This window comes from Xenopus laevis, chromosome 8L (genome assembly GCF_017654675.1).
Source record: "Xenopus laevis strain J_2021 chromosome 8L, Xenopus_laevis_v10.1, whole genome shotgun sequence".
Lineage (NCBI taxonomy): Eukaryota > Metazoa > Chordata > Amphibia > Anura > Pipidae > Xenopus > Xenopus laevis.
This window is the reverse complement of record NC_054385.1, coordinates 94254078-94375973: the sequence shown is the minus strand read 5'-3', so window position 1 is coordinate 94375973 and position 121896 is coordinate 94254078. Positions and strand designations below refer to the sequence as shown.

Below are 121896 nucleotides of genomic sequence, written 5' to 3'. Positions count from 1 at the left end.
GACACCATGACACTTTAAGCCGGCTGTAGATGTACTGATAATACAATATTAGGTACATTTGTAGTGACCAGACCCCAAACCAAATTTAATTATTATAGCTAATAGCTATAGTATAATAACTATAATAAGTATAATTACTATAGCCCATTTAACTAATCTGCTGATGCACCTCAAACAGAACAATTAAAAGCCCCAGTACATGTAGCCCAATTAGTTGGTTATAGGATTGTCTATTTCAGTCTGCCTTGTGATTTAACCCCAGCCCTGACCAGACTAAACTGCAGGAACATTCTTATTCAGAAAGAAGATAAAACCAGTGAGTACAGAGCAGGATTTACCAAACTCAGTGCTTATTGGTTGCTATTGGCAACTGCTATTGATTGTTATCAGTCTGCTACTATTTAGCAACCAATAAGATGTCTTCTTTCATTATCTGTAGATAACTGCTCTGGTGCAGATGTTTGTATCCCAATAACAGGGCCTGTGCCAGGAAAGCAAAGAATAACTGGGGAAATGCTTTGTACTATTCAATAAAAAATCATTCAGGCACTTTTTGATTTTCCTGGCCTCTATCCCTTCATTCTATTCCTTGGGGGGGCACCCCAAATTAGGGATTCTTTGAATCCAGGATTTGGTTCGGCCAAGATTCCAAAACCCAAAAAATCACAAGGCTTTTCATCACACAAACAAGGAAGTTGAAATTCTTTATAACCGTAGGAGCAGTTCTCTTTCCCCCTAATTTATATATGCAAATGAGGGTTCAGATTTGGTTCAGTTTTGGCCGAAGCTTTAACAAAGGATTTCGGGATTCTGCTGAATCCTAAAATAGTGGATTTGATGCATCCCTACTGCAAATATTTATGTAAGTAGCTAAATAAATAGTTTGGATAGTTTACACCGCAACACTTACTAGACGATATATCTGAAAGGTCTGCAGAATTTTCCCTTTTAGCCACTACCCCCCCCCACACCTTAATGTTTTTGTGATGCACAACAGACATGTAAAAAGTGAATTAAGCTGCCATGCAGTTAAATCCCATGGGACATATTTATCATAGGTTCTCTTATAACATATTTCCATATGGATCTGGGAAGAAATAAGGTAAGATTGGGGCAGATTGGGACGGGCCAGGAGCTCATCTTAATTAAGGGTATTACAAATTAACCTGCAATGTAATAAAAGCCCAGTCCTGGCAGGTATTTACTTTGTCAAACCCTAGACAGGGCCCATACATTGATAGATAAGCTCTAGTAATTGGTCTGTAGGGGCAGTCTGCAGATTGGAGTTTACAAGGAATTGAAATTAATTATAGAATAGCATGAAATTCACAAAAGGTTTTTTCATGAGCATATTCAAATAATCCAAACTGACTGTACTGAGGAGAAGGGACTGCCCCAAAGCCCAACCTGAAGCAAAGCAACCAGGGCAGTGCCAGGTAAAGCTTGGATATGAAGAATATATGATACAATTTCTTTCCTCCTTTATGTACCCAAAAATACATTCTGAATGAAAAGACACATTTGCCAGTAGTAACCAAATTTATAATGCATACTGTATGTTAACTGGGGAGCGGAATGTATACACCGGCCAGCAACATCAATATCTGACAGAAAGTTGGCCAGATGTTGATCGGGAAGGGGTAGAAATCCCTTCACATCTGTTTGTTGATGCGGTCCCACGATCAGATTAGACCCATATCACCCACCTTAATGTGGGCATATCGGGGAAGAGATCTGCTGGTTTGCCAAAATCGCCAAACGAGTGGATCTCTATGTGTATGGCCACCTTAAGGAGGGTCCATGCAGACCCATTTGAAGATGGTCCACACCCACTCACACACCAGATATTGGTCAGATTGGCCATAAGCTGCCGACTAGAGGTAGAGTCCTGCATGGAACCAATTTTTGAAATCCAGACAGCACCTGAAAATCCTACCAACAACCAGCAGGGTACCAGCTTTTTTTTTGGTGGTAGCCTGCGGGTACCCTTCCATTTGGCCAGTTTATTGCCTAACGTTAAGCATCAAAGCAATGTGAGTTTATTTTACTGTAGTGCATTCAACTCAGAAAATCTATATTTAGTAATAAGACCACACCCTCCCACCCCAACTGCCATGAAAAGATTTTCTTGGCCTAGGAATACGGCAGAGCTCATTTGAAGGATTGCTATAGAACCCAATACCCATAAGGTACCAGCGTGGCCCATCTATCAGTATTTAGTGTATAAAATTAAAAGGAGAAAAAAGGGCATTTAGCGCTAGTGAGGCAACAAGCGGAGAGCCCTTCTTACTTGTATAGGGAAATGCTACTACTGAGAAATGGCAGTGGGACCCCTATTAGGGGTGGCGCATCCTTATAGCGGATATTTGGCAGCAGGGTTGCCAGGTTGGTGGTTTTGGGCTACCAAAATTGGGCTACTAATTTAAAGCTCAGGCAGGTTTTGAAAGTACAAACTAGCCAAGATACACTTGCCCTAATGTGCCAAGCATGTGTCTGCCAATGCATATTAGGCAATGTAGCTTTTGTTTAACAATTTGCCAACTGCCAAGTTTAATGTAAGGCTACAATACCCAGCATGCAATGGGACTGACTTAGGCTCTGTACCCCCCCCCCCCATCACTCTTAGGGTAAGGTCACACCTAGAGATTCAGGGAGATTTAGTCGCCCGGTGACTAATCGCCTCTTCTTTGGGGCGACTAATCTCCCTGAACTGTTTCCCCGTGTCTTCCGCCTGCTAGAATGAAAAAACGCTTGCGGCATGACACTCGCGTCGCTTCATTTTGACGAAGTTGCCTCACACGGAAACTTTGGGCAACTTTGGAAAACAAAGCGCAGTGAGTGTCATGCCGCAGGTGTTTTTTTCATTAGAGCAGGCGGAAGACACAGGGAAGCAGTTCGGGGAGATTAGTCGCCCCAAAGAAGAGTCCTTACCCTTAAGCATTCTTGCGTTTTCTGGTGGCTTTCCTCACATAAATTCATTCATTTTTTTAGAATTCTTTTCATTGCACATATTGTGCTATTTTTGGCCTACTTTTGTAGTGCCTCTTGGCTAGTTTTGGGCTGGTTTTGTAGCTGACTTTGGCTGGTTTTGAAAATTAGACCTGGCAACCCTGTTTGGCAGTGAGGATTCTTTTAGACAATAGAGCAAAGTCTTTTGGCCAAACAACGTGCCATTACAGTGAGTGAGGGGCTAACTTGGTGACATCTGGCTTGCTTGGAGAATGTCTAGTTGGCCGCATCAAAGGCTTGTGTCGACTGTCTCTGGCTTAATCCCTGTACTATTGTCAGTCACAGTGTCCGGCTGTCCGTCCCTGCAGAAGAGCACAGTTGGGTTCTTACAGGCCCACATGGCCACGTCTCCACCATTGGCCGGGCTACACGAGGACACTCTGCTGCACTGCGCATGTCTGTTACTGTAACGGTCACGGATTGGATCGTTTCGGCCTCGGACTTCTCTGCTTTGACCCTGGGTGCACAGATAGGCGGCAATGTTCCTAGTCCTGTAGCCCTCCTCGCGGTTGCGGCCTAATAGCATGGAGATATTGGGGTTGCGAATGGCGTAAATGAGTGGATTGATGGCCCCATTAGCCCAAGCCATCCAGATAGCCACAGTGTCCATTAAGGGGGTGAAGGGGTAGTCCCCGGCCGCAGCCACCAGTCCCATGATACAGTAGGGGCCCCAGCAGCAGATAATGAACACAATCATGATGAGCACAGTGGTGGCCGTCCTCATCTCGCTGTAGAAGCGAAGCAGGTGCGCATAGGTGGTGACGGGTCGGACGCGGATCTCGGATAACCTGACGGCCTTGCAGATATTATAGTGGCAGAAACACATGAGGGCAAAGGGCAAGAGGTAGCAGAGCACAATGAGGGAGATGGAGTAGGCCGCCCCCACCCTGGAGCTCACAGAGTGGAACACATAGAGGCAGTGATAGTGGCCCTTCCTCTGCAGCAGCCACTGCTCCCGGGCCAGCACAAACCAGGGCACAGAGAAGGCCAGGGCGAGGAGCCAAGCAGCCAGGAGCAGCTGCAGTGCCCGGACCCGGCCGATCTTGCCTTGCGGCTGTCGCACAATGGCGTAATAGCGGTCCATGGAGATGAGGGTCATGGTGAGGCTGGACACAATTCCAAAGCAGCAATTGAGGAAACCACTAGCCAAGCACAGGCGGTCCCCGAAGGGCCAGGCCCCGCCCCTGAGGAGCAGCAGGAAAGAGAAGGGCAGACAGAGGAGGGCGGCCAGCAGGTCGGACACGGACAGGGACAGGATGAAGGCGTTGGTGACGGTGCGCAGCTGGCGGTGTTTAGCGATCACCAGGATAACGGCGCAGTTGCCCAGGCAGGAGAGAAGGAAGATGGCGAGGAGCAGGAGGGCCTGGCAAGCCACCGATACCCCGTGTAACAAGGGGCTCCCCTCGGTCTCCTCTGCCGGCCCGGGCTCCTGGGTGCTGCGGTTGGCTCCGGGTGACGGCGAGGAAGTGCCTGTGAGCTCGTTGCCATCTCTTGCGCCTCCTGGAGACGTCACCGCTCCCCCTCCGGCCCCGGGGCTGCCCAGAGCCGTCATGTTGGTGAGCAGCGCGAGTTGTAACAGGCGAGGCTCCATGTGTCGCGGGGAGGCCGGGGGGAGGCATCCCTTACACTAGAGGGTCCGTGTGGCTCAGGCCGTTGTGCCCAGGGATGCGGTGCGGGAGTCAAAGATACGGGGCGTGGAACGTGACGTGCTGCCGGTTGCCATGGAAACAGAGACCGGTCTCTTCTTTTACGCACAGAATGGGCTGAGGGAGGGGGCCGTGGGGCTAATGCTGGCAGAGCTTAAGATCGGTCGCTCGCGCACTGTTCAATCGCTCGGTGTGTGGAGCAGTCGGCCGATAAAAGTTGGGTGCCTTTTCTCCTGGAGTGAAGGGCAAAAACTAAATCGTTCGACCGATCGTACGCGTGTGTGGGGTCGTCGCTCCCGATGTGGCCAATCGACTGTATTTAGGCGGCGCCGGAGTACAAACGTGAAAGGCGCAAACTGCGTGTTAATAGCGCCTAGAGTAACATTAGCGTTGTGAGCGCTACTTATGTCTTTCCCCCCTTCTCTTGTACATCAATGGTACATTCCGACCGACTCACGGGCGAGTCAGTGAGTCTGTGTATGTCTGTCACACACTGGAACTGGTCATTATTATTATACATCATAGGGATCATTCAGAGGCACACGAGGGAGTGCTGGGAGTGGCCTGTGTGTGACAGAGAGTAGCTACAACCATGGACTGACCATTGTCCCCTCTGCTCTGGCACTTGCACCCAGGCCTGGACAAATGGTCTCACCATTCAGTTACTGTTAGTATGATGTAAACAGTCATATTCTGAGACAATTTGCAATTGGTTTTTATTATTTGTGGTTATTTAGCTTTTTATTCAGCAGCTCTCCAGTTTGAAATATCAGCAGTTGGTTGCTAAGGTCCAAATTACCCTAGCAACCATGCAGAAAAACAATATTAATACCAACAGCAGTGTTACATGAGCTCAGGCATTTTATCTGATTCTGCAGGTTATTAGTGGGGGCACAGAGCTTTGTATATGTGTGCAATGCCTACTGATCAGAGGCACCCACCTAGGGCACAGCTGGGAAAGAACAATTACTGAAAATCTTTTAGTTTATTGATATTTTATTATCCTGATCCAATGCCATAACATATCAGTGCCCCCCTCCTTCATTGCTTTGCAAACAACTCCTACAGTGTCTTGCACTCACCTGTACATCCCATCAATAGGTTGATTGGACCAGAGGAAAGAGAATTCAGGGAGCAGAGGAGAGAGACACAGCTGGGCACACACACCATCGTAGCATCATTTTAATGTTCTTTGCCCCAACTCTTCCAGCTAATGGTGTGATGGGAACAGGATTGGCAAGGGGCCAGCTCGGATACTATTTCTTCTTATAATAAAATTCAGTTTGTTTTATTTCTGTACATTGTTACCTGTAATGCACTATGTGTACCATTCATGTGATGTAAATACCACTGAGAGCAGCAGAACTGCCCCACAATCAGACTGTATCCAACCATACAGACAGTTGCTATCTCCTAAAGAGACAGAGAGCAGCCATTACTCTTCAGAGAATGTGGCCCTACACATGTGTGATATGTGCCGCCACAACTAATTGGGTAGTAGTGAGTTCATTTTGGAAGTGGAAAGTAATACACAACTTTGTAGGAAAAATGTGGGTTAAAGGGGTGGTTCATCTTTAAAGTAACTTATTAGATTATAGAACGACCAATTCTAAGCAACTTTTCAATTGGTTTTCATTATTTATTTTTTATAGTTATTTGCCTTTTTCTTCTGACTCTTCTACAGATTTCAAATGGATGTCGCCGACTCCTTCTAAAAATCAAATGCTCTGTAAGGCTACAAATGTATTGTTACTTTTTATTACTGATCCTTCTATTCTGGTCCTCTCCTATTCCAGTCTCTTATTCAAATCAATGCATGGTTGCTAGGGTAATTTGGACCCTAGTTACCAGATTGTTTAAGATGCAAATTGAAGAGCTGCCGAATAAAAAGCTTAATAACTAAAAAACGTTCAATAATAAAAAATTAAAGCCAATTACAAATTATCACAGAATATCACTCTCTACATCATACTAAAAGTTATATCAAATTAATTCTCTCATCTTTAAATGAAACATAGTTGCAGATGTTAATATTTTATTTCATCAACTTTAAAACATAGGAATAAAGAAAATAGTAGTTTATTAAAAGGCCTGTTACAAATGTTACATTCATACAATTATACAAAATGAAAAAAGAAGTTGTGTTATACAATATAAAAAAAGTCTTTAATGGGATGTAAGGTGGGATATGACTATGAAACATACTCCATGGCTCCTAAAGAATTGTTGACACATTGGAAGTGTTGGACTGGGGCAGATACAATGTGAGATTTGAGTTCCCCACTGAAACATTCACTTGCTCTCTTTTCATTCCTATGGGATTTATAGAACGTATTGATCAATCGGTGACAGTTAAAGCTCACCACTTGATAAGTACTTCTAAAAATCCGATAGGAATGAATAGAGAGCAAGTGAATGTTTCAGCGGTGAACTCTAATCTCACATTGTGATATATCTGCACCATGAAAGAATCAGACATTGACACTCAACCTTTTGTCTGACAAATGTCAGGTAATACTCTATCCATTCACTTCCATCTGTCCAGTCATTGCTTCTCTATGGCACCCAATAGTGTGTATCATCATCATTTATTTATATACCACCGACAAGATACGCAGTGCTTTACCTTAGCTATAACAAACAGGGAATAAATGGTGGATAACAAACAAGGATTACAGAGTACAATAGGATTAGAGGGCCCTACAAATTAGAGTTTACAAACTAAAGGTTAGGGTACAATTGAGACATTAGGATTTTAGAAACAATTCTGTGATTTATGATACAGCAATGATTGATTAATTAAAGTACATTGAATAAGCCTCTTTAAACAGGTGGGTCTTTAATGATCATTTGAAAGTTTGGAAAGAAGGAGAAAGTCTGACAGCTTGAGGCAGAGAGTTCCAGAGAAAAGCAGAAGCCAGAGAGAAGTCTTGTAGACGAGAATGGGCAGAAGTGATGAGAGGAGAAGTGAGACGAAGATCAGAAGCAGAGCGTAGGTTTCGTGAAGGAGTGTATTTGGAGATCAGAGATGAAATATAGGGAGGGGCTTCATTATTAAGGGCCTTGAATGTGAGTGTTAGTAATTTGAATTTGATTCTAGAGGAGATTGGGAGCCAGTGAAGGGACATACATATGGGAGCAGCTGATGTTGAGCGGCGAGATAGATGAACGAGTCTAGCGGCCGCGTTTAGAACAGATTGGAGTTGTGAAAGGTGACTTGTTGGAATACCTGTGAGGAGTAAGTTGCAGTAATCAAGGCGGGAGATGATGAGAGACTGAATCGGTGTTTTAGTTGATTCTGAACTGAGATAGGGTCGTATTCGAGCAATGTTGCGCAGTTGAATACGAGAAGATTTTGCAAGTGTTTGAATGTGTGGTGAAAAAGACAGAGGCGAGTTTAAGATAACTCCTAGGCAGCGTGCCTGTGTGGTGGAATGAAAGGTGGTGTTGTTTACGGTGAGTGATGTCTGAGGGACAGGGGAAAATCTAATCAGTTCTGTTTTTGAAAGGTTCAGTGTCAGGTGGTGCTGTGACATCCAGGAGGAGACATCAGAGATACAGTCTGTAACTTGGGAAAGGACAGCATTAGAAAGATCAGTCTGTGACTTGGGAAAGGGCAGAATTAGAAAGATCAGTAGACAAGTAGAGTTGGGTGTCATCAGCATAAAGGTGGTACTGAAGTCCAAATGACTGAATACATTTTCCTAGTGAAGTTGTATAGAATGAGAACAGCAGAGGGCATAAAACAGAGCCTTGAGGAACTCCAACAGAGAGAGGGAACGTAGTGGAAGTAGAGTTAGAGAAAGCAACTTTAAAGGAACGGTCAGACAAATAAGATGTAAACCATGAAAGAGCATTGTCACGATTACCAGCCGAGTATAGAATGTCTAGGAGGAGTGTGTGGTCAACTGTGTCAAAGGCTGCAGAGAGATCTAGAAGGATAAGAATGGAATAATGACCTTTAGACTTTGCCAGTAGAAGATCATTGGTTACTTTGGTGAGTGCAGTTTCAGTTGAGTGTGATGGGCAGAAGCCAGACTGCAGGGGGTCAAGAAGGGAGTTGTGAGTGAGATGCTGGATCAGGTGTTTGTATACAAGCCTTTCTAGTAATTTGGATGCAAATGGAAGAAGGGAAACTGGACGATAGTTGGGTGGGAGAGCTGGGATCAAGGGAAGGTTTTTTGAGGATAGGAGTGATTAGTGCTTGTTTGTATAAGGATGGAAAAGTACCAGCAGAGAGTGAAAGATTCAATAGGTGAGTAAGTTCAGGAGAGAGTGTATCAGAGATTGGATAAAGGAGGCGAGAGGGTATGAGGTCAAGGGAACAGGTTGTGGGTTTTGAGCTGGCTAGAAGTTTGCTAACTTCATCAAGTGATGCAGGGATGGAGGAGTGCAGAGTGGATGTGAGTGGACTGCATGTGGGTCTGAGATTGTGGTCAGACGGTAGGCTCAGCCTAATGAGATCGATTTTTAGTTACATTAATGGGTGGAGGGTGCAGAGGGGGGCAATGGAGTGAGTTAAATGTGGCAAACAGTCGCTGTGGTTTAGGGGACAGAGTGGAGATTAAAGAAGAGAAGTATTGTTCTTTAGCTAATGATAGAGCTCGATTGTAGCAGGAGAGCATGAATTTGAAGTGGATGAAGTCAGGATCAGTTTGTGACTTTCTCCACTGTCGCTCAGCTGATCTATTCTACTACATCTTCTGAGGTACCAAGTTACACTAGTGTGCCAGGGTTGGGGTTTAGCTGGTCGATTGTGTAGGTAGGTAGAAGGTGCAAGGGAGTCAAGAGCTGTTGAAAGAGCATCGTTGTAGAGAGAAGCTGCCATATTGGGACAGGAAAGATTGTTAATATGAGAGATGGATTATGCTGATACTGTTGATAATTGCGTTAAGGTTTCTGTATGTGTGGGTATTAGTGACTGATTACATCAGTTAGGGATCTAACTAGGAGGCACACTGCAACTGCTTCTTAGTATGTAAATGAAATAAAGGCAATGTTATGTATATACCCAGCAAGTGGTAATTTGGAAATGGAAGTGCCAGTTGCTCAGCAGGGTCCATTTGTCATGCATGGGGGGGGGGGGGGGTGATTAGAATGAATGAATAAAATAGCAGAGTGCTCCCTGGCACAAGTCTGGGTGTTTCTCAATTCTTTTGCTTTCCAGTGACCATGTTACTTTGGTCATCAGATACAAGAGCAAGTGTATAGATAGGTTTGGATCCTTGTAGCAATAATAATAACAAAGTACAGTATCAATAGTATGAAACATTTGACTACATGTTGGCACAATGAGGATAATTCACACTAACTAATAACTGTGAGATGAGGCTTTAGAGATATCAAAGGCTTCTGTACTTTAACTGTAGCTTAGGTAGTGTACATTGCAATATAACTTTTGTATGTTTTAGAATGGAGGAACTAAGCAACTTTTCAATTGGTCTTCATTATTCTTTTGGTTTTTTTTTTACATTTTTTAATTATTTGTCTTCTTTTGAATCTTTCCAGCTTTGAAATGGGTTCACTGACCCCCAGCTCTGTAAGGCTATACATTTATTGTTATTGTCACTTTTTATTAATCATCTTTCTATTCGGGCCCTCTCCTATTCATATTCCAGTCTTTTATTCAAATCAATTCAGGGTTACTGGGTTCATTTCTCCTTATAGGAGATAGCCAGGGAGGAGAAATCGAGCGTCGAACGATGGATCGTCGCCCTGTCGCCTTTTCAGAAGAGGAGTGCAGGCGGAGATTTGGTAAGTTATTTCTAAATAAAGACTTTGCGATTTTAAAGTTTAATATGTGTTGGTCTTTTTTTTTCCGTAGTATACAAACGAGTTTTTTAAAATAACATTTTGATGTTACTGGTCCTTTAATATGCAAATCTAGGCCTGTTAGACCCATAAGCTAATAGTGTATCTGGTACTATTGATAGCAGCATAGACATGAAGTGGCTAAGCAACTAGATTGTAAATAAAATACTCCCTCTTATAAAATACAAGGATATTGTAAGTTACCGAGGAGTTTCATGACCATATAAAAACACGAGGCCGAAGGTCATGGAACTCCAATGAGCAGCAAGAGAACTGGACGACATGATTATGAGAAATAAGTTTCTTATGAATTACACTGCTAGTGCTACTAAATCAGTTTTATGGCTGCTACATGATCTAAATGATATAAGGAGTTTGTAATGATAGAATAGTCATTATCATACAAACAAGCTCTCTCTGATTTCTAATTACTTAAGAAGAAATCCATCTTTTAGGGAGTCTTCATTCTCAATGACAAAGCTTGAGGCACCGGTATAATAGGCTTGTCCAGAGACTTCAACCACCACTGCTTTGAAATTGCCGCATGCAGTTTCCTAAATGGAAACAAAAAGATTGGAAATAATCAGCTGCAAATGGGATGAATTGGGAAAAATGAACACCTATTGCTCTCTCAGAAGAGGAATGGGGAATACTTCATGTAACGCCATTTTACATTTCACATTTTGTTGCCGTAAAAGTGAGAAGAGGTGACGACTCTCCCAATTGGAAAAAATAGCTGTGTGATTGGCTGGCTCCCTGTTAAGCTATGGGACCTGTTCTCATTGTTACAAACACCACCAGAGAACGAGCCTCTTGTACATTACCTTAACTGCTTTTCCAGTGAACAGAGAGTCTGTTGCACCACTCTTAAACGTTCTTATTTGTCCCAACTGTATTAACCCTTTGTGGTACTGCAGAGCAACACGTGCCGTCACACCAGAACCAGTAGGGCTGCGGTCAACCTGGTCGGGAGAAGAGTTACACAATAAAAGGATTAACTGCAGTTTAATTCTCTTTGCATTCAGTGTGTTACTAAAGTCACTGACAGCAGGAACATTCTTTGTTGGAGACTTATAATAATAACATTCTGTATATACTGTATGCAGTGCTACATATGGAAAAGAGAACTAAACCCTAAAAATGAATGTGGCTAAAAATGCCATATTTTATACACTGAACTTATTGCACCAGCCTAAAGTTTCAGCTTGTCAATAGCAGCAATGATCCAGGACTTCAAACTTGTCACAGGGGGTCTCCATCTTGGAAAGTGTCTGTGACACTCACATGCTCAGTGGGCTCTGAGCAGCTGTTGAGAAGCTAAGCTTAGGGGTTGTCGGAAATTATCAAGCAGAAAATGAGGTTTGTCTGTAATATAAGCTGATGCTACAGGGCTGATTATTAAATTCTGATGCTAGTTGCACTGGTTTCTGAGCTGCCATGTAGTAATTATCTGTATTAATTACTAATCAGCCTTATATTTGTGCCATTTATATTCTATGTGTACTGTATATTGTGAGTGGGTCCCTAAGCTCAGTAAGTGACAGCAGCACAGAGCATGTGCAGTGAATCAGTAGAAAAGAAGATGGGGAGCTACTGGGGCATCTTTGGAGACACAGATCTTTACTGCTAAAGGGCTGTGGTTGTCTTGGGCTGGTACAGAAGCACAAAGCATAATCTAAAACATTTCTGGCCTACTTCTTTAGTTAAGCTTTAGTTCTCCTTTAGCCTAGTGGCGGACAGGGAGATTAGTCACCCACAGTAGTGGAGATTTGTTGCTGGGCGACTAATCTCCCCATGTGCCACCACCCTTAGCGCAGAGACACATGGAGAATCGGGGAATCGGCGCTTTTTCAAAAAACAAAACACTTCTTTGTTTGCAAGATACAGAGCAGTGTTACCTGGGACTCTGCAAAGACACATATGTTGGCAGTCGGATCATCGCTGTAAGAATCTTTTCCATCGGTTAATATGGTGCCATAGAGAAAAGCAAGGTCATCACTGTCTGGGTGGTTCAGTTTAACCTGCAACAGATTTGAAGAAGACATAAATGATCAACAACTGAAGCCGATAAGGTATTGCTGTTAGCAGTGTGTTACTGATTAATGTTTATAGCACACACACATGCAGTGTTATGTTAATAAGAGTACACGATTAGTATGTTATTAACCATGAGCCAGGCCATAGCATGAATTATAAGTAACTCAGCAGCAAGGGGGATAGTTAATATTTTGGCCCGAGCTGGCAGGTTACCTGGGCTTTTACAGATTCCGTCACTGCCGCTGAGACTTCTACAAGATCCCTCGTCCTTGAGGAACATACATCCAACCCGAATGTCTCTGCACTAACAAATGCATAAAATGCTCCACCATAAGCAATGTCCACTACTACCTTCCCGTATCCAGGGACATCAACAGTAACATCTAAGAGCACAAAACACCAGGAGAATACATTCACATACTGTAACTTATTTTAGCCTAGAGCAGTGATCCCCAACCAGTATTTCGTGAGTAACATGTTGCTCTCCAACCCCTTGGATGTTGCTCCCAATGGCCTCAAAGCAGGTGCTAGTTTTGGTTTTGGTTTCATAAAAACCAGATGCACTGCCAGAGTCTCAATGTAGGTAGGTGCCAATCACAGACCTTATTTTGCACCCCAGGAACATTTTTTTCATGCTTGTGTTGCTCCCCAACTCTTTTACTTCTGAATGTTGCTCACATGTTCTAAAGGTTGGGTATCCCTGCCCTAGAGCCTCAGCTTCTGGTCTGATCATCATTATATTTATAACACACAAGAGCCATAAATATCCATATATGCTTAGTGATGTCATTTGTGTCATGACGTGGATTTTCATGACTCATACAAGTACTCTGCCTGTGGCTCTGTACCTTTCTGTGGTCATAGAATTCCTCAGTGACATCTAATATCCTTATAATACACAAAAGCCATGAATATCTTGTAAATTATATCCTTATAAACGGTGAGTTCTGATGTCATAAGTTATAAACGGTGAGTTCTGATGTCATTTCTGTCACAAATTTGTGTATTATAATAAAGTACCCCCAGTTGCAAAATATGAGGATATTAGAAGATACCTCGGAGTTCCATGATCGGTAACTTATAATATCCTTATATTTTACAATAGGGGGTACTTTATTCACTATATATTTCACACTGAGGTGGCTTCTATATCCATATACTATCCATAACACCAAAGGTCTTTTTTTTTTAAACCCCTGAACAACAATGTTTTTTTTAAAGGAGACATATAGGGTAAATGAAAAAAACCCTAATTTGGTAGGCAATTGTCAAGAATATACGGTGTTGCTTTACCATGGTGCTAAAAATTAATATTATCTATAAAAAAAGCCCCTTTATTGGAGCTCCCTATAGATGTTCTCGGGTCCCTGTCTGTGTTTCAAATGAGGGGAGGCCGTGTCCCTGCCAGAAGCACAGTAGGAGGGGGACAGCCAATCACAGCCCTGCAGTCACACAAGCAAAGACAGGCTTCAGTTTCCTATCAGGTCCTGCTAGCTGCTGATTGGTTCTTGTCCTACAGTGCAGTGAGCCGAGAGCCGCCGGCTCCCCTGTACAGCCTGGGAATTCAGGGAGCAGGAAGTGGAAGAGAAGGGAGGGATTATTAGGGTTTTTGCAGAAATATTCAATAAATCAGCCTGAAACACTCCTTTTTAACCACAATTCTAAATGAGTATAATGCACTGGTACATTCTTATTTTTTACTCAAAATGTCTCCTTTAAAAAACTTTCATAAGGAACCTGACCACCAAGATTTTTTTGGGGGGGGGGGGGTGGAGCGGCCACCAGTGTTTCAGTGTCTTTTTTTTTTAAACTTATAGGGGGCCAAAAAATTTGTTGTACAGGGCCCTGTGATTTCTGATGGCGACCCAGCATACAAATTCTGCTATTTATGAAACATTTTCCATGTGGAAACAAAAGGCTCAATAATAAGCCCCTGTGCAGCCCATACGTGTGTCGTGAGGAGTTCAAACTAAGGGCTAAAACAGGAAGAACTTTGTAAAGCCGACCATAGACGCAAAGATGTGATCGTACGAAACATTGTTCTTCCCCATCTCCTGATCAAATAAAGTAATAAAAGAACAGATCAGCCGATGTTCTGCCCCTGACAGCAATCGTACGATAGTTATGTCCGACAAAAGCTGGTGACAGTCTCCCACTGAAAATCGTACGATCGGCAATACATGCAGAGATATTACCCACAGCCGACAGAAATCTTTTAACCTGGCCGATTAACCAAACGACCGATCTCCGTGGGGCGAAAAATATTGGGACTCTCTACACACGGCCCCAAAATCGCACGAATCGTTGATTCGTACGATCAGATCTTTGCGTCTATGGCCAGCTTTAGTCTTTTGTTTGAATCAGACACATTTTAGAAGCTGAAATAAAAAAACAAAATCAAGGCCTCTGTGAGTCAGGGAAAGGGGGCATCTCACCTGTGGCAAAAGCAAAGGCGGGGACACTATGGAAGCGGACCGAGCCAGTGCGCCCCCCTGAGGAGTTGACAAAAGCGCGCACCAGTCCGCACGGGCACTGAATATTCACCGCTGTCTCCGGCCCCTGCGGATCCTTCACTAACCCATAATCCAGTGCAAAGCGGCCGAGGGCAATGACTGCATGTCCGCACATGGTGCTGTAGCCTCCATTGTGCATGAAAAGCACCCCGAGATGCGCCTCCTCCTCGTCGCCTGGCACTAACAGGGCACCGTACATGTCTCGGTGGCCACGGGGCTCAAACATAAGCACCCGCCGAAGCCAATCCATGTTATCCCGCACCCAGCGCCGCTTCTCTAGAATAGTACGGCCCTCGGGAGCTGGGGCCCCGCTTAGCACGATCCGCAAAGGTTCCCCGCCAGTGTGCATATCCACTACAGACAGCACCGGCCCATCATGAGGGGGCAACTGGGGCAATCTAGGGGCAGCCATCACTGACTGTGCTGTGGGACAGAGCTGGAGCGCAACTGCCGTCACCACTTTTGTGCATTCTGGGGGTTGTAGTCCAATAATGATCTGTAAGCCGCAGTGTGGGACGATTCTGCAGATACAACTGCAGCCATATTTACTTTGGCAATCTTCAACTGTTCGGAAGCAGTTCGGGAGTTCTAATTACAAAAGGAATTGCTAACGAGCAACTTTTATTAAACGCTTAAGTAAGTGGTACCGTATGGGGTTGTACATATATGATTGGTATTACGTTATTATTAGTTCTGAAACAGAAGTACCATTTGCCCACATCAAATATGGCACCTGGGGGGCTCAGCTGATTAAGCGCAGCGCATGACGTTCAACTAGGCACGCCCCCGAGACGGAGGTTTGGCTATGGCTACTGCTGGTTGGTAGGAAGGGGACCCCGGGGAACCTCGGCTGAGCTGGGGATGGGTGAGTACTAGTCCGGTGTTATGTGGAGAGTTATCACTAATGTATCTTGTATTCTTGTGGTGTGAACGTGACTGTGCTATGAAAGATATAAAGCTCAATGTGTATATTGCTGGTTTCCATGGATATTTGTCTTCTATGATCATATTGGATCCTTACATGCAGGGGAATGTCTGGTGTGATAAAGTGCTGGCTGCTTCTACTTATGATTTCATTTCATGCAGCACAATGCCCAGTGTATCAGTGCAATTGTATAGCATTTATAGTAGATGCTTGTACAGAAGCTGTATTATATGCCAGGAAACTAGAACTCACAGCATACCCTGAGTAACAGTCGAAATCTAGAAGGCGACACAACTACTTAATTATATAAACACGTATAAAACACATATGTATATATATATATATATATACACACAAATCTTTGTTAAGCGCCAGCATGCACTCTGCTCAGGTAGCCTTCGGGGTGCACGGTCAATTTCTCAAACATACAGTTTAGTTTAGGAATTAATCGTCCCAGGACCAGCACTTCCCTTTGTAAAAATTCTCCAAATTTTATTTAGATACACATCTCAGTGTCCAACTTTTCGGCCCTTGTTAGGACCTTTATCAAGCAGACAGACTTTATTTCGATATATGATTTACAAACACGGCGTCTGAGGTCTGACGCGTTTCGTGGCTACGCACTTCCTCAGTGAGTTTTTTTTTGAGAGTCTCTGAGGAAGTTCATAGCCACCAAACGCACCAGACCTCAAAAGCCATGTTTGTAAATCATATCAAAATAACGATTGTCTGCTTTTACCGGTGATCTGAAGTAGTACGATTCTTCAAAGTGGTCCCAGAGTGCGCTGCTCAGACAATTGATGTACACAGCTAGTTGTATATCAACAAGAGCTGGAAGGCTGCTGGACAGATATTCCTGCCCTATAGTGTTGAGCGAAAAGTTTTGCAGCAAAAACATGACACCCATAGACTCCAATGGGAGGGAAAAAAATGATGTGCGTAACCACTTTGCAAATTTTCAATAAACAGGTAGGATTCATCCACCATTACTGGCCTACAGATTTGTGGCGAGGTCACAAAGGCCTGGGCCAAGGGCAGCAAAATATTTGTGGTGGCATGCCGTCCAGCTGCTTTTTGTGGAGCACAGCTCCCCCGCGTTCGCAGGGATGGGGGAGTATGCGGGCGGGCACTAGGACCACACACCCTCGGGGTGACCGCCCACTAAATCCAGCGCTGCCTATAACCGGTGTTATATTGCTTTGATTAAGGGTTAAAACTTAATGTTGTTTAGTGACTATTCTGTAACGTCAATGTCTTTTCTATATATTAAAAAAAGCCCAAATCCCTAAATCCACATATGAATAGTATATATTTCATTTTAGGCAAATTGCATGCAGATTTATTTTCAGACTGAATTTAACAGTACTCTAATGACAGAGGGGAAAAACATAACTGTAAATAAAACCAAAATAAAAATCATAACAAACCTAGTCTTGTCATCAGCGTGGCTGTTTGGTGTGCTGGACCATAACACTTGTGTTATACTTTAAATTCGGGGTTCCCAAAGGGCAGGACAGTAATGAAAATGATAAAAAATTCAGTTTAAATGGACTACCTTCTTTATAGAGTACATGTGCATAAAGGGTCAAAATTAATTTGCTAGAATCAGTCATTAGGTCAGTGTTGCTCCAAGCCTGTAGATTTGCTTCCATGTTTCCCTATCACAGGAGGTGCTCAGAAAACTCATTATGCGCTTGTCCCAGGTTTTCCCTGCTGGCCTTTTCAGTGCTAACCTTTATAAACAGCAGCCCCTGAGTTTTACAGGTGGGAAAGGATACCATTCATTAACCAGTCAAAAATCTTTTGTTATTGTCTGTCAGTCACCCATTGGTCAGCTCACTTAAAGGAACAGTAACAAAAAAGTGAAAGCATGAATCCTGTGCCTTTTCTCCTTTGTTCTATCTTGAATGGCTGCCCCCCATGGCTACATAGCAGCTTGTTTATATAAATTATAGTCTGTCTGCATCAAACACTCCAGTTTTACCAGTGCGGAGCAACAGTACAGTATATTTTAATTACTTTAATAAACTTTCAGTTTTTGATGTTACTGTTCTTTTAATCATGATTATGGCTGTTTCAGCTGGACTGTTACACTTTATGCTTTTCATTGTTTGTAACTGTCTTTACAAGTAACAACTAACTGAAAAGTGTCACAAGTATCACATCTGAAATGTGCCTCACGAGGATCTAATTGACTTAAAAAGAAAATGCAAGTGCACTGGTGTCAATTTTGAGACAGAAGAACAAGCACAAATTAAGTTCTATTCATTTCCAATTGTAGAGAAAGTGAACAGTAGAGTCTTGTCCCAGGCGATTTTAATCCATCTGAAATGGGCTGTCTGAAGAGTGCTGTACACAACATTAGCCTAAGGGGCCTATTCATCATGTTGTGCAAAACAGCGGAGAAAAACATCACCAGTGATATTGCCCTTAGCAACCAATCTGCAATAAGATCTCAACAGTCACCTGCAAGTTAGAAAACAAAAGCAAAGGTCTTATTGGTTGCTATGGGCAACATCACTGGTGAGATTTTTCTCCACGGTTTTACATAGCATGATAAGTGGGTCCATAAGGGGCCTATTTATCATGTTTTGTAAAAAGTAGCAACGTTAAGCATTGCTAGTAGTGATGTGAGGGCCAGCGAGATACCCGCAGGTTTAGGCTGACCTCGGCACACCATTGGCAGCTTCCAGTTTTATAGGCGCGTGCCCGCCACTCCCCTTTTGTGACATCATCGGCAGGGTGGGTTGGCGCAGGTCTATATAAATAGAGGTGGGTGCAGATGAGTTCGGGTTGGTTGTGGGCAGGTTCGGGGTCAAGTTTTTCTCAACCCGCACATCACTAATTACCAGTGATGCCCAGCTACTAGATTTCAACAGTTAGAAAACAGAAGCAAAGATCTGATGGTTGCTATGAGCTACATCAACAGTAATGTTTCACTCCGCTTTTTACACAGCATGATAAATAGTCCCCTAAATGTCTTGCACTAGATCTTAACATTGCTGCTTGGGTATATTACTAGTCCAAAAACCCATAGGAATCGGACATTTTCGTTCTAGACGACACATGATCCCTGTAATACCCAATAGCATTTTAGAGCTTTCAGCCTCTGTTCAGCAGTCTAGATGAATGTTAAAGAGCAGCAAAGAGCCAGCAGCCGGGCCCCATTATTTATATAGAATTGCCCAACCTATAGACACGGGTTTGCTGTTTAGCCGTTAACTCCACTGGTAGTCTAGGTGCTGCCACTACAGTCAAGAGGTAGATTTGCTGCTCTGTGGGGCCTGGGCTTGAATCCTGCCTTTTAGAATGCTCTGCTGCGTTTTACAATCAATTGTGGTGTTCTGGAAAATGAAGGTCTCTATAAAAGAAAAAACATTGTACAACAGTTGTAAAAATTCAGCAACATTGTTTTTTTCTATTTTTTGTTTATCTTTTTGTTTCCTAAGTTAGGTTGTATTTCATTATAATTGCATCTGGCCTTATTAGTAAAACAATATTTAAGTTATGGAAATTATTGAACTATTGCCATTTTATATTCCAGCTGTGGACATGCATAAAACATGCTATGGGGAATACTGTGGAAAACCTGTGCTGGCACTGAATGGTACAACAGAAATATATGGAGATTGTGGGGTGAGTTTTACAAAATATATATAAAGCTGTGTGTGTTCCCTTCTGCCAGCTCCATAATTTAGGAACCACACATGTTATAGTCCTGTTAGAGAATGCCATTTCAATTCTGAATATCATCAGCCGTAACACATTCATCATGTTAAAATGTTAATGGGCAGGGAATATTTTAAGCAAAAGTAATGTCAAATTGAAAAGCTATCAAAGCTGGGTATAAACATTTTTATTTGAAACATTATGTAGTATTTGGGACTCTGCTGTTAAAAATGCAGGGAGTTTTAGTTGTAGGATGGCACATTGGAAATCTAGGCTTGGTATGAAGTGCAGATTTGTATCCACAAGTAATGTAATGAGCAAAGCTGGTCCTGTCTAACCGATAAACTGTAGATACTATAGGGTATATTTATCAAAGAGTGAAGTTAGAGATCACCAGAGTCCTCTAGAGTGAAATTCTGCCACTCTCCATTCATTTCTAGGGGATGTTTAAAAGAGAAATTATCAATGGTTCAAAAAGTTCTTTGTTAAATACGCCTTTCAAAATCCCATAGAAATGAATGGAGAGTGGTGGAAATTTTACTCTAGCAGACTGGTGATCTTTAACTTCACTCTTTGATAAATATACCCCCAACTGTTAGCTTTGGGAAGGCTTGGAGATTTAAAACCATAAAATGCATGGGTTGCCTCTCTAACATTTTTTTCCCTACTTTCATAAACGGATAAAGATTCTGAAACAATGTTCCTACCTACATGGTATAAAGCTCATCCTCAGACTTGCTCTTTTGTTTTTTACAGATCTGTCCAAGAGGCCAAACGATTGATCACAGTAAAATCTGCAGACAGTGCTTAGAATCTCCCGAGCTGTATGACTGGTTATTCCTAGGCTTTATGGCTATGCTGCCTTTGATATTACATTGGTTTTTCATTGAGTGGTATTCTGGGAAAAAAAGGTAACTGAAACAGCAATCTTTCTATTCAGGCCCTCTCCTATTCATATTCCAGTCTCTTAGTCAAGTTAATGTATGGTTGCTTCGGTAATTTGCCTAAAGAATAATGCATCACTTTAATTGTGAGCAACAGAACTGACGCAATCCCCTCTCCGACAATTTTTAGCTCAATTATTTCCAATTGGTGAAAATGCACAAAAGCAATTTTACACTTTTATGCATCAGATTGTGTTGAGCACAAATCTGCTTTCCCAATTCTGGGGGATAAAAAACATGATGATTTGCACCTGAAATTTCACTTGGCACCCTGAACTTATAGTATTAGTATTAACGGCTTTGGTAAGCAGAATGTAAAAACTGCCTTTGCCAAGTACTATCTGTACTGAAGTGACCTGTTAAGCTGGCCATAGATGCAAAGATCTGATCGTTCCAATCCTCGAACAATTAGACTTCCCCATCTCCCGACCTGCCACGAACCATTCAGATCAAATAAAGTAGTAAAAGAACAGATCAGCCGATGTTCTGTCCCTGACAGCAATCGTACGATAGTTATGTCCGACAAAGCTGGTGACAGTCTCCCACTGAAGATAGTCAGATCGGTAATACACGCAGAGATATTATCGTCAGCCTACAGAAATAATCTAACCTGTCCGATCGACCAAACGACCGATTCCATGGGAAGAAAAATGTCAGGACTCTCCACGCAAAGTCCGAAAATCGGATCTTTGCGTCTATGGCCAGCTTTAGTCTATTGCGGAAAATGAAACCTAGTGCAAAAATGCAATTGCCAATAGCAACCAGTCGGCAGCTCGTTTGAATCCTGTGCGAGTTGAAAAATCAATGCAAAAGGCAGACTGGTTGCTATGGGCATATATATTGGTAAAGTTTGCACCATTGTTCGCAAATCAGCCCCATGTTTCTAAACTCTATAAGGATGGCCATGGAGTTAATAGAAATTCTTAATGAAGAATTGAGTTTATGTTTAGTTTCAACATGCTTCTGCTCGGATACTTTTATGCTGCAGGTAAGAAAACATAAAATGTGTTTTATTTTTCTTCCAGTTCTAGTGCACTTTTTCAACACATAACCGCTTTATTTGAATGCACAGTCGCTTCTCTGGCAACTTTACTTGTGAGTGAACCTATAGGATACCTGCAACTTAATTCCTGCCGAGTACAGAAGCTGTCAGACTGGTATACAATGCTTTATAACCCAAGCCCTGATTATGTGAAAACATTGCACTGTACCCATGAAGCGGTCTATCCTCTGTAAGTACTGCATGCATCACATAACTTGCAAGTGAAACAATCTGCTTACATATATATTTATGCTTTCTGTCATTAGGAAAGGGGTTTCATTTTAGCCACAGTAAAATAATTTTCTAGAGATGATAAACCAGAGCCAATTAACTTTTTACTACTTCTTAATTTGCTTTGTAGTTACTTAAAGTGATACTGTTTGTGAAAACCAATAGCAGTTTGCCATTATTACTACCAAAGTAGGGCCATTACATATTCTTTTCTGCAGAAAATGCACCTCAAGCCTCCCTCAGCCTGGCAGTACCAGCATCAGTAATGATAGGGAGCTGCAGGGGCAATGATACTTTCTTGTGCTCATTTGTAGTTAATGTAGCAACCAGACAGCAGTGAGCAAGTCAGAATACATTAAGGGGCCAATTCATTAACTTCGAGTGAAGGGTTCGAAGTAAAAAAACGTCGAATTTCGAAGTATTTTTTGGGCTACTTTGACCATCGAATGGGCTACTTCGACCTTCAAATCGAAGGATTCGAACTTAAAATAGTTCGACCATTCGATAGTCGAAGTACTGTCTCTTTAAGAAAAAACTTCGACCCCCTAGTTCGCCACCTAAAAGCTACCGAACCCAATGTTAGCCTATGGGGACCTTCCCCATAGGCTTGGCTAAGTCTTTTTGGTCGAAGGATAATCCTTCGATCGTTGGATTAAAATCCTTCGAATCGTTCGATTTGAAGGATTTAATCATTCGATCGAAGGATTATTCCTTCGATCGTTCAATCGCAGTTTTTGCGCATAATCCTTCGACTTCGATATTCGAAGTCGAAGGATTTTCATTCCCAGTCGAATATAGAGGGTTAATTAACCCTCGATATTCGACCCTTGATGCATCTGCCCCTAATAATAGAGGAAAAAAGTTGGCAATACAAAATAAAAATAATGATGAAATGTAAGCCTCACAGTCAGTCATTTTTGTTGCTGGGGATGTTGTGATGTATGCTACTTATGATTAGCAGTACATGGGTTACACTGCTATCTTGCAGCGAGCATAATTGAAATTAGAATGGTGACTATGAATCTTCATTTCAACATTCAAATCTATCATTCAACCACGACCACTGCATTCAGCAGTCCGATATAAACACAATGCTCTTACTGCATATGTTTCTATTTTTCAACAGGTACACCATTGTGTTTATTTACTATGCCTTCTCCCTGGTGTTAATGATGATTCTCCGGCCTCTATTGATAAAGAAGATTGCTTGCGGATTGGGAAAGTCAGATCGATTTAAAAGCATATATGCAGCCCTTTACTTTTTTCCAATCCTAACGGTTATCCAGGCAGTGGGAGGCGGTCTGCTTTGTAAGTCACACTACAAAATGTTAAAATAAAAATTCCAGTATAAACATCGGAAACACAGTCTGATTAGCACTTGTAAACTAAATGTAACAATACATATGCCCTTATAAAGTAGGAAAGTTATTATCACTGGGGAGGCGACAAAATTTTACCCCACCGTGATTATAATCACTTACTTCATACCCTGGGTCAGTGAAACTATTAGCAGAAAAATGCCATGACTTGGGTTATTTCTATAGAAGTTCATTTACCTTGATCTTCTTACACCTCTATCTTTTCGCTGTTCCTGGGCAGATGCAGGGGCGTGAAAAAGCTGGTGTTTTGTATCGAAATTCAGCTTTCACTCTTCTGCGAATGCGCCTGCCTTAAACAAAGAAAGATGGAGAAGCTGAAGAACATGGTAACAAAGAGCTTCTACAGAAATACCCTGGACTGGTGCAGGTTTTAGCAAATAAGATTATAATTAATGGGGTGTGTCTAACATTTTGGCATCCCCCCAGTGATTATACCTTTTAGTTCTTGATTTGGTTTATTTAGAAGGCATAATTTATCATTTCATTTATTAACCAGATTTGGTTCATAAAGATGCACAAGAGATGGCAAGTGACAAACAGTTGCGTTATTATTAACCACTTCTGGGTAATGCTTCCTTCATCTTGTGCAGTCTGCCTCCATGACAGGTATAAATAGCAAACAAAAGTAATTGGAGACCCCAGGGTTTCTTTTTTCTACATGATCATAGAATATGATGTACCTGCGAGCATTCCACATTTCTTATAGGGGGCATATACTAGTCTTCTAAACACCGTTGCAATTTACATTATGGGAATTATTTATTAAACTCCGAATGCAAAACTCATGATGACTCGTGATTTTTTTTTTTAATATAAAATCAGACTTAAAAAAATCACAAATTTTTCAGAATTTATTAAACCCGGAGGATGAAAAAGTCAGAATATGAAAATCTTGCATCTCAGACCTGTTGAGGTTACATATAAGTAAATGGGAGAAGTCCCAATCATTTTTTTATGTGCTCTGGGTTTTGGGCAATATCCCAAAGTTTTCAGGTAAAAATTTCGAAAATCGGATGAAAAAGTCAGAAATTTGTGAAAATCAGATTTTTCCCTGCAAAGATAATTTTTGGGAAAATGTAATAAATAATCTTAAAAAATCTGAGCGGATTTAATCAGAGTTTGTAGCAGAAAATATTGAGATAATAATATATGTTTTAATTCACAATGAGACACTGCTAATATAATTAATGTGTAACAGAAGCTCCCCCTGTTTTATCTGGCCTGAAGTCAAAATAACAAAATCCTAATTTACTGCTACAGGAAGGATCTCCTGATGCTTCTCTGCTCAGGTCTATCCGAGTGTAAATTAAATTTGGCTATAACAAATTCATATTATTAGCAGTCTAAAAAAAATATGCAAATTGCAAAAGTGCTCAAAACACCACAGTGCATTAAGTTATACAGGTGGGTATATGAAAAAATGGCAATTTGCATCTACAGATCATGCTCATTTAAGAAGACAGTCCTCTCATTACCTACTGTTAATGCTTAGCCTCCCTTTTGCTTTCTAGATTATGCTTTTCCTTACATCATTCTTGTGTTATCTTTAATAACACTGGCTGTCTATATGTCTGCTTCAGAAATAGAGGTAGGACTATCATTTACAATGTTTGGATGTGTGTTTGAGGTTTGTGATGTATTATTTGCTTTCTCTATTTTATTAGGAACCAAAGGTTTATAAAGGGCGAGTAGAGTTTATAAATAATTTGAACTTCCCACAATATCTAATCCTATAAAACAGTACATGTGACCTCAGCCTGGCATTTATTTATTACAGGGTATATTAATGCACTTACCTGTGATAATGTGTCAACTTTTCCCTCCTGTGAGTGAAGACCACTTAGTGTATCACTGAATTTCTCTGTTATTGTAGCTGTATCAATGAAAAGCTCACAGTGCATCATAATGCCTTATGTCACAGTGATTATATACACACACACAGTGATTATATACACACACAATGATTATATACACACACACACACAAGTAGTGGTCTGTACTAAAACTTGCTGGCAACAAACTTATGGCAGGAATAAGGATTCATTTTTTAGAGAGTTGATTATTTTAAAACCTATGGATGTAAAAGTTAAAACTACTTGTTCATACCTATGTTATAGATGCTAATGTTTCTGTCTCTTTTCTTCAAGTCCTTTAAGGATCTCCTGGTGAGGAAAAAACGGCTTGTCGTCCTTTTCAGCCACTGGGTTATTCATGTGTATGGAATTATCTCTATCTCAAGAGTGGATACATTTGAAAAGGACCTGCCTCTTCTTGCTTTAGTCCCTGGGCCTACCCTCTTCTACCTGCTGACTGCCAAATTCACTGACCCATCGCGGATACGATTGGAAGAAGGCAGTGGGCATTAAATGGAACTTTGGCATTGGGAATTAACATATCCCAGGAAAATTCTTCCTAACCAGCCGCCAGTGATGTGGTAAATGTGGTTCTGGCTATATTTTGCACTTGTGCTTTTACCATTGTGGATGAAATAATAACAAGAGACTCTTCTTTATCTTTGTTATTCTGCATTATTATGTGGACGGTGACATTCTGGAGCATTCTGCCTGTTGGCTCTAAAAATGCCAAGCTAGTGTTTGTTGGAAACATTAGAATTAATCATTTTAGCAGATAGCTTTATTTACTGCATCCTTCTGTCTGTGAGCAATGGTCTGTGCAATGGACTTTATCTGTACATAATAACTGTTTTGGTTGTGGATGATGTATAAGCAACACATCCAAAAGCTATAACATTAATATATTTATTTTTTAATTGTTTCTTGAATACAAAGAAACGAGAGAAAGGAACCTGTTTTTTTTTAATGTTCATAACTATGTTTTGTTTGTGTCATCAGAGAATAAAATCAGTGAAAAGATCCAGGGTCCTGTTCCAAGTCAGTGAGCAATGATAGATGAAGAATGACCTGAAATATAAAAGTAGAGGACTTCATTTCTGCTTATTGAAACCCGTGGAGTACAGTGCCTAAAACTGAAAATTATGAGTAAATAAATGTATGAAGGAGAAAGGGCATTTGATTGAACAAATTAGAGCTTTTATTAATAAGCAAAATGAATCGAGTAACAGCTTTGAAGGAAAAGTATTGTTACAATCTCAATTTTAAAGGGATTGTTTACTTTTAAATTAACTTTTAGTATAATTTAGAGAATGCTATCCTGAGACAATTTGCAATTGGTGCACAATGGGAATGCCAATATGAGGAATGCAAACTGAAAGAGCATTCCATCATTACTGAATTTCCCAGTCTTCTCTTATCTGAGTTATTGCCTTGAGTTTGATGTATTTTAGACCTGTTTACTTTGACTCCTGCAAAAGTCTTAGCATCCTTCTAGAAAATACAGTTTTCATTAATTCCCACTAAAGCATACAGGCTTTTAGACTAGTGGATTTTTTTTTATAAAAGGTATACTGTATCAGGTGATTTGTCTGTGTTCTGAGATGTTGTGCTCGGGCAAATGAATTGGTCTGTGTAAAGGGCCCACTGACAGTCCCGGATACCTGGCCGAATATTGAGCAGATATCAATTGTGCAGCTTTGAAAATCCTGTTTTGGGTGATAATTATGGATGTGAGCCACTGACACCAATAATGGTAAGTCATTTGAGAATATCTCGCTGAAACCTTTTCCTGATAGACAAACTAAACCACGCTACAGTTCAGATCACATTCCCTCAAAAAAAATATTCATACTTCAATTGTGAAAGAAATGCAATACTTTGGCACACAGGGAAAGTAACCACTGACTACATGTACCACAGGCTTAAAACTATTAAATTTGTTAGCATAATTGTGCAGGAACATTGCTATGCTTATTGCTGTTTAGGCAAAGCTATAAAGTGTAAGCTAAGCCAGTCATACTTTTACTGACACTTTAGGAAACATAGCAAATGGAAAATTCACCTTAAGAGCACCTGTCACCACCAAATTATTTCCTCAACCAGAGTGTCAGCTAATAGAGCCTGCGCTCCAGTTGGTGGCACAAGTAATTTGTCAGTACTAAAAAGGTAAGTTCCGCACTAGATGTACAAGATTGCTTAGTAACTGCACTCGCAGAACATGTGCTAGGATTGCAGTGCGCTTGTAAGACTTTGCGTTTCCTTAGGGAAAAAAAAAGAGCACTAGATGGTGTATTACCCTTTATTGAAGTTAACGGTATTTGGAAAAAACGTACATTCTAATTGGAACAGAATTGGCGTGTAGAATAATAACTCCCTTAGGTTGTGGAACGGACCCCGTACAGGATCGCAGTAGTCATTGACATGTCAGAGCTGTTACGGATGTTCTTTCAAGCCAGTCTTAGAGAGCGGTGGTTTATAGCGCGAACCTTCCTTCTCCATGACCTTTCGTATCAGCCTTACGGAGCGTTGTTCTTCGCGTCCTATGAACTCAGTGAAGCTTCTATGTATTGTTTCGTGTGAGTAGTCAAAGCTATGTACGGTTTCTTCCATTACTAATGGAAAGAATCCCTCTTATTATTTAACTGTACATAGCTTTGACTACTCACATGAAACAATATAAACAAGTTTCGCTGAGTTCATAGGAAGCCAAGTGTGACCCTTTAGAGACCAGATACGCCATGTGGAAGTAATCCGAAACGGATAACACCGGACTTGTGACCAGCTAAATATGAACATTGCTCTGTAAGGCCAATACGAAAGGACACTGAGAAGGAAGGTTCGCGCTATAAACCACCGCTCTCTAAGACTGGCTTTAAAGAACATCCGTAACAGCTCTGACATGTCAATGACTACTGCAATCCTGTACGGGGTCCGTTCCACAACCTAGTTATTCTACAAGCCAATTCTGCTCAGATTAGAATGCGAGTACGTTTTTTCCAAATATAGTTAACTTCAATAAAGGGTAATACACCATCTAGTGCTATTTTTCCCTAGGGAAACACAAAGTCTTACAAGCGCACTGCAGTCCTAGCACATTGACAAGTAATTTGTGCCACAGCTTCCTCTGGTAATGCGCATGTGTGTGACATCACATTCATTCGCATAATGAGTGCGCCGGGAGATGCATGGAACACAACATGGCCGCTGGTACAAGGAGCTCCCTAGTACCTAGGCAGAGGCCATTAAAAAAAAAAAAAGAACTATCCTTTCCATTCTCTAGTACCAGAATTTGGGGATGACAGATTTCATTTAATATTTTTATTAGGCAAATTCTTTAGAGAAAATGGAAAAAATTAAGATAGCTTCATTGCCGTCTAAAACCTTTGCATTTTTCAAGGATTTTTTAATAAGAATTTCTCCTACTCCGCATTTAAACGCATATGCCTTTTTTCCCCAAGGATTTTTTAAAATGATTTTTCCTGTGGCTATTTTCATTGCATGCATTACCTAGTCTTAGAATGCAATAGTATCAGAATATGAATGAAGAGATATCTGTAAATTGTCAGGTTAAACATGTATAAATGAATAAAAGTGTCCCACATACTACAAAGTAAGTGATAAGTTAACAAATATTTTACATACTTTCTTTGCTATCCAGAAGGGCAGCCAGTCCATTAAATTTTTCCTGCAGCTTGCCTTTAAGAAAATCCATTTTCTCTGCTCGACAATTAATTTTTTTAATGAGCTGTACAAGAGCATCTAATATTGATTCATCTCGATCTGAAAAATCCTAAGAACAAAAATGTAAAAAAAAAAAAGTTGAAGACAAATCTCAGTTCTGGGCTCTTGTAGAGTATCTGTAGCTGGGCCGATCCATTGGTTACCATGTGGCACTGCAATGTGAATGGCTCCCTTTAAGCAGACTTACTTTGCATACATAGTTATCCTTCTCCCATCCTTCGTGGAGTTGCTCTGAAGATAAAACAAATAGAAGTAAAAACATAACTCTCTCTCTCTCTCATGGAGTTTATTTTCTGCTACAAACTCCAATCAAATCAGCTCGGGATTTTTACGCTTATTTATCATTCGATTTTCCCGAAAATTTGCTTTGCGGGGAAAAAAAAATAATCAGATTTTCATGATTTTTCCATGCGATTTTCATGATTTTTTGGAATTTTCACCCATAAAGGTCAGGGTATTGCACGAAACCCAGCGCGCGGCAAAAAATCATTGGGACTTCTCCCATTGACTAGATGGCCACAGACGCACAAATAAGAGAAAAAAAAAAAATGATAACCACTTACCAATCAGAACTGCCAAATTGCCCTGTATCTGTAGTATAGTTGACATGTGTGCATTTGCTTCCATTACTGATTTATCAATATCTTCTTTGAGTTGCGCACAACACTGGAAATAAAATTGTATAAATAATAAATAGCTACGTTTAAAACAGAGAGAAATATAAAAACCAACCCTCTCCTGACACCAGAATTCACTTGCACCTAAAATTAATTGACCAGTAACATTAAAAGTGAATGAACCTACGAAAAACCATTTCATTGTGAAAATGTATTTTTACCAGTGCAGGACAATAGTACAATATATTTTAATTATTTTAAAACACTTGACTATTTTGGTGTTAATGTTCCTTTAATCTCTAGCCCGGGGGGAGGGTGTGGATTGGTGCAGTGGTCTGAATCTCATTGCAAATGGTTTAGAATGCATCAAACTACTTACTAATTTCAGGCGGCAATTCTCTATAGTGACAAGCTCCAGTTTTCTGTTCACTTCATAGATATCCTTTTCAATTAGCAGCATTTTCTCAAGATTACTTTGCAGTTCTTCAAATAAACCATTGCGTAGGTTTTTCAATGCAGTTTCCTTTGTTGCCTGCCACAATAAGTTAACAGTGATCATATTTGGCTAATGCTTTTTCAATTTTCATTGAGTCGAGAAAACAGATACAAAGAATAGTGTCAATATTTAGTTTATGATAAATATCTCTTTTTGCAAACATTTCATACAAATTACATTCAGGATAAAGTAACGTGGGATTCCTTTTATAAAAGTGTGCTAAAACAGTTGTTTGTAATTTTCTCCTACATCAATTTACAAGTACACAATACTTCAGGCATACCCAATAAAAGGGTTGAAGAGTTAGTTCTATATTAGTTCTAGGAGTTAGTTCCTGCAACATAGTTCTGCCAGTAAATGGTTTGTAGAGTTCCAGGTTACTCGTTTTAGCCAGTAAATAGTTTGGAAAGTAAGTTTCTGTAGAGCTGGGCGTACTCTGTACCTGGTTTAGTGAACTAGTCCCTGTAACACTAGACAGTCATCAAACTGTTCTGTAACTGGAGCTAGCTACGTCAGATAGGACTACTCTAGGTGATCTAGACAATGGCTCAGAAAAAATGATAGACACTTGTCCAAAAGAATGTGGGGTTTGCCATGAGGAATTGCAGGACCCCACACTACTAAGCTTGCAGGACCCTCTGCCCCGGGGAGGGAGCAACTATTTACCTTTTGGTCACCTGGGCCCCTTGGAAAAAGGCCCTAACAAATACAATGAGGCCCAATGTGTCCTTGACCATGCCCTCACCCTCCCAAGCCACGCCCCATAATGCCACCACAGCCCCGCCCAAACTCTGGCCACTTGGCAATATGAATTTGTTTTAGTGTGCCCTGTCCTTTCAGGAGCTCTTCCTCTGTAGAGTGGTGAAATTCAGTGTCTAATAAAGGAAGAAGAGGGGTAAATCACCTTCAGTTCTAACTTCATTTCTACATCCTTGAGAATTCTTTTCATTGACAACTCTAGTGACCTCTGCTGGTTTTTCAGTTCTGGAAATTAAGAAAATGACAAGTTTACACAAACATTCGTCCCAGGGGAGTTTTTGTAAAACATACATTATGGAAAGGCCCAGTGTTTAAAGCCCTGATACAAAAAATAAACCAGAGTGACTTCTCCATCTACAAAATGCTCAAGCAACTCCGAATTCCAGAATGGACCTTATTTATGAAGAAAAAAGCCCTAAAAAAATAGGGTCAGGCAAAACTCCAAAAACTTCGGAGCTTTCCCCAGAAACTACGAATTGTTTGAGTTTTCTGCAAAAACTAGGATTTTTCAAAATTTTCTGAGCCAAGAAAAATAGTTGCTTCAAATCCAAAAAATACATATACATTAAGGCCAGGATAGTCAAATATAGCATAATTTTGAAGATTTATCTTTTCTTTTAATCCTTACCCACAGCTTCATTTTTCAGTTGCTCATAATTATTCTGCTCTATGCTGTATTTCTCTTCTGCTTCCTTCAGGAGGTCAGCTTTACTTGCCAATTTTTCAGACTCTCCTTCAAGATTTCCACTTAAAACAGTCAACTTTCCCTTTAAATATATTTTGAACCAAAGAGACCACATTAGATGTATTTCTATAAAGAATATCGATTATTATAAAGGTGCTATATGTGAACTATTTACGTCAACATGGAAACTGTGCCAGAAAAACATGACAAAGTCCTGAGCATTTTAATTTGTGATAACTGGTGTTCTAAAACTGGAGGCAGTGTCGGACTGGCCCACCGGGATGGTGGGCCCCTGGTGTCCCAGTCTGACAAGGACTGTGTGTGAGTGCTCATGGGGTCATTCATGAACTTGCATTTGTGCAAAGTAATTCTGAAAGTAGGTAAATTGCGACTCATGCTCCCACCAAATCTGAGCTGCAACTTGTAACAGTTTCATACGTGATTTTAATGAAAGTCCATTGATGCAAGTTCTGTGCCCCTGTAAGCACTTGCATCCAATTGTATATGTAAGGGGTCAGAATAACGAATATCATTACAAAACACAAGGAGGCCTAAATGTTTGGGAACCCAACAGATTCCAATATGGGCTGGGTGGCAAAAAGAACAGCAAAATATTTTCTGTAGAAAAACACCTCTGTATTTAATTAAAACGCATACATCAATCTTTCTCTAGACATGTTTATAAAGGCAATATTATTTACACTGTACAATACACCTTTAGAAATATATCATCATTTAGTTATATAGCGCCGACAAGATACGCAGTGCTTTACCTTAGTTATAACAAACAGGGAATAAATGGTGGATAACAAACAAGGATTACAGAGTACAATAGGATTAGAGGGCCCTACAAATTAGAGTTTACAAAGTAAAGGTTAGGGTACAATTGAGATATTAGGATTTTAGAAACAATTTTGTGATTTACGATCCAGCAATGATTGATTAATTAAGGTACATCGAATAAGCTTCTTTAAACAGGTGGGTCTTTGATGATCACTTGAAAGTTTGGAAAGAAGGAGAAAGTCTGACAGCTTGAGTTCCAGAGAAAAGCAGAAGCCAGAGAGAAGTCTTTCAGACGAGAATGGGCAGAAGTGATGAGAGGAGAAGCGAGACGAAGATCAGAAGCAGAGCGAAGGTTGCGTGAGGGATAGGGATGGGCGAATTTGTCCTGTTTCATTAAAAATTTGCCACCGCCGAAATGTCGCCGACACCCATTAAAGTCTATGCATGTCAAAAAAAAAAAAAAAAAACTTTGTCGAGCGGCAAAATTTTTTTTGACACGCGTCTTTTTATTTTGACGCACAGCACCATACAAGTCTATGGGCATCATTTTTTTGGTGAAACAAGGCAAAAAAATTCGCCCATCCCTAGTGAGGGAGAGTATTTGGAGATCAGAGATGAAATATAGGGAGGGGCTTCACGGATATTAAAATAAGGCCAGAATATGTTTGTTTAGAGATGGCCATGCACACACAAACACACAGGTATGGGATCTGTAATACAGAATTCACAGGGACCTGGGGTTTTTTCCAAAATTGGGATCTTCATACCTTAAGTCTACTAGAAAATCATGTAAATATAAAATAAACCCAACAACCTGGATTTGCTTCCAATAAGGATTAATAATATCTTAGTTTGGATCAAGTCCAAGATACTGTTTTTTTATTACAGAGAAAAAGGAAAACATTTTTAAAAATTTGGATTATTACATTATAATGGAGACAATTCCGTAATTCTGAGCTTTCTGGATAACGGATCCCTTACCAGTACCCGAATAAGGTAAAATAAGAATGTTAATGTAGAACAGTCAACAATTTTTTTATCTTTATTTTTGTTTGCCAACTAAATAATTATCTATATCACTAAGGGAAATCCTAGATATTAGACCTTTTGCCAGCAAAAAAAATACATAATAATAACAATAATAAAAATAATAAATAATAATATATATATATAAAAGAGAGAGAGAAATGAAACAAAGTGCTAAACTGATGTTACCTGTAGTGTGTCTATCTCTGCTGTTAACTCTCTTTCCATGTCTGAATAGGCCTCTTTCACTTTAACAATCTCTTCAGTCAGGGTGTGGATCTGGTTATCCCACTGCTCTATGATTTTTAGAAGATGGCTGTCCTAGTGGATGAAAAACCCTATAGTGAATACATGTTCTATTATTCCTACAGTTGTGTCACCTTTGAAAATCTGCCTATTCCCTTTAACTCCTAAAGACCAGAGGCAGTTCAATGTGAAAGCTTTATTATCTGTGCTCACAGTGTACTGCATTACAAACATGCAGACCTATGGAACTATATTTTAACAAGTAACTAAAGCCCAGTATTCTGGAGGATATGGAACAGAAGGATCATAAACTCCACGGTCAATCCTTAATTTGCAAATGACAAAATGATGTGAATAAAGATTTTCAGTTATCCTGTATAGTAGTTACAAGACAAGCGACAGGATTTAATTTGGCAAAATATGCTTAGCTGCAAACGATTATGTTAACATGACTCTTTAAGTTAGATTCCTACCCAGTTCTGGGGTCATGCACAGTCTTTCATTTGGGGGAGGGAATCTTTTTACAGACGAAAAATAAGACTAAGCATCTGGAACAAAGATCAAAACAGTTCATACAATTTCTGGATTAAATGTAAAATACATCTCCATGTTGACATAAACTGTTAAGTTCCTCTTGCCGTGGTGTGAGGAGCTCAGATTCTCTGGAAAGCAAAGGGAGTTTAAGTCCCAGACTTCCACTACATGGAACAAATCGTGAGCTTATTGGAAGGGGTGAGAATAGTCCCTAAGAGCCAGGGAAATAGTGCAACACATAAGGTGAACCTGATGAAGGCTGGGCTGAAACATGTTGTGTATGATTTTCCTGTAATGATCATGAAGAATGATGATTTGAATACAGAACGTGCTCTCTGGGTACTACTTTATTGTTACTTGGAATTTTGGCATCCTGACACGGGGCTGCAAACCTGTTGAGAAGTGCTATAATACAGATTTTGAACCATAAGGTCAATCTTTTTATAAAATTTACACCTAATGGCCAAGGGCAAAAGATCATGGATTCCTCTCAAATCTAGAATTCTATTTATTATTATGAGTTCAGATAATGTTTATTCTGTTTATCACCCCAGCTAAATGAGCACATGTCAAACAGGAGGCCACTTTATACCTTTAGCTTGAACTTTTTTTCTCATCCATTTGTGCTTATATATCAGACAGGTGTTGAGAATGGACCTATAAAGTCTCTTCACAGTTTTGTAGTAGCAACTACTATTACTTTAAGGGTATAGGCACATAATACTATTTGTGGGGAGATTATTTGCCAGACGACAAATTGCCTATTCTTCAGGCGACTAATCTCCCCGCAAAGCCTTTCGCCGGCTAGAATCTAAATCGCCAGCGGAATGACACTGAGCGCTTCGTTTTCCGAAGTCGCCCGAAGTTTCCGCGTGAGGCAACTTCGGCCAACGAAGCGCTAAAAAGTGCCACCCCACCTGTGATTTAGATTCTAGCCTGTGGGAAGTTCAAAAAGCACAGGGGAGATTAGTCGCCCGAAGAAGAGGCGATTTGTCGCCGGGGGACTGAATCTCCCCGTGTTTCTCTGCCCTAAATGTAGCCCAAACACATCAAAGCACTAAAAAACCACACTAAAGTAAAAAAAACAGATGCCTAAAAATGTAGCAGATAAAATTGTATTAGTAAGAGAGCTGTGAATGAGTTCCAAAGCACAGCTCATTCATTTCACAACTGCTGTTTATAGAGCTACAGTTGACATACATTTCCAAGAATCGACCTTAGTTACAAAGCTTAGTTCAGGAATACACATGCTATAATGACATGCCACATTGCTTCTGTCATGTCTTTAGAATAAAGAAAAAAAAAGTACCTTTCAAGGTAACTGGAATTTAGAAAATGCACTTATCTCAAGCCTGTCAGTAGCACTGTAATGTGAAAATATAGTTTATGCAAAAGATTTTAGAAAGGTTAGCATTAATCACCAGTCCAGAAAAATCTACAAATCAGAGCTTTTCTTTGATCTGATAAACACAAGAACGTTTCTGTTATGAATTGTGCATATGTATGTCCTCCAATAAGCCATTGTAAGCCTTCACCAACATGTCGCAGAACCATGTGGACCACTTGATTAGCATCAGCCATCTTTATATAGGACATACACTAGGTATATATTTATTAAAGTTAGAAATGGAGTAAAGGGAAAATAATCTCCACAAAACACTGAAAAATACTACAAAAAAGAATTAACATGCGTAGGCTTTCGGAGACTTTAAATTTCATACTTTGATATAAAAAAAAATACAAGAATTGAACAGTGTTTAACAACATTATGTTCAACAACCACTTGTATCCTAAATGGGAACTATCAGGAAAATGAAAATTCAATATAAGCTTCATCATACTGAAATAAGAAATTATCTAAATATAATCGTGTTACTCTTCACTCTTAGCATTCTGTCTTCTTGCAGGAGTTGGGTGTCTGATTTTGAATGACAGTTGAATCCAATATATCTTATAGGGGGGCTCCTTTTGTCTAGTGTGTATTAGAGCTCACTCTATAAAATTCATCAGAATTTGTGCCAAAGTCAGTTATTTTATTAGATTTTGTTTGTGCTGAAGTCAGTTATTAATACATCTGCTAGGAACAGGAGCCCCCCTAAAAGATATATTGGATCTAACTGTCAATGAAAATCTGACACCAAACTCCTGCATGAAGACAGAATGAAGAGAAACAGATGCAGAGGGAGGGACAGAGAAGATATACTTGATTACTTCAGAAACGGCCCCAAAATTTTAATGGGTTATACTTAGAATGTTTCTTGTTTTAGTATGACGAAGCTTATATTAAATTTTCATTTTCGCAACATACTTGGGCAGGTCACATCCTGTCAGTGGATCCACAGTGGTGATAACCAGACAGGAGCATGTACCATATCAGCACTCTGAGAACAGTATTATGGAGCCTCCAACACTGGTCCCCAACATTTTTTTACTTGTGAGCCATATTTAAATGTAAAAGTAGTTAGGGAGCAAAACAAGCATGAAAAAAGTCCCTGGGGCACCAAATAAGAGCAGTGATTGGCTATCTGGTAGCCTCAATGTGGACTGGCAGCCTGCATGAGGCTCTGTTTGGCAGTGGACCTGGTTTTTATGAAATGAAAATTTGCCTCCAAGCCAGGAAATCAAGGCCACAGTGGAGGCCACTGAGAGCAACATGTTGCTCATGAGCCACTGGTTGGGGATCACTGCTCTGTCAGGATGTGATATGGACAAACATGGTAGCTTGCAATATGCTGTGCAACAGGTATGTGGGAAGGGAGTACCTTTTTAGGAGTGATACAATGGTGTAGACAAGAATAGCATCATGCCATAACTCGTATCTTAAGATGGAGAACCTAATAAGTATTACCTCTTCAGTTAGGGCAGCAAGATTTTTTTGGCCATTTGTAATTCGTTCTCTCAGCTGATTTATAAAGGTTTCTTCAGCGACCTTCCAGAGTTCTAGGTCTTTTGATACTTCTTCTCTCTTAACTTGAAGCGTCTTCCTGTTGATGGAAAATAAATAAATAAATCCGTTCGTGGCTACTATTTTCAGATGTATAATTTGCAAAACTTGTTGATCAAGCACTTAAGGCCCATGCAAAGGATACTGCAAGCTGTCATTGGTGTGTAACATTTATATTTTGTGGTAAAAATTTCCTCATGGGTATTTACTACTTTGTGCTTCCTTCTCGGTGTGTAGCATATATTTCATATATAATGCTTTGTGGTTGGTGTGGACAATAATCAATAGCAGGTGGAAAAAGCCTGAGGCTGCCCTGTAGTTTGCACCTTTAAAGTAGAAGGAAAGTCCCAATCACTGGGGGTTCCAAATGCTATGTACCACTCAGTGAATGAATTCACTTACCCGATACCCCAGGCCAGTGTTCCTGTAAGCAAAAAACTGAACCAGCCTGGGGTTCTCAGTGATCACCAAGGATCTATCCTCTTCTTCCACTTCGACTTTCTTCTTTACCCCTGGGCCAACACATGCAGTAAAATGAAAAAGTTGTCTTTCTTGTTAAATTTCGTCTTTTCACTACTATGCATGTGCACCAAGGCAAACAAAGAAACAGGAAGAGGATCTCTCTGGAGCACCAGCCTAGGGGGTTTAGGTAAGAACAGCATCACTGGGGAGAAGGAAAGTCCTTTTATACTTGGGGGTGCCAAAAGTTAGGCACGGGTGGCAAGGGGGAGGCATCTAGTGATGTGCGAGCTGGCCCATTACCCGCAGGATGGGCGGGTTTCGGGCCAACCTCGCACCCCCTCTTGCACTGCCGGCTTCCTCTTCCTTTTTTAATAGACGTGAGCCTGATCGTGTCGCCCCTTTTGTGACGTCATCGGTGGCACGGTTCTATAAGTGGAAGCCGGAAGTCAGGCGTGGGTGGAGGGAGGACGGGTTATGGTCGGGTGTGGGTTTTACCAGATCCGCACATCACTAGAGGCATGAGTTTGTCAGTCTAATGCACAAGCTAGTGAGCACCAATGGGCACAAACACTGTACATACTGGCTGCCTAAGACTCTTACATTTGTATGTGGGGTATTAGTACACAAGTCCTTATACCTTATCTGTGTTTCTTTTGTAAGTGTCTCCTTAGACTCCTCAACTTGAGCTGCAAGTTGCTCTGTACGAATTCTGAAAGAAAATAAGGAGATAAGAGCTAAAATTATTGACTGTTTTTCATGATAAAATGTTGTTCAGATGTCCTATTCACAGCAACTCACCTGCCATTTTCCAGTTGCCTTTGAGTTTCCAGTCCCATAATTCTAATCTCCTTTTTGAGTTTTCCATACAGTTCCATCTTTTCACTGAGGACAGCTCTTATTTGTTCAAGTCTGTCAGATAAAACAATGCACTGTATGTAAGTCTCTAATTAATTTCTTTCATTTCTTACCTAATTTTAAAATTAACAGGCACCTGCACCAACCAGGGAGAGCAGGGCAAAGGGCTCTGGGCTCATCCTTAGAGGAAGCTCAGGACAAAGAAAGTGCCAGAGGGTAGAGGCTATGTCCAGGAAGCATGCTGTGATTGTGCGATTAAGGCTTTTGGGAAACCTGGGGTATGAACCAACATAGGGCACACTGAGAAAAGAGAACCAGGGAGAGCATGGCAAAGGGCTCCTCCTTGGTGGATGCTCTTAAAAAATTACATGCGAGGTCAACTGGGCCGCATTTGGTGGAGGGGGCTTAATAAACATGTGACCTCTGGTCCCTCTTATTTTCCACAAGTTTTATTGTTCAGTCTGCTTAATTAGTAAAATTCATTGGTTAGATGGAAATATTTGTGTTACAGTACAGATTGCGGCATAGAACATTTAGGGCTCAGGTTACATAGCAGATAAGCTCCATAGAACATAATGGTGTTATCTGTTATTCACTATTTAACCTGTGCCATATAGCCCTTTTATAATTTCCCCCATTGCTACACAGCAGCTTGTTTATATGAACTATACTAGTGTTTCTGAAGCAGATCCATTTTACCAGTGCAGGGCAACAGTAAATTATATTTTCATTAAAAACACAAATATTTCAGTGTTACTGTGAAGCAGTAGGAATGTAAAGTTACATCTTTCACTGTATAGCAGCACACATTATTATAGTTATAGGAATATGTCACTTCATACTGTTTTGCGGAGTCCTGTTTTTTTGCAAATTCTTTGTCCTCGCTTTCTCTAGCAGCCTGGTTTTCTTCTATCAGTTGTTTATGGGATTCTGTCAGTGTCTGATGCAGTTTTTCCACCTTATCCATCTCTTCAACCAGCTATAAGTAAATCAAATGCTGCAGCTTGCAGTTAATTGTTGGAACATGACCATATAAGAATACTTCGTACACAATATATCAATACTTTCTTGGAACGTGAGGGGCCTTAATTCCAAATTTAAAAGGAGCTGGTTGTTTAATTATCTCAAGAGATATCCTCCCTCTATCCTTCTCCTCCAGGAGACGCATCTCTCCGGGCAAAAAGTTCTCGCACTTAAGAAACCATGGGTGGGTTGGCATTTTCATTCTACTTTTTCAACTCATTCGAGGGGGGTCTCCGTATTAATTCGCAAGGGTCTGCCATTTGAACTTCTAAAGCTCCACTTAGACCACTACGGCACATTCCTGGTATTACATGGCCTTATCGCCAACAAACCCATTCTATTGGTCAATCTATATATGCCTCCGCCATTTGCAGTGTCAATCCTGGATATAATGATGACTAAACTGTCTGAATTCCCACCTAGCCCCCTCTGTATTATGGGGGATTTTAACTGTTGCTTAAATCCGTCCTTGGATAAACTTAGCCCTGACCCCCATACGCTTACAAAGCTCACCTCGTGGACAGAAGCCTTACAACTGACTGACCCCTGGAGATGGAAATACCCACTCCAAAGAACCTTCTCCTGCCACTCTCCAACACACAAAACTTTCTCTAGGATAGACCTGGCCCTGGTTTCTCACGACCTCCTGCCTATGATTGACCAAATCCGATACCTACCCCAATCCCTATCCGACCACTCCCCACTTCAAGTTACTTTTCGCTGGAATCCTGAGGCCTCTGACAAGCTATGGCGCTTAAGCCCTCTTTGGCTTAAAAACACTACAGTGGCTGAAGCGAATGCCCAGGCCTATGGCGACTATTGGGTCCATAACGTTGGGTCCACCTCCCCTCTGACTCTGTGGGATGCTTCTAAAGCAGTCATGAGAGGAGCGCTTATGGGGGCAATCTCACAAGCGAGGAATGATACTTTAGACCAGGTTAAAGCTGCGGAGAATGAACTCCACAATGCTTCAGGACCACATACTCTGAACCCTACCCCTGCCAACTATGCTGGTCTCCTAAGCGCCCAAGACTCTCTTTCCAGAGCCTCCATATCACTAACTAGGAAAGCCTTACTTTACCAGAACCAGCGTATCTTTGATCAGAGCGACAAAAATAGTAAGCTTTTGGCTAAACAACAGACAACATCCTCCGCTGTTCCCCGCCTTATCTTGGATGATGGCTCAATAGTCGCAGAACCCAAGCTCATAGCACAAGAATTTGCCACCTTCTACCAAAACCTCTATTCTACCACAACTACTCACTCTAGAACCCAACTCCTTCAGTTCTTGGACTCAATCCCTATCCCGTCTCTTTCACTTAGCGACAGAACATTTCTGGATGCACCTATAACGCCCCGAGAAATTGCTGATGCCATTGCCTCCCTACCCCCCAATAAGACACCAGGACCGGATGGCCTCCCTCCAGACTGGTATAAAGCTCTCTCAGAACAATTAGTCCCAAAATATCTAGAAACGCTGCAAAGTGCTTTTGATAGTAATTCTCTACCTCCATCATTTACAGAGGCCCTCATAGTTGTCATCCCTAAACCGGGTAAAGATACAACTCGCTGCTCTTCATACCGCCCTATATCTCTCCTAAATACAGATGCTAAAATCCTGGCTAAGGTCCTCACTTCCCGCCTCCATCAGGTAGTCCCTGACCTTATCCACCCTGATCAATCTGGCTTTATGCCAGGACGCTCCACTAACATCAACCTCCGCAGACTCTTTACCAACCTGCAGATTGCCCATACTGAAACAGGCACCAGAGTAGTTGCCTCCCTTGACTCTGCTAAGGCTTTCGATTCGGTGGAGTGGGATTACCTATGGGAGGTTTTAGCCCGTTTCGGATTTGGCCCTAGATGCATATCCTGGATCAAACTTCTATATAAGAACCCCACGGCACGTGTGAGAGTTAATGGCCATATCTCCCCCCCTATCTTACTAACGAGGGGAACAAGGCAAGGTTGCCCCCTCTCCCCAATTCTATTTGCCCTAGCAATAGAACCACTAGCAATACTGACCAGACAATCTCCTTTAATCAAGGGTTTAACCTACGGCACTATTCAGGAAAAAATCTCCCTTTTTGCAGACGACCTCCTTATATATTTGGCAGATCCCAATGATTCTCTCACTGCCCTCCTTGACCTGGTCAACCGGTTTGGCTCATTTTCTGGACTACGAGTTAACTGGGAAAAATCTTGTTTTATTCCCCATTGACCCTGACCAACCTCGATCTCTACCACAAGAGACCCCACTCGAATGGGCCACCCAGTTCAAGTACCTAGGAGTGATAGTCCATACAGATCTCACCAAATACACTACCTTAAACCTAGACCCTATTTTACTTAATCTGACCAATACCTTAAACCGATGGACTAAACTCCCTCTGTCTCTCTGGGGTAGAGTAAATGTCATTAAAATGATTTACCTCCCCAAAATTCTCTACCTACTCCATAATGCGCCAATATTTATTCCCAAAAAATACTTTAAAAGTATAAACCAAATCGTGACCCCCTTTCTCTGGAACAAGAAAACACCCAGAATCGCTTGGTCAAAGTTATGTGCACCATGCGACAAGGGAGGACTGGCCCTCCCCAACTTCCATTGGTATTTTCATAGCTTCACAAATATATTACCTCCACTGGTGCTTTAACCCTGACCCGTATAACCCAAACTCCCAGTTACAAGCTCTTTTACTATCCTCGTGGGAGAGCCTCCGCAACTTTCCCTATCGGAGTCCCAGGGATTCTGGCCCGCTACCAACGACACTGACTACCCCACAGAAGGCCTGGCTGATAGCTCTCAAAATCTTGGGCCATTCACCACCCCTCCTATCCCCTCACCTCCCACTCTGGAGAAATTCCTATTTGAATCACTTTAGATCCTTGCAACACTCTGCTTTCTGGCCCAGGCAAGGCATTAAATGCTTGAAGGACCTCCTTGAGAACCATACCTTTGTCACCCATTGCACACTACAACTTAAGTGCCAGCCAACGCAAATTCCACTATTTAAATACCTACAATTACGACATACCTTCTACTCCCAATTTAACAGTCTTACCCCCCAGCAATCCTGCCTAGTCATAGAAGAAATTCTTCATGATCCCAACCCAGCAAAGCTGGTGTCCCGGCTCTACCAGCAATTCCTTTTATCCGGCCCCAAACCTTTTCAATCGGCACAAGACTGGTGGAATACCAAAATTATAGGCCTTGACCAAGATAACTGGGACGAAGCGACAGAACACATATACACTGGCCTGATATCGTTGAAAGACAAACTAATACAATATAAAATTATGCACCATATCTACATAACTCCCACACGACTCAAACTGATGGGCCAGATCCCTTGCCGACTCCTGTCCCAGGTGTCACCAGCAAGCTGCGGATTTCTTCCATCTAATCTGGGAATGCCATTACATACTAAGCTTTTGGACACAAGTTGTAAACTATCTAGCGGATAATCTTGACTTCCCAAGAATAATTTCACCTGCAGTTTGCCTTTTGGGGGTCCTAGAAGAGATAGTCCCAGCTAAATATACTCAAATCTCTTTTCGTATCCTACTCTTTTATGCAAAAAAAACTGTAGCCCTTCACTGGATGGGTAACCTCTCACCCTCTCTCAATGCGTGGATACAACTGGTTAACAAAGCAGTACCCCTATATAAGCTCACCTACGAAATTAGGGGAACACCAACAAAATTTGATAAAATTTGGGGCTTGTGGAATGACATTGACCCGACCCCTCTATAGTAGGTCATAGCCGAGTCCATCTCCTACTATGAAACCCCTCATGGTTTGCTATCCTTCGTATCCTCGAGGGTCCCAACCTAACCGTCAGATGTATAGTTCACCTGAGTTTGATAGTGTCCATCTCAACTGCTCAATAACTGTATTGTGTTATGCTTGGTGATAGCATGTGCCATATTTTCTTCCTGCCTAAATTGTACAGTCTAGTCTGCGAGTGTACTTATTGTTGTACGTATGATTGTTGTATGTGTTTTAAAATGAGAAATAAAACTTACCTTTAAAAAAAAAAGAATACTTCGTACACAGATACAGCAAGTTTTTACACTCTTGATAAGATATGGTTTAGGTCTAATTTCTGCCATTTGAATAATATGTATACAGTATTGCGTTCATAATGCAGATACAGCTAACCTTGTCAGGCCAGTGAGGCCACTGCCCTATTACTTCAGGCTAAAATGCTTGCACCCATCTAGTAGCACACTCTTCTACACTACTATTTGAGTGATACCATCGATATGAATATTTCAGTAAATGTATGAGATCCTATTGTATCTAATGTAAACAATAAACAAACTGCCTTACAAAATTACTTCTCCATATCAGGCCGGATTTCTGGAAAGGCCACCTAGGCCAGGGCCTAGGGCGGCAGGATTTTAGGGGGGCAGCATGCTGCCCAACCACACCGACATTGATTCAAAAACACTGGGGATGCGCTGGAGATACAATCATTTTTTTAATTTCCCATACGCCAATCCCCATTGCTCCTGTCCCCCTGGAGGGGGACAGGGGTGACGAACGGTAGTGGGCCTAGGGGCAACGAATGGTAGTGGGCCTAGGGGCACCCACTATGTAAATCCGGCCCTGAATAGCATTATGAAAATGCATTATGGTTTGACTTATTTTTCCAAATATTACACATGAAAATTAATCTACTAATCTATACCTTTAGAATAGCAGTGAAGAAGATGGGAAAAAATGCAGATGGATATTTAGAGAATAGTAACTAAAGAGGAAGGTTGTCTTATTATATATTAAATGAAACAAAGAAAAAATTTGTGACATTTGGGGCGCTGCTGTTGAGTTTACAGGGGAGGATGTACTCACTTAGTGCCAATAATTCATAAACAATATCGCCAGAACACAAGTGAATCAACTAATAAAACACTGTCATGTACTTAAAACATGGCAGAGAGAATAAAGGCATATACTAAACAGTCACTTGTAAGTGATACCCTATGTAGTATAACCAGTATTAAGCATTGAGTTGTTTTTTGTAACTCAACAGAACATTTTTATTTCTTGTTTTAATAGTACAATCTCTCCTTACCTCGGATATCTTTTCATTCAGCGATTTCCTTTCTTTTGTGTAATTGTCTTTCATTTCTTCAATGCATATTTTAAAATCATGTCTAAAACACAAATATACATTGTATCAAATACTCAAAACTACTGTGATGGTGGGACAAGATATTATTTAGGGAGGCACTGGATCTGGTTCTGGATTTGATAGAATCATAGCCTTTTTTGCAAGATTTGCATTTGGAGGAATACAAGCATCCGGCAGAACCTAAATCAAACCCTTAAAATCACATGACATGATTATGTGATTTAGCACATTGCTGCTATTTTTTTGCAAGTGCATTTTCTCTCCTCCTGAATTATTCTCATTTGTATATGCAAATTAGGGTTCGGTTTGCTTTGGGATTCACTTTGGAAAAACGGTATTTGCCTGAATCTGGAAAAAGTGGTTTTGGTGGATCCCTAATATTATTATGTTTTTAATTAAGACCTCTTCTATTTATTTCCATTAGCTGGCTTACCAATCATCTGGAAGAACACCTTCTAGATATTAATAAGCTAATATTTTATAATACCCTATAACCTAAATATCTAAGTGCTTGGTTTAACATCAGTATAGGTTATATTCTCACATTTTCTGTGCCAGATTCTGGGACTCCTGTCTCTTGGCATCCAGCTTTTCTGTTAGTCGGGCGTGCAAGGCTTGTAAAAGTAATATCTCATCTTTTATGCCAAGAATAATCTGTTAGTAAAGAGAAATACAGCACTTGGTTTAAACATTTTAAGAAACTTTCAGGACAGCCGAGACATGTAAACACATAAGATATATGGATTACTGTAAACAGGTCCGGACTGAGAATTAAATTAGGCCCTGGCATTTCAGGTACACAGAGGCCCACTCAGCCCACATAGAGACCCAAACAGCCCCCACCAGCCCACTAAATACTGACTTTCTATGGCACCTTATAGCAGCCCCTCTGGCATTTGCCAGAACCCACAGATGGCCAGTCCGGGCCTGACTGTAAAAGGGTAATGGCAATCAAAATGCAGTGAGTCACCTTGACCACAAGCAGCATTACATTTTGTGCACTATTTTTGCTATTAGCATTTTTAGAAACAGTCATCATTGACTCGTGGTTATAAGAGAACAAAAAAGCTAATTTGAGTGGCTTATTATTAAAATATGCGTAAAAAAGAACCAGTTAACAATCACAGTAAATAATTAGGAGTAAGCCATATAGTTAATGTTCAAGATACTGCCTCTGACCCTGAATATACAATATAGCAATCCAAACAAGTGTCATTGCCAAGCATAAAAATGTTTATTTAGACCACAAATAAAACTATTTAAAAAGTTCATACCAAACAGAGGTATCCTGGTGTTCCATGGTCTCTAAGTTCCTCCCTCCTAGTATGTTTTGTGCCTTTGGCACTTCATCAGATGAAGTCTGATGCCATTTGATATGGTATGAATTGTGGGTTTTTCTTTATGTATTTTTGTTTATCAAATGCATGAGTTTATAGGCGATACTGCCAACTGTATTGTTACATAAAAAGCACTTACAGGATTACAGTATAACAGGTATTAGAAAACCTATAGAGTAGGAAGAACTAATCTTTAGGGATAAAAGATGTGGGATAACAGAAATAATTGTTGCTGAAGAAAGTTTATTACGGTTGGAGTTGCCAAGCCTTGGGGTGATGCCACATGCAGCTGAAACACACAGGCCGAGAATCAGCCCCTTAGAATCCACCACTTGTGCCTGCACTTGGGCTAACGCAACGGTTCTGGGTGCAGGCAGAGAAGAAGGCCGATGTCAATGTAGGGGCCGATTCTTGGCCTGCTTTTTCAGGTCCTAAACTAACAGAAATTGTATTGGACAAGATTAGTTTAGTAAAGTGTTACTGGTAAAGAAAATCATGCCAAGAAGCTTTAGAAAAACATGTTTTCTCTACCTCTTTTTCCTTGCTTATCTTTTCCTCCTCTTTAAATAGCACGGAGGTCAGGCGGACATAAATTTTGTTTTTTTCATTGTTTTGTTCTTCTTGGATCCTTATTTTTATCTCTGTCTCTTCAATCTGCAACATGAAGCATATTAAAATGGCAGGTTACTTTACGTTTACTTATATATCCAAGTAAGGCAGAGTGTGTATAATAAACAGAGAATTGTGCATAATCCATTAGAAGTGATTAAGTCTCTATGGGTAGATGTGAAACAAGACAATTATATGGATGCACTAGAATTCATATTGTATTTCATTCACAATGCTCCTGATCATTATTGCACAGTGAGCAGGAATAATACACCTACAAATAAGCTGTGTTTATCTTTCCTCTAATCCACATCAGTGGAAAATTGAGAGATCCAGGAAATATTACCCTTCTATGCAAAATGAAAAAAAACATTATTCTGAAGCAAAATATACAAGACACTGGTCTTTAAAAAGAAAGATGGCTATGTTATACCAATATTGCAAAAGTGCTATATACAATGTTATTACTCAAAACATTTCTCTCGGAACATATACTGTATAGAAAAATTCATATCTTGCAAAATATATGTACAGTATATAAAGATAAGCAGTAGCACCTCATCAATCAAGTGGCTTTTCTCCTCCAAAAATATTTCTCTTTCAGTTATCATGTCTTCTGCCAGGTCTTCAGTTCGGTTTTTGTATTCAATAACTGCATCTTGGGCTTCTTTACATTTCACGTGAGTATTATTTACTACAATGTTTAGGTGAGCCTTCTCTGCCATCTGCTGGTTAAGTATATCAACGGCTTGTTGGTACGCCTCCCCCATTATTTTACCCTGCTGACTAGGATATGAAAACAATAACACATTTTATTATTCAATACGAATCAATGGCCAGGGCAATAATAAAATCCTTTGCACATGGATTTACAAAAAACATTTCCCAGGTAATACTATACATTTGTATGTAAGCCAAAAAATATATGTTTCTGTAATCTAATGCCGATAGATATTTGTTGTGGGTGTTTGTTTAGTGCAGTAAAAATAATGAAAGTAAACATATGTTTGGGTGCTATGGATCACAATAAACATTGGCAGTTTTTCTCCAATGTCTCATTCACCAACGTCTGTGGCAAAAAATAAAAGGTCTAAATAAAAAAAAAATTACTAAATTCCTTTCATAGAAAATAAGCATCTTGAAAATGCATTGATAGATGGTAGTGGTGCTGATAACAAGAGACAATAATTACAGTGGTGTAAAGGCTAACATTAAAAGTACAGACTTAAATCTACTGGTATATAAATGATCAGCACATATTGTATATCAGGGGTCCCCAATCGTTTGAACCCTTGAACAACATTCAGAAGTAAAAGGAATTGGGGAGCAACACAAGAATGAAAAATGTTCTTGGAGTGCCAAATAAGTGCTGTGATTGGCCATTTGCTAGTCTATGTGGATTGTCAACCTACATTGAGACTCTGTTTGGCAAAATATGTGTTTTTTTTATGCAATAGAAAACTTGTCTCCAAGCCTGGAATTCAAAAATCAGCACCTGCTTTGAAGCCACTTGGAGCAACATCAAAGTGGTTGGAGAGTAACATGTTGCTCACGAGTTACTGGTTGGGGATCACTGCTGTATATAATTGTATAATAAACTACACACTAATTGGAACTGGAATTGATAGAGAGGATTCTTTTTGCATGCCCCAAATCACAGGGATCCATCAACTATCCATAAAAATGCACAAAAATAAAACCAACCATAGTAGATACAAAAAATAAAAAAAAAACTTCAGCAGCTCTAGGTAATGAGACAAAACACTCAATTAGATACACGTAACTGTAATTTTCACTTTTCTCAGTCATATTTAGCTATCTTAGATAGCAAGATTACAACAATACATGGATCACAATTCCATACATTTTCTGTTGTGATACATTTGAGGAAGAAACAAAATATACCTAAGGGACAAATTCCTTTCTTCAAGCTCAGTTTGTCTCCAAGCAGCATGTTCCAGATCCAGTATTTTGTTTGTTAACTCACTTTGCAGCTGCTGTAGCTCTGATGCATTCAATAGTCGTGCACTTAAAACTGCCTCTAAAACACAAATAATCAAATAAAGAGCCATACCTTGGGAATAACATATAACCAAACCCTTAGAAAAGGCTGGAGGCATGGCTGATTGTTACAGTAAAGACAACACTGAGGAAACATACTGAACATAAGAGGAGATGTTTTCTTATTGTTTGACCTTACTGATCCCCATAGAACACTGAGAGAGGTTCAGACACATAACACACACCAGTGCATAAAAGTACCATCACCTTCTATCTCCTTTGTTATTATTCTTGGGAGGTGTTGCATTCTGTACCGCAATTTGCTGGTCTTTATTGTTTCTTCTTCCAGACGCTCACGTGTAGCCCTTCTAGCATTTTCCTAATGATTCAAAAAAGATTTACTAGTAGTAAATAATATTATATAATACACAAAAGCCATGAATATCTTGTAAATTATTTTCTTATAAACGGTGAGTTCAGATGTCATCAGTTATAAACGGTGAGTAGTGATGTCATTTCTGTCACATGACTCACTGAAACTTGTGTATTATAATAAATAAAGTATCCCCAGTTGCAAAATATGAGGATATTAGAAGTTACCTCGGAGTTCCATGACCTGTATAAAAACACTCGGCCTTCGGCCTCGTGTTTTTATATGGTCATGAAACTCCTCGGTAACTTATAATATCCTTATATTTTACAAGAGGGGGTACTTTATTCACTATATATATATATAATACACAGAAGGGATACTTTTGGATTCCACTCATTATATGTGGTCAGATCTAAACAAAATAGAAGAGGCACAGAGACCACAACCTTTAATAATCACACACATTTAAAACACCAACACAAGGAGAAGGAAAGTTGTTTAGCACCTGGGGGATGCCAAATGTTAGGAACCCCCTAGTAAATGTATTTACTTACCTGAAACCTCGGGCCGGTGCTCCTATCAGCAGAAAACTTCACCGAAGAGGAGCGATCTGTGGTGCTCGCTGGAATAATCCCGGCGGTGCAGTTTTCTGCCGATAGGAGCTCCGGCCTGGGGTTTCAGGTAAGTAAATACATTCACTTGAGGTGCCTAACATTTGGCACCCCCTAGAGCAAAACGACTTTCCTTCTCCTTTAATAATTTAAGTGCCCTTAAAAATAGGATGGAGAGCCGTGTATAAGGCTTTAAAAAATATAATGGCACAGTATTTGATGTGTTGTCAAGAAATATACATGGTCTCTCTACATGCCCAAAATCAGTGTCAGACTGGGGTGTGTAGGGAGCCATCAGGGGTTGCTACTTCAAGGGCCCCCAACCCATTCGCAAGCTCCTCAGCTTACCCAGCCCCACTCCATGAAGGGGGGAGCGCCCACAATTTTTTGGTGGGGAGCAGATCTGGGTTAGTGGCACCCATGAGGCCCAGGACTCACTGGGTTTTTATACAAATAAAGAAAGAACCGGACATACAAAAATATGACAACTTTATTTAAAAGGATAAATGGTGGTTTCTCCTTGTACCTGGGTACAAGTGCACTTTACTTCTCACTTTACTGTCTATTTGTATTTTTAAAGCTGTGTAATTTTTAAAATTTGTTTGTTAAATAAAGTGTGTTATTCTATATCCAGTATTTTTGTGTGAACGCTCAGTAAAGGAATTATACTGTCCTAGGAAAGGTTCTTTATTCTACTGTCCTAGGTAAGGATCTATATTTTTCTCACGGCTGGAACTAGGGGTAGGCAGAATAAGCACCTGCCTAGGGCGCAACAATGGGTGGGGGCACTGAGCATGTACCTTTTAAACAGTACTCCCTAGTCCAGGCTCTGCTGCCGTCCTCCCAGATTGTGCCTCCCCCCCCCCCCACGTGAAACTTCATAGCTGGGCCGGATTGCCTAGGGCACCCAGTCGGCTTGATTTTTCTTTATATATTGTGCAAACGTTTCCTGGGGGGAGAGCCTACTGTATTGACAGGGTAATTTTAATACTGGATTTACTTTCCAGTGCATTAACCATAACATAGGGATATCATTTACACCCACTGGCTTGTAGCCAAGTAGCGGGCCACCCGGAATGCAGCATCAAACAGGCTCTGGCTACAGTTCAGATCCCACTTAATATTTATTGCTCTAAAGAGAACATGTTTTGGGGTATCTTCCCCTTTATTAAGTGTCTTTTACTGGCAAGTCTGTTTACTGAACATGTTCTACCATAGCAAAAACAAATATGACAGGATGTCAATATCATGCTATATAACGAGATTTTATTCCACTAATTATGTTACTTGCCCTCCCTGTGTGTGTGCTTTTAACTATTGCAGGTTTGTATATTGTACATCACTACAGGCCCTTACAGTGCTTTATATATAAAGTTAGTTATTCATACATATATAGACACTTATTACAAACAGTAACAAGATGATATAAGTAAAGTTGCCTTTCTTCCCCTAACACACTTAGAATTTTCCCTATCTTAAAGAGATTTATAATGTTCTTGCTGATTGATTTCTCCTTTATAGACTACTTGACTTTCACCATATTATGGCACTCATAAAGCCCAATGTTTTCCTCTCCTGTCTATGGCAGACGCCAGAAGGGAAAGGCAGGACAGCTTGGGAACACTCACGTATGACAGTATAATCCATACAGATAGAACTGTAGGAATACTAGGAAACCCTTCCCTGGTAGGGTATACCCCCAAACAATATATTTCCCTCAATAGAGTTCAGTTCCGTCTGTTATGCCTTGACTCATGGATATTTACCAATTCCTTTAGGGCTTCAGCGATGCCAGTCAGATGCTGTGAAGCTTCTTCATCAATTGCCAGTTCTTCTGATCTCAGCCGTTTCTCTATAGTAGATATTCACAGAATGAATTAGATTCAATGAATTAGATGGCCCTCCATCATTACCCAATTAACCCATTGGACACAGTGAGACATAGTTAAGGGCAACTGAACAATACCTTTAGAATTTATAAGTGCATAAACATGTTCATTTTTTTTTTTTTTTTGCCACTATTTTTCATTGGATCCCAATGGATCCTTTTATACAGACACCCTTTATTCAGGCCTTGCTTTACTGGCATATGCATTTTCCCTGCTGCACTGTACACTGCTGGAAAACAGGACAGCATAAGGGGGAAAGTAGCGCACTCAGTCATCGACACAGAAAGCCTTTGGATCCAGAGATTGGGCAGTAAAGATCAATAGGGAAAAGTCAATTTGTAAAGTGGAGGTAATTGGGAATAGTTGGTGTGGGCAGGGCTGCCATCAGAAGTCATGGGGCCCCGTACAACAAAATTATCGGGTCCATGAACAACAATATTATCAGGGCCCCTCCTATGGCCTTATGTTTGAAAACACACACAAACAACTGAAAGGGAATATGGCATTTGTGCAAACACCACAAAATATATGGGCCAAAATTTCAATGGGCAATTTGAACGTAATAGCAATAGTTATATTTTAAACTGTGATCCTTATGGGAGGTTCCCTAAGTAGATATGTACTGTTACTTTCTAAGTGGTGCCAAATCTGTTAAATACAGTATATATGGTGCGCTCCTTGATTACCAAGTGTCTAGGTTTTTTCCTAATCAATTATAAAAGCGGGCCACTAATGTCAATAAGCAGCAGAATAGGGTAGAACACCTTCCAACCACTGAAAACCAGAAAGAGGGGCATGCAGTAAAAATGATTATTATTACACTCACTTTATGGCCACATACCTTTTTTGCATGGCTGAAATCAGTGCTTGAATTGGGATCAAAAAAGTGGAGGGATGGTATGTTTGGCACGTGTATTGTGCCGTTGCAAAATGTTGGCCACACCCACAAGTATAAGCCACACCCACCATTATAATAAGCCCTGCCCACCAATACTTTCTAGTTTCAGCCACTTTAAATCAAAACCATTTTGCTATTTCCATGTTTATTAAAGAAGAACTAAACCCTAGGTATGGGACCTGTTACCCAGAATGCTCACGGGCTGGGGTATTCCAGATAAGGGGTTTTCTGTAATTTGGAACTCCATACCCCAGTCAGCTAAAAAATCATTTGAACATTTAATAAACCCAATAGTATTGCTTTCCCACAAATAAAGATGTATATATATTTATTTATTATATTTATTTGTATGGGGTATGGAGTTCCAAATTACAGAAAACCCCTTATCTGTAATACCCCAGCCGTGAGCATTCTGGGTAACACCATTCTGGCATGGCACTCGGCAACTTCGGAAAATGAAGCGGCGCGAGTGCCATGCCGCAGGCGATTTTTCATTGTAGCAGGCAGAACACAGGGTGAAGCTGTTCGGGGAGATTAGTTGCCCCAAAGAAGAAGCGATTAGTTGCCAGGCGACTAAATCTCCCAGTGTGACCTTACCCATTTGCCTGTATTCTGAAAGTGCTCTCTGGACAACTTTTCTAAGAGAAAGGCAAACAACAAAAGAGATAAGCTAATATTGTGGCACAGAAGACAAGTCCCTACGTTGCACAAGCAATGGGTACAACAGAATCACACAGGCACGAATGGGACAGCCTCCAATTCTCCATCCACCTCATAAAATGCCCTTCACTGTGTATTCAAATGATGGCTTTGTCAGCAGACACAAACTTTGAAAAAAAAAAAAAAGCAGCCATGCAGCCTGGAATGGCAGCATTCAAAGCGCAAATTGCAGTGGCATTTTAAGACAGATACAATGGTCCCCACCAATTTATGACATATTGTGTCCCGAAGCATTGTACAATACACTTTGACACCTGCATGTTGTGCGAGCCTTACAGGGAGCATCACCCACACATTTCCCAAGCCTCATAGTGTTACCCAGCATCCCATACTTCATAAAGCCACGGTACATTGTATATAACAGCAGTAGCACCAGTGCCCAACTATTCCTAAAGCAGACTGATTTGCTAATCATTCTAAATGCTCCCATCACCCTGGGCATGGGAAGGCCATAGTAAATCATTTTTTCATCTCTCTTTTTGTAAGTTTTAAAATCTTTCCCCTGAAAAAAAAAAAAAAAAAAAAAAAAGAAAGTAGTAGTAAAGGAGAGGGATTTAAAAAAAAAAAAAAAAAAAAAAAAAAAAAAAAAAAAAAAGGGAGAGGGGGGCGGAAGAATTGTAAATCATTTTAAGCTCAGAATATTATATGTCTCACAAAATGTTCTTTGGAAAATGAAAATTTCTCTTCCAGCACAATTGTACAGAAGCCTTTTATTATACCTGTCCTCTATTTCCCTTGCTCTGTTGCCCGAGCCTTTTCTGATGGGAAAGTCATGCTAAAGAACCTGCTGGCAGCTCACACATTCATTTGTTGCAGGTAGAGTGAGGAGGAAGCAACACCAGATGACTGAGAATGGAGGGAGACACTGGAAAAGTTTCTGTATTGCTAGTCGGGGTAAAGCCGCATGGTGATTGGTTAAGCTAGGGGGTGAAATTTGAACTACCCCTCCCACCTATCCAATCCCCATGCGGCTTTACCCAGACTAGCAATACAGAAAGCTGCATTGGGAAACAAGATTCAAACCCTCCCTCCCCAACCGATTCTTCAGCTCACTGACAGCAGGGGGGCCAGTCTATTACATATGAGTGCAGACCCAAAACAGTCAGGGCCCGAGACAACTGTCCCCCTTGTCGGCGAGAATGTGCAGCTAAACTATTAGCTCCGCACTACAGTAGAACCTCCATTTTGCATGGGACCATAAAAAAATGGTGTAAAATCCAGGAAAATGTAAAATCAGGGAAATGTATTAAGCATAATATATAGGTGGGAGCACAAAACAACAATTGTAGTCAATTCAGGTCGCGCTCACTTGTCTGCACACTTGGTGCACTTTTCACTCGTGTCCTTCCACACATGTACAACACTTGTTAGAAATTCACTCCGATTAAAAAACACTTTTATTTTTCATAAGCAGGGCAACAAAGACAGAGCAACGTTTCAAGCCTACATGGCTCGCAAAACAACAATGTTAAATGAGAGAAAAGTTAAAATCAGGGGATTCTTCTATATTTACTCACGCAACCTTCGGCGAGTAGCAAGTCGAGACACTGATATTGCTCTGAAGTCGCCTTACCGATTTCTAGAAAATGCTCCAATGCCGCCGACACCGCGGTGCAGTCAAACAGCTTCAGTTCTGAGCTCATGTTCTGGTCCACTTTAAATCAACTTCCACCACAGAGTGACAGTGTCCAGGCCGGCTGGTTCAACAACTCACAGTCGTAGCTATAGCAACAGACAACACTGTGTGCTCTCCACCCCTCTTGTGGCAGCTGAGTGAAACGCTCTTGCAGCTCCTTACATTATAACTTGCATTTGTGCTACAGAATGGGCGCAACCAAAATGAGTGCTTTGCTGCTCTAGTTTGTTGTTTTTGAATTACATAAATTGGAAAACAAAGTAGTAAAAACTTACCTTTTTCCCCAAATAAAACAAGTTGTCTTCGCTCGATCTTGGACTAAAAAGAGCATGGAATTGTGGTTATTGTGGTGATTTTTCAGCCATACCAGAGTGGCAGTAAAGCCTGGGTCAAAAAAATGATAATGCCATCCTCAGATTTAATTTTAATGATGCCCCTTTAATGGTCATGGTTATAACATTGAAATCAGATCATTATAATTTGCCTATTTAAATATGGGACTCAGGAAGTACATTTAGTCCCCTCTACCTAAGGTTCCCACCTGCTGGCCTATCTATTTTTTGTAATGGTTTTTCCCTATGTGAGCTATAGGTAGCGAAAACCCAAGGCTACGGCACAGATTTCATCACAGTAATGGACACTGACACAGCCTTTTATGTTTAAATTGCAGCTTTGCTGGCTTTTATTTTCAACAAAACACAATTCTTCAGCCCATAGGGTTGCCAACTAGCCGGTATTTTACTGGCCTGGCCGGTAGAACTGAGGCTTGATGCCAATATTATTAATAGTAAAAAAAAACAGCAAGACTATAGGAAGGACGGTATTATTTTCCAGAAAAGGTGACAACCCGGTCAGCCCACTGGGTTCACATGGGGGAATCACATAACATAAACAGTCCCGCTTCACACCCTCACTGGTGTTCTCTTTACTCACGATTGAGTTTAGCCCTCACTGGCTTTCAGTGGACCACAAATCCCAGAATCCTCTCTGGGCATACTTGAGACACTCTTTTGTCTCCTGGGAGTGGTTTCTCTTGTCCGCTCCAATTTAGGGGAATCACTCTTGTTCCTTGATACTCACAAGCACATATGGCCTCCTCCACTCCAGGAGGTCTCTAGGGTGTTGCTCCACACCTCTTTTACCTGCAGCCTAATTACACAACTGCCTTTACCTGGGCAGCTGCAAAACACCTTACTGGAGCCAGGAATGGAAGCGCACCCTTAATCCAACTTTTACTAAGCCGGTTCAGAATTTCCACATCTTTACTTGCTGCAGCGCCACACTTTTTCCTGGAGTTTTGATCTCACCAGCTTAATGCTGGTGAAATACACACAATAACCCAAAAAGAAATTTAAGGACTTTTGCAGGCAAAAAAAACGCCAGCGTTTTTTGGGACTTCGAAACTTTTTCCACAAAAAATATGATGTAAGTAACAGAAGATTGAGGAAGATCTATGCACTCCATTGCACTTCACCTGGTCTGAGCTGGCGAAGGCAAGTCTGGCGGAAGAGGTAACGTTCAGTAAAATCCGCATCTTATTGAATTTGCGGAGTAACGTCCATTCGCCAGAGCGCAAATTAGCCTGGCGATAGAGTGCAAATGAGTGTTAGCATTTGTCTCTTTCACTAGTAAAGTTACGCCTGATTCCATTAGTAAACCGACAAAGTGCCTGACAGTGGTAACGCTAGCGAATTGCTGGTAAAAGGTACAGAGCGCCTCAGTTATGGAGAAAGACTGTCGAAGTTGGGGTTGTTTACTCTAGAGAAGATATGATAACCGTGTATAAATATATAAGGGGTCCAAACAGTATAATAAACTGTTTATTTACCAGTAGGCCCTTCCAGCAGACATGAGGGCATCAATTTGCTTTTAGAACCAAGTTAATCCAGAGACTGGTCCAATGGCCATCTTGGAGTCAGAAAATACAAATACAGTCATATTTACAGCTGCTGTATATATATATATATATATATATATATATATATATATATATATATATATATATATATATATATATATATATATATATATATATATAATTATATACTGCATATATTTTCAGGGCACATGGAGTTCAACTCATTTTTCCCATGAAATGCTTTAGTTTTTAAGTTATTTTTATTGTTTTTCCAAGTTGAATGCTTTCCCCTTTCTAAACTTGCAATCTCTGAAATACAAAGGGGCATATTTATCAGAAAAACTAGAATTCCACTCAGTCAAGCTATTCCATTTTACTAGGTTGCTGAAAAATTCTGTTTTGTGAACTACTCAGGTGTGACCCTTCAGGGGCCCATTTTTGTCTTGCTCCTGTGGTATGGTTTGCAACTGTTTCTTTGTTTACTTCATTGATGCACATCAGAAACATAGCACTCTGAACGTGGCTGTCCTATGTATCTGCTGGGTGAAAGGTTTGAATGAAAACAGTGTGGAGGCAAGCCATGCACTAGCTCCCTTCCCCTCCATTGGTCTTACCGATAATCAGTGCTGGGCCTAGGCTAAGAGTGCCCAAGACAAGAAGCCCATCCCCTCACTTGTTAATTTCCTCATCTGTACAACTTGGCACACACACCTCTCTGCAGATGCACAAATACCAGGCTTTCCCAGATGAACTGAAAACTAGGTGAAGGTAGGCATAAGAGGTACATGCCTAGTGCCCCCCTCCTACCGTTGTCCTAGGAATATACCTGTTCTACCTACATTCAGGCCCTGCTGATAATGTGAAACTGAGTGTACTGCTTATAGATCTGCTGTACATTAATTAAACTATAGTAGCTAATTATAAAGGTTGCCTCCTGTAACAGGGGCAATATATTGTAGCTTCACTGGGACAGGGACTGATATAAATAATGTGTAATCTCTGTAAAGCAGGGGTGTCCAACCTTTTGGCTTCCCTGGGCCACATTGGAAAAAGAACAATTGTCTGCGGCCACACATGAAATACAAAAACACTTTTGATTTGTAAACCTAAAGAAAATACACAGTAAAATACCAGTTGGATAACCAGATGGAGCTATACACTGGAATATGGGACACCTGGATATCAAATAGACTTATTATTATATTATTATTACTAACTGGGCAATGGGTAGAGTCCCCCCTCCTCCCTATTCCATAGGTCACCACATTGTTACAACCTGGCATATTAAGCCTGTTCCTAACAAGATGAAAGACTGAGGTGATTAATGTGTCTGGACGTAGAGAGCACAACGTGTTATTTCTCTTGTTTTGTCCTATTTCCATACCTTTATTTCTTCATTTCTTTCTTTTTTCCCCCCTTCCCTTCCTTTTCTCTCTCCTTCTACATACAATGTGAATCAAATGTATGTAATTCATGTTTTTGCAATGCATAAAAAAAGGAAAGTGAAGAGCACAAGTCAGACATGCCCACTACTGGAGCGCAACAGGAACAACAAGCTGAATTGACAATGCCAGGTACCAAGTAGTGACAGCGATTGGGCCCATTAGATCCGGGGGGCCATATCCTTTGCGACATGACAAACCATTTGCTAGAAACTGGGCCGCATTCATATCCATCCTGGGCCGCATGCAGTCCTCGGGCCTCAGGTTGGACACCCCTGCTGTAAAGTAATACAAAATATGTCAACCGCATATAAATTATAATTACATTTGTTACTTTATTTCACTGTATTGAGTACATTGTGCATATTGTTCAAGTGAACAATAAATAAAATAAAAAGTGCTCAGGGAAGTACATTGGGTTACGTATATATCAATTCAGTTTTTTGAGTTTAGATCACCTTTAATATACTGTTGGAAAAAATAAGTCCTGCTTTATTATTGTATCAAAGGAATGCCTAAAGAAACTTACACACGGGCATTTTTTGCTGCACTCCCCTGCATTCCGCTTTCCACAGGAGTAAACGCACTCAATTATTGTCAAGGGGCTGTACTGACACAGACGCATGTAAGCACCAAACGCAGGTGTAATGCAACATGCTACGTCCAACCTGCGTTTGCCACTTACATGCGTCTGTTTGATGACAGCCCCCTTGACAATAACTGAGTGCGTCTACTCCTGCGCTCCCCTGCGGCTGAATGGAAGAAAGCGCAACGCAGGGGAGCACAAAAAACGCCTGTGTGCCCTAAAACTACCTAAAACTTAGCAGCTGTGTTAAATTAAACCAGCGATCCGCAACTAATGGCTTGTGAGTAACATGTTGCTCAACAACCCCTTGGATGTTGCTCCCAGTGGCCTCAAAGCAGGTGCTTATTTTTAAAAAGATGGGGACACCAAATTCAACCATAGTAATAAACCCATTTATTCTCAAATGTGTATATATATTATTCTAATTTTCAGAAATACCTTTTCAATGTGATTGTAGGCTAACCCTGGTCTTTCTTTGTTTCTGTTTGTGGCAGAGTAACCCACAGTGCAGTCTGATGACAGAAACTTAATACAGCAATGCTAGAAATAACAATGTATTTCACCCATGTTGTAAGGCTGTATTTATGCAGAATGCATCTGAAATCCACAACACGTACACAAAATGTAGATAATTGCATCAAAACAGCATTAGAAAGCATTGGCTCATAATCATTTTAGAATTACAAAGCTGCACCATACATCTTTTTAATAGTGGTTATATCATTAGTACCAGTAATAACTTCAATATCTCCTTTAACTGTAATGTTTGTATTGTTCTTTTTAGAAGAAAATCCACATTGTTTACAAATGTTCAAAAATGGCTACACTACTTTTTGGCTCAGCTGTCATTTGGGACAAGTGGTTAAAGTTGGCCGCTTGCTGGAAATGGAGAGGATACAGCCTTTGAACAACTGTTTACAAAATCAATAAGATATCCTCATGAAATTTCCTTACTACGCAAAGTCCTCTCTGATACTCAGGCCTCACCGTTGGACTTTTTCAAAGGGATTTGGGAAAGGGAGCTCCACATTACTTTTGCTGAGGAAGAGTGGTCCGCTATTGTTGAAAGATCATTCCGAACTGCAACTAGCTCCAAACTACAGGAGCACAATTATAAAATACTCTCTCACTGGTATAGGGTCCCTGTAAAATTAGCAAAAAATTTTCCGAATTTTCCGGACACGTGCTGGAGATGTGGACAAGGGAGGGGGACATTGTCCCATATTATGTGGGATTGCCCGGGGATACAACCTTACTGGTCAAAAGTTAAGCAACTGGTGTATAAATTTACGGACTTAGTGATTGTTGATTCAGCAGCCTTTTTTTTGCTTCATCATAACACAATGTCTACGGTTCAATATCAACGCTCAATTGTTTCCACTTTGATTAATGTGGCCAAAGCATTAATCCCCAGGTATTGGAGAACGGACAAGACTCCTTCAATCAAAGAATGGATTTTACAGGTTCAAGAAATCTACCAATTTGAGAAATTAAAAATTCCCAGAGATACTCCTTCCCAGGAAGATAATTTTAGACAGAAATGGACCCACTGGCTTCTATTTATGGAATCATCGGAATGTGCGGCTCTTCTCAAATAGACGGGTTTCGATTTCAGTATTAATGCCTATGTATCACTCTAATTATTATTGGTGGGGGCTTCACTGAGGCCCCAGCGGGCCTCCTCCTCTATGCCATCTTACAATATATAGATCTGTTCTTTTTTCTCTCCTAAGCTCACCTGTGACTTTTTCGTTTTTTTCATGCAAAAATATGTAGAATCACATATTGTTACACTTACGGCATAATCCTTCTGTTTTCTTCTGTTCTTATATTTTTCTGTTTTTGATCTTGTTACTCAGGCACACGACACTGAACTGTATCTTTATATGTATTTTGATCTGCCACAGTAAGGGTACATGATGTAATTGACCATATATGTACGAGTATGTGATGGTGGTGATATGTGGCGGTGCTAATAGAAAATAAAGAATTTATTAAAAAAAAAAAAGTTGGCCGCTTATAATCTCATCTGGAACACTACACACTGGTGGCCAGATTGCGCTGATGGATTAGCCTGCAGGCCAAAACAGTTGGATCTCTAGTCAGAACTATGTGTCCAGGCAGTTCTTTATACAGAATTAACCTCACAGATGCACCAATTATATCAATATTCTGTTTTTTAATTCTGGCCTTTCAAACTACGGTTTTATCCTACCAGAGGTTGATGAAACACATTTAAGAGGGCTACACATGCAGAGACAATCGTGCAGACCAGAAAAATCTGATAGATGAAGACTGATGTAGACACTCTGTTGGCGACTGGAACTGAATCTAAAGAGACCATGAGGATTGTCACTTTCATTTTGGCTGCTCCAAATTAAATTCAAAGTGTGGTTTTCTTGTAACACACAATCACAATAACACTTTGTCATAATGTGAAAGTCTAGTTGTGCAATTAGGGTGCAATTATAAACAAGCATAGTCTGCCTTTTGCAAAAACGATCCAGTCAGTCTAAGCCAGTGGTTTCCAAACTGTGGGGCTGCCCCCTGGGTGGTTCTGGACAAGTAGCAGGGGGTTCAGCCTGAAGACCATTTAAACTGGGATTTGGAGACATTGGAATAACTATAACCAACTGGACCCCCCTGTAAAACAAATCTTCAAGGGGGCCCTTTATGCAGCCTCGGCGGTGAGGGGGACTACCCTACATCAACTCACAGTCCAGGCTCCCCTGCAGTCATGGAGTCTGCTGGATGGTAGTTAGGCTATTGGGGATAATGCAAATTTGTTCTTCAAGATACTCATAAAAGCACCGCTAGAAAGTGAATTAGGATGAGATATGGAGTTGAAAACTCCCCTAGATATTCTTAGAACTATTTATGAACCAAGGTGGGCTTGAACCAAAATAGTCTGATAACCACTGATCTGCAGTAATATCATTTTCCATTAAAGTAGAACCCCCGTTTTACATTTTTCAGGGGACCAGGAAAAAGTACTGAAAGGATATAAGCACAGGAGTCCGTTTTATTTTGAGATACAATATTTACTGTGTTAATAACAAGGGTTAAGCATTGCAGGGTTAATGTTACTCTATGGGGGAATGTGCAAGACTCAATGTCAGTCACATACACAACCTAAAGCAATAAGTGATTGGCGCAGGACTGTATAAGGGGCAGACTAATTGGAATTGACCATTTACAGGCAGAACCATGGCAAAATATACATCTGGTTAGTAATTTAAACCTTTTTATTTCACAAATAAAAACATTCATAGAGGGGAAAAAAGGCAGTTTTTGGTACATCAGGACAACATTTTGATGTAAAATCCGGGAAAACATTACTTAAAATCAGGCAAATACACCCATTAAAATAAGGGTACTTAAAATTGAGGTTTTACTGTAGTTGTTTTGTACCTAAAGGGCACTTTGACATTTTTTTTTTACTACTTAAAGGGGACCCGTCACCCAAAAAAATTATTCATAATCCTATTTTATCACATCAGTCAAGCAAAATGAACTTTAATTACGCAATATAAATTGTTTGAATCTTGTTTCCTTCAGTCTGGGAATTCATAATTATAACAAACAGGCAGGAGCCATTTTGTGGACACTGTTATTAAGACAAGCCTTGTATCAGCTCAGAATCTTGTTTGTGCACCAGAATGGAGACCTGATGTCCATCCCCATGCCCTGGTTACACAATTAAACAGTGAAGAGAACGGGGAAATGTGGGGAGAGCAGTGATTTCTAGGAAGTGCTGAATGGAAAGTGAAAGTAATTGTCTGCCCCGCCTCTATGCCCAAGGCATAGAGGAGGGGCAGACAATATTTGATTGACAGCTGAGATGTTTAAATGTGCTTACAACAGCTATGAATGCTTTAATAAAAAATAGAAATTGGATTTCATGTTTAATTTGAAAAGGACTTTTATTATACAGCTTTTTGTGTCTGGGTGACAGGTCCACTTTAAAGTGGGCCATGGTTCTATCAAACCAAATGGCCTAGTAGACACATGCAGTGAATGAGTACATAGAGAACAACACATTGGCAATTATTTCACTTTATTCCCATTTGTATTGAAACAGTAGGTGAGGTACGATACTGCCAGCAGAAAGATACAGTAAATATGTTATCTGTGCCAGTGAAAAAGGGACATTTTTTTTTTTACAGTCAAGTAATCGATACTTGTCTCAATCTCAGAGTTTGGGCGACACTAGGATGTTTACCTCTTAGAATTGCAATATTTTTACAAGCTCAACAAAAAGAGAACCGTATACATTTAGTAACATTTATTTAGGCATTCAGTGTCAAGTACATAGTAAGTGCAAATATTCAGTCCAGAAGTTCACTAGGAACTACAGAGAAAGTAATACAAATCGTAATAAATTGAACAAGCGGACGCTCTCTACATACCATACATGTACTGTATATCTGGCTCCCAATCCCTTAAAACATGAGTACTGCAAGTTTAGTCATACAAAACGGATAGAGGTACCGTACACTGTTTTCACTTTTGTGCTGGAAAACACGAAACATTAGAGTCTACAGTTCTACGTATATATATATATATAATTGAGATAAATCCAACCAGCGGCCCAGAGACAAAGAAGCAAATTTGTACTATTGCGTCATTGTCCTAAGCATGAAGCCCTAGCCACATATCACATTAATTTATAGAAGCGCTGCAGAGAGAAGCAGAAAAACACTAAAAAAGGGTGGGAAATAAAATCTTACATAGGCTTCCAATGTCATGCATTTTATAGCAACACAAGAAGAACACAACTAGTACACTTTTGAATCTCTTCACTATACTTGAGTGTCTGACACAGCTGATTGCAAGTATATCTAACAGCAGAGAAGCAGGTCTCCGAGAGCTGCTTTGCTTTTTTTCTGGATGTTTCTGGGAACACGGTGTGTTAAAAAGAATGGTGCGTTAAATCGGAAGTGTAGCAACACGGCTGTTTCCACATTAGACTTGAATAATTTACCAACACTTGAATTATCCCCAGTCCACCTTATTCTTTCTGTTTTGTTCCTGGGATTTTAGCCTGGATCCTGGAATTGAAACAAGGTGGAAGTCAGAATGCTCAAAGCTGAAAAAATAAAAGATTTACTGAATCCATAATTTCTGGATTTGGCTGAAACAAATCCAAACCCTAATGAAAAAAAATTAATAAATAGGGAAAAGTTGTATGACTTTAATAAGAAGATTTATCAAGGGTCGAATAGTAAATTTGTATACAAATGAAAAATTTTGACCGTCAAAATTCACAATTCTAATTTTAATCCCCCTATTCGAATGTAATTTTGAATGTGAGATTTATCGACCATGGAAACAGTCCTAATTCGAATATTCGCCACCTAAAACCTGCCGAGTCAATGGCAGAGGTCCGTTGAGCCATTTGGAGATGTTGATAGCCTTCCTGACATTCAAGTTTTTTTTTTGGAAGAAAAACTCAATTCGTACGAATTGAATATGAATCAAATGCGATTCGAATGTTCGTGTTGGAACCTTTTGATCGAATATTAGAAAAAAAAATTCACTTGTATTCGAAATTCAACCTTTGATAAGTGGGCCTCTTAGGGTTGGGATTTTTTTTGGCTGAATCTAAATGACCCAAACCCAGGATTCAATGCCTCTCTAGAATAAACTGACCAATTCCAAATGGCAATTCCAAATGTGATTTTTATGACTAAATTCTAACAAATACTGTGTATACCTATTATCTTTGATTCTCTTCATATAATACTTATATACTGTATTGTACCATTATCTGAATGTCTGTAAAGTATAGCAGATCTTATTCCAGCTAAAAGTATAAAAATGAATATTAAATTTGCCAACTTACTTGGTCATAATGGTGTTCATATTTGTCCGCACAAGTCCCAGGTACTGATCAATCTGTGCCTAAAATGGTGCAATGGTGTGAATAGAGAGTTTACTCTTCATGGTTATGGCTTAAAGTCAGGTATGTATTTATTTGACATTATTATGGCTTACCTGATACTTGTCATATACAACTGGGAGAGAAAACATGGACACCACCGCTGCAAAACACATTACAGTAAGGTTAGAAACAAATCTAAATACCTTATGTAGGATGCAACACTAATAGCAAGTATGTGGCCCCTTTTGCAGAGTTACCAAAAGGTGCCTTTCATATACGAATATGAATACGAATATGAATTTTATATCTGTCAAATAACAAAGTAAGAGTGGCTAGGTCACGTGTTTCATACAGCTATCACTATGACCTGGAATAGGAGCAAAAAAGTCTGATTATCATGCTTGTCTAGAAGTACATTTAAACAGTAAATGCAGGTACTGCACTTGCTTTACAGGGGGGGGGGGTAGTTTACATAAAAGTTAACTTTAGCCATTATGCAACTGGTCCAAATTCACATTTAATATTCTATCGGATTGGCAAGGTCAGTGGCTCTATCAATCAAAAGGCATTGTAACTGTGATACTAGATACTTTTACTAATTCTTGTTTGTTAAATGTATCTTTCTACTTAGACCATCTGCAATATATCTTCCAATCTGCGATTCAAGCCAGTACCTACCTAATTTATAGCTGATCAACTAGAATACAGGTAGGACTGGTACAAGTCAAAGGTAAACATGTATCAATCTGTAAATACTTCTAACATTTTGTCCTGCATATTCTGTGCTAGGCTTCCATGGGTCCTAGCAACCAGATATATGAACCATCAAGTGCAAAGCATCGTCTTATAACAAAGACAGAGGAAATTTGTCCAAAATTTTAATTTGTTTGCTGAAACAGGTGCTTTCTGGACAATTGATCCCATGCATTTGAATGATTGGTTATTTGACATGAATTACCCATGATAAGAAGTGTGAGTCCATTGAAGAGAGCTCCAACGTATGTCAGTAACCACATTAGAACAGCAAACTGAAAAACACATGCAAGACACAAATATTTTATTAGTATGATTCCAAAGAGCAATAAAAAATCACTGCAATGAAAACCTTATATTTGTTACTGCAACTACCATAATCCAGAAACCAAGCCATGTTTTAAAACAAACAAAAACATTTCTTAGTAATAAACAAAGCTTAAACAAGTTAAGCAATTTACATTGGGAAGCAGTCAAATACATTTTGAGGAACGGACACTTCTTTCAAGTTTGATAAATGTGTCAATTTGTTAAACCCCTTTCTGATTATGAAGAAAATTCCCTTATAGGAATGTTTTGATGAATCAAAAACATAGACTAGTAGAGTCAGGTAAATATGTACATGTATAGGACCTATTATCTGTAAATCCATCAGAACTGTGCAAAACACAGCCAGCAATTGCCCAGTGTACTGGTTTGACCAATGCTCTATTTTTGTCTGATTTTAGCAAGTTTATTTCTATTAAATATGGTACAGTACACTCAAATTATCCAAAAATAACTCAAGTCCCAAGCATTCGAGATAGCTGATCCCATAGCTGCAGCAGGAAATACAAGCAAAAATCTATTTTAGAAGTAACATAAATGATGCTTTTTTGTATTTAAATGACTCATTACAAAAGAAACTTACTTTCAGTGAATCCACCAGATCCTGTACTAGGAAAAGTCTTCTCAACTCCTTTGCAATGCTGTTTGTGTATACTTGAAGGCAGTCTGTGTACTTCTGGATTTGTTCTTGAGACAGAGAAATTTCCATATCCAAGTAGCTCCTGTGTAGACAAAGAAACCGCAATCTGAATCTTTCCTACACCAAGAGGCTACAGACATGGCAGGATCCTTAACTATTCTCTTTGTTTTGTTTTATTTATTATTAATATTCTTTATATTTGTGCAATGCTTAATAGAGATTGCTCATTATTCACAGATTGTTTATTATTTACATTAATCCTTATTCAAGTGTAGCTTACAGTCTAATTATACCCATTATTTTGTGGCCTAATTTTAATGGTAGAAAATGAGGCATTCTACAAAATGTTTTTAGAGTAAAGCCCTTATTGTATTACCAGTATTAACCAGCTTTCTACTGATGTGATAGAACCAATTATTTGGCCTCTAACATCACACTAGAATAACTGATTATCTTCATTTGTGGAGGAAAGCTCTAAAGCTGCATTTTAAAGTCCCAGGGTATCTGCATTATTCAATATGCTTTTTGTATGAGGTTACATGAGTGACACATAACATCTGAACCATATCCCTTGTTTATATCCCACAGAAATAAACTTCTTCTTGTAGCTACCTAGAATATTTTCTATGGGGTATGTAGACTGTTATACAATAGAAAACAATAAAACCTTTATTTAGCAGGATTCAAGTAACAATTAATAATCCCCATAACTGACATAAGCATTTCACGGGTGCCTTGCATTTGACTGGCCCTAATGGGGCAAGAATGCAAAGAGAAAATTTTAGTAGCATCAGTGGTTACTGGAAACTAGGTCAGCGTGCTTAATAAAAAGGCTTAAATGCATCTGTTTTTCCTTTTGTGTATTGTGCCTACTCCAAGGGAATGCCTATGTCAATAGAGCTTTACGTTCTGCCTTATTAAAGGCTATAAGTAAACTCAGGGAGGGTTCTACTGGTTTGGATGACTGCCCAAACTACAGTTTTGTATAGGATTAGCACACTTTACTTACTGATAGAATTCCTTTGGAAGGAAATAAAGGGTGTTAGTGAGAGAGAATCAATACTGGCTGAACATAAATATAAAATTTGCAAGAAGAAATGCATTAACAGAAACAAGCCCAAGTCCAGCACAGAAAAATGATTTTTTTTATATGCTTTCTACATTTATTCCCTAACAAATCATTTTAGCAGTAAAGTATTCAGACTCCTTACCAGTTTTCCCATTTTCAAAAAAGGCAAATCTTGCAGTGAATTTTATTCTCTGTGATATTATTTCAAAGCACTTAAAGTTAAAGTTTAATTTATATACATTAATGTGCTTCGCAACTGGCCTCCACAAGAGAATCATTACTATTTCTATTTTATTCTCAGAAATTAATTACAGAATATACATGGAGCAGATGGATGGCTGTATTGATTGATGTGTAATTTATTTCTTTCATATTCTGTCCTTAAAACAAAAAAGTGCATTGCAATTCAAATCTATGCTTCCTTCCGGTGTCCTGGGCTGGAGGAGACATTTTCACTTGATTTAATTGTAGCGAGCAACGATTTTTATGTACCATTTCATAGCTGTAACCACATCATGCTAAAAAAATACAATTTATATATACATAGCTACAGTATATCTATATAACACACACACACACATACATTCATAACACTGTGGTTGGGAAGGATTTGAAAAAAAATTATTTTTATAGAATTGTTGGTAAGCAATAAAAGGGATCAATAAATGGAGATGCAGTGACATTTCTTAGTCAACAAGACCACCATTGGTCATCTCTGCATTCAATGAAACTGTTATATATGTGATGCTGCTAAACTTGGTCTATTAGCCTCCAGTAAGGAGCATGGTGTCAAGGATTAGGAAGGGGCGCTGTGTAGACTGATAGGGAAAGGGCGAGTCCTTGAGGCAGGAGCTGTATGTGCCTAGGGAACATTTGAAGGGAAAGCAGGAACAGGCTGATGAGGGCGAAGAGTCAGTCTGGATCAGGTGCAGAACAGGACGGAGAGGGCGAAGATCAGGACTGGACTGGACAAGGCAGGAAGAAGAGGGTGACGACTCAGAACAGGAACAGACTGGATGGGACAGGACGGAGCGGGCGTAGATCAGATCAAACTGGGGATAGAGTGCAGAGGGAGACTAGAGCAGAGGGAGACTAGAGTGGATAGGGGGAGAGGACAGGAGCAGGTTAGCAAGAGAGGACTGGAGCAAGATAGAGGGAGACTGGAGCAGATGGAAACTGGATAGCAAGACAGCAGAGGGAGACTGGAGCAGGATAGCAAGGCAGCAGAGGGAGACTGGAGCAGGATAGCAAGACAGCAGAGGGAGACTGGAGCAGGATAGCAAGACAGGACTGGAGCGGATAGCAAGACAGGACTGGATCCGAGGATAGCGAGAGAGGGGTACAAGGTAGGGTCAGAAAGCAAGAATCAGGAACAGGCGAGACAAGGTCAGTGCAAGGTGAAGTCAGGGAACAAGCAAGGCAGGGTCAGGTCAAGGCTGGGAAGGTACAAGATAGGGTAAAGCAAGACAAGACAAGGACAGGCAGACAAAGGCAAGGAGGAATAAGGGAAAAGGGGCAAGAGCTAGAACTACCTAGTTAGGGGTGCTGCCACAGTACTAGGGAGAAACAATGCAATGCTCTGGCAAGGAGTGTTCTAAGTGCTGCCCTTAAATAAGGAAGAGTCAGCCCTGATTGGCTGATTGCAACTAGGCAGCAGCTGGGTTGGGGCTGCAGAGGCCAAACAGGCTGCAGCTGAGCTGGGGCTGGAGAGGCCAATCAGGCGGCAGCTGGGCTGGGGCTGGAGAGACCAGGTTACACATAGCGAGCAACCCTACAGGCTGCTCACCTGGCCAAATGGTTAAGGTATCGATCCAGAAACCCAAAGGTCCCTGGCTCGAATCCCAGCAATACCGGACACATGGCTGGAAAGGAATCCTTGTAAGACGAAATAATATAAAATCTGACTGCAGATAGGAGTTGAAAAGAAATACAAGAGGCCACTCACTTGAAAGGATGTCCCTCGTCAGTTTTCTGTACAGCTTGTAAGACTGATTTGTAAATTCTGAAGCTGATTGTGGCTGAGAGAGCAGCAAGTGCTAAGTATGCCATGACACTGACAACGCTGAACTGTATCAAAGAGAAGAGCATCAGTAGGACACTTCCAAAGACAATTCCAGTTTGCTTGATATCTCGCCAATATAATAAGTCAATTGCTGCAGAGAAAGCAGAAAAATAATTATTTACATCAATTATTTATCCGTTTTACTTATTATATGTTATACTCTGTTCACAATTATGGCATATCGTTCATATATGTGAAATAGTTCAGCACATGGTCACTCTTCTAAGATATATGTGTATCATAAAAATGATCTTTAAAGGAATTGTTCAGTGTAAATATAAAAACTGCATGAATAGATAGGCTGTACAAAATAAAAAAATGTTTCCAATTTAGTTGGGTAAACAACTATATTAGAAACATTTTTTGGTATTATACTGATGCTTTACGGTGTTACTAAAAGTACTTATTGTATATTCTACAGATTAAATATAATACACAAAATATAACAGCTTGTGATTTTAGTGAGATCATATTCATCCCTGTTTCATAATCTCACTATGCCAAAACATCTAGGAAAAGTATTAAAGAGTTCAAGTAGAAGAAGCTCAGAAAAAATACAACCTGGATTGATGGGATCTAATATTTGCCGCGTGCTTCCGGGTTTATGCACCTGCTTGATTACGTCATTGCTCATTGGCGCGAAATTCAAAAGTATTTAAAGGGATTTCAGTACTGAACACATGGCCCGTTGTTAGGTTCAATTTAGTTTGTTCCTGGTGATATTTCTAAGTGAATCCTGTTGTTCTTCTGGTTATTGACCCTTGCCTTGTCTGACTATTCTGAACTCTGTATCCAAACCCTTGCCTGCCTGTTTATTCTGATCTCTCCTAGCTGACCCTTGCCTGTCTGATGATTATTCTATGTTCTCCAATCTGGCCTGTCTGACTATTCTTAACTCTGCTTGTGCTGGCACAGCCTGTCCGTCCACGCTGCATAGTCTGGTCTGTCTTCCAAGCTGTGTTGTCTTCCATCCAGTATCCTTGGTGAAACGATTGTGCCCCTTTGCTGGTCCAGAACCTTTACTAAGAGCTCCTCTCTTAGTAGGACCTGGCGGCATCCAATTAGCCGAGAGCTACTCCCGAGGTGAAAGGCGGCTGTTAAAGGCAGAAGCAAGACCAGCCGAGACCAGGAAGCCTAGCACTGGTTCTGGATATAGGGTGCCGAACGCGACACCTTGGTTTTGAAACAAGATATTGGATAGACAGGTGTTCACATACTTTTGGGCATACAGAGTATTTATAAGACCCCCAGATGGACAGGATTTAAAGGGATACTGTCATGGGAAAAAAAACATTTTTCAAAATGAATCAGTTAATAGTGCTGATCCAGCAGAATTCTGCACTGAAATCCATTTCTCAAAAGAGCAAACAGATTTTTTTATATTCAATTTTGAAATCTGACATGGTGCTAGACATATTGTCAATTTCCCAGCTGCCCCAAGTCATGTGACGTGTGCTCTGATAAACTTCAATCACTCTTTACTGCTGTACTGCAAGTTGGAGTGATATCACCCCCCTCTCTTTTCCCCCCCAGCAGCCAAACAAAAGAACAATGGGAAGGTAACCAGATAGCAGCTCCCTAACACAAGATAACAGCTGCCTGGTAGATCTAAGAACAGCACTCAATAGTAAAAACCCATGTCCCACTGAGACACATTCAGTTACATTGAGACGGAAAAACAGCAGCCTGCCAGAAAGCATTTCTCTCCTAAAGTGCAGGCACAAGTCACATGACCAGGGGCAGCTGGGAAATTGACAAAATGTCTAGCCCCATGTCAGATTTCAAAATTGAATATAAAAAAATCTGTTTGCTCTTTTGAGAAATGGATTCCAGTGCAGAATTCTGCTGGAGCAGCACTATTAACTGGTTCATTTTGAAAAAAAATTTTTTTCCATGACAGTATCCCTTTAAGAAAAACAAGTCTAATACGTCAAAGTCTGATCACACCCACAAAGGATAAAAGACCGATTCCGATTCCAACTGTATCAAATAGTAATACCTTTATTTGTATAATTTCCCTTTTTCACACTTTAAATGAGCAATTGAAATGTGATGGAAATGTAATAATAATGGACATTTTCACATACAATCATAGGAAAAGCTGTTATCCCGAGGAGAGTAATGGTATTTCTTGTAAAGTTGAAGTAGGCGCTTTCTACCATAAAATAATATTTCAGCTTTAATCATGCAGTGGTACTGCCCCTCATATTTTCTTTCTTTGTATAATGTTCTCTGTGTTCTTTTACCCAGCAGCTCTTTCATTCTCTACCGCTTTGAATTGCGTTGCTTTGGTACAGAGCACCCTGTTGTGCTTTATTATACAGCATATGAGAGACATTTTAACTTTTCTTTTTTATTTTGTTTCCTAAATGCCAAAGGCCATAAGCCTGTGGAGCAAATGGCATATGAAAAGAAATGTGACAAATAGTAAAATGCCAAATATACTTTGCTATCCTCCCATTTATGCAAGCTGTGGTTGAAATATAAGTAAAATGACAGTTTATTTAGTGTCCACCTAAGGAGGCAACTCTACTCCCAGAAGTAACACTTGTGCCTTGTGTGCATCTGCTAAGAAAACGGGGTACCTATGTAACTATTAAGACCCATGTCCTCCCGTACCTTAAAATTTGCCTATGTGTTCCAGGACTCCATACTGGACTCCTAGATGATTTGTCTGGGGTACAAAAGTCTGCCACAATTGTCATGGTCATTGGATCCTGCTTGCATTTTGTCCCATGTCAGTGTAGTTGAGGTGATTTGTGTCCCTCTTTATTTTATTCTGTCTTTGCCTCTCTTAATGGGTATTCTGGGTTCCCACTCAAGCACTCAGTGTTATATCCTGTGTCCAGTCCTGCTGTGTAACTACAAAGAAATCTGCACCTGCAATCTTAGTTGCAGTTAGACTGAGCACTCAATATTTTTGTTTGTTTTGTGCACCTGCTTACACAGCACGTACAGATATACACCACTTTTTATATGAGCTCATTCAAATGGGCTTATGTATAAAAGGTGCACGAACATCTTATCTGAACTTCCAGAAATAAATACAATGTATTTTGTTTACACAGACATACCTAATTGCACACTTTGAAAGGTAAAAATGATACTGTGACAAACCATTTCCCAACTTACCTTTGGCTCATATTGTAATGAAATCCCTCCCACATCTTGTTCCATTGGAAAGTGGTGGATTCAGTGACTTTAAAGGTAAGGACACACGAGGAGATTCAGGGAGATTTTGTCGCCTGGCTACTAATCGCCTTGTCTTTTGAGCAACTATCTCCCTGAACTGCCTCAGCGTTTTTCCCCATAGGCTACAATGAAAAGTCGCCTGCGCTAATGCACACAGGGCGATGCGTTTTCAATAGTTGCCTGAAATTGCCTCACTGAGGCAACTTTGGGCAACTATTGAAAACGCATCACCGTGTGTGCATTAGCGCAGGCGACTTTTCATTGTAGCCTATGGGGAAAAACGCTGAGGCAGTTCAGGGAGATAGTTGCTCAAAAGACAAGGAGATTAGTAGCCAGGCGACAAAATCTCCCTGAATCTCCTCGTGTGTCCTTACCCTTAGTCCCTCCCTGGGTGTTGCACAGATTCAGTTGAACGAAAAGGGACTTCGTATGTCAGAATCCCTTGCCAATGAAATGGGGTTGCATTTCATGTCACAAAAGGGGCTATGTTTTCACAGACTACACTTTGTTCCTGTGCTTCAGTGTTGCTCCTTCAGAACTACCCATCATTAAAGGGGCGGTAAGCCCAAACATACAGGTGTGCTTAATAAAAAAAAAATCTATGCAACTTTCCAGAACACATTTATTACACTTTTTCAATGACAACAAAGGTATCTGTAAACACAATCTGTCTGTGCTTTTGCTATTCTCTGCCCTGTTAGTTCTGAATCACAGACGTGTAAAAAGTATTTTGAGGCATTTCCTTGTCACAAACAATATTAATTATTTCCATTACACTTGCATAGTTCCTGATTTATTTTTACGGAGATGAGCTATTTAAACTGATTAATTCAGTGCAGAATATCTATATACTGCAAGCTCTGCACCTATGCACATTTGCCACTATATTAATAGGTAAATGCAATAGGCACACATACTGTATTGGATATTTAATTACTATATTTCCCAAATAGGTTTTTAGTTTTCTTTTATAATATACTTGTTTAAACCTATATGATTTAGCCATGGCACTCTTCTTACTCATCTCAACGTTTTCTTGCTATAAGCAACTAGATATTTCCAATTTATGCTAAAATTGCTTGACAGAACAGGTAAATCTGTATTTGGCATGACAATGATGTTAGATTGATGAACTTTCAAATTAAATATTGTCAGGCACAAATTCATTACCACTATGCTAATTCACTAAAATGTGAGTTTGCGTCCAGGGCGCGGAATGCTGGAGACTTTTCGCTATCAATATTTCTTCAGTGCGAGCATTTCATATCGAGGATTCGCTAGCGTTCATTTGTCCCTAGCGAAAATTCGCTAATAATCTTACGCTTAGGTTAATTTGACTAGGGGAGGCGCATATACACGTCTTTATTAAAGATGTTGGTGTAAATGCTTGAAGTGGACACTTTTTATTACAAATGTCCAAGGGAGCTTAATAATAACATAAACGTTCCTCTAATGCCCTAGACATAAGCCCACCCTAAAATATATGTGGCATGCCCCTCAAATGTGTTAAAAAAAATCTTTAATAGTTCGGACTTTTGAAAGCAATCCCACTTTAAAAATAGAAAAGTCGTCTGCGTTTTTTACACTTTTTATGACTCCGAGGGTACAGGATATGATGTAAGTGACATCAGATTGAGGAAGATGTAGCTGCGTTTCAGCAGTTCGCCTGGTCTGAGGTGGTGAAGGAAACTCTGGCGAAAGAGGTAAAGTTCAGTAAAATCCGCAATTTAACGAACGAATGCTAGCGACAGTCTCTTTCGCTAGCGAATTGTCGTGTGCACTGCGGTGTCCCTGCGGATGTGATTTCTGGCAAAAAGTCGCTAGCGTTAGCCACTTCACCCTTTAGTAAATCTGCCCCTATATGAGAAACAAGTATACCCCTACCCAGTTCTATCAAAGAGTGCCCCCAGCTCGTCGCAGCCAGCATCGTATTTATAGATGACACTGTCCTAGGCAGGCTCAGCCTCCCTTCTCCCCAGTTGCTGCCTGCACAAGACTCAATACAATTGTGCCAATGTGATCAGGGGTACTGCCCCCTACAGCCCCACCACCAGATTTCACATCAAATATCCAGTAGCAGGCTGAGGACTTTTTTGGCACCCAAGGGCCGCCCCTCCATTCCAAATGTGTCATCCTAGGCACAAGTCCTTAGATGTCTATACAGCAGTTGAGCAGTTATACTAGAGGGGTTGAAAAAAATCTAAATGTAAATGTCATCATTTTAGACTTCTAGGTTTGGCTTCCTAAATTAAATAGACAGCATACCCCCTTTTTCAACATTTGTTGCATAGCGCTTGAATTAAATGCATAGGGCTTGAATTAAACATACTTTTTGACTATTGTTTTAATTGTGAAATATATATGGATTTTGTCATTTCTTGCACTTAGCGAAAAATCTGAAACCAAAAGTAAAGTCACATTCTACTTCCTGTCCATACAATCACAAATAAAATAAATCATCAGTTCACTGAAACTTAAAGAATCTTACCAAACTGGAATATACATTTAAGTAAAAATTGCCCTTTTACATCTCTTGCCTTGAACCACCATTTCGTGATGGTCTGTGTGCTGCCTCAGAGATCACCTGACCAGAAATACTCTGTTAATTGGCTCTTGTGACATAACATGTATGGTTTGTTTGTTTGCTTTAGTTTATTTACATGAAGCAGGGTTTTACATATGAGCTGTTTTAAGGCAATATATTTTTATAGAGACCTACATTGTTCAGAGGTATAGTTTTCCTTTAGCATGTGATTTTTTTTCCTGTTTAGTACAAGGAAAATGAAAAGGCATAACGTATATGTCCTATAAGAAAAAACTATACTGACCTTTAATAGATAAGGCTGTACATAGTACATAGTTTCTCAATACATCCATTAATTAATGTTTAAAGATTTCCCTTAGTATATCCTCATTGCAAATCAATTGATTATACTAGTGATACCTAAGGGCAGAGACACATGGTCAGATTCGGGGAGATTAGTCACCCGGCGACAAATCTCCTCTTCTTTGGGGCCACTGCCACCCGCCGGCTAGAATGTAAATCGCCAGTGGAATGGCACTCAGATTGCTTTGTTTTTCCGAAGTCATCCGAAGTTTCCTCGTGAGGCCGGCGATATACATTCTAGCCGGTGAGAAGGCAGGGGAAGACAGTTCGGGGAGATTAGTCGTCCCGAAAAAGAGGAGATTTGTCACTGGGCGACTGATCTCCACTAATCTGACAATGTGACTCTGCCCTAAAAGGGAACTATAACTATATTATGTTAAAACCTAAATATAATTGTCTTTACCACTATGAAGATAATAGATATGTCCCACTGTCTCTATTGATTCTTCAAAATCCATACCTTGGTGACTTGGTAATGACATTAAAGAAAAAAAAGCATCTAACTCCAAATCTACCAGCAAACAATGGTAGTGCTTGCAGTGACAAAATAACTGTTCTTGTTTGTAACAAATCATTTAAGAAAATGCTTATTTTAACTAGGGATGCACTGAATCCAGGATTTGGTTCGGTATTCGGCCAGGATTTGGCCTTTTTCAGCATGATTCGGCCGAATCGAATCCTAATTCGCATATGCAAATTGAGGAGGAGGGAAATCACGTGTTTTTCACAAAACATGGGGAAATCACTTTTTGTCACAAAACATGGAAGTAAAAAACGTTTTCCCCTTCCCACCCCTAATTTGCGTATTCAAATTAGGATTCAGATTCGGTTCGGTATTCGGCCAAATCTTTCGCATAGTAATCGGGGGTTTCGGCCGAATCCAAAATAGTGTATTCGGTGCATTCCTAATTTTAACATAAACTACATGTACATTTGCCTTCATGATAGTTCCCCTTTGACCTATGGGTTGGAATCTCCATAGTAAAATAGGCAATAATAAATAATGTACAGTGCATCATTTATTCTAAATCAGTTCTTTGGGTCACTAATTACACTTTGAACGTAACTTGGGCCTCCTGAGAAACAGGAGAAACTCTGGATTATATCCTTTTTATCTACAGGTTCAGGAAATGTCCCAGCAGCCCTGGAAGCCCTCAGAACACATTGGCATAACAACACAATAAACCATATAACTATATGATCACATTGCAAGGGTGGGGACACCCCTGCCATCAGGAGGCAGTGCATGGAAGGTTGCTAAGGGCAGGCAAAAGCTGCTTCCATTGTTTAAAAGATAAATTCGGATCATCTAGTGCAGTGATCCCCAACCAGTAGCTCGTGAGCAACATGTTGCTCTCCAACCCCTTGGATGTTGCTCCCAGTGGCCTCAAAGCAGGAGCTTATTTTTGAATTCTAGGCTTGGAGGCAAGTTTTAATTGCATAAAAACCAGATGTACTGCCAAACAGAGCCTCAATGCAGGTTGACAATCCTCATAGAGGCTACCAAATGGCTAATCACAGCACTTATTTGGCACCCCAAGAACATTTTTTATGCTAGTGTTGCTCCCCAACTACTTCTACTTCTGAATGTTGCTCACGGGTTCAAAAGGTTGGGGATCCCTGTTGCAAAGAGCACAGTTTTAGTGATGTGCCTCCCCCCCTTAAGAGGGGCAGATTAATGCACAAGCGACCCTGGGCTATAGCATAGAGGTTCAGTGTGATCAGGGGCCCATTTCTATTTTCTTTCAATGTTTATGTTTATTTGTGCTGCTGGGTCCAGTCAGGTACACCTGCTAGGAGAAGGAGGCAGGCACTGGGTGCAGATGCAGTGATGTCACTGGCACACGCCAAGCCCCACCCAGTGTAGAGAGCTTGGGTACAATTGTGCCTGTATATGAAGGGGAGCTTGTGTGGATGTACCCTGGGTCCCCACATTAATCTGCCCTGGCCCTCAACTCGTTTTGGTGACCCTAATTGCCCCTGTGCTAAGGCTCCCAAATTAAGCATTGTCTGTAGGATTTTGAACAAATAAATAGGGTTGGTTAATGCATGGTCCTCATACAAATTTTATATTTCTTATCTAATAAAAATTCTGAGCAACTGGGCTAAACATGGCAGGCAAATGAGAGCAGACCCCTTATGTTATTTAGTATTTAAAGAACATGACAACTGTACATTTTCCTATGGATGTATAGAAAAACGTCATTGTATTTATTACATATATCACCTCCATTTGCTAGCACCGTCACATTTTCCTTAAACAAATAGCAGCTTTCATCTGGTGTCCATTTTGTCTCTGACACATGATCAGTGATATTTACATCTGCAAAGAGCATATATTCATGCCATCAGAAATGTAGGCTTACACAGGCACAACTTACTTTGATAAAAAGTTCTGCTTGGAATAAGAACTTTAATGGGTAAACTAAGCTCAGGAGGGGAGGTTAGGAGAAAAAATAGGAGTTAGAGCAGTGTTTCTATGGAAACCAGCAATGCCATCTCTTCATTGACAGGAGGGTGTGCAGTGCCGGATTTCTCTCCCGAGTACTCCATGGCCCCGGGGTCCTATCGCCCTCTATCTGCCCCCCCCTCCGCGAGCGTGCATGCATCATATCACTGGGAAACTCTGCATTCCCTATGCACTGGGCAGTTTGCTGCCCCTAAAAATTTGCCACCCTAGGCCTGGGCCTTTTTAGCCTCACCACAAATTCAGGCCTGAGGGCGTGTTAAGTAACCCGGGTTGAGAAGAAATGAGCATGCTCATTAGCCAATAGCCAAAGTAAATTCATGAGGGTGGGGCCGAGTGGATGCTGCAGCCTTAATATTAATAACTAGCGACAGGTATTTAAAGATTTCAAAATGGATGTTCATTGATTACATTTTTGTGGGGGGTTTACATGTCCTTTAAAAGGGTCATATAGTGTTTTTTAAAATCACACTCACAGGGGCCTATTTATGAAGCCTTGATTTTTTTCTGGTAAAGTTTTTTAGGGGCAGAACTCACATCTTTAGATTTACATTTTGAAAATGTTTCTTGACATCACGATCTGCTCTGGATATTCCGAAAAAGTCTGGGTTTTCAGGCGACAACTCAAAAAAAAAATCATGCGCTTTGAGCGTCAAAATCAAAACAGTTGTACGATCCAAGTTTTCCTACGCTTTTGTCAAGCCATTTCCCGCACTGTTTTTTCGAACTGATTATTTGATAAATAAGTTAAATTCGTGAATGGGAGTTAGGTCGACTTTATTTTAATAAAAAAATTAGATACATTTGGGTTTTAGTAAACACCCCTTTAATGTAGTTAGTGATGAATAATGTAACAAGCCTGATTACAATCTGGACTAAAATGTGCTCACTACTTCATAAATGAGCTCCACTTAGATCCTCTGGGATCTGTGTCTGCATCAAATTAGTGATGATGGGTGTGTCCTAATGGACCTTGCCCAGAAGCACAGTCAATTGCGAGTAGTCGATGATGGCAGCTACGTGTTCATGTAAGGGCCTAGTTGCTGATTGCCTGATATCCTACAGTGTAAGGTGCGAGATCTGAGGGTTCTTTTGCAGAGACTGAGAAATGGAACATGTGACTGCTGCTAGCAAGTTTCAGGGGGATATTTGAATTAAAACAGTTAAAAATAACTATTAAAAGAATATTGTTTTTTTAGAGGAGCATAAAACAGTATCGAATACTTGATTTTTATACAGTATGTCTATGAAGTTAATAAGAGATTCAAGCTGCATTTTCTTCTTTGTTGCTTATTAAATGTAGGCCCTGGGAGGGAGAAAATCAATAGGGCAAGAGAACGTGTCTTTTAGGCCTACAGCTTGATAAGAAATAATCCACCGGCTACCAGCAACACATGGCATATAATAGTGAATCTTTATGGAAGTTTTTCTGTAGCGTCACCAATACATACATGTAGTACACACAAACATTTTACAAATAGTTGAATATGAATATTTCTATTTCTTGCCTCTGCAGCATGCACAATTCTGGGACAAAGAAAATGCTAATCAATATGTGCACAGCAGGGATAGCTAAACCTGCAGCCTGTTTTTTGTTGCTGAACTAAAACTGTTGTTTTAGAGAATGATGGGAGTTGTAGTTTCACAAAAGATCTGTATGCTGAGCATATCAGCAATATAACATGCAACATTTTATTTATATATATATATGTATGTGTATATATATATATATATATATATATATATATATATACACACACAAACATACAATCATTTATTTGCTTTGCATTAGGCCCCTACAGCAGCTAAAGGGTAAATGTGTTATTTCTATGGAGAGATGCCGCTATGATGGGTAACCATGGATACCAAAGACCTGAGGTATCAGACTGAATTATTAAATCACTGGAGACATAACAGAGAGCTAGGATTTTCTAAATGTAAAATACATGTTGTTTACAGATATTATCAGAGAGCTTTGTTCTTTTTTTTGTACACAAGAAGAAACTAAAATGTTTACATTTATATAAAGGATTAAATGACTAAAAAAAAAAACCCATGCTCAGCCCCTCACCTTGAGCAAATTCTGTCTCACTTGCAGGGGAAGTCATACATTTTCTAGTAAATATTGAGTGTAGAGCAATGTGAATCTCTAGCACCACTGAATATTCCAGAAAAAAAACAAAGGGTAATGCAAGATGTGATGTTAGAATAAAAATGGCTGAAGAGCAGACAGAGGGATGGCTCAGGGGCCACACCCAGATGTTATAATAAGAACTGTATCATTGAAGGAAATCCCTTTCTACTCATTACTAAAAGAAACAACTACGTACAATCCTTTAGACAATATAGACAATTGAATTTAGAAAAGCAACACATCTCCCTAATGCTTTTCCACCAAACAATTAGGCATTACGAGAGCAGGCCGTTAGGTGCCATCGCCAGTGATTTTGCTATTTGGCTGGTAGCTATCGTTCCTTTGTTTTCGATAAAAGACATGGGTTTTGCCCATCTCTACCAGGGAGTCCCTTTAATCTAAGCCCTTGGCTTTGTTCTTTCATAACAACCATCAACAGTTATTTCAAGCCTAAATTCCAAATGACAAATGATGCAGATGACATGCAAGCATGGCCCCGCACTCCATATTAGACTGGGTGACATTGCATGATAATGATATGAAAGACCTGTGAGAATTCAGAAATACAGCATGAAACAGACGGAAAACTCTGCTGTGATACGGGCATGCTCTTTGTGTGTGGCTAAGCTAGGCTAAAAGCTAGAATAAAATACCCTGGCATTTCCAGTTGCTCCAGAGACATTCCATCCGGGTTGAATCGGCGCTGGCCTGCATCTTGTGGCTGTGGAGTCGGAGTGCTGCTGTGTTGTGAGGCTGAGTATTACCGCTCTGGCATTCCAAAGCATGAATAGGTGAGCTATCACTGCTGCTCGCATGCACTTGCTACAGACTGATGCTGTAAGCAGAACGAGTGGGGGGGGGGGGGGGAGGGCAGGCAGGAGACGCTGCAGTCTTCACTGCAGCAAATCAGCACGGTGATGTGACTGCCTCATAGATGTATCACTCCAAAGGGGCTGCACGCTTGTCTCCTCATTGGGAAGCATTAGCCTGCTAGCTTTACGGCACTGAAGGGTGACACATATAGCTGCCTCCATCATTTAAACAATGCTTCTGCTTGCCAGTTTTAATAATGCAGTAATTTGATCAATGGCTCTACAGCATCAGTGTATTATAAACTGTACAGCCTCCAGGTGTCCACAACCCATCTATTTAACCTCCTTTACTGAATTTACTCTTTTCTTATTTTACATCACCACCTTTCAAAACAAAGATGGCCCAAATATTATACAAATTGAACTACAACTCCCAAAACTTGCACAGCCACAATGCTAAGAGCTTCCTTTCAGCAACAATAGAGATCTCCTAGTACATCTTAAAGGTAACATTTACTATAAGATATAAGTGCATCAAATCTGGAGAGGAGATGGTATTTATTTGGATAAATGAATTCAGACACACTGGGGGTCATTTATAAACACTGGGTAAGACAGCCAATCAGATGATTCCTTTTAGTGTTCAACTTGCAGCTGGCTGAAAAAAAACTAATCATTGATTGGTTGCTATGGGTGCAAATTTGCCCATTGTTTATAAATGGGCCCCACTGGCTTCATTTTATTTCCATTGGCACATAGGAGCAACAAGGCATATTTCGTACAGTGTTAAACGTTCTGTAGTTCTATGCTTTCCTTTGAGAGGTATGAAAAATCACTGAAATTATTACTGCCCCACCTAAGATGAATTGGTAGTAAAAGCTAGTAGCAACTGCCCCTAGAGAGCATTACTGTTATTGTCACAGGCTTGTGACAGTGATCTATATTCTAAAATGATCACAGTGCAGTCACTGTATTCCTGAAAGCTGATGATATAATACCTATGGTAAATGTTGAATCATCAAAGACATTAGGAATTGAGGTCAATAAAAATTAAAGACACACCTTAGGGCGTGAGGTCAAACTGCAATTTAAGGGAGAAGTTAACCCTAAAAAATGACTAGACGTGACAAATTTTATATAATGAACTTTTTGCATCAGCCGGCTCTATAGTAGTAATAATCCAGGCCTTCAAAGCCAGTGCCAGGTCAAGAGGTACTTGCTCTCATGGCAAGTATCTCTTGTCAAGGTCCCCATTCCCAACCAGCTCTACCACAGTGACAAAGCAGTAGAGCCAATGAAAACCTCCTGGAGCAAACCCTCAACCAATCTCAATAAGAAGGACATTCTGTATCCATGCACCAGGCAATTTAAAGTCCAGAGTGACTGATTAAACTAATTAAAATAAAGAGTTTATCACTGCCTGGAGATGCTTTGTTTAAACATTGCTATATTTTAAACCTTAATAAAAAGTCTGCAGTGTAAATCAGTCTTTGGTGCTTTTCTGCAGCCCAATGAAAATTTTTTTTCTACTGCCAGTTTAAGTCAATTTTAACTGCAATAACTGGAATGTTATAGCTGCTATGATGACAATTAAGCTGGCCATAGACGCAAAGATCAGTGTGTGGAGAGTCCCGACATTTTTAGTCCAACAGAGATCGGTCGTTTGGTCTATCAGCCAGTTAAAAGATTTCTGTCGGCTGCAGATAATTTCTCTGCATGTATTGCCGATCGTACAATTTTCAGTGGAAGACTGTCACCAGCTTTGGTCGGACATAACTTTCGTACAATTGCTGTCAGGGGCAGAACATCAGCTGATCTGTTCTTTAACTATTTTATTTGATTGGAATGGTTAGTGGCAGGTCGGGAGATGGGGAAGTCCGATCATTAGTGGATTCGAACAATCTGGTCTTTGCATTTATCATATAAATATACAAGCAAAGTTTTTTTTGGTATACGATAACTCAGCAGTACAGTCACGAACAGCTACAGCGGCCAGTTCTCATTTTGGGGTCCAACTTTAAACATTGAAATTGTGTTTCAATAATGTATAAATTAAAGTTGTTTAGAATTACATTGAAGACAACAAATGTAAGCTTTATGGTGCAGGACTTGACATGGCTGCCTATAAAGAGTTTAGTGTTTGAGGCAGTTACTTGCACAATGCAAACAAAACTACTATACTTATTCTGCTTGACTTGTTTCTCAGTAATAGCCTCAATTAACAAATGTTACACAAACACGTTATTTCTCTGCTGCATGGTAACAGAGAAAAACTTAAGCAGTTCATTCATTACCAATTCAATTTGCTATGGACTGATTTCTGTTCCACCCCAACTGCACCATCTTTGATTCATTCATGTTGGAAACTGATAACTCAGAACACAAATCGTTAGTATTGCACACTGCCATTTTTCTTCTAAAATCAAAGACTTCATTATTTTGTATCTTAATGGTCTTGCACTTATATTACATGACTATAAATAGGAAATATGGAAATAGGTTTTATTCCATGACTGTGGGGGACATCTTTGAGAAGGAACTGGGGATTTTTGTGGATTACTAATTGTGTAACTGCAGTATGCAGTATCATTCAGTGGTTAGTAAAGCAAATAAAGTACATAGAAAATGGCATTAACTTGAGGGATAAAAAAAACAGGGATTGTTCTTCTAGTTCCTCGAATTATCACAAGTTAAATCAGATTGTATAGACTGTTATTACTAAAGACAATTTTGCCTTGATAAAGCTAACGTGAAACGCGCGTGGGCAAAACTTCGCTTTTATTGATTTTAGAACTATTTAAAGAAGCCTTCACTACTTAATCTGACCTTGATAGCAGCATTACGAATTGGGTTAATACTTAAAAGCTGCATTCATTCTCCCGTTCTCTTTTACTCTAAGGTACTGGGGATTTGTGTTTTCACTGAATAGTTAATATTTGAGACCACAGTCCACAGCCTCCTGCCTTTCTCCCCTTGTGGTGTCCCAGGGCCTAAAAAAAGACTTAATTTAGGAGATTTTGGGACAACTCCACGTCTACTCTTTTTTCATTTTCAATCTTTCTATTTCATGAATTGCTGGCTATTTTATAATCCGTTTTGATAACTTTGAATTTTTTTTAATTGTTAGCTCAAGATGAATTCATAAATTAATTGGTCTTATATGGAAGCACTAGCACTTGAACTAATGAATTTGTGAGTATAATCGGTGACTGAAACTAATACCTAAGTGGTTTTAATCAACTTGTAAATTAATTGATATCTATTGAATGAGTGTTATCAATTATTTAATGACATATTAATGCACGGTATAAGAAGCACTAAGCACTTTCACTAATTGATACACCTTAATGGTAGCAATTGTTTTAAATTAATTTGGATTAAATAAACAGTGTAGTGTGGGGTTACTAATTTTTTGGTGGATACATTGTTGATTAATTTGAGGGATAAAAAATATAAATTTGCTACTGCAAAAGTGCCTGGTAAGGCCTGCCAGGGGATTCTGTGGTGGCAGATTCTATACAGGCCCGGATGTGTGGCAAGATCACAAAGGCACCAGTATTTTAGGGCGGCATGCCGTCCAGTCGCATTCGTGTTTGTTCCCTTTTAACTTATAATTGCCAAATCTAAGCAACTTTTCAATTGGCCTTCATTATCTATTTTTATAGTTTTTGAATGACTTCTTCTGACTCTTCCCAGCGCTCAAATCGGGGTCACTGATCCCATCTGTAAGGCTACAAATGTATTGTTATTGCTACTTTTTATTACTTGTCTTTCTATTCAGGCCAGGTCCGGACTGGCAATCTGTGGGATCTGGCAAATTCCAGAGGGGCTGCTTTAAGGTGCCATTGAAAGTCAGTATTAATGGGCTGGTGGGGGCTGTTTGCGCCTCAGTGTGGGCTGATTGGACCTCTGTGTACCTTAAACGCCAGGGGCTATTTTGATTCTCAATCCAGACTTGATTCAGGCCCTCTTCTTTTCACATCCCATTCCCTATTCAAATCAATGTGTGGTTGCTATGGTAATTTGAACCCTAGCAACCAGAGTGCTGAAAAAACTAATTGGAGAGCTACTGAATAAAAAGCTAAATAACAAAAAAACCACGAATAAAACAAATGAAAACCAATTGCAAATTGTCTCAGAAAATAACTTATACATTATACTACATGTTGTATTGTGTAAAGTGAACAACCCGTCACAACTCCGCCCATGAAACCTCACTGCCCTGCCCCCTACATCATCAGCTAGTAAAGCCAGAAAAAAAAGATGGTTGCCTCGTCGTGTCAACTATTACCATGCGAATTTGGCAACAAAAGTAGTCCTTTTCTTGTGTTTGTAAATGAACCCTAATGAGTTTTGTAAAGCAGTCTATAATAAATAATTACATCTTCTCTAAAAATGAATACACAAAGTCCAGGGGCTGGAAACTACTGAAAATTAGGCTAAATTAATTTGCATTGTTTGAGGAAAACTACCTTACTTCTACTTAAACTTAAATGAAAGCCTGTCTAGTTCTCAGATCATAATCCACTGTGCTGAGCCCAAAAAAACATGTGAAAAGAGTATATTGCCCCATGAGAAGGCTGACTCTTGAGCCCAAAAAATCTAAACAAAGGAGCAAGAGGACGAAAACAACCATTGTTGTTTCTGCCAAGGTGCACATTGCTATTTCTGTGAAGTAAAAAAGAATACTGTTTGCACATGCTCCATCTAGTGGGCAAAAATCCCAACATGAATTTTTTTGAATTGTGGGGAAAAATAAAAGTACAAAGAAATATATTTTATTTATTAAAACAAGATAATGTACCCAACTAATATGAATAAAAAAACATAAGCAAAGTGCATGGTAAATTCTCTCGAAATATGATAATATTGGGGACTTCATAATATAGTGGAAAAATATCAAAAGTATTTATTTGTTCCATACAGGGACAAACAGTTGACAAATAAATACTGTGTAGTATTCTTATCAGTTTACCATCAGGGGAAGATGCCAACCCCACTGAGAGAACAGAGAACCACTTGATCATGGCTATGGTCTGCATTGAAGCCCAAGCTCTTTTTTACAACCTAGGACTTGCACCCCTGAGGTGCCTGAATACAGTCTTGCACTTTTACCTGTGGCTTTATGGCACAACACACACTTTATGCTTAGGCACTTTTATGCAGTGCTGTGCTCCTTTTATCCCAGCCCTTTGGCAACAGTAGTAAGGAATTTTTTTTAATGATTTTAAGTATTTATTATGTTTTTTTCCAATGATTCAGTGCAATACTCTGCAGGGCAGCTATGCATGTGTGGCCATTAGGCTCCTTCTCCCCCTTAAACCTGGCCCTGCCAACTGGCCAGTCATTTTATTATCCACTCACCTTTAAAGCCATGGGGCTGTAGGGGATTGGACAAAGGGACTCCCCTAGCCTTACGATGAAGGAGGTGTGAAGACCCTTGCCTCCTGCGTGCATTTTGGCCTGGGAGGATGGGATAAAGGGGCCCTCCCTAGCCTTCGGGCAAGAGTGGACTCAAGGAATCGTTTTTTAATTTGCATTTTGGCTGGATGACTAAGATGGGGACTTACTTTTAAAGCTCATCCAATTTTGTTAGGTTAGGTGTATTGCACATTTTTCGCACTGTTGTGATCATGAAGCACTTGCTCGGCGCTCCATTAAAACAATAAAAATGGGCCCATAGGTGCGTTTATGGTACATACTACCCTGCCTATATGCAAATGGAATAACTACCATACAGCAGATTGATGCAGAACAAAGGGTTTGCCTCTCCTTAGCTACTTCTGCAATTTATAGAAATATTAGATTAGAAGGTGCACACTCGAGTAGATAATGTGAGGTACTAATCCAGAGGAGGCTCCCCATGAGTCTCCAAGGTTATAGGATCAAAAATCAAAGGAAGGATTGCACACTCTCTCTCAAAATATAGGTTTTATTACATAAAAAAAAAGTTTACAAAAATTATCACAAAACAAATGTCATTAGCTAATGATGTTTGTTTTGTGATAATTTGTTAACTTTTTTTGATGTAATAAAGCCTTTATTTTGAGATAGAGTGTGCAATTCTTCATTTGATATTTGACTTCTGCAAATTAAACTTTGCTGCCAGATGCAAAGGAATAAATGGCCAGTGGAGGGGTGAGGAGGTACTGCCTGAGGTTGTACCAGGTCCCCAGCAGAAGATTTAAGTTAGGCATCTACTATTTACTCTTTTTTCATGCCACAATTCCTGTCAGCTCACTTATAAACCTTCTGCTTTCCACATACTTCTGTACTATTATTCTCATCAACAAAATTAATATGCAATTAAATTTAGGGAACAAAAGATAAAGGCCAGTAAGGGGGAGAAAAAGAAATAATGGAATGACAGCCTAAAAAGTAGGGATATATAATTTAAGAGATGGGTAAAAAGGAAGATAAGAGAGAAGAAAAGAGAATAGATTTAAAAAAATGTAAAAGTAAGATGATAAAGTAGGAGAGCAGAAGAGGTGGGACAAAAAAGAAAAGGGCTCAGGTTGATATACAGTATAACCCCTGTCTCAGTCTTGTGATGTGCATTTTGTCATGTGCAAAATCTGATAAATTCTTCATCAGAGTTCAGCAACAATTTTGCACTTGTTTTCCATATGTGCAGTTATGCCATAATTTTGGGAAAATGCTGAATTGTGTAAAATAGTTGGTTTTGCAGTTTATACCAGTTAGTAAATGAAACCCCTGTTCTCAACATTGTTGAACAGCTAAGCTTCTCCTAATGTAATTCCAGAAACACACCCTATTTAGGTGGGACAAGCTTGATTTACAGACCCCAAAAGAAGCAGCGCATAACTAAAAGTGCATGGGGGTATGTCTGAGCACAGCTAAAGTTGACCAGGGACATAAACTATAATATATTAATTCTGAAATATTAAGAGGTATTCAGTAAGAACCTGTACCATCTGAGACATTGTAGCATATAGCTGTCCAACATCCATGTTTCCTGCTGTTGAATTGAAAATTCCAGCCTTCACTAACTGTGCCCATCTAGGAGCTACAGAATCACTGAAAGCCAAAGAATGTGACTCAGAAGTTCATGTAGCTTTATCCAGAGAAATTGGCCTCAGTTCCTGAGCTCCTGAGATTTAGGTCTAAAGTTTGTGTTCCCATGTGACTTCAAGCAAAACATTGTACTGTAGTGTAACCTATGCGATGGATGTGTTCCTATTGGCCAAGGGCTGTTAATGGGTACTCTTTACCTTACCTTCTTTATAAAAGTTAAGGATTCCCATAGTTTCCTCTTTGGACTCCACTTCAGGATGAGCATGGGTGTGTTGGAGGGTCTGAACAGGAGGCCACAGTAGAAAACAGACAGGAAGCCTCAATGAGATGCATCAAATGTAGGCCAGGCACCTTAGTGGAAATCAGGGAAAGGAACCCTGTAAATTAAAGTTTTAGTTTGTGTTATTCTAGATCCTGTCATAGCACCCTAAGACTGTGTAGGGACCCATAGGTTTAAATCTCCTACTGGCTTTGGAAATCCCCTTCTGTATTGGGAAAACCCCTGTTAGGTTTTCCATCTATTTTCTTAAAGGGATTCGGTCATGATTTTTATGGTGTATTTTATTTCTGAACTACATTACTGCAAATAGTTCACTCTACCATATACAAATTTATTCCTGAACCAAAAGTGTATTTTTTTGTAGTTGTAATATTGGTGTGTAAACAGCCATCTCAGGTCATTGTGCCTTATCCCGTGCTTTCACAAAGAGCCAGCACTTTAGGATGGAACTGCTTTCAGTTAAGCTATTGTTTCTCCTACTCAATGTAACTGAAAGCGTCACAGTGGGATTTGGATTTTTACTATTGAGTGCTATTCTCATATCTACCAGGGAACTGGCAACAATCAGACGTAGTCAGGAACAAAGCAGGAAGTCAGGAACCGAAGAATCAATCAGGAAGAGTATTTAGGATCACTCAGGAACTTTGCAAAGAAAGACCTATTTTCGGCCATTGAACCTGTGTTTTGGCATCCCTTTTATTTAGAATTTTAGCGATGTTTAGGATGCGGTGACGTCAAGCGCACTGTACGGCGACGTCAGTGCACAGCCCTAGGCACCGCCATTCTGGCTCCAAAGTGGTGTGCTCCGCAACGGAGTGCTCCTGACAATTTTGTGTCAGGGAGCTATCTTGTTGCATTCCCATTGTTCTGCTAATTGACTACTGGGGTGGGAGGAGAGTGATAGCACTCCAACTTGCAGTGCTGCAGTAAAGAGTGACTGAAGTACAAAAGTACAAGTCACAGGAAACTGCCAATATGTCAGATTTCAAAATTAAATATAAAAAGATCTGTTTGAAAAGTGGATTTCAGTGCAGAATTCTGCTGGAGTAGCACTAATTACTGATGCATTTTGAAAAAACAAAAAACAACTTGTTTTCATGCGACAGAATCCCTTTAAAGTGATAGGGACACTAAAAACTACTTTTTAAAATATGAATGTACGTTAAAAGTTACCTACAGGTCATGTTGATGTTGTTTTTTGATGAGAGGTTTGTTTTTGTACATAACTGTTAGTTGAAATTTCTAAACCTGACTGTTTTGCCAACCTGACTGTCCCATCTCAGCCTGTGTTTCTTATTGGCCTGGGTGGTTGGTGACCACTTGCTCTTATAGTTTAATATACAGACTGGAAGTCACCAGAGGTGAGCCCTTAGTGAACTTGAGATACAGGGACCTGTAAATAATATCTGTAGATAGTGGTAAGTGACCTCCTACGTTAGTACACTCTAGGAGTGTAAAATAAGCAGGCCAGCTAGAGGGCAGTTCTGAGCTCCAATATAGGTTGGAGCTCATAGATTGGAATTATCACTCCCAGGTGATACTGCCTGTTAGTGTAGGGATCATAGGAGACACGGAACTAGGTTTGACGGATCTCAAAGGTGAAGTGGGATCAGTGGTGTAACAACAGCATGCCTGGCCCTCTGCAAAAAAAATATTTAGAGGGGCCCAGTGCACGGCAGCATCTATCCAACACTACTTCTACCCATCAGCCCACTTGTGATCCCTTTCCCTCTCCCCAGCTGCTCATGCTGGAGAAGATAAGAGAGCAGCCAGGGAGGGGAAATTTCTAAAAAATATAGTTACGGAACTGAGTGGGATCCTGCCAAGTCTGTGTTCAGAATGGAATGTTAGTGTGTAATATTATACGCAACTGTAATGCTGTGACCAATTGAACAACTTAATATGCATATATATATATATATATATATATATATATATATATATATATATATATATATATATATATAGACAAATACAAGATTCCTCTGCACTCAACCCATTATCAATATATTTAAGACAGAGACATATTGTGCATACTGCTACTGAAAAATGCCTTACCCTTTAAACAAAACAGGGATTGTTTGTCCATATATTGCAATATATTTAAGCTGGCCAACTACGTCAAAGTCATCCCATATCTGGCCAGTCCTATGCTCAATTTTCATTTGATTCATTAAGAATTCTATGGTTTCATTATACATTTTATAAAAGGGACGAATACGTTTTACCTGCAACTTACTAGCTGCTTTCAAAGTAAAACTCCCAAACTTGGCTGCCCTTTTATTAGACACCAGTGGGATCACCTGACTATAGTTGGAGGGGGTGGGAGCTACAACATGGAGCTGGTCACTGCTCTTGTAGAACTACAACAAACAAGGGAAAGTTGTGCTCACCACTAGTTTTTAAAATCATTAGGCGGGGGTGCAATGAGGGTGTGACCACAAAATACATATAGACAAATACAAGATTCCTCTGCACTCAACCCATTATCAATATATTTAAGACAGAGACATTTTGTGCATACTGCTACTGAAAAATATATATATATATATATATACACACTTTATATGTGTGCTACATAAACATTTGTTATTGGTTTAACAACTCCTGGCATTCAGAAATCCTATTTGTGCAGGTGAGAGGTATAGTTCTGCAACACCTCTCCCTGTGATATACTAAAGCCATGCCACTGTATTAAGTGAGGTACCTTTATTGTACTTCTTGCATTTTAATAAATCTATTGTTTCTGTTTGCAAACTGATGCAGCCCATGATTTCTTTTGTGGGTTAAAGTTCAGCTTGGAGACCCCTCTACCTCCACTGTTTGTGTAAAGGCCAGCGTTCTTGAGAGCAGGAGGACTTAAAATATCCCAATTGCTATAGTCGTACAAATACTTCCAGGCAACCCTTTTTTGATTTAACAGTTAAAAGTCCATAAGAACCTGCAGCGAAATACAATGCATTTATCTTTGTATTCATTTTATTTTGTTTACTACTGTTGCAGATACAATGCAGTATTTATTGTAACTGCTCTGTTTGGTGCTGTGCACATATTTTTGCTGGGATTTACAAAGAGAGAGGAGTGGTTATTTTTAGCTTCCAGGAATGCGGGCAAAGCAAAATTATTGATTTAGAGTGGGACCAGACTGCTTCTCCATGGCAACGCCAGCATTTATTCTGCCTCAGGAAGGATTCCAACTAAGGTTCCTTTCTTGTTAACGCTTGCACGTCTCCAGTGGGATTATGGCACAGTTTGGGCTAGACCTGCAGAATAAAGATATGCCATTGATTTGACAATGCAGTAGCAGTTTTTATTGCCATGTTGTGCACTTCACAGTTTGTTCCTGAGGGGCCACATTAGAACACTTTCCCAGAAAATCCTCTGCTCTTGGATGATTAGTAACATTGTGAATAAGTAGAATGTACAGTACAAGGTGACCTGCTCTGACAAACCTATATTGTAATTGGACAGTAGGACACCACGGGATCCTCTATTTTTCTGGGCCCTCAGAAGTTCCTGGATCTGTTACCCCTACTTTTACACTCCCGGTTCAGCTGCTCAACTGAATGAGTTGCAGAGGGAATGAAACTTCTAATGTGAATGAAGAACAACTGCATTAAAGCTCTGCAGAATAACTCAGTGCTCTAAAGGTAATAATGACCATAATAAAGAGGACCTCAAGAGAAGTCAGACTCAAGAGGAGAGGCACGACATGGCAGAGAAAGCAGTAGTTTGAATGTATACTAGGGAGTCTACAAAAGAACAGGCCATAATTGTACATAGGTAATATATTGTAGTATCTGGTACCTAAAAATGTGACCTTAACATACATTGGTTGCCATCTACCGGTCTTCCAGAAGAGGCTTTTTTTTTATGTGATCATATACTTTTGGGGATGCAATGTAGGGTCTACACATATATAAGAACAAAGATCTCTATTCTGCGAACAATATGGCACTGGCAAATTGTAGATCACTATTATGTAGGGAAAGTATGTCCATTGAAGCTGTGTGACTAGCCCCAGGTAGTTGTTTGATAGGGTTCTATAACCCAAGGTTTTGAAGTTTTAGGACATTCTCTGATGGGCCACTTATTTCGCACGGGTGTACAGACAGTGCATCAAGGTGTGATGTTTGTTGATTCAGCATGTAAATATAGTTTGATAGCATGTACTGAGAAGATAAGACAGCAGCCAGGGAGTACATTTCCCCAAACAGTCCCTGTATTTGGTTGGTTCCAGGAGTGTGCCACTAAGAATATAAACCAGAAAGTGTAGGGACATTTCCAGTATGCTGGATGCTTTCTGCACTGATTAGCTCAGGGGGAATTTAGGATTTTGGAGACTCTAGGTGAAAGGAATCAGGAAGAATGTCATTCTCTTTACTGTATACATTACCCCAGGATATCACATTTCATTCTCAATACATGCAATCTGGAAAAAATATATAACAGTGGCACGAAAAAGCAATGGATGGAAGGGCCCAGCCCAAATGGCTGAGAAGAAGAGAGTTTGGTGGATTGCACATTTTCTGCTCTGAAAACGATATTAGCAGTTTATACAATGCCTAATAGATTGACAATGGTACAACACAGACATTTGATGGATAGTTCTGCAGACCAGTGTACCAGTCAGGAGAAAATTTTAGATGTTGTTCTGCTTAGAGGAGAGAAATATCAGATAACTATTCTCTGTTCTTTTCTAACCAGGGCAACATCAAAAGACTAACCTTTCTTCTGACCAGTCAGACCAGTTAGCAGAACTGACCAAAAGGTGTCAGTGTTGTCTTGTCTTAGTTGAAAAACTAAACAACTAATATCCACATTTTTGAAGGATTAATTTTATTTTAATCTATAACTAAAGGGGGCCTGTCTTAACCACAAAGAAAAGATTAAACCTAAATAGAATGCTAACCTCGGCTACAGTTCATAGTAATACAGAAGTGTGTGATCTGGAGGGTAATGGGATGTTCAACTGCCTCTCAGATTTATTCTATGTGCCACATAGAGGAAATGTGCATTACCAGTAATGCAGGGAGCTATAGTGGACAATTTATTGCCATTTCAGGTTTAAAATCGAACTAAACTTAAAAATCACTGATGGTTATGATTTGTGGGTCTAAAAGTTGGTGGTGCTCCTGGAGGAGTGGGCAGCGTTGTGAGAAGGATTTTGGCATGATGGGGTATGCCTGGCGTAAATCAGGGGTGTCCATGTGGGTTTGGGACATTACTTTTTGGCACGGCACATGTCTCAGTGGGCTCAGGTGACCAGTGAGCTAATAATCAGGGCTCACTAAGGAAAAGACCCTGTTAAGTTTATAGTAACGTCTGATGATTAGTAATGGTTGCCGGCTGATATCACACAACACAGACGTTGGTGCTTTAAGCTCCCCTTCAATGTACCAGATAGAGGTCAACTTACATTTTGAAGGGGCAGTTGTTCCTAGCAACTTTGCAATTGGTCTTCTTTGTTTTTTTTTATAGCTGTTTAATTGTTTGACTTCCTTTTTGCCTCTTTCTTTCAAAAGGGAGTCACTACTGCTCTGTGAGGCTACAATTATTGTACTTTTTATTACTTATCTTCCTATTCACTTTCAAATCACTGCCTGGTTGCTAGAGTATACAAGACCATAGCAACCAGATTGCTGCTGAAATACCAAATAGGAGAGTTGCTGAATAAAAAGCTATAAACAAAGAAAAGGAAGACCAGTTGTAAAATGCCTCACTGTTTACATCAAACATGTACTAAAAGTTAATTTAAAAACAAACAACCCCTAAGCTAGAGTCCACTACCTAAACCTTTACAATGCCAGAAGTTATTAGTAGCCTCTCACTTTGTCAACTAAAGTTTTCTGTACATGATACTTTAGAAAGAGATGGTTTCTACTACACAAACTGCTACTTTCATTTGCAAAAACAGACATGACTGGTGTGAAGGCTGCTCTATTGTGGAAGACTAATAACAGGCAGCTATAGTATTGCCATATATAAGGGAACACAACAGAACTAGGACAAGTAGCAGTCTATTGTTGGAAGTTACAGTTTATGCTGTTCTATCTTTATGTATAAAGATCTATAAAGCAGCCATTAAAAGTAAATCACATTGCCACAGCTGCATTAAAAATGAATTCCATTTATGACCACTTGAGGGCAACAACAGTATTTACTACAGTATCTACTACACTGCACCTTTTAGGTCTGTTTAAAGCAAAGTGGATAACTGGAAGAAGTCCTGAACCTCTAAATATTAAAAAATATAAGAGGTTGAGGGAAAAATGTCCCTTTCTTTGCCTTTTTCTCACCAGTGAAACAACAAAACAAAAACATTCCCCCTAAATTTTCGATAAAAAAAATATTAAACATTAGTTGCCTACAGTTTTTCTCACAACTCAAAATATTGTTCACCTTGGATAGTTAATGGTTAGAATTTAGAGCAGGTGCAAGATTTTGGTGATAGCGTGGTTTTCTTATTGGTGAAAAGGCCAATAAGGGAAGTGGGGACATGCTTTAAAGGAGAAGGAAAGGTTAAAACTAAGTAAGCTTTATCAGAAAGGTCCATCTAAATATACCAGTAAACCCCCAAAATAATGTTACTCTGAGTCCCCTGTCAAAAGAAATACTGCATTTCTTTCCTTCTATTGTGTACACATGGGCTTCTGTATCAGACTTCCTGCCTTCAGCTTAAACCTAATTGCCCTGGGCAAGAGCATGCTCAGTTTGTTCCTCTCCCCCACCCCCGTCCCTTCTCTACTGTAATCTGAGCCCAGAGCAGGGAGAGACTCAGGCAGGAAGTGATGTCACACCATGTTAATACTGCAGCTCCTATTCTAAACAAACAGAGAGTTTCTAGAGCTTTTTACTCAGGTATGGTAAAACATTCTACAGAATAAATATAGCATTCTAGCTTGCACTATTGCAGCTAATCTATTGGCAATAAAATGCCCCCGTATATTTCCTTCTCCTTTAATAACTAAACTGGATAATAATTAGTAATCATAAATCGGCCCCCTGAGAGCAATAGTGTAATGATTATTGGCCAGGCCCTGGTGCAACTGGGCTCCCTCTCCTGACACAACTTGTAAATTCCCAATATTTTGTGTCTCCGGCAGGCTGAGGTGGTGTGGGCCTGGGTGCAAACACACCCCCGGGGCCCTGGTAATTATGCCACTGCCTAAAAGTCTATTCATTACATTCCCAGAATGGCAAGTAAATTATTGTAAATTGTATTCAGGGTGCATTTCTAAGCACTTTTGGAATTTACATCCTTTTTCTTTTCCATTTCAAAGCTTTTTTTTAAAAAAATCAGGTACTGTCATTTCAGATAGTTAGAAAATCAGGTTAAAAGAGTAAGACGAGCAACCTGCAGCCCTTATCGAGATCTTGCTGCACTGCTACTCATGATGGAGGATGCAGAAAACTGTAGTTCAGTTACATCTGGAGACCTTCGGTAGCGCATGTGTCTTTATAAGGGTGAACCGTCTGCAGCAGAGGAGACCTCACAGGTTTTGCTGTAGGTCACTCATTCATACACTAGGTGGAGACATGACTGCTCAAAACATCATATGGGAAAGGTTTCTCATGCACATGATGAAACTATTATGTTTTTTATTTTTGTATAGACTGTACCCTGTATATATCATCGTAGACATAAAACCTATACATACATAAGAGCACATTAGTACTATTGTCTCTCACTGTTTTGCTACAGTTATTTTATTTATATGAATAGAATATAAAAACAGTGAGTGGGAGGAAGATATAGCCTATATTTAAACAAGCTATTGGTTGGTAAGTCCTAGGGAAAGAAAGCAGGAGGCAAGTCAATGAGAACTGGCTGTTGCAAGGACACGGTCTCCCTTACTGGATGCACCGAGCTCTTTGCTTTGCCTTTAGGGTATATTCGGTAAGTACAGCTCAATCACACACAGGAGAGACAGGAGACAGAGCCTGTGACTAACAGAATTCTCTGGTATTGACTGAAGCGATCATGTCACTGTAATGACTTTATGGCTCCTTTATGCACTTCAGGCAAGAAGATCTCCCTCCCGCGCAGGAAAGCAGTCACGATGCATTCCTCAAACTCACAGCTATTTGGCCTCTTGTACTCCCTTGCAATAACACCATCATTTTATTAGTTCATGATATGTTACATTAACAATAATGTTAAGGCAATGCAATCAATAGTATAGAGGTTCCTGAAGTAGACCAAAAATGTTTTGCAACTGTTCCCTGAAAAGTACTGTTACTTCCCATCATCTAGGCCTCTAGGTAAAGATTTAATATGTGACAGTACTTACAGTACGGGGGGGGGTTGAATATCACAGAAAAGGGAAAGTGATAGATAAGCTCCTGACTTCCCATACCGACTGAATTAAGAGAAACGGTTTCAATTCTGGCCTGTACATTCTGCCATGTGAGATGAAGTATCTACCTTTCACAATACTGAAATTTATACTAGTGTTGCCACCCAAAAACTGCCTTAACCAATACTGCACGTGGGGCTCATTTACGAACATATTTTAGTTTGGACACAAAAATCTGTTAACAAAAGGAAGTTCTGGCAATGCATGCTTGTAGCAAGTTGCTGGTACTTACAGGGAGCACTAGTGTGCCCATCTATTCTGCTCTAGTGAATACTGTGTAACTTCATGCTAGGGAACCCTGGCTCTACCATCAGCCTGGCTGAGATTTGCTTCCAAAATAGGGTTGTCATCTGCCCGGTTATGACCCAGTCAGCCCGGTTTTTATGAAGGGCTGCCCAGGTCAAAACTGCCTGCCCAGTTTTCCAGATTAGGAAAACCGGGCAGGATTTCCCATGATTGACGTTGTGACCGGCCAATGTCATTAACCGCCCCCGCTGCATTACAGCCCAGCCGCCACAAGGTATTAGAACTCTGCTACATATTATTGTAAACTATTTAATTATACAACAGGTGCAAAAAATGTTTCCTTAAGAAACTTTTGTGGACCACAACACCTCCAAATCATCTTCTGCAGAGGTCATTAGCCTTTCCATTACCATTTTAGTGTGAGAATGCTTATGGCTGTCCCTGCTAAAACCCCTGCTTTACCAAACTGAATTCCCAAATATTTGCTCTTTTTACAGGATACCACAAGGGCTGTCTGACAACAAGGAGGGAAGGGGATTGCATTAGAGCTGTTAGTTCAGACTATTAAATCCTGCAATTCACAGTCCCCAAAATGAGACATTCTCTCTGCATATTGATCTGCATACTGTAATATTTAATTTGTCGCATATTATTGGTGCCATTGCTAGGTGTATGAAGCAAACACCTAAAGCTAATAAGCCATAAAAATCACTTAATGAAAGATAATGAACTGTTATGTTAAGCTAGAGTAAATGGTGAAAAAAAATAATTTTGCACAATTCATTGGAGTGTTAAATTATTCAAGTAACACAGGATGGGGAAACGTATAACCAATTGCTTCCAGATGGTTGCAACAAAATGCAGGCACTTTTATTACCAGTAAAGAGATGGTTAACTACAGTATCCAGGCAGAGTGAAAGGACAGCATCAAAAATATTTAACTCCAACCCCTCCAATATCAATTTTAAAAGACTTTTTAAAAACCATCATTTTCTAGCGGATTAGAACAGATGTGATTTCTAGGAAATGCTTTGGTCAAATTTCCCGCAGCTAAAAATGTATGCTTTTATATCATGGCATACCTTGTTGAATTGACAACGGCTATATGATGGCTTACACCGGGGTCCCCAACCATTTTACCCATGAGACACATTCAAATGTAAATAAGTGTTGGAGAACAACGTAAGCAGGCAAAAAGTTCCTGGGGGTACCAAATATGGGCTGTAATTAACTATTGCTAGCTCCTATGTGGACTTGCAGCCAACAGTAGACTCTGTTTTGCAGTACACGTGTTTTCTATATGGCTAAAGCTTGACTTTAAGCCAAGAATTCAAAAATAAGCATCTGTTTTGAGGCCACTGGGAGCAACATCCAAGGGGTTGGAGAGCAACATGTTTCTCATGAGCCACTGGTTGGGGATCACTGGCTTACACCTTTACCCGCGGTAAGGACAAGTCAACACTTCTGGGTGAAAAAAGGGATCTAGGAAGAACTGTCAGGAGAGAACTTCATCAGTGGGCCAAAGAGGTCCTCAGCCCGGCTAATTTTTGGCCAGATATTGGTTGGGCAGGGCTTTAGAATAGCCCCATACACATGCCATTTTGGGGACATTGTCAGCATTTTCAAAAAGCAGAAAGAGCGGTTCAGAGTGCTAAAGGGTGGAAGAGTATATCCTATTAAATAAGCACTTGCGGTCTGGGGAATGCTGCATTCTGCACCTCGCTCCAGACAGCAAATTGGCATTAGGTGTAGAGCACAGTATCAAGGGGGCAGAGGCCAGCCCTGTCCATACTGTATACCATAGGTTGGGCATTGTGTCCTATGCTGCTCCTTAACTTGCATGTCTGGCACCAAGCTATATTTGTGAGGGTAGCTGCTGAGACCTGCAGCAATGCGGAAAGAGCAGCAGGCAGTATGCAAAATCCAAAAAATAGGCAATTTTGGCCTGCTTTTTGGACTTTGCACACAGCCTTCTCTTAAGTAAACAACCACTAATATCTGTGTTATAATACATTATGACACATGAGAAACGTGGTTTCTTTTGAACAGTGATATTCTGTGCTTTGATATGAATAGAATAAGGGCAAGAAGAGTAGGATTGTGGGCACTGGGGAAGAGAACACTGGATCACTTCTTTAGGGCCAAGTTCGACCAAACTGTGTACGGTCACCGTTTTAATTTGTCACTGCCTTCCTGGATGTTTGTGTATATCTTTGAAATGCAAATGTGTTGTGAGTGATGTACGTTTCAATGGACAGATACGTGAAAAGACAGAAGATTGCAGTAGGAAACTTCCGAAATGTATTTTGCAGGGGGTCTGGGCAAGTTGCCTTCCAAGTTAAAAATGGAAGGGTCTCAGAATTCGGATACAATAAAAAACAAGAATGGTGTACTAGAGAAAGAAAACAGAAAGATCTTTGTTTTACATTAGAAATATGATACAAATCAGATTCACCTTAAAGTGCCTGGACCAATGCCTAAATGTTTTGAAAGGTGCCACAAGCTACACTTAATGGGTGGGTGAATTTTACCACAAGGATTCACTGCCTCTTGGTGCTTCTTAACACTTATCATGGTTGTGCTCACTGACCAGTTATGACAGATCTTCAGAGCTTCAGGAGCATTAAAATCCATCACTGTCATAAGCAATGAATGGAATCTACTAGCTGCAACTGCAAATGGAAAGTCTCATAACAAGGAGCAGTATATCCATATTAATCAAACTGAAGCTTTCCTAGCTGATTGACCAGAATTTGATTCAGAACAATTCCATCAGATTTGTTATTTTTGGGAGAGGATTAATTGAACCTTGGGCTGGGAGGGGGGCTTCATACTGAAATGTACAGGTTATACATGTCACCTACAGGATGGATGGCAGCAAAAGGTAAAGGAAAATAAAGGACGCACATCTGACATTTATCAGAGCTTGCAGCAAAAGTAGAACAAGGGATGGACTGTCACACATACAGTGGGATTGGAATGTAGTGGCTTTAACAGTCTCCAGCGTAAGATGGGCAGTAGGTATTGGCAGCCCAAACACAAAAAAATACAGTAAGGGGTGGTATGTACTGGCAACTCAAGTACAATATATACAGTAAGTGTAAGTGAGTATCTGAAGCACATCATGCACAGTGGTAGGCATTAAGCACTGACACTCCAAGAACATTTTAAACAGTAAGAGGCAGTGGATGCTGGTATATAAATATAAACAGGAGGGGCAATGCAAGCACATTATATACAGTGAAAACAATGGGTACTGACAACTATACACAAAATGCACAGTAAATGGCATTGGATACTGTAACTCAATTTACATTATGTCCATTGAGAAGTAATGGGTTCTAGCACTTCTATCAAACGCAGTGAGGGGACTAGCATTGTGAAAGGCATTGGTTTCTGTACTCCAAGTACATTATATAATATTAGAGGCAGTAGATACTAAGGGCAGCTAATACTAATTTGTGAAAACAAGCACTGGGTGCTGAGTGAGAGGCCTCTTTTTTGGTTGTTCTTTAAAGGAGCAGGAACGCTACGAAGGCATTTTATTGCCAATAGATTAGCTGCAATTGTGCAAGCTAGAATGCTATATTTATTCTGTAGAATGTTTTACCATACCTGAGTAAAAAGCTCTAGAAACTCTCTGTTTGTTTAGGATAGGAGCTGCAGTATTAACATGGTGTGACATCACTTCCTGCCTAAGTCTCTCCCTGCTCTGGGCTCAGGTTACAGCAGAGAAGGGGGGGGAAGAGGAGCAAACTGAGCATGCTCTTGCCCAGGGCAATGAGGTTTAAGCTGAAGGCAGGAAGTCTGATACAGAAGCCCATGTGTACACAATAGAAGGAAAGAAATGCAGTGTTTCTTTTGACAGGGGACTCAGAGCAGCAATTCTTTGGGGGTTTACTGGTATATTTAGATGGACCTTTCTGATAAGGCTTACTTAGTTTTAACCTTTCCTTCTCCTTTAAGCCTTTAATTATTTTATTTGCTATTTGTAATCCCTAAAATAACCATTTTTATTGCCTTTATATTCTCAAACAATATATTCATTAATATACAAAATATAAAAATATGGAACCAGTATATGCAGTGTATTAAATGCGTTAGATGAGCTTACCACTGACCTTCAGCAAAGGGAGCAAACACCAGGAGACATCAAAAGAGGCCGGCACAAGCCTGGACCCACAAAATAGTAGAACCGGAGTCAGATTGGAAAAAGTTAAAAAGCTTACATTTTATTCTCCAAAATTAAGAACCAAGGCTTTTTAAAATACATGCTAGTATCTATTAAACCAAAAAGAGAAAAATCATATGATCTCGTATATTTTTTAGAAGTCATAATACCGCTAAATAAGCATCATGAGAGAATCTGAAAAAAGAAGAAAATGAGAAATCCCCCAAATCTGGAGCTACACTTGTTCAATGGTTTACATCCATTATTTATAAAAAATTTATAAAAAAAAAAATGAAAACGCGTATACAATGACAAGTTGTAAAATCTTTAGGGCTCATTTACAATGCCCTACTGAGTTTGCAAAGTGGTTAAAAAAAGCTGCAATCGTGCATCATTTTGCACTTTGCCCATTACATGAAGGATTGCCTCTGCTTTCCGTTTCAGAATGCAGAAACCTGCACACTGCGCTTTGAATCAAACACGGCCTGCATTAGACATGTAGGTGTCCTCCCCTTCTATCCGCCTACCTTGTGTGTAATTCTGAGAAGCATGGTAGTAGTGGTAGGATGTACAGCCCTCATTGGGGCCCAGTCCTTAATGGCTGCATGTATGGACAGAGCTAGCTGCGTGTCCTCGTGTGCTCGTTGATTTTCTTTTATCAGGCACTCAGTGCAGAGCACAGGTGTCTGCAAGTGCCTTCCCAAATCAGCAGTAAGGGGTGCACTCTTGCGAGCCCTTAGTGCTCCTGTACTTGCAGCCCAAGTGTCATAAATTAGCCTTATTGTTTCAATTAGCAATTAGAACAATAGATGTTTGAAGACTTAGAATGTCCTGAGTGAGATTTAAAATAGCTGCCTGATTTTATTTTTAATACAGCTATAGCATGGGAAAGTCAGATGGCCCAGAAGACTCTATCTGCCATTAAATGTTATGTATCCTGAAAAACTGTTTATACTTAAATTATTGTAAATAATATATGATCATCATTTTGGTTTCACAGACTCAAAACATGTCTACTTTTATAAATGTATTTAATTAAAATTGCCTGCAGGACTTTATCTATTATAGCTACCAAAATGCTTAGATTGTAATTGCTACAGCTTTGTATCCCAAAAACATTTTGAATGCTGGCAGTCTGTTTTCTAAACATCTGGTCAAGACAAAGAAAATGAAGCAAAAAAAAATGCATTGCTCCTAATTGTAGTCCAGTTTTTGAGTATATAACTGTATTGTATGGATACAAGCTCCTCCAGAAAAAATCACAAGTCTCAGAACACATACGATCATCAAGGGGTCGGTGAAACTGGTGTTAAAGGGACACAATTATCAAAATAAAAAGTAAAGGTATAGGACCTATTATCCAGCTTGGGATCTGGGGTTTTCCAGATAAGGTATCATTCCATCATTTGGATCTCCATACCAAGAAATTCACCTTAACTTTTAGTATGATGCAGACAGTGATATTCTGAAACAATCTGCATTTGATCTTCATTTTTAATTGTTGTGGTTTTTGAATTATTTAGCTAAGCATATGCCATGCTATAATACTACAAGTTAACCCGAAGGTGAAACAGACTATTAAGTCTGGTAAGAATCATTTAAAAATTAAATAAATCCAATGTGATTGTTTTGCCGCCAATATGGATTCATGCAGCTTAGTTACCATAAAGTTCAAAGTACTGTTTTATGAATACAGAGAAAAAAGGAAGTATTTTTAAAATAGAAAACAATAGGTGGCCTTCCTGTAATTCAGAGCTCTCTGGGTATTGGTTTCAAGATAAGGGATCTATATTTGTTTTTGCTTGAAAATAATGTGCATGATTAGTAAATGAGATGAGAACTGAATTTTTAAATTTTACCTTAAAAACTTTTAAAAAATGGAAAGCCACTGGGGCAAATGAGAATTGTTTCTGGGCAGAAACGTAACTAGAGGGGGGCGGGCCCTGGCGCAGGACGCGCAGCCGGGCCACCCGCCCCCCTCCGTACACCCGGAACTGGCAGGGAATAAGCGGCACGCGAACTGCCGGGGGGCCCTGAGGGGGTGCGGGCCCTGGCCCGCTCGCACCCCCTGCTCCCCCGGTAGTTCCGCCACTGTTTCTGGGGATGCCCTTCCTGAGGGACAATAGCACACTTTTGGTGGACCTGTCCCAAGGTGGTTTTAGATACGATTGTATAACTCGATATTCTATATTTTACATATTATATATTCTAAAACATCCTCTTAGGTGCTATTCCTGGGGGAGTGCATAAAAACGACAGTTGCCTAACAGTCTCTAGCTGCACATCAACTGATTGCTAAGTCTTGGAAATCAACTTTAATTAATTTTGAGCTAGTAAAAACCAAAATGGATGAGATCTTCTATAACAAGAAGTTAGCCAGTGCTTTAAGGCAACCATGGATCAAATATAAATAATTAATGACCTGGAGGTGGGCATTAAAAGTACTGTTTCTATTTTTGCAGATGATACTAAATTGTGCAGAACTATAGGTTCCATGCAGGATGCTGCCACTTTGCAGAGTGATTTGTCTAAACTGGAAAACTGGGCAGCAAACTGGAAAATGAGGTTCAATGTTGATAAATGCAAGGTTATGCACTTTGGCAAAAATAATATAAATGCAAGTTATACACTAGGGGGCATATTTATCAAAGGTCGAAGTTAAAAAAACTTAGAACTTCGAATTCAAAAAGATCGAAAAAGATCGAATGGTGGTCAAAGTTTTTTGAGGTTGAAGTGGGCCTACTTCGAATCGTACGATACGAAGTAGCGCTACTTCGATTCGAAGTTTTTTTAACTTTGACCTTCAATCTCCCAAACTCCCCCAATTGCCTCCATACATGTTCTAGGAGGTCCCCCCATAGGCTAAAACAGCACTTTGGCAGCTTTTAGGTGGCGAATGGTTGAAGTTGAAGTTTTGAAGGTAAACCTACTGTTCCAGGATTCTTAGCTTTGGAATCTACAGTATGCCATATTCTGCTGTAGTGCATTGAAAATTCTGTAATTTACTGCTGGGAGTTTTTAATCTATTAATGTCAGAAATCTCCACAAAACTATACATATCTGGTATTGGCATGTTCGAGAGATATGAGGCTTTCCATAAAGTTGAATTTGTGTGCATAAAATAAAATACTTTTTTGTATAAATCCCTATATCATGAAAAAAAAAAAATTTTCTTTGGAATTTAGAGCTCTAAATCTTGCTCCAGGAGTGGAAATACACAAAAACTCTAGCAGATTTAGAAAGCTCAGTTCTCCTAAAAAAAAAGATGTATAGTTTTCCTAGGTAAACTACAAATCCCCCCCAGGAAATGTCCCTCAATTGAGAGAGCACAAAATGTTCAAATGGATGGCATGGAGTGCACATGAAATGAGAAATTTTGCTGGCACTTAAGTGTTTAAAAAAACAAGCCTTGAACCCTTTAAAAATATTTTTTAGGGAAACTGCTTCACTTACATACATTTAAACATGGCTACTTCATTGCTGTGCATTAAGAAATTAAGTTAATAAAATACTTAATCATTCATTTTCACCCATAAAAACTTATATTGTTTTTAAAAGAAAATAAGATCTTTGCAGGGATAGTGTGAACTTTACAAAGTGGATCAACTGTCAGTTTTTCCTAATTTTAATCAAAATAACCCTCACATTTTTGTTGCAGGTTTCAAACCACATTTCGCAAAGAGCATAATATGCTGTAAAATGGAAACTCTGAGGCCATTTTTAAAGGTTTCTAAATGTTAAACGTTGTGGTATGGTCAGAAAAACCTTTATATTGAATTTCAGAATGTGTACTTTTTAGTTTAAAAATAATTTTACTTATTTACTTATTTTTTGTAGCTTTTACCAATTATAAAATACAGGCAGTATGCAGATTTTGCAGTATCTGAAAACTGAGACATGAAAATGTAATTGTACTATATTTTGGGGGGGGGGGTTAAAAATGCAACATATAGTACTTTAATATTACTCATGTTAAAGTCTTAAAATATTTACTTTCTAACAATATATGGTTTTATGGAGCAAATTTACGGTTAGTAGCCTTTTTCAACTTGCAATCTAAATTACAATTTCTGGAGTGGTGCTTTGAAACTCCTGAAGTGTACTGCTATAAATTTGTGATCAGAAAAGTCAGAAATATGCATAAAACTGTACATATTTAGTATTACCTTGTTTTGGAGATGTGTCTTTCTGAATCAGTTTTTGATTGTCACATTTTTTGTCATATATGTTTTAATGAAACACAAGGCTTCAGACACTAACCTTTGACAAGTGAAGGGTTATTTAGCTATATTAACATTAATAAAAAGCATCTGGGTTGCAAACTATATATTCTTCATGTAATATAACAAGTTGAAGGTTATTTGGGCCGGAGAAGCAAAACTCCTTTTTAATTTACATTTTATTTTCAATAAAGAAAATGTGTTACCTTTTTTCTTGAAAAATGGCAAAGGCTTCGGTGTCAGGGTACTTGTCTTTCCAATGACTTTACTTTGGTAAGTAGAACCTTCTGGTGATTTTTTCTGTGGAAGAAATTCTTCTTTCTTAGTGCTTGGCATTTCTGCTCTTATTTCAGAAGGGAAAATACCTTTTAAATAAGAAGCTGACTCTGCCAGGTTTTCCATGTTCAGCTTTCTCTCTTTTAAACTGCATGATTCAAAGTCAGATGCATCAAAACTTTCAGTTCTTGATAAATTTTCTTCTTCTATAATGTCCATTATCATTGGTTTCATCATGGGGGAGTCTTGGTCTCTTTTTGGACTTTCCTCTGAAGCTGATGAACCATCACATGATTCAATGATGAGTTCACTATCCAGTTCAGCCTCACGTTCCTCTCTAAGTATACTGTACTGTATGGAAGGAGAGGCGGGTGAAGGTGGAGGTCCACCAATGTGACTGAAGGTCATGTATGCAGACTGCATGGCTTCATCTGCTCCCATCTGATCTTCTGACACTAGCTCTATTTCTGAGTCACCTGATTCTGCACTGGAAGCCTCAGTATCAAGTGGTGCTGAAGCAGCTTGTGTAGGCCTGACTGTAAAATCCTGTTTTTCCACATGAAAACGAGACTGTTTTTCTTCATTTGTTTCAGAAGAAAATCCTTTTGTTCCTTCCATTGCTTTTATGGCACTGATGAGTTCGTCCTCACATATTCTGTATTTTCTCTGCTCTTCCGTGCCAGATGGTTCTGTGTATCCGTCTGGATGTAAACAAACAAATTAAAACGTATGAGACTACTTTTATGTACCAACAAAGTGTCTGTATAATGGATATTTCAACATTGCCTAATTAAATATCCTAAAAAATAGCAATGACAAAAAATTCCAAATATTATAAATATAAAAGTTTTCATACTGTATGTTCCATATTAAGATACACTTAATAGATATGGCATTTATGGTTCTAGCTTTGATTGCATTCAATCTAAGAGAACTGTATTCTTATTTATTAATGCACAATAGAGCAATATAATGTAATGCATAAAGCATTTGGTTAGAGAAATAATCACTATTATCTATAGAGGTTCTATTTAAAACATAGAACAATCAGTGTCAGGTTAGTTATTTGCTAAATTGACTGTAAATAAATTCTACCAGAGAAAAAATGTGCCTTTGTATTATTTTCAAACTAAACATTTTCTCCAAGAACAATGATATCATATAATATATATAATATAATATAATGAGGACTGAAACATTGGACTCAAATATGATGTGTTGAAATAAACAGGTGAAGATTTTTATGGGTGTACCGGTTTTCAATTTCATTGATATGTATCAAACATAACTGTGCACCCCAATTACTTACTAATTTTGCATTGGAGTGCGGATACTTATTGGACTGTTTTTTATTTTTATATATATATATATATATATATATATATATATATATATATATATATATATATATATATATATATATATATATTTCGCCTTCGTCAGGGAAGGCTCCAACATGGAGCCGAAACGTTGGAACTAATAAACCTGGCATATTACTAATCTTTTTTGGCGTTATTTACTTCCTTGGAGTGCTGTTATTTGGCCAAATACAAATTATCTATACTCAACTGGCACCCAGGCTTTGACCTTCTAATGGAGTGCGTTCCAATATCGATTTTTCTATATATATATATATATATGATACAGCTTCTTTATTTGGAGAATACTAACGAGGTAGAAAAACTGTTAATACAGTCATATGAAAAAGTTTGGGAATCCCTCTTAATTCTTTGGCTGAGCTTTCAAAGTAGCAACTTCCTTTTAATACATAACATGCCTTATGGAAACAGTAGTATTTCAGTAGTGATGCTTGATGCTGATGCTTGAACATTATCCTGAAGAATTTGTTGATATTGGGTTGAATTCATCCGACCCTCGACTTTAACAAGGGCCCCAGTCCCTGAACTAGCCACACAGCCCCACAACATGATGGAACCTCCACCAAATTTGACAGTAGGTAGCAGGTGTTTTTCTTGGAATGCGGTGGTCTTCTTCTGCCATGCAAAGTGCTTTTTGTTATGACCAAATAACTAGATTTTTGTAATTATTTACATACTGTGACTTGTCTAAATGAGCTTTTGCATACAACAAGCAACTCTGTTTGAGTGCAGAAAGGGCTTCTTTCTCATCACCCTGCCATAAAGATGTTATTTTGGAAATTACGCTGAATTGTAGAACGATGTACAGATACACCATCTTGGGTAAAGAAGAAAATTACCGGCACTTAGGACTTAGTGCAAGCGGGCCAAGCCCTGCGTGTTTATTTGCAGAGTAACGCTTCTGGGGCACGCCCCTTTGTCAGAAACACCCTGCTTCACTAAAAATCTTTGTTCAGAAAACACCCCAGTACTCAGATGTTCCTACTAAATGAAATACATACCACAGTTATTTTTTTTGTTAATAGTGGAGTAAATTATTATGCAGGCTGTGAGGGGTTCCCAAACTTTTTCATATGAATATATATTTGCATGTTAAAAAGACAATATATCTGATGTTACTGTAAAAAACATGCATAGAACATGACTTTTCTACAGTTTGCATCTTCATATTGCTTGGTGTCTTCAATACTTTGCTTTTCCATACATCCATTTGGGCTCCCACTCTATGGGACAGATTTATCAAGGGTTGAATAGTATATCAGAATTTAAATTTTTGAGTGTCAAAATTCACACATTCGAATTTTAATCCCCCTATTTGAATGTAAATTTGAATGTGAGATTTATCACACCTTGACCATAGAAACAGTCCTAATTTGAATATTCACCATCCAAAACCTACCGAGTTCATTTACAAGTGAATGGCAGAGGTCCGTTGAGCCATTTGGAGATGTTAATAATCTTCCTGACATTTTGTTTCAGGAGAAAAATACAATTCGATTTTTCAGGTTGGAACCATTCGATCGACTATTAGACATTCTAATTTTTTCTTAAATAACCTCCTAGTCGAATTGTGAGTATATTCAAATTAAAAAAATTCACATGAATTTGAAATTAGACCTTTGATAAATGGGCCTCTAGGTATATATTTAATAAGTACATACAAGTACATATTTAGGATCCATTATCTGAAAATCAGTAAAAGCTAAGAATTAATGGAAGGACATCTGCCATAGACTCTATTTTAATAAAATAATAGTCGAATTGTGAGTATATTCAAATTAAAAAAATTCACATGAATTTGAAATTTGACCTTTGATAAATGGGCCTCTAGGTATATATTTAATAAGTACATACAAGTACATATTTAGGATCCATTATCTGAAAATCAGTAAAAGCTAAGAATTAATGGAAGGCCATCTGCCATAGACTCTATTTTAATAAAATAATTCACATTTTTACTTTTCTTCTGTAATAAAAAAACAGTACTGTACCTTGTACTTGATCCTATTTAAGAAATAATTAATCCTTATTGGTAGAAAAATAACCCTATTGGTTTGATTTAATGTTTAAATTATTTTTAGCAGACTTCAGGTCTAGTGTTGCAAATTACAGAAAGACCCTTCATCTTGAAAACCTCAGGTCTCATGTATTCTGGATAACAGGTCCCATACCTGTATACAGTGAGTAAATGCTGTGCACAGAAATTTTCCATCATGCGACTCTATTTCAGAGAAAACCAAGCACATTTTTGTGCTTTAAGTGGCTGCTGTAGTCTTTTAGTAACTAAAATTATCATAAAGGGATGCTGTCATGGGAACTAATTTGGCTTTTAAAATTAATCAATTAATCCTAACCTGAAGCAGAACTCCTGCAATCTGTTTTTGTGAACAACTTGCACACAATTCAGTAATATAATTAGATTGTGTTATCGTGCTCTCATGCAATTGTGGTGGCTGCATAAATGCTGAAATGCTATGGGGAAACAACACTGCATTGTGGGGGGAAAAGCTTATTGCTTTAAAAAGTGACAATATGAGAAGCAAATGAGGTACACGGGGCACAGGATTGCAGAGGGATGCGCCTGCCTTTTCTTCTTTATTTTTCTCTACTCTGCATTTCACTTACACTAGGGGGCAGATTTCAAAGGGTCGAATTGATAATTTGAATTCTGAATTTTTTTTTATGGTCAAAACTCTCAAATTCAAGTTTTAATTCAAATTTGAATTTCGTGATTTATTATACTCTGGCCGTTTAAGAACTTGATTTTGACTATTCACCACCTAAAACCTGGGGAGTTAATTTATAAGTCAATGGGAGAGTTCCAGGGACCAATTTGGACATGTTAGTAGCCTTCCTCACATTCAAGTTTTTTTTAAGAAAATGTTTTAATCCAGTTTAGTCTAATTCAATTCGGGTTTTCAAGTCATAACATTTTCCTAGTTTTAGATATTAAATTTTTTTTAAATAATCCCCCAATAGAATTTCGAATATTTTCAAATTTAAAAAAACATGAATTCGAAAATTCGACCTTTGATTAATGTGCCTCCCCGTTTCATTTCTCCAGGTGTCTATGTTGTGTTCTCTACCGACTTTTCAGATATGAGTTGTTTATTTTCTCTCCATATTACTATTATTATTATTTTTTCTCCAGGAAGTGGTGAGCCTTGCAAGATAGATAATTGATTTTAAATTTCTGCCATATGCAAGTTCCACAAGGCTTACCGTTGTCTGGAAAAAATGGTAGCAATATGGAAAAAATATAAATGATAATGGCGTGGGTGGGGTGCCAAAATGGTGGGCCAAAGTCTTTGGAACAGTGGGGATGTATGTTTTCTGGGAGGTTTGAAAGGTAGGAGGCAGAAACACTATATGAGGATGGCAGCACCAGACCAAGGATTAAAGATGGCCATAGAAGTGCATATTGTACCTTTGTATCTGCCAAATGATCGGATGTAGTGACAAGCTCCAAATTGATATTGGGAATACATGCAGAGAAATTATTGTTAACCGACAGAAATCTTTTAACCTGTCAGACTGACTAAATGACTGATTGCCATGGTACAAAAAATGTCGGAACAATCCACACACTGTCCAAAAATTATACGAAACTTCGATTTGTACGACTATATCTTTGTGTCTATGGCCAGCTTAAGCATGGGGGGGGGTGGAGTGCACAAGGAAGAAGTATGACTGAAAGTTATAAAGGAACTAAGTGGTGCTGAAAATCTCTAGCATAGTAGAATAAACGGAGTTTATCCCGTCTCTAGGAGATTGGAAATGTCAAGGGCCAAAATGTAGCTTGGTTGGGGCTTCTTGCTGCATCTGTCATGAAATACAATACTTCATAAAATGAGGGGAGGAGTGGGTTCTATGTTAAAGCGTCTGATGTTGCCATTCCAAATAAACCTTAAATCTGAATTTCTAATGGGCTTTAGCTGAACTGTGTCCTTACATTAAAAGGGGCAATATACTTTTGTATCAGAATCGATCTGTGTAGCGGTTCCTTATATATAAACAATACAAGTGGAGTATTTCTTTGCCTGAATAAAGAAGACCATGCCAGTTCATAAATGTATCATTTCTATGATATACTCCCCTGGCAACTAAAATTACTACACCAGCCTTGTTTTGGATTCTTGCTGAACTTGGATTTAGATTTAGTGCTCTTGCTATTACTCCTACAACATTTTCTGGAGAACCAGACACCTAACATTGATAGTTGGCAAGTTGTGTTAGATCATCCTATTGGGACCTCACACGTGGTCATTCATTTTTACAATCTGCTTTAGAACTTACATACATTTACATACTTGTTACCTACATATTTGTTACCTGCATCTGTAGAAGGTGGTGTAAGAGATTCTGGACTGTCGTCTTCTGGCTCTGAAACAGTAACTGTTGGTACCATATCAGGGCTTGGTTTTAAGCCTATATCTGATTTGCCTTGCTGATTTTCTGGGTACTCTGTTTGTAATGTAGTTTCCATCCCAGTAAAAGTAATTGTCACAGGTGCTGATTTGGGTTCTTTGGATGTTGGTGAGTTGTATAAGTCAAAGTCTTCTCTTGGTTCTTCCATATATGGAACATAGGGCAAATATTCAGATACGTTCCCATTGTAATGGTCTTTTTGCCAAGATATTGTTATATCGTCACAAGCTTGTTGTTCATTAGGAGCAGCCTGACCTAAGGTACTTGCTTTATTTTCTCCAAAATCCTTGTCTACTACCTCTTGTGTTTTCGTGTCTGGTGACCTGCTGATATCTATATATTTGCAAGCTTCTAGTTTCTCCTCCTCTATAGGGTCTGCTAAGCTTTTATTCACATCACTATATTCAGCAGGTGTCATTTCTATTCCTGAATCTGAGTTAAATAACCCATGAGAATCAAATGTTGGTATCTCCTTGGAGGATTGAGGTCCAGCACCACTGAATTCTTGTATGTCTGGGGACTCAGTTTCTTTCTTGGAGATACCAGTAAAGTAGGGGGAATCTGGATGAGATGCATAGTGTTTATCTGAAGACAGATATGTGTAAGACAAGCCATCATCATCTTTTCTTGGTAGGTCCTTGGATCCACAATCATGTAAATGGAAAATATTGGTGGAATCTAAAATCACAAAGAAAAACAAAGAAACATTTTAAATTACTATAATAGGACTAGAAACATCGTTTTACGGTACAACATACAGTGGGAGTGCACGCTTTCAGGCTTGATTTGCCACTCAAGTGCTGGGGCTTATGCTTTTAGGCGACTATCACAGGAAACAGAAGGGCATTTTATATGTTTTGATGCAGTGTTTTGGCAACTAAAAAATACAACAGAACCATTTTCTCATGAGCAGAGATGCAGTTAACAAAACTGGGTGAAGGGGCAGTTACCAAACATTTAGAAATAGGTTTTCCATATGCACTCAGAAGTTAATCCTAAAATAAACGTTTCACCTTCTATCTTAGAAAATACATCAGACTTGATGCAAGAAGAGAGGTATGTCGTTTTGGAGTCTTTTTAGGGATTTTAAAAGGAAAGGTTTACTTTTAAAACCTCCTACTAAATCATATAATTTTAACCTACATAGTCAAAGATGGATGTGAGGTCTTTAAAAAATACAGCACTAACATTACATCTGCTAGATCATTAGTGATGACCTCTACAAATCCAGTGGATCTTGGCATATGATATGCCAGGCTGCTAATATCAAAACACTCAGCTGCTTGATACACATGTGTATGATACACGTGGTTTCCCAGCCCACAGCACAAGAAAGGGAGAATGCTCTACAAATATTAATTGCTGCTAAGAGAAACCTCAAGGTTTGTCCCAGATACTGCAAGTTGCTATATACAAATATAAAGCAAAACCAAGGCATCACATGATCTACTCCTTATATAATTTATTGAGATTAATTATTCTCTGATCAAAATTTGTTAGTAATTCTGTAGATTACAGGGGCAGATTTATCAATGGTCAAAGTGAATTCAAGGCAATTTTCGAAATTAAAAAATTCGATCTAATTTTTTGGATACTTCGACCATCGAATAGGATACTACAACTTCAAATTTACTTCGACTTCGATTCGAAGTAAAAATTGTTTGACTATTCGATAATCAAAGTACTGTCTCTTTAAAAAAACTTCGACTTCAATACTTCGCCAACTCAAACCTGCCAAAGTGCTATGTTAGCCTATGGGGACCTGCCAGAGCATATTTCAAAATTTTTGGGTTTCGAAGGAAAATCGTACGATCGTACGATAAAATCTTTTGAATCGTACGATTCGAAGTACGATCGGAGTACAATCGTATGATTGTAATACGATCGGAATACGATCGTACCATGAATAAAATCCTCAGACTTCGAATTAGAATGTTGGAGGATTCTATTCGATGCTTGAATTTCAAAGTATTTTCCACTTTGAAATTCGACCCTTGATAAATCTGCCCCATGTTACATAATTGAAAAACTTTTTTTTCCTTAAAATTCGGCATTGGAAATACAGCAAATATTATTTACAGGGTAGCTGTCTGGGAGCTATAGAGCAGAAACCTAATAGAGGCTATTCCAAAGAATATAGTAAATAAGTAAGTAAGAATATTTGACTATAAGGTAGGGTTAGACTAACTGAAACATTTAGTTAATTTTAAATCCTATAGAAGTCTTTCCAAATAGACTGTGGCCTTCTGGGGATCATATTAACTTAAGGGCATCAAAAGTTTATTTGAAAGGCATCTTTATTTAGTATATAATGAAGTGGCTAATGACAGAGGAAAAGGTAGCACAACTTAAGATAACACTCTATAACTCACTTAAGAGTTTTATTTACTTATATCAGTCTCTCTCTCTCTCTCTCTCTCTCTCTCTCTCTATATACACACATACAGGTATGGGATCCATTATCCAGAACCAGTTATCCAGAAAACTCCAAATTACGGAATGGCCATCTCCATTTTATCCAAATAATCCAAATTTAAAAATTATATTACCTTTTTGTCTGTAATAATAAAACAGTACATTGTACTTGATCAAAACTAAGATAGAAGTAATCATTATTGGAAGCAAAACCAGACTATTGGGTTTCTTTACTATGTGCGCCAGAACTTTCTGTCCCTCTTTCCAATTTTCAACTGTTGGGAGGTAGGGCATCCAGTCACTCCAGCCTTTATAGATTACATTTTTGGTTAACTATATTACAAACATATTTTATTTTCCACAGCTTATCTATTTGCCCAGTTCATTTTTACACTGAACAGTTCCTGAACAGCTAATGTTATTTAGCAGATTTCAAAAAAATACCAGCCTTAATATGACTTGGGACTGAGAGGATTCTGAGTTCAGAAGAGAAAGGGGTTTGGCTTGTTCCAACAGTGTGGTGCACAAGTCCGTGTATATGTTGCACCCAGTTGGCATGTAGGGTCAGGAACCTATACACTAGAACTGGATATCAAGGCTTGTTGTTACCTAGCAAGTGCCACTTGGGAAAAAGACCTGCAGCGTTCCCTAGCAAGTGTTTTTAGTAGATACTCTCCCATGTGATTAAAGCACAAATGCAGCCATAGAGCAATTCAGGAGAATTCTGTCCATATTTTGGGAGCAGCAAAACCAGTAACACTAGCCAGTAGAGATTTAACCTCAATGAACACTAGTTTTCCATTGCAGATAAGATGTACACTGAACTCACACAATGATCTCACTGACCCTCTGTGACAGCTAGTTGTATTGCAGTAAGCAGATCCTGTGGTGCTGCAAAGTTGTGTGGGAGGGTTAGCAAAAACTGTGTCAAAATAATTTGTCAATTTCAGCTTTTCATTTAAACTGTGATTTGTTAGTTGAACAGGCAGCAAGATATCATTTTCTATCAAATAGTTTGATAACAATATCTTTTTATTTCCTCTAAAATACTAAAATCTAGACAATTGCTTTGTCTGTATGTCTCCGTTTATACATAAAGATAGCAGTGGCCATATTGCATTTCTTGGATAAACAAACAACCTTTCAATAGTTGTCTACACCACTAGACAAGCTGTCAATAGCGATAAGTCAAGGAAAAAAATACAGCTGTATATCCAAAATTTGACTTTCACCCTCCTGTTTACAACTGGCACCCAGAATGGGCAGCAATGTGACTCAAACCTGAACCAAACATTCTAGAAACATCAAACAAACAAGACCAAACAGATCCACGAAGTTAAAGAGTTATTTTACTGTTAAAACTAGTTTCATATGCTTTGTTTGAACCACCCTAACCAGGTTTGGAACCTTAACCTGCTCACTTCATTGGTTCCAGTAGGGCAATGGACATATTACTTTTGCACAACCATGCCCCACAGACAAAATAAAACAAAGTCCACTGATTGGTAAAGGAAGAACACCAATGAACATCCACTCTACAAAGTCTACACAACTAATCATACCATGAAATACAAATAATCTGCTCATACTTACTAGTACAGTATTCATTTTGGTGTATAAATCTCATTTTCTCATTTCACTTGATGCGCCTGAAGTTCTTGTTCTTAGGACAGTTATGGGTTTTCTGACTTTAATTAGGATTTTGTACTATTATGTTCCTTCATTATTGAAGACGCCTGTAGCACAATAGAACTGCACTGTAATCCACATTACATTGATTTATTGGGGAAAATTTGTTTTTGCCAATTTCTAAAATATCCAATATTTATAATTTTGCAGCGTAGGCCCTATTCTATTTTATAGCACTACGGCAGGCTGCAACGAACCTCAATGTACTCACTGCTAGTCTGGCGAATCTATTTTTGGTGGACAGGTGCAAGTGATCATGTGCACAGTTTACTAATTACTGAAATGTTATTCCAGAATTTAGCATTTTCTCTACTTGTCCTAGACCAAAAATATCCATTTCCAAAAATGGATGCAATTTTGAGGATCTCATTACAATTGTATACTCATCATATTGTTGTATTGTACTCAGGTACCATTACTTTCAAAAGGCCAGAAGCTATGCAAAATGGTCTCCTACTCCACAGTTTCTCATAATTTTCAGTTGTATTAGGAATTAGGAATAAGAATGCCTACATCTGTTTTTGTTAAAATCCCCATAACTGAGTTTATGACCTCTTTCTGATCTTACCAAGGGCTCCATAAAATGAATATCTCAAAATATCCCTCTACATCATACTAAAAGTGAACTCAAAGGTGAACAACCCCTTAAACCTTTAAAATTAACCTTTAAACAATTTTTACTAAAAAACATAGGATGTAAATAATTATTAAACCACAAAACAATATAAAATAAAGAACATATGCAAATGGTCTCAGAATACCACTGTCAACATCATATTAAATAGATGAACTACCCCTAATAACTAGATCTCCACAAAGAAGTTGGTATGTATGAAGTATGTATGTAGCAAGATGTAGCCAAGGTTAGAGCAATTGGGCCTCTACACAGTAACAGCAATGAAACATGCACAATGTCTGTTAGACAGGCTTGCTGTAATATGAGTGTTCTCCCTGCAGTTTGCCAAGGTTAGAGTCAAGGAGATCACCTGATCAAGTATCACCAAAAGGGAAAGACAGTGTTTAAAGCAACAGACACAAAGTGAGCACAATAAATGGTCATTAAAATGGTCATTAAATGGTAAAATCTGGAACTGGTGATGGACATAGCAACCATTAGAGTCAGACCTCTCTCCAAGCAATTTAGTGCGAAATATTATAGCTTTTACATAATCTTTTGTTATAAATATGAAAGGGCTGATATGAACTATCCTTGGCTGGGGACACTAGAGCATATATCTACCAGAAGAACCTCTTGCCAGTCCAAATCTGACAACCATGAATGAACAAAAATCTATACACAGTATGGAAGAGCTACCTTCCAGAATTTTATGATAAAGCCTGATATAGGGTTTACCTCGCAACTCCGTTCTACACCACATGAAGTAGGGCAACATTCGCATGCTGTTTGTCCACAAGCTTTGGAATTTGTTCCTGTTTAGGAACAAGATGGATTTACCCAATTGATCTCTATTGAGCTAAGGTGTTCATAAGTGCACATTCACACTCCTGCTCCTGAGCTTGTTCATCATATTTTCTAGTACCAACGGTTTATTTATTATTTTTCATCATACCTAATAGCATGCTAATTTTTCCCTTAGCTGGTTAATACAATCAGCCTTTGGGTTTTTTGTTTTTTCAGAAGGGATCCCTTCAGTTCTATATGCAGCGCTGCTTTTCATTTTAATTGTTTTTAATCTTATTTGTTTAATATGGCATGGTGGTGAATAAAAATCGCTTTTTATCCTTATTTTGATATATAGTTATTCATATTGTTTATAAATCGTTTCAGACACAAGTAGTTTGGGGAAAAGTCCCTTGTATTCTTTCCGATTATATAAAGCTTGATATAGACTTCATCTACATAAAAAATATTTGTTCAACATATTTCTGCACACACTACTAGGGATGCACCAAGTCCATTATTTTGGATTTGGCCGAACCCCCGAATCATTTGTGAAAGATTCGGCCGAACACCGAACCAAATCCAAATTTGCATATGCAAATTAGTGGTGCGAAGTGGAAAACAGTTTTTACTTCCTTGTTTTGTGACAAAAAGTCATGCGATTTCCCTCCCCACCCCTAATTTGCTTATGCAAATTAGGCTTCAGATTTGGTTTGGCCAGGCAGAAGGATTCGGCCGAATCCTGCTGAAAAAGGCCGAATCCTGGCTGAATCCCGAACCGAATCCTGGATTCGGTGCATCCCTACACAATACACTTCCGAGTTATTACTGCATAAAGGGAATACAAAAGGCTCGTTTTCCAGTCGTCAGAAAGTTTTTTGGTGCTCAAGAAGTGGCTGGGCATATTGTACTCTTCACTGGGGTGTATGGCTTAGCAAGGTTGTATCCTTTGACATCTGTCCAAGGCACTGTGTAGCCCTGTACCTGCATTCACCTTAAAGGAGAAGGAAAGTCTGTTAACCCTAGGACCTTACCTGTATTGTGTATTTAGATATTTTCAGTATTTTTTTTTTTCATGTACAATCTTTATCATTTGATTTATGGTTCTCCCCTGTTTTAGTATAGTAGCCAGCTGCATTATAGGCTTATGGTGCATTGTTTTTCTTACGGAGGGTGATTTATAATAAATCATGCAGCAATTTGCATATTATTTAGCTAGTGTGGTATTGCCTGTGTTATGGTATTTTTCTTTTGTTTTTCCAGTGTTTTGGAAATTGTATTTTATCCTGGGGGGGGGGGTATGTATTTTCACTTCTGGAACAAGATTTAGATCTCTAAATACAAAATTTTGCCATTTTTCACCATATAGGGATTTATACCAGAAAAAATATTTTATTTTATGCACTAAAATTCAACTGAATTGTCAAGTGTCTTGAACGTGTCAATACCAGATATGTATAGTTTTATGAAAACTTATGAAGACTTCTATAGATCAAAAACTTCCAGCAGTAAATGATAGATTTTCAAAGCGCTACAGTAGAATATCAATAGTAGGTTCCAAAGCTTCCACTTTCTAGCATCTTATCTCCCACATAGCAATAGATACCAAGATAAAACATCCTAAATATGAACATCAGAGGTCTACTGAACACGTGATTCCCAATATGCATAGATTTACCAAACTATGTGGCATACAGTGACCCCCAAAGGCATATAGTGAATATAATTTTTCACGACTGACACTGTGGCTGCTGAAATATAAGCACCCAGTGTGTATATTATGTGCCATAAGACCCCCTAAGAGAACAGAGACCCTACAAAACCATATATTATGGAACAATACACACTTTGATGAAACTAAAATTGGTAAATAAATCTTTCTACTGCAAACTACTAAGCTGCAAAGCTATGCTGTATGTAGCGTTTCTGAAAATTGTCAAAAAGTTTGCATTTCAAAAAGTGCATATAAATTTTCACAGCTAACAGTATGTGCACAGCCCCCAGTATGTGCATTATGTGCCATAAGACCCTCTACTAGTATGCAGACACTAGGAAACCATATGTTTTCAGAAAGTACACATTCTGACGAATCCAAAATGGGTAAATATGTTTTTTCTAAAGCAAACTACCAAACTGCAAAGCTATGCTGAACGTAGCAGTTTTTATGAAATTTCTGAAAATCATCACAAAGCTTGCATTTTACCCCATAATATTTCCCACATTTCCTAATGTATCAGCATAAAACATGCTAAATATGAACGCCATGGGTCTACTGAACACTTTGATGCCCAATATGCATAGATATACTAAACTATGTGGCACACACAGACCCCCAAATTCATGCTCTCCTGCTATAACCGAGCTCTATCATTAGCCAAAGAACAATACTTCTCTTATCTAATATCTACTATGTCCTCCAAACCACAGCAGCTGTTTGCCACATTTAACTCACTCCTATGCCCCCCTCCACCTCCTCCACCTATTAATGTTACTGCCCAAGACCTTGCTCATTTCTTTAATGAAAAAATCGATCTCATTAGGCTGAGCATACCGTCTGACAACAATCTCAGACCAACGTGCAGTCCACTCACATCTACTTTGCACTCCTTCACCCCTGCAACTCTAGATGAAGTCAGCAAACTTCTAGCCAGCTCAAAACCCACCACCTGCTCCCTTGACCCCATACCCTCTCGCCTTCTCCACCCAATCTCTGATACACTCTCTCCTGCACTTACCCACCTATTCAATCTTTCACTCTCTACTGGTACCTTTCCATCATTATACAAACAAGCACTAATCACTCCTATCCTCAAAAAACCTTCCCTTGATCCCAGCTCTCCCACTAACTATCGACCGGTCTCCCTTCTTCCATTCGCCTCCAAATTACTAGAAAGGCTTGTTTATAAACGCCTGATCCAGCATCTCACTCACAACTCCCTCCTCGACCCCTTGCAATCTGGCTTCCGCCCATCACACTCGACTGAAACTACCCTCACCAAAGTAACCAATGATCTTCTATTGGCAAAGTCTAAAGGTCATTATTCCATTCTAATACTTCTAGATCTCTCTGCAGCCTTTGACACAGTTGACCACACACTCCTCCTTGACATTCTACACTCATCTGGCATTCGGGATACTGCTCTTTCATGGTTTACATCTTATCTGTCTGACCGTTCCTTTAAAGTTTCCTTCTCTAACTCTACTTCTACTACTTTCCCACTCTCTGTTGGAGTTCCTCAAGGCTCTGTTCTTGGCCCCCTGCTGTTCTCTCTCTATACAACTTCACTAGGAAAACTCAGTCAGTCATTTGGACTTCAGTATCACCTTTATGCTGATGACACCCAACTCTACTTGTCTACTCCTGATCTTTCTAATTCTGTCCTTTCCCAAGTCACAGACTGTCTTTCTGCTGTCTCCTCCTGGATGTCACAGCGCCACCTGAAACTGAACCTTTCTAAAACAGAACTCATTATATTTCCTCCAAGATCTTCCCCTGTCCCTCAGACATCACTCACCGTAAACAACACCACCTTTCATTCCACCACACAGGCACGCTGCCTAGGAGTTATCTTAGACTCTCATCTGTCTTTTTCACCACACATTCAAACACTTGCAAAATCTTGCCGTATTCAACTGCGCAACATTGCTCGAATACGACCCTATCTCAGTTCAGAATCAACTAAAACACTGATTCAGTCTCTCATCATCTCCCGCCTTGATTACTGCAACTTACTCCTCACAGGTATTCCAACAAATCACCTTTCAAAACTCCAATCTGTTCTAAACGCGGCCGCTAGACTCATTCATCTAGCTCGCCACTCAACATCAGCTGCTCCCATATGTATGTCCCTTCACTGGCTCCCAATCTCTTCTAGAATCAAATTCAAATTACTTACACTCACATTCAAGGCCCTTAATAATGAAACCCCTCCCTATATTTCATCTCTAATCTCCAAATACACTCCTTCACGAAACCTACGCTCTGCTTCTGATCTTCGCCTCACTTCTCCTCTGGTCACTTCTGCCCATTCTCGTCTACAAGACTTCTCTCGGGCGTCTGCTTTTCTCTGGAACTCTCTGCCACAAGCTGTCAGACTTTCTCCTTCCTTCCAAACTTTCAAGCGCTCCTTAAAGACCCATCTGTTTAAAGAGGCATATTCGATGTACCTTAATTAATCATTGCTGCATCAAAAATGACAAAGTGTTTATATAATCCTAATGTCTCAATTGTACCCTAACCTTTTAGTTTGTAAACCCTATTGTACTCTGTAATCCTTGTCTGTTATCCACCATTTATTCCCTGTTTGCTATAACTGCAGTAAAGCACTGCGTATCTTGACAGCGCTATATAAATAAATGATGATGATGATATATAGCAGACAAAATTCCAAGGGCAAAACGAAGTAACAAGAACAGTGCAAAATGCAGTAACTTCACTAAAATACAAGTTTGAATATTTTAGCTTGGATAAATCAGTTTCACGGACAGAAACGAGCAAGCTGAAAATGCAATAAAATGACATTTGAGTCCTTTTAATCCACAGATTGTAGATTCTACAATCTGTGGCACTTAATGGGTTAATCAGTTGATTTGCAGAAGCATGCTTTGGAAACAAGACAGTCACAAAACAATATGTCCTGGCTAAACATAGTTACCATTTTACTACAGAGATGTTACTTATGCTTAATTACCCCATATCTTGGGAATTTATACAAAGCATTACAAACAACACAGTATATGGTTTTTAGAGGGTCATCGAAATCTCTGTCTTATATTTTGTGTAAATTATATATCGACTGATATATATTATGAAAAAAGTGGGTTTCACACAAACATGATTTTACCCTACTAACACAGGGAACAGTAAAAACAGCAGTTAAAGAGCAAGTAAAGACTCATCTTCATAAGTGACAATTTATTGTCTACATGTTGTAGATGAAAAACAAATGGTGAATTATAATCACCAGATGCAGAGCTATGTGCGAAAAATGGGTGTATGTGCGCTTGGCAGTTTCAGGCCACAAAGTTAGTAGTTTGCTGCACATTTTGAGTTCCTGATTATTGACTGTTCAAGCACATTCCTTTTCCTGATTGTTTACTGCCTGCTCTGACTCCTTGCCTGTGTTGACGACGATTCTGGTTAAATGAAACCTATACCCCCCAAACAATGTAGGTCTCTATAAAAAGATATTGCATAAAACAGCTCATATGTAAAATCCTGCTTCATGTAAATAAACCATTTTCATAATAATATACTTTTCTAGTAGCATGTGCCATTGGGTAATCATAAATAGAAAATTGCCATTTTAAAAAATAAGGGCCGCCCCCTGGGATCGTAGGATTCACTGTGCTCACAAACATACCAACAAACCATACATGTTAGGTCACATGAGCCAATTAACAGACAGAGTTGTGTCTTTTGCTTCCATACTTCTTC

General features: G+C 39.5%; 5 protein-coding genes across 9 annotated transcripts; 1 reads left to right on the top strand and 4 right to left on the bottom strand.

Moving 5' to 3' along the window:
* Positions 1-2684: 2684 nt before the first annotated feature.
* gpr135.L (G protein-coupled receptor 135 L homeolog) lies at positions 2685-5223 on the bottom strand. Its single transcript, XM_018230680.2, has one exon. The coding sequence runs from the start codon at positions 4598-4600 to the stop codon at positions 3239-3241; it is 1362 nt and encodes a 453-aa protein (XP_018086169.1). The 5' UTR covers positions 4601-5223; the 3' UTR covers positions 2685-3238.
* A 5201-nt stretch (positions 5224-10424) lies between these two features.
* On the bottom strand, positions 10425-15428 carry l3hypdh.L (L-3-hydroxyproline dehydratase (trans-) L homeolog). The gene is made up of 5 exons (XM_018230675.2): positions 14939-15428; positions 12717-12886; positions 12365-12487; positions 11291-11428; positions 10425-11020 (listed from the first exon to the last, which is right to left on the bottom strand). The coding sequence occupies exons 1-5, from the start codon at positions 15426-15428 to the stop codon at positions 10895-10897; spliced, it is 1047 nt and encodes a 348-aa protein (XP_018086164.1). The 3' UTR covers positions 10425-10894.
* A 102-nt stretch (positions 15429-15530) lies between these two features.
* jkamp.L (JNK1/MAPK8 associated membrane protein L homeolog) lies at positions 15531-26079 on the top strand. Of its 3 annotated transcripts, none has more exons than XM_018230677.2 (7): positions 15531-15652; positions 19486-19577; positions 20367-20521; positions 21580-21786; positions 22954-23135; positions 24718-24794; positions 25354-26079. In XM_018230677.2, exons 2-7 carry the CDS (start codon positions 19494-19496, stop codon positions 25570-25572), a joined length of 924 nt encoding a protein of 307 aa, XP_018086166.1. In that variant the 5' UTR covers positions 15531-15652; positions 19486-19493; the 3' UTR covers positions 25573-26079. The 3 variants fall into 3 exon arrangements, with proteins under 3 accessions (XP_018086166.1, XP_018086165.1, XP_018086167.1); XM_018230676.2 differs by lacking the exon at positions 15531-15652 and adding an exon at positions 15756-15881; XM_018230678.2 differs by lacking the exons at positions 15531-15652; positions 24718-24794 and adding an exon at positions 15756-15881 and having other exon boundaries at positions 25354-25492.
* Positions 25965-55649, bottom strand: ccdc175.L (coiled-coil domain containing 175 L homeolog). 3 transcript variants are annotated; one of them, XM_018230673.2, is made up of 21 exons: positions 55526-55649; positions 54721-54829; positions 51069-51154; positions 48586-48697; positions 48223-48358; positions 46875-47103; positions 46240-46362; positions 44916-45025; positions 44312-44393; positions 39050-39186; positions 38151-38261; positions 37990-38061; positions 36795-36930; positions 33356-33487; positions 31301-31439; positions 30818-30897; positions 29797-29949; positions 29364-29466; positions 28988-29031; positions 28702-28849; positions 25965-26127 (listed from the first exon to the last, which is right to left on the bottom strand). In XM_018230673.2, the coding sequence occupies exons 4-21, from the start codon at positions 48623-48625 to the stop codon at positions 26099-26101; spliced, it is 2004 nt and encodes a 667-aa protein (XP_018086162.1). In that variant the 5' UTR covers positions 48626-48697; positions 51069-51154; positions 54721-54829; positions 55526-55649; the 3' UTR covers positions 25965-26098. The 3 variants fall into 3 exon arrangements, with proteins under 3 accessions (XP_018086162.1, XP_018086163.1, XP_018086161.1); XM_018230674.2 differs by lacking the exon at positions 55526-55649 and adding an exon at positions 55379-55493; XM_018230672.2 differs by lacking the exons at positions 54721-54829; positions 55526-55649 and adding an exon at positions 54383-54621.
* Positions 55650-61556: 5907 nt separating this feature from the next.
* Positions 61557-80661, bottom strand: rtn1.L (reticulon 1 L homeolog; the record flags this gene model as incomplete). Its single annotated transcript, NM_001095537.1, is given in 7 exon segments — positions 61557-63382; positions 64177-64235; positions 64329-64375; positions 65174-65243; positions 65879-66017; positions 68950-69157; positions 80400-80661. Coding segments are annotated over 7 exon segments (624 nt in total). The 5' UTR covers positions 80461-80661.
* Between the last annotated feature and the right edge of the window lie 41235 nt (positions 80662-121896).

Coding starts and splice junctions, on each gene's coding strand:
- gpr135.L (XM_018230680.2), bottom strand. CDS start 4,600: ATGGAGCCTCGCCTGTTACAACTCGCGCTGCTCACCAACATGACGGCT.
- l3hypdh.L (XM_018230675.2), bottom strand. CDS start 15,428: ATGGCTGCCCCTAGATTGCCCCAGTTGCCCCCTCATGATGGGCCGGTG. Junction 11,429..12,364: donor GTGTCTTTGCAGAGTCCCAG/GTAACACTGCTC, acceptor TCTCCCGACCAG/GTTGACCGCAGCCCTACTGG. Junction 11,021..11,290: donor TCACTGGAAAAGCAGTTAAG/GTAATGTACAAG, acceptor GTTTCCATTTAG/GAAACTGCATGCGGCAATTT.
- jkamp.L (XM_018230676.2), top strand. Junction 21,787..22,953: donor CATGAAGCGGTCTATCCTCT/GTAAGTACTGCA, acceptor ATTTTTCAACAG/GTACACCATTGTGTTTATTT. Junction 23,136..24,717: donor AGTGGGAGGCGGTCTGCTTT/GTAAGTCACACT, acceptor TTTGCTTTCTAG/ATTATGCTTTTCCTTACATC.
- ccdc175.L (XM_018230672.2), bottom strand. CDS start 54,452: ATGAGCTCAGAACTGAAGCTGTTTGACTGCACCGCGGTGTCGGCGGCA. Junction 44,394..44,915: donor CAGAATCTGGCACAGAAAAT/GTGAGAATATAA, acceptor TTTGTGTTTTAG/ACATGATTTTAAAATATGCA. Junction 29,032..29,363: donor CAATTTGGCAGTTCTGATTG/GTAAGTGGTTAT, acceptor TTTTATCTTCAG/AGCAACTCCACGAAGGATGG.